The sequence below is a fragment of the Melanotaenia boesemani genome, chromosome 23 (assembly GCF_017639745.1).
Source record: "Melanotaenia boesemani isolate fMelBoe1 chromosome 23, fMelBoe1.pri, whole genome shotgun sequence".
NCBI lineage: Eukaryota > Metazoa > Chordata > Actinopteri > Atheriniformes > Melanotaeniidae > Melanotaenia > Melanotaenia boesemani.
The window spans coordinates 2,343,203-2,487,381 of NC_055704.1; the positions used below are offsets into that span (position 1 = coordinate 2,343,203).

At 42.6% G+C, this 144,179-nt stretch overlaps 4 protein-coding genes and 1 long non-coding RNA gene across 17 annotated transcripts in view; 1 reads left to right on the plus strand and 4 right to left on the minus strand.

Annotated features, from left to right (window-relative positions):
* Positions 1-1,998: 1,998 nt before the first annotated feature.
* LOC121634708 lies at positions 1,999-3,069 on the minus strand. 2 transcript variants are annotated; one of them, XR_006009275.1, is made up of 3 exons: positions 2,893-3,069; positions 2,552-2,820; positions 1,999-2,276 (listed from the first exon to the last, which is right to left on the minus strand). It is a non-coding gene; the product is annotated as an uncharacterized LOC121634708 (long non-coding RNA). The 2 variants fall into 2 exon arrangements; XR_006009274.1 differs by having other exon boundaries at positions 1,999-2,820.
* An 11,986-nt stretch (positions 3,070-15,055) lies between these two features.
* Positions 15,056-64,261, plus strand: ptpro (protein tyrosine phosphatase receptor type O). Of its 4 annotated transcripts, XM_041977532.1 has the most exons (27): positions 15,057-15,508; positions 30,963-31,224; positions 32,067-32,222; positions 32,602-32,754; positions 33,214-33,717; positions 35,424-35,585; positions 37,769-37,965; positions 38,478-38,598; positions 38,677-38,870; positions 38,943-39,054; positions 43,053-43,216; positions 44,032-44,152; positions 46,878-47,011; positions 47,655-47,793; positions 48,450-48,570; positions 50,646-50,714; positions 52,782-52,865; positions 56,881-56,916; positions 57,343-57,424; positions 57,921-58,011; positions 58,163-58,239; positions 58,402-58,536; positions 60,098-60,220; positions 60,306-60,460; positions 61,076-61,211; positions 62,133-62,250; positions 62,965-64,261. In XM_041977532.1, exons 1-26 carry the CDS (start codon positions 15,398-15,400, stop codon positions 62,232-62,234), a joined length of 3,741 nt encoding a protein of 1,246 aa, XP_041833466.1. In that variant the 5' UTR covers positions 15,057-15,397; the 3' UTR covers positions 62,235-62,250; positions 62,965-64,261. The 4 variants fall into 4 exon arrangements, with proteins under 4 accessions (XP_041833467.1, XP_041833466.1, XP_041833468.1 ...); XM_041977533.1 differs by lacking the exon at positions 52,782-52,865 and having other exon boundaries at positions 15,056-15,508; XM_041977535.1 differs by lacking the exons at positions 15,057-15,508; positions 30,963-31,224 and adding an exon at positions 31,271-31,400.
* cradd (CASP2 and RIPK1 domain containing adaptor with death domain) lies at positions 61,148-76,873 on the minus strand. Of its 5 annotated transcripts, XR_006009272.1 has the most exons (4): positions 76,396-76,873; positions 67,828-68,165; positions 62,093-62,370; positions 61,148-61,235 (listed from the first exon to the last, which is right to left on the minus strand). XR_006009272.1 is itself a non-coding variant. In XM_041977578.1 (3 exons), the coding sequence occupies exons 1-2, from the start codon at positions 76,697-76,699 to the stop codon at positions 67,861-67,863; spliced, it is 609 nt and encodes a 202-aa protein (XP_041833512.1). In that variant the 5' UTR covers positions 76,700-76,873; the 3' UTR covers positions 62,049-62,370; positions 67,828-67,860. The 5 variants fall into 5 exon arrangements, 3 of the variants coding, with proteins under 3 accessions (XP_041833512.1, XP_041833511.1, XP_041833510.1); XM_041977578.1 differs by lacking the exon at positions 61,148-61,235 and having other exon boundaries at positions 62,049-62,370; XM_041977577.1 differs by lacking the exons at positions 61,148-61,235; positions 62,093-62,370 and adding an exon at positions 64,758-65,122.
* Positions 76,874-86,651: 9,778 nt separating this feature from the next.
* On the minus strand, positions 86,652-111,569 carry socs2 (suppressor of cytokine signaling 2). Of its 2 annotated transcripts, none has more exons than XM_041977575.1 (3): positions 111,207-111,569; positions 93,638-93,825; positions 86,652-87,611 (listed from the first exon to the last, which is right to left on the minus strand). In XM_041977575.1, exons 2-3 carry the CDS (start codon positions 93,762-93,764, stop codon positions 87,130-87,132), a joined length of 609 nt encoding a protein of 202 aa, XP_041833509.1. In that variant the 5' UTR covers positions 93,765-93,825; positions 111,207-111,569; the 3' UTR covers positions 86,652-87,129. The 2 variants fall into 2 exon arrangements, with proteins under 2 accessions (XP_041833509.1, XP_041833508.1); XM_041977574.1 differs by having other exon boundaries at positions 93,638-93,828; positions 111,207-111,568.
* An 8,772-nt stretch (positions 111,570-120,341) lies between these two features.
* The window catches only part of LOC121634673 (filamin-C-like), a 101,589-nt gene continuing 77,751 nt past the window's right edge, over positions 120,342-144,179 (minus strand). For 3 of the 4 annotated variants that reach the window (XM_041977528.1, XM_041977527.1, XM_041977525.1), the window contains 10 exons: positions 141,876-141,998; positions 141,496-141,753; positions 138,072-138,341; positions 137,570-137,707; positions 132,678-132,793; positions 130,121-130,253; positions 129,357-129,533; positions 129,068-129,286; positions 123,683-123,889; positions 120,342-123,601 (listed from right to left, as the gene is read on the minus strand). In XM_041977528.1, coding sequence (XP_041833462.1) covers positions 123,414-123,601; positions 123,683-123,889; positions 129,068-129,286; positions 129,357-129,533; positions 130,121-130,253; positions 132,678-132,793; positions 137,570-137,707; positions 138,072-138,341; positions 141,496-141,753; positions 141,876-141,998 — 1,829 coding nt within the window. In that variant the 3' untranslated portion in view covers positions 120,342-123,413. The remainder of the gene's footprint in view (positions 123,602-123,682; positions 123,890-129,067; positions 129,287-129,356; positions 129,534-130,120; positions 130,254-132,677; positions 132,794-137,569; positions 137,708-138,071; positions 138,342-141,495; positions 141,754-141,875; positions 141,999-144,179) is intronic. The other variant, XM_041977526.1, reaches the window with a different exon arrangement.

Below are 144,179 nucleotides of genomic sequence, written 5' to 3' on the forward strand. Positions count from 1 at the left end.
TTATCCCCAGCACAGAACCAGAACCAGTTATCCCCAGCGCAGATCCAGAGTTATCCCCAGCACAGAACCAGAGTTACCCTAATTACAGAACAAGAACCAGAGTTATCCCCAGCACAGAACCAGAACCAGAGTTATCCCCAGCACAGAACCAGCCTTCTGGATCAGTTTGTTCAGGCTCTGGCTCTGATGCTTCTGCTCCAGGAGATGTTGCAAAACTGACTGCACTTTCTACAACATATGAATGTGTACATTCAGGTTCATACACATGGTCCGGGAAGAGATTGGCTCTGAGGATGATTTTGTTATTCAGGGGAAATATTGAGGAGACACAGTTAAGCATTGATAACCATAATTCAAACTTATTGGCACTATTTGTGTCAGAGTTTCTTAAAATAAGGCTTCACCACAGCCAAACTCACCTCTCTTTACATGCAGAGTGGCAGTACAAGAAGCACTGCAAAACTGTCCTCTTTCAGAGGTTTTAGCTTACAACCTTCTCATGAAAGAATATGTAAGATTTAGGTTTATAAGATAAGATAAAAGTTGTAGATTAAAATATATGCATAAAAATTTTGTTACATTTTTACAATATACTTGTATGTTAGATTTTACTGATATTTTAGTGTGTGACGAAATGTGTTTATACTGGACATATGTGTTATTATATTTATATTAATTATATTGTTACAAATGTATTTAAATATTTCAAATATCTGTATATATATGCCATATATTGATTATATTTATGAAATGAGTTATTTACTTTTTTTATTAAGTAAAACTGGCTATTACTGTCTCTCTAAGAGTGTGTGTGTTTTATGATACACTCAATAGATCATGTACCTGGACACAGACACATATTATATTATAATATAATATAAATATCATGTTAAACCTACTTGTCTAAAATTAGCGTTTTCACTTCACCTAAGAATCCTGTATCAGAGCAACATGTCTGACTTTTGCAACAAAGGAAAACCGCTGGAAAATCTGTTGAGAACCCGAATAGTTCTGGTCATTTTTATTCCTTTTAAACAAGTGAGTCAGCGGAGATGACGACCTGTCCAAGATGGCGGCAGCAGTCAATGCGACGTCTACCTGTCAACTCTTGTTTATGGTTACAAGTTCCACAGCTATGGGGGTATTTTTCTATCTTTAATCAAGAGCACAATTGTTTGCTTTGAGAGCAAGATTTCTGGTTTTCACACTCAAATATCATCCTGCTCGCTCTCAAAACTCTGCTGTCACACTCAGAAAGTCCCTCTTGCTTTCAAATATATCGTTCTTCCTTTCAAAACTCTGCGCTCAGACTTGGTCTCTTTCCCTCACACTCAGACACTTTCTCTGCGCACTCAAAACTTCTGCTCTTGGATATTTTTTCCTCTCTTGGGTTGCAGAAAGAGCTGAATATTTGGATCTAAATGACTCTTCTTCAGAAGGGGCCTCACCACCGCTGTTTTAAAGGCAGCAGGGAAGACGCCCGTCTGAAGAGAGCAATTTACTCTGTTTAAAAGCTCAGGCTCAAAGAAACCATAAAATGTTTTTAAAAGTGATGTGGGAATTGGGTCTAAAAGGCAGGTTGTTGGGTTTAGTTGGGAGAAAACTCGACCAAGCATCTTTGCATCAACCAGGACAAAACTCTCCAGTGTTTCCTCTGATAAAAGCAAAGCTTCAGGTCTGTTAAAATCAATTTGTCGTTGAGATAAAAGACTGGATCTAACAGTATTGATCTTACTTGTAAAGTGTTCTGCAAAGTCCTCGCATGCAGCATCTGATGGAGGCATGGAGGACTTGTTAAAATATGTGTTTATTAAAGATCAATGGTTTTAAAAAGGAATTTTGGGTTATTTTTGTTATCTGTGTGGCAAGCTTGGGAGAGTACTTAAATAATATTTTAAAATTGCGACAACGCCACCCTGGGACTTTCACCCGGGGAATAATAACAGAACTCCAACAAGGCAACCAGGTCCGTTATACTAACGAGGCGGGAGACAAGCGTCCAATCAATTAAACAATCTTTATTTAAAATCAACAAAACAAAACCCACGATTCAAAAATAAAAGATGGCTGAGGCTTACCAGGAGATAGGTGGGCTAAATGAGGTGAGGGGATCCAAACAAAGGCCACCCCAGGCACACGTGCAAGACAAACACACTTCACACCGCACTTCAGTCCCACAGCACAGGCAAACGTGATCAGCATGCAGATGAGGGGAGGATTAGACTAAACCGGGGACCCGCACCACAGAGGCACCACCACTCCACGCTCTCAGACCACTAAAATAAAAAGAAATACAAGTGTTAGAAGCAGTGGAGTTAAACACAATAAAAAGGGACAACAGATAAACAAAATAAAACTGCCGTAACATAAAACATATGCACTAGAGGCCAGCCATCAACCAAGTCCTCGATACAGACGGCGCCCCGCGCCTCTAGTGGAGCGGCGGGGCATAAAAGTGTCCCAAAACAATTAAAAGAGTCAATGTTAAAACAATTAAAACAAATAAAACAAAGCAAAGCAAAGCAGCAGCAATTAGGACGCCAATCTGTACGTGTGGGAACGACTGTAGATCCTCCAGCACCACACGCCGCCACAGCCACTATCAGCCGCCTGGAAGGCGGCTAAGTTGTTAAAAGGCCGTCCAATAATTCCCCCTAAAAGCAAAAAAACAAAACAAAAACAACCATAAACGTCCGACATAGACAGGAACATGCCCACAAGCCGTGGATTCACCTACCCGGATGACGGGGGTTTGCCACACACGGAAGCCACACACGAAAGTCGGCTCGGCGCGAGAGGCAGCACAACAAGGGAGTTTCCCTACAGGAGCACAGCCTGTTAACGTCAGTTTAACCAGAGAACCCGATACCGGAGAAAGCAAAGTTAACCTACCACAGCAGTCTTGGTGTGAGAGCCAGTTCTACGCGCAGCGGTGATAATCTCCGCGACAACCGGAAGTCAGGTGACCTGTCGACCAGACGAACCTTCCCAAAGCTGGCTCTACGCCTGCTTAAATATGTCGCCCCCCTCTGCTGATTGGTTGATACTGCAACCACTCACCTCATACTGCCACATCTGTAATGAGGTTTGAATACTGAATTATCGGCGATTTTGAGTTGTTCTTTTAAAATTTCATGATGGACTGTTAATTTTGTTTTTCTCCATTTCCTCTCTGCTCTCCTGCAGCTTCTTTTTAACTCATTAATTTCCTGGCTTCGCCACTGTGTTTTTGATTTAACTCCTAATGTTTTTGTTTTAAGTGGAGCTGCTGAGTCAATGGCTGACTTTAGTTTGTTGTTAAAATGGTCAACAATAAAATCACACGATGCAGGTAAAATCTGAGCAGGAGTTTGGTTTAAAATTTCAGTAAAATTTGCAGCCACTTCCGAAATATATTGTTTCCTCACAGTTCTCACCATGGGCTCCCTTTGGCTAAAACTGGTGATGTTAAAAAACACACAGTAGTGGTCTGACACAGCCAGATCAACAACAGAGGACACACCAGAAGACAGGCCATAGGTAATGACCAGGTCCAGGGCGTGTCCTCTGTTGTGAGTAGGCTGTGTTACATGCTGATGAAAACCCATGCTGTTTAAAATGTTTAAAAGCTTGTTGGCATAGGGATCACCACTGTTATCAATGTGAAGGTTAAAATCACCAGTTATTAAAATCTTGTTGTATTTAATATGTATGGTTGATTAAAAACTCTGAAAACTCTTTAATAAAACAGGAAGGAGGGTTTGGTGGTCTGTAAATTGTACTGGATTAAACAGGCAGGTTGTTAAAAAGAAATGAATGATGCTCAAATGAATTGTAATTTTTCAATGAGATTATTTGTGCTGATATTGACTGTTGAGCAATCGAAGCTGTTCCACCGCCTTTATTACCTCCCCTGATAGAAAATAAAAAATTAAAATTTGGGGGAGATGCTTATGTGAGAATTACTGATGCACCAGTACCAAGCCAGGTTTCCGTTAAAAAGAGACAGTCAATGTTATTATCTAAAATCAGATCATTAATAATTAAAGATTTGTTTGATAGTGATTGGATGTTTAAAAGAGCCATGTTGAGTGTTGCATGAAAGTTCCGTTGTAAAGTTGTGGATATGGGTTCTGTACTGGGAGCTATATGTATGGGACGTATACACCTGATGGTAGAAGTATGTGGATGTGAACAGACATGTCTGTACTGTCTACTGGTGATGTGTACTGGTGTGTGATGTGTCTGAGAGGATGTTTTAACAGGGGGAGATGTGTACTGGCAGGACCGTCAATCTGAGAAAGCTTTACAGGATTGGAGGGTGAAATCAATGTTCATGATGAGAAGATGAGAGCCTATGTGATTTGGATGTATGCCGTCTGATTTGAAAAGGTATGGTCTATTGTAGAATGTGGTAAAGTTGTCGATGTATGGAATACTAATGGAGTGACAGTAACCTTTTAACCAAATATGAAGTTGGCGGATGCAGCTGAACTTGACGTCACCGTAGCGGGGTGAAGGAAATGGACCAGAGATGATGCAGTGTTTATTTACCTGTTTGATGCTGTTGATGATGTTAATAAAATCCATTTTAGTGTCTCTGACTGTTGGAACTTGAGATCATTTGTACCTGCATGTATTACAACAGTAGAAGCTGAGGGGTGTTGATGGAATAGATGGTGGGCAGAGTTAGTGTCATTTCTAACAGTTGCACTTGAATGAGAAGATGTGATGCAACTGTTTATGCGGACATGCGGACATATATATATATATGTTGTTGCATATTAAATGACAGTCCAGGTTGAATCCTGAGGTGGGAATAAATTCAAATAATCTTTATTTATAAAGCACATTTACAACAACCTCAGTTGACCAAAGTGCTGCACAAAGCAGAGCAGTCAGAAGGCCAAAGCCATAATGAAAATAAGATAAAACAATTTAACTTATAGAACAAATTACAGAATAAAATACATTAATATAGCATAAAAACACATAATACAACAAAAACTCAATTCAAATGCTCATGGTGGAGGAAAAGCCAATGTGTTTTAAAATGCCCAGCTGTGCAGATCTAATGTTAAAAGGCAGACTTTCAGAGTCAGGGAGCAGCGATAGGCAAAGCTTCTGGCACCTCTGCCTTTTAACCTGGATCTAGGAACTGTGAAGAGCAGCTGATTTGATGATCTCAGTGCTCTGACAGGACTATGAGAAGTTAAAAGCTCAGACAAGTAAGGTGGTGCTGTGTAATTAAGACTTTTAAAAACAAGTGATAAAATCTTGAATTGGATCCTGTACCGAACAGGAAGCAAGTGAAGTGAAGCAGCACCAGAGTGATGTGCTCACGTTGTTTTCTCCCTGTCAGAAGACAAGCAGCCGATTCTGAACAACTTGCAAACGACAGAGCAGCGACTGATCAATCCCAACATAGAGAGTTACAAGAATCCAAACGGCAGGTGATAAAAGCATGAATAACTCTCACTAGATCTTTAAAAGGAGATATGATTTCACCCAGCTCAAGAGCTGAATATGAAAAATACTAGGTTTGACCACGGAGCTAATTTGTTTATCAAATTTAAAATCAGAATCAAAAATCACACCAAGGTTTCTCACAAAGTGCTGACAGTGCTGAGATAATGGGCCAACTACACTGACATGACCATCCAGCAAGCGAGACCAAAACTAATTATTTCTGTCTTGTCTTTGTTTAAAGAAAGGCAGTTTTTACCAAGCCATGAATGAACTTCCACATGGCACTTCGACACAGTGTCTACAGATCCACCAGACCTCATCTGTATTGGTAGATTGTAGGTTTCATGACAATGAAAGGCAAAATCATGCTTCCTAAAAATGGAACCCAATGGAAGCAGATAAGTTGGTTGGGTTTGGGTGCTGCACCCTGCCCTATAGCAGGGGTTCCCAAACCTTCTGAGCCACGACCCCCAAGATAAGAGAGGATGACTGAGCGGTTAATAGTGTGATATATCAGATGGTCATGCTGCAAGCCATACTCTAAATGTAAGGCTGGAAACTGTCAGAAAGGCAGAAACTGTAATGAGGTGTTGTTTTAATAACATGAGTAATAACTTGTTGTTTTAGGTAATAACGTGTTGTTTTAATAACATGAGTAATAACTTGTTGTTTTAAGTAATAACGTGTTGTTTTAATAACATGAGTAATAACTTGTTGCTTTAAGTAATAACGTGTTGTTTTAATAACATGAGTAATAACTTGTTGTTTTAGGTAATAATGTGTTGTTTTAGTAACATGAGTAATAACTTGTTGTTTTAGGAAATAACGTGTTGTTTTAATAACATGAGTAATAACTTGTTGCTTTAAGTAAAAACGTGTTGTTTTAATAACATGAGTAATAACTTGTTGTTTTAGGTAATAATGTGTTGTTTTAGTAACATGAGTAATAACTTGTTGTTTTAGGTAATAACGTGTTGTTTTAATAACATGAGTAATAACTTGTTGTTTTAAGTAATAACGTGTTGTTTTAATAATATGAGTAATAACTTGTTGTTTTAAGTAATAACGTGTTGTTTTAATAACATGAGTAATAACTTGTTGTTTTAAGTAATAACGTGTTGTTTTAATAACATGAGTAATAACTTGTTGCTTTAAGTAATAACATGTTGTTTTAATAACATGAGTAATAACTTGTTGTTTTAGGTAATAACGTGTTGTTTTAATAACATGAATAATAACTTGTTGTTTTAAGTAATAACGTGTTGTTTTAATAACATGAGTAATAACTTGTTGTTTTAAGTAATAACGTGTTGTTTTAATAACATGAGTAATAACTTGTTGCTTTAAGTAATAACGTGTTGTTTTAATAACATGAGTAATAACTTGTTGTTTTAGGTAATAACGTGTTGATTTAATAACATGAGTAATAACTTGTTATTTTAGATAATAAGGTGTTGTTGTAATAACATGAGTAATAACTTGTTGTTTTAAGTAATAACGTGTTGTTTTAATAACATGAGTAATAACTTGTTGTTTTAGGTAATAACGTGTTGATTTAATAACATGAGTAATAACTTGTTATTTTAGATAATAAGGTGTTGTTGTAATAACATGAGTAATAACTTGTTGTTTTAAGTAATAACGTGTTGTTTTAATAACATGAGTAATAACTTGTTGTTTTAAGTATTAACGTGTTGTTTTAAAAACATTAGTAATAACTTGTTATTTTAGATAATAAGGTGTTGTTGTAATAACATGAATAATAACTTGTTGTTTTAAGTAATAACGTGTTGTTTTAATAACATGAGTAATAACATGTTGTTTTAAGTATTAACGCGTTGTTTTAATAACATGAGTAATAACTTGTTGTTTTAGGTAATAACATCTTGTTTTAATAACATGAGTAATAACTTGTTGTTTTAAGTAATAACGTGTTGTTTTAATAACATGAGTAATAACTTGTTGTTTTAAGTATTAACGCGTTGTTTTAATAACATGAGTAATAACTTGTTGTTTTAAGTAATAACGTGTTGTTTTAATAACATGAGTAATAACTTGTTGTTTTAAGTAATAACGTGTTGTTTTAATAACATGAGTAATAACTTGTTGTTTTAAGTATTAACGCGTTGTTTTAATAACATGAGTAATAACTTGTTGTTTTAAGTAATAACGTGTTGTTTTAATAACATGAGTAATAACTTGTTGTTTTAGGTAATAACGTGTTGATTTAATAACATGAGTAATAACTTGTTATTTTAGATAATAAGGTGTTGTTGTAATAACATGAGTAATAACTTGTTGTTTTAAGTAATAACGTGTTGTTTTAATAACATGAGTAATAACTTGTTGTTTTAGGTAATAACGTGTTGTTTTAATAACATGAGTAATAACCTGTTGTTTTAAGTATTAACGCGTTGTTTTAAAAACATGAGTAATAACTTGTTATTTTAGATAATAAGGTGTTGTTGTAATAACATGAGTAATAACTTGTTGTTTTAAGTAATAACGTGTTGTTTTAATAACCTGAGTAATAACTTGTTGTTTTAAGTATTAACGCGTTGTTTTAATAACATGAGTAATAACTTGTTGTTTTAGGTAATAACATGTTGTTTTAATAACATGAGTAATAACTTGTTGTTTTAAGTAATAACGTGTTGTTTTAATAACATGAGTAATAACTTGTTGTTTTAGGTAATAACGGGTTGTTTTAATAACATGAGTAATAACTTGTTGTTTTAAGTAATAACGTGTTGTTTTAATAACATGAGTAATAACTTGTTGTTTTAACTAATAACGTGTTGTTTTAATAACATGAGTAATAACTTGTTGTTTTAAGTAATAACGTGTTGTTTTAATAACATGAGTAATAACTTGTTGTTTTAGGTAATAACGGGTTGTTTTAATAACATGAGTAATAACTTGTTGTTTTAAGTATTAACGCGTTGTTTAATAACATGAGTAATAACTTGTTGTTTTAAGTAATAATGTTTTGTTTTAATAACATGAGTAATAACTTGTTGTTTTAAGTAATAACGTGTTGTTTTAATAACATGAGTAATAACTTGTTGTTTTAGGCAATAACGTGTTGATTTAATAACATGAGTAATAACTTGTTATTTTAGATAATAAGGTGTTGTTGTAATAACATGAGTAATAACTTGTTGTTTTAAGTAATAACGTGTTGTTTTAATAACATGAGTAATAACTTGTTGTTTTAGGTAATAACGTGTTGATTTAATAACTTGAGTAATAACTTGTTATTTTAGATAATAAGGTGTTGTTGTAATAACATGAGTAATAACTTGTTGTTTTAAGTAATAACGTGTTGTTTTAATAACATGAGTAATAACTTGTTGTTTTAGGTAATAACGTGTTGTTTTAATAACATGAGTAATAACTTGTTGTTTTAAGTAATAACGTGTTGTTTTAATAACATGAGTAATAACTTGTTGCTTTAAGTAATAACGTGTTGTTTTAATAACATGAGTAATAACTTGTTGTTTTAGGTAATAATGTCTTGTTTTAGTAACATGAGTAATAACTTGTTGTTTTAGGAAATAACGTGTTGTTTTAATAACATGAGTAATAACTTGTTGCTTTAAGTAAAAACGTGTTGTTTTAATAACATGAGTAATAACTTGTTGTTTTAGGTAATAATGTGTTGTTTTAGTAACATGAGTAATAACTTGTTGTTTTAGGTAATAACGTGTTGTTTTAATAACGTGAGTAATAACTTGTTGTTTTAAGTAATAACGTGTTGTTTTAATAATATGAGTAATAACTTGTTGTTTTAAGTAATAACGTGTTGTTTTAATAACATGAGTAATAACTTGTTGTTTTAAGTAATAACGTGTTGTTTTAATAACATGAGTAATAACTTGTTGTTTTAGGTAATAACGGGTTGTTTTAATAACATGAGTAATAACTTGTTGTTTTAAGTAATAACGTGTTGTTTTAATAACATGAGTAATAACTTGTTGTTTTAAGTAATAACGTGTTGTTTTAATAACATGAGTAATAACTTGTTGCTTTAAGTAATAACATGTTGTTTTAATAACATGAGTAATAACTTGTTGTTTTAGGTAATAACGTGTTGTTTTAATAACATGAGTAATAACTTGTTGTTTTAAGTAATAACGTGTTGTTTTAATAACATGAGTAATAACTTGTTGTTTTAAGTAATAACGTGTTGTTTTAATAACATGAGTAATAACTTGTTGCTTTAAGTAATAACGTGTTGTTTTAATAACATGAGTAATAACTTGTTGTTTTAGGTAATAACGTGTTGATTTAATAACATGAGTAATAACTTGTTATTTTAGATAATAAGGTGTTGTTGTAATAACATGAGTAATAACTTGTTGTTTTAAGTAATAACGTGTTGTTTTAATAACATGAGTAATAACTTGTTGTTTTAGGTAATAACGTGTTGATTTAATAACATGAGTAATAACTTGTTATTTTAGATAATAAGGTGTTGTTGTAATAACATGAGTAATAACTTGTTGTTTTAAGTAATAACGTGTTGTTTTAATAACATGAGTAATAACTTGTTGTTTTAAGTATTAACGCGTTGTTTTAAAAACATGAGTAATAACTTGTTATTTTAGATAATAAGGTGTTGTTGTAATAACATGAGTAATAACTTGTTGTTTTAAGTAATAACGTGTTGTTTTATTAACATGAGTAATAACATGTTGTTTTAAGTATTAACGCATTGTTTTAATAACATGAGTAATAACTTGTTGTTTTAGGTAATAACATCTTGTTTTAATAACATGAGTAATAACTTGTTGTTTTAAGTAATAACGCGTTGTTTTAATAACATGAGTAATAACTTGTTGTTTTAAGTATTAACGCGTTGTTTTAATAACATGAGTAATAACTTGTTGTTTTAAGTAATAACGTGTTGTTTTAATAACATGAGTAATAACTTGTTTTTTTAAGTAATAACGTGTTGTTTTAATAACATGAGTAATAACTTGTTGTTTTAAGTATTAACGCGTTGTTTTAATAACATGAGTAATAACTTGTTGTTTTAAGTAATAACGTGTTGTTTTAATAACATGAGTAATAACTTGTTGTTTTAGGTAATAACGTGTTGATTTAATAACATGAGTAATAACTTGTTATTTTAGATAATAAGGTGTTGTTGTAATAACATGAGTAATAACTTGTTGTTTTAAGTAATAACGTGTTGTTTTAATAACATGAGTAATAACTTGTTGTTTTAGGTAATAACGTGTTGTTTTAATAACATGAGTAATAACTTGTTGTTTTAAGTATTAACGCGTTGTTTTCAAAAACATGAGTAATAACTTGTTATTTTAGATAATAAGGTGTTGTTGTAATAACATGAGTAATAACTTGTTGTTTTAAGTAATAACGTGTTGTTTTAATAACCTGAGTAATAACTTGTTGTTTTAAGTATTAACGCGTTGTTTTAATAACATGAGTAATAACTTGTTGTTTTAGGTAATAACATGTTGTTTTAATAACATGAGTAATAACTTGTTGTTTTAAGTAATAACGTGTTGTTTTAATAACATGAGTAATAACTTGTTGTTTTAAGTAATAACGTGTTGTTTTAATAACATGAGTAATAACTTGTTGTTTTAAGTAATAACGTGTTGTTTTAATAACATGAGTAATAACTTTTTGTTTTAAGTATTAACGCGTTGTTTTAATAACATGAGTAATAACTTGTTGTTTTAAGTAATAACGTGTTGTTTTAATAACATGAGTAATAACTTGTTGTTTTAGGTAATAACGGGTTGTTTTAATAACATGAGTAATAACTTGTTGTTTTAAGTAATAACGTGTTGTTTTAATAACATGAGTAATAACTTGTTGTTTTAAGTAATAACGTGTTGTTTTAATAACATGAGTAATAACTTGTTGTTTTAGGTAATAACGGGTTGTTTTAATAACATGAGTAATAACTTGTTGTTTTAAGTAATAACGTGTTGTTTTAATAACATGAGTAATAACTTGTTGTTTTAAGTAATAACGTGTTGTTTTAATAACATGAGTAATAACTTGTTGTTTTAAGTAATAACGTGTTGTTTTAATAACATGAGTAATAACTTGTTGTTTTAGGTAATAACGGGTTGTTTTAATAACATGAGTAATAACTTGTTGTTTTAAGTATTAACGCGTTGTTTAATAACATGAGTAATAACTTGTTGTTTTAAGTAATAATGTTTTGTTTTAATAACATGAGTAATAACTTGTTGTTTTAAGTAATAACGTGTTGTTTTAATAACATGAGTAATAACTTGTTGTTTTAGGCAATAACGTGTTGATTTAATAACATGAGTAATAACTTGTTATTTTAGATAATAAGGTGTTGTTGTAATAACATGAGTAATAACTTGTTGTTTTAAGTAATAACGTGTTGTTTTAATAACATGAGTAATAACTTGTTGTTTTAGGTAATAACGTGTTGATTTAATAACTTGAGTAATAACTTGTTATTTTAGATAATAAGGTGTTGTTGTAATAACATGAGTAATAACTTGTTGTTTTAAGTAATAACATGTTGTTTTAATAACATGAGTAATAACTTGTTGTTTTAAGTATTAACGCGTTGTTTTAAAAACATGAGTAATAACTTGTTATTTTAGATAATAAGGTGTTGTTGTAATAACATGAGTAATAACTTGTTGTTTTAAGTAATAACGTGTTGTTTTAATAACCTGAGTAATAACTTGTTGTTTTAAGTATTAACGCGTTGTTTTAATAACATGAGTAATAACTTGTTGTTTTAGGTAATAACGTGTTGTTTTAATAACCTGAGTAATAACTTGTTGTTTTAAGTATTAACGCGTTGTTTTAATAACATGAGTAATAACTTGTTGTTTTAGGTAATAACGTGTTGTTTTAATAACATGAGTAATAACTTGTTGTTTTAGGTAATAACGTGTTGTTTTAATAACATGAGTAATAACTTGTTGTTTTAAGTAATAACGTGTTGTTTTAATAACATGAGTAATAACTTGTTGTTTTAAGTATTAACGTGTTGTTTTAATAACATGAGTAATAACTTGTTGTTTTAGGTAATAACGTGTTGATTTAATAACTTGAGTAATAACTTGTTATTTTAGATAATAAGGTGTTGTTGTAATAACATGAGTAATAACTTGTTGTTTTAAGTAATAACATGTTGTTTTAATAACATGAGTAATAACTTGTTGTTTTAAGTATTAACGCGTTGTTTTAAAAACATGAGTAATAACTTGTTATTTTAGATAATAAGGTGTTGTTGTAATAACATGAGTAATAACTTGTTGTTTTAAGTAATAACGTGTTGTTTTAATAACCTGAGTAATAACTTGTTGTTTTAAGTATTAACGCGTTGTTTTAATAACATGAGTAATAACTTGTTGTTTTAGGTAATAACGTGTTGTTTTAATAACCTGAGTAATAACTTGTTGTTTTAAGTATTAACGCGTTGTTTTAATAACATGAGTAATAACTTGTTGTTTTAGGTAATAACGTGTTGTTTTAATAACATGAGTAATAACTTGTTGTTTTAGGTAATAACGTGTTGTTTTAATAACATGAGTAATAACTTGTTGTTTTAAGTAATAACGTGTTGTTTTAATAACATGAGTAATAACTTGTTGTTTTAAGTATTAACGTGTTGTTTTAATAACATGAGTAATAACTTGTTGTTTTAAGTAATAACGTGTTGTTTTAATAACATGAGTAATAACTTGTTGTTTTAAGTAATAACGTGTTGTTTTAATAACATGAGTAATAACTTGTTGTTTTAGGTAATAACGGGTTGTTTTAATAACATGAGTAATAACTTGTTGTTTTAAGTAATAACGTGTTGTTTTAATAACATGAGTAATAACTTGTTGTTTTAGGTAATAACGGGTTGTTTTAATAACATGAGTAATAACTTGTTGTTTTAAGTATTAACGCGTTGTTTAATAACATGAGTAATAACTTGTTGTTTTAAGTAATAATGTTTTGTTTTAATAACATGAGTAATAACTTGTTGTTTTAAGTAATAACGTGTTGTTTTAATAACATGAGTAATAACTTGTTTTAAGTTATAACTTGTTTTTTATTTGATTGAAAATTAACACTTTAATTTCACAGATGGATTTCTTTGCATTAACAGTTTAATTTTTACAAGGAAAGGCTGCCCTGTAGTAAAGCGTGGATTGGTTGTGCTGTGGGCTCCTGGAGGCTCGGCTCAGTGCCTCGGTCCGATGAAATTCTGCATTTAATGAAGAATCTGTTTCCAGGACTGAAGGATTTGTAATGAGTAAATGATGTTACTCATCTAATTCTTTCATTCTCTCTCTCAGTAGTTTATTCCACTAAGGGACTCTGTATAATAACAACCTTTTATTGTAATATGTATAAAGAAATTGCATTTGCCCCTTGGAGTAATGAAGCCTTTTTTATTTCTTCTGTTAAAGTTGATGTTATAATTTACAGTATAATGTTAAAATGATTAAATGTTTGTGGTTTATTGTCAAGAACTTTTCACAGTTTCTAACAGAATGAGTCCATTATTTTCAGATCTTTTAAATGACCAAGTATTCAATATTTAATTTAGAGAAAAATAATAGAATATAATTCAACTCAGCAGCACTGACCATTAATTTTTTTTTATTTTTTTTTTTTTAGTCTTTATTGACCTTTAACCCTTTAACCCCCATTAGTCCTCTGGAAAAACAGGCAGATATAATCAGCTACTATAAAAATAATTATATTTTTACTATTTAAGTTTAGATCCTATTGTTCAGAAAACCAGACTGAAAATGTATTTTAGGTCAACCATGAAGGATTCGGGGTGATTTAGTAGCTGAAGGTGATATTGACATCTGTTAGCATTGTGTTAGCATGGGGTCTTTAAACGTAAAACATTTTGGCAGAGGGATAACTTGTTCTATTGCTTCTATCTTTCTGACTTAATAGATGTGACTGAAGTTTGTATTATGAGGCGAGTCAGTTCATGTGCTCTGGATTACACACATGTGGAAATATACACAAACTTTCTGGATCATAATGTGGAAAACTGGATTTTTCACTTCCAGGTTCCTGGAATTAAATGGTTGCTCTTTTATAGATCCATGCTGGTCTGGAAGCTGGAATAAACATTCTAAAAGGCTGGGTTGGTTATTATGCTGTTATTTTCCCGGTGTGACCCACTGGTGAAACTGGCCCCTGAACTAAAATGAGTTTGACCTCCTGATGATGATAAAAGATGTTTGATGAAGACGACTAAGCAAACATGAAGTAATGAAGGTGCTATTTTGTTCCATTCCGCCTTTAAACACATCTGCAGGCATCCTGGGTCGGCATTGTTACAGGTCAGGACTCCAGTCTAGACCCAGACCAGACACCTTACCCTCCTCTTCCTCATCCATGCTACTGTAATGCCGCACAGTGTAGATCTTCATCACCTTGAAGCAGATGTATCTGTAAAATCTGCCATCTGATTGGTCGGACCAGCAGGAAACAAAAATTTTCCTGATTAATTTTTTTTCTTGATAAACACACGTCACTGATTTATTTACTATTTTCCAATATTTTTATTTATTTATTTTTTTTATCAAACCACGTCTGGGAAATTTTTTATCTGAGCGTTTTTATTGTTTGTTCTCCTGTCAGCGCATGCTGTGAAGATGATGATGAAGGGGGGAGGAGGACCTGCGTGTCCATGCAGCCTCCGGAGCGCAGGGCGGGGCAACGCCGCGCAGCAGCAGCTTCATCACTGCTGACCGACACAGACCTCCTGCTCGTCTCCAGGCCGCGGCATGGATCCGGTAGCCCGGCCCATCCCCTGCCAATCACAGCCGGTCCGGTTCGGATGAGGAGAATGATGAAGCTCATGAAGACAGCGGCGGAGCGGAAATAAGTCGCAGACTGAAGCGGTGCGCACGTAACGTCGCGCTCCAATGCAGCATAGATCGCCATTGTTTGGATGCGCAGCAGACTGAGAGGGAAGAGGCCGCAGAGAACACCCCCACACCCCGACACGCGCACCATGCTGCCCCTGCTGCTACTCACGGTGCAATTGCTCTGCTTCATTCGGGTAAGGACGCCGCTTTCTGGCCCGAACAGGACCGCATCCAGCCGCCACTCCGCAAACACGCGGCGGCATTGTCTGCTACGAACCCGCCGCGGGACAGTGCTGTGGGGCTGAGAGGCAGTGAGGGTGGTGTGTAGGGGTGTGTGCGTGTGTGTTGATGCGCACGAGTGTCGGGTATGAACGCACTATGGCACCGGCGGTCCGGTCGGCAGGCAGCCAACAGCTCGGTGTGTTACGCGGAAACTGGGTCAGTCGGCTGCAGCCTCCCAGGATCCGGAGAGTCTGTCAGCATCATTGAGAATCACACACAAACGCGCGCACCAGTAGCGGAGCTGGTTTTTTATACATGGGGGGACTTTATAAGGGGGGTGATCAAGTAATAAAGGAAATGACTGTGTTCCTCTCTCTAACACTGTTGTGATAACTGTGGTCACATCAGAGAGACCTGAAAAATAAAACATCTTTACATTAATGATCCAGATCAGCAAGTGGAAAAGACCCATAGATAAGTTGGTTGTTTTGGGTGCAGTATGTAGATATTGGTGTGGTAGTCGGGGGACCAGTTCTGGTCTGCTGTCTGGTAGTGGTGATAGACTGGATCCTAGCGGGTGTAGCTCCATGTGGGAGCAGGGCTGCTGATACTGTGTCTGGTGTCTGTCTCCATCTGATCTGTGTCCATCCTCTTTACAAAAATTCAGAAATATCTCCCGTTCTCTTCATTCTTATATTTTCCATTAAAAAATCAGACTGGTTACATGAAATATTTCTCCACGTTTTCATCCTGTAGCTACTTTAAAGGTCCCATATTATACACTTTATTCCCAATCTGAGACCATTCATTAATATCTAAATGAAATATTTCCGCCATGGTATGGACAAATCGACCCTCAGTTTGAGTGCAGCGGCTTCTCTTCACCTCCCTCTTTTTAGCAGCTTCAGAAATGTGCCGTTTATGGTGGGCGGAACCCTGGTGGAGCAGCTCAGCTGTTGGCTCCGCCCATCGCATCGCCCGTCATGAGGTGATTGACAGGTTAGGCCTTAGCGGTTACTAGACGCTGATTACAGCGTAGTGAAGGATAAACAAACGCCGGAACACCGGAACCCATTCCTGAAGAAGTTCGAGCAAGAAGACTAACAGTACTGCTCTTACCTCTCCAGCTGTGTCACGGACAGTTGGTATTGAACCTGGCTTCAGCTTCAAACGGTTGGCGAAGCCTGCTTTCCATGCACCCATGTTGTGGAAACAGTCCTCTTTGAAATGCTGGCCACAGACATGCAAAACCTTTGGAAGTTTTCCGGGTACATTTCCTCCAAAAATAAAATTAATCCACTCAGTCCTCGTGGGTTCAGTGGATGGAAGTAAAAAAACGTTTTCGTGTTCATTTATGCAGCCACAAACAGAACAGTGCTTCTGTCGCTTAGCCATGCCCGCTAACGAGGGTTGCCGAAGAGGGAAAAACACTGGGCGCTAGGTGATTTTTAGAGGGCGGGCTTTGAGAGCCGGTAGACGGGTCCATCGCTCTGTGGGGAGTGGTTATTGTCCCTTATGACGTCATAACGTACACACTTTCAAACAAGCTCATTTCAGCGCTTACTTCCCTAGAGGTGGAGCAGGGGGGAGAGAGAGCGCCTGAAAGAGTTTCACACTTACGGGTCTCCTACACATGCGGGGGGACCAGTATGACTGTTCCAAAACCATTAAAAAGTGAATTTTGCATAATATGGGACCTTTAAAGCCAACTAGCCTGTTTATCCATTACAACTCCAGTGCTTTTGCTTATATTCATTTTTAACATTCTTTTTTAAAAAATGTAAACTAAAATCAGCAAAATGTCTGTAAGCTGCTGATTTGAGTTGTAGAATCAAGAACAATTTTATTATATGCCAAACATCATTAATTCCAAAAAAGTTAGCTTTCTTTGTAAACGAAAAATAAACCCAGAATCTCATCAAGCAACATTTTACTCCCAGTAGAAGATAAAAAAAAGTAACTGGTACAAACCAGAAACACCTGGAGGAGAATTGGACAACTAATCAGGTTACCTGGCAACAGGTCAGTAACATGACTGGGTATAAAAGGAGCATTTCAGAGAGGCAGAGTCTCTCAGATGGAAAGATGGACAGAGGTTCACCAATCTGAGACAAACTGAATCTCAAACTGTGGAACAATTTCAGAAAAATGTTCCTCAGACTTTGAAGATTCCCCATCTACAGTGTAGAATATCATCAATAGAGTTAGAGAATCAGCAGGAATCTGTGTGCCAAGGGACAAGGCTGAAGATTTACATTACAACCAGACATGATTCTCTACTGGAAACCACTGCATGGACTCAGGAAGACTTCCAGAAACCACTGTCTGTGAACACAGTTCATCCTGAAATCCACAAATGCAGGTTAAAGCTCCATCATGCAGAGAAGAAGCAAGATGTGAACAAGATCCAGAATCAGGACCGTCTTCTCTGGACCAAAGCTCATTTAAAATGGTCTGAGGCAAAGTGGAAACCTGGATGAAGATGTGAACTAGTTTGTGGAAAGCATGGACGGCGTGTCCTGCAGACTAAAGAGGAGAGGGAGCATCCAGCTTGTTATCAGTGGACAGGTGAAAAGCTGCATCTCTGATGGGATGGGGCTGCATTAGTGCCTATGGCGTGGGCAGCTTCCACATCTGTGAAGCTCCATCAATGCTGAAAAGTACATGGAGGTTTTAGAGCAACATCTGCTCCCATCCAGACAGTGGCCCTCATCTATCAAACGAACGTGGAAATAAGAACACATCTGATTGGAGGATGTGTCGGTGTGCACTCCAAGCGTTATTAGTAAGCTATTTTATTTGTTTTGTGAATCCATTTTAAAATGCTTTTTTGCAAATGGGTTCATTCTGAGAACTTAATATGTGGCTGCTTATGCTTAGATGACTGTTTAAGGTTTGTTTAATGATTATTTTCTGGGTCTGCTGTGCTGCAACGCTGATCCACCCTGGCTCAAACTTGCATACACGATCTCAGACCTGTCGTGAGATTTGATCATGTCCCACAATCCTGTCCACACTGATAAATGTCGAGCCTTGCGTGGAAATGGTCGTGCGCACAGATTTTCATCATATGTTCATTTGATAAATAAGGGCCATTGTCTCTTTCAGGGAAGGTCTTGCAGATTTCAGCAAGACAATGCTGAACTACATCTTGCATCAGAATGAAACAAATGTGACAGGAATTAAAACAGCTGTGCAGAGAAAAATTAGTTGATTAAAAAAAAACAATTTTCTTCAGACTGAACCGTCTTATTTGGGAAGTAACACATGGTGAACATACTTTTCAGGTAAAGCTAGACTAACAACAAAGCTCAACTTTTTATCGTAGCTTTGTTAAAAAATGAATAAACCAACATGGCTAGTCCAGTTTTATTAACATCAAAGCTAGGCTAATGGAAGCCTGTTAGCTTAGTTTTGTTATTTAGTGTGGTTGTTTTTGTCTGACAGATGTGATGAAAGAGGAGAAAACACCAGATCTGAAACTGAGCCGCTCTCAGTCCTGCTGGTTCTGCTAACCCTGCGCAACCAGTGTCGGCATGTCCGTCCACATTTTACCGGCTTTGTCACAGATGAGTGGACAACTGGACCTGGAGGAGCAACTGAAACCGAATCCTTTGATCAGATCCAGATCTCTGTCTCCCTTTCCATCCCTGACTCCAGCTGATCTCAGTGTTTAACGTCATGACGATGCAGCTTGGACTGTGGCTACCGTGACAAAGATTTATCTTTCATCTGCTGGGCTGAGTTTGTAATTTCCACTGGTGTCTGCTGTGGTGATGATTTGGGTTTCCATTCAATGGAGGATCGTAATCGTCCTGCACGAAAACCTGAGCCTCTGGGATCTGCAGGAAATCTGGTCCATCAAATTGGCTGCAGTTTGAGTCGTAATGATCTGACCCTGCTGAGAAGCTGGAGGGAAACAAGATGATTGTGGTTCTGACTGCAGGGGGCAGCTTAAAGTTTGGGAAAAATTCTCCAGAGTTTGATGAAAATGAGCAGCAGAGGCAGACAGGGAGGCAGACGAGGAACCGAGGAGCAGAAAGTTCTGCTGAACACGCTGATGAAGGTTTGTTCATCTCACGTGGATTATAGAAACTGTTTTTCTCACTCCTAACTCTGAAGAGAGAATTCTGTTTTATTGAGAGGAGGAACTCAGCATGAAAGTAGTTTATAAATATTCCCCGACATCTCTGCTGTGTATGTAAATCTGTGTATTGTTTTCTTTTTGGTGAGACGTCTTCAAATAAATGTGATGTGGTGGCTGTGGAGTGATTTTTAAATCCTGCTGTAAAGCTCTTTAACACCATGTTGGGATAAATCCTGCAGCTGAACATTAAAGCTGTGAGCCTGGTTTCCGTCCAGCAGCAGGTTGGATTAGTGGTGTGAACGAGTCCTGATGATCTGAATGGGATAGAGGGGAGAAGGCTGTAATCAGCAGCGAATCGAACCCATGTTCAGTCCCAGACCAACGGAATAACGACTAACACAACAAACGGGGTCTGGACTGGGTCCAGGTTAGACTGGGTCAGAAATGGGACAAACTGCTGGAAAACCAACCACAGAAACACAGTTTAGCTTGGAGGAGGTTTTATTTCTGGTCTCTACAGCCGATTGTCTTCCTTTCATGTTTGTCTCCTGGCTGATGTTCTGCGTTACCTTCACATCCTCGGTGCAGGCAGGCTGCAGTTGGTTGTCATGGTTACAAGTAGACAAAAAGAGTCGGCATTCATGTTGTTGTTGTAATTTCCCAGTCCAGTCCCAGTTTATATAAAGTACATCGGGATCATTATGGATCATTATCATTAGGACATTATGCACATGGTCCAAACAAACAAACAAAAGGAGCTCCCCACCAAGGCCATAAACCTTTTTATTTTATTAATTTAATTAATTATGTCTTAATTTACTAATTTCTTTATTTATTTCCTACAATATTTGTATTAAATTTAGACACGGCAACCGTATACCACCACAACCTGCAGGATCACATGATTGAAACAAACAAAACAACACACTGAAAGAAAAAGTCCTCAATCAAAATTGGTCATTTATTATCATTTTTAATTGCGATCTCATGTGGACAGATGATGGACATATTTTCTGAGCTGCAGCTAAAGAACAGGACAGAAAATGAAAGGGAGATTAAATCAAACAATCCTGTGTTATTAGGAAATAGTTTCAAATTTATTATATATTTTATTTATTTCAGATTCAAATTTTCCCCCTTTTTTTGCTGTAATTTTTGTATAATTGTAAGTAAATTGGGGCATTAAGGTTTGCTGACGTTGAATCAGATCCATAAATCCAGAACTTTCTGGGTTCTTCTGCTCACGCTCCAACTAGAGACAAGAGCTCTGGTTCTTTTTAAGGATCTCGCTCTTTATTTAGAGTTTCTCCAGTTCAGGTTTTTCTTAACTGGGTCCCTCTGGTTGTTTGTATCCTACTGGGACCCCCCCAATCTGATACGTTGTTTATGTTTTATTGGGAATAAAATATGACTCTGAGATTCTGTTTTTATTTACATTTTACACAGAAACTTGACTTTTTGGGAGCCTTTGGGTGTTGTTGGATGGGGAGGGGCCTATGGCAGCACCCGCTGCTCATTGAGAGGAAACGATAGATGATTTTATGTCTGTTACCAAAAGTCTCCAAAATCACCAGAAACTGTTGTTAGATTACTTACTAGAGGTGTCTGAAAACACGCTAAATGTAGCAATATGTCGCTACATTGACAACACTGTAAACAATGGACCCACCCGTTCGCTGGTGTGGGGGAGGGGCTGTCCACTGCAGTGCCTGTTGAAAATGGGTCAAGACGACTGGTCCTTTCTGTGAACCAGCAATCAGCCTAACAGCTGAGTGACGTTTGTTACAACAGAAAAACATCCAACTGGCTGTTTGCTCTTTTACTGAAAAATAAATTAGTTTGAAGCTTCTGGGAGCATGAAGTTTGTCACATGATGACAATGGAGCCACCAAGTATCATCATCATCCTGCTAAACTGGAGGTTCAGCTCAGCGGCGAGCGCGAATATTCAGCGTTTGATGACGTTGAGGCCTCCGTGGACTGTGGACCCACATCAGCGTTGGGTTCTGAGGAAAGCCGTCTGGGTTCTAGTGGTTTGGTTTTTGGTTGGGATTAGGTTCCAGTTCAGCTTGAAGACCTCAGAGAGAGAAGAGCAGATTTAACTGCAGAGCTCTGCTGTGACTCTGCTCTAAAAGGCTGTTGGCGTGGACCTCATGGCGTCCTTTCATAGTCTAATGGATTGCGGACGTCTGCTGGAAGCCGTCAGAGTCCGTCCTCTCTCCGCCCCCCCCCAGCAATACAAAACTCTGAAAGTTTGCATGATAATGTTGGCAGCTGCCTGAGGGCACCGCCTCCTGACCCCCCGTCCTGCACCCTTTTCACCGGGTCAGATGCTCCATTGATTCAGCTGAGAAAGAAAAACCCGGCTGTATGCTGGATGAGTGCAGGATTGTTTCAATGTCAGGGAAACCGTGGGTCTGATTCCAGGCTCAGAGCAGAGGACGGAACGTTTCGGTTTACTTTGCTGGAGGAGGGAAAAAGAATTTTATATACATTTGTTTTAACCTCTTTTTCATCTGGGCTGAATATGATCCATGAACAATGTTAGCAGACACTAGGAAGCAGCAATGCTAACATGTAGCATAGTAACATGACGGGGAGAAACTTGGCTAAAAGACTCTACCAAGCCGTGGCATCCAAACCAAACACAGTTCAAACCCTAAGCAAATATGGGAATATAAGAAAACCATGGGGACAGCTCTGTCCACTTTAGAGCTTCTGCTAATTTTTCTACTCCAAGCATACAACAAAAACAGGGAGTCATATGAAAGCAGAGATTTTGCTGGTTACAAAGATGTCTGTCTCATCATTGTGCGACAGAAACTCTGGAGCTAGCAGCCAGAATCAGAAAACATGTCTTATACCATAGTCTTTTGCTGTTTTGTGGTGAAAAGTTTGATTCCAGCTCTAACAACTCTGCTGTGTTCGCCTATGATTCTGCCTTGGTTTGAAATGTATCATGGAGGTTCTGCTGGTTTCCATGGAGATGAAGGAGGTTTTATAGTGAATGATTCACTCTTCCTATCAGAGACTATCTTGGGTTTCACTTCTTTCTGGATCCTTAGCTGTTTCTAAGGGGAATGTGGGGACTATCCTTGGATCCTCCTCACTCTGACCATTGATAGACGTGTCCATCATCATCATCGGCCTGAGATATTTACCTGCCTAACACCTATATTAAACACCTGGAAAACTGCTCAGGTTCCATTTTTACCTTCTACTGTAGCACAGTTCCTCATCAGATATTACTTTACTCATTCCTAGGATTACTTTACTCATTCCTAGATGAACTGGGCTGCTATCCTCTGGTTTTCTTTTAGAAGGAGATAACTATTTACTGTTTTCCAAGTGAATTTACCCTGAAACAGTAATACATATCTTGATTCTGACATGTCTAGCAATCTCACGTCTCTCAGCTTTCTGTAGAAACCAGGATTATACACACAGCTTTTGCAGTTGTGAAGATATACTTGTAAAAATCTTGAGCTCTTGTGATGTAGAGGTTTGTCAGGAACATGTTTGTCAAGAATATTCTTGAATCCATCCTGGATCGGGACAAAAGACAATTAAATCAAGTGTTTTTGTTAAATAAAGATTAGTTAGGGTTTTTTTTTTTTAAAACAAACTGTTTCTGATCATTTCATCTCTTGGAAGGAAACAGATTTTGTGCACCAAGCCATCTCCTGACAGTCTGGTTTAGGTGCTCCTGGCCTCATGCAGTTTTCCGTGGGCTTCACGATGCATGTGCATATGGGGGAACATTAGCATTCATCCCCAGCCACCCCCCGAGCCTCCCACTCCGCACAGTGTCCATGGTAATCCTGGAATCAGACCCATATAATGAGCATCTCCTCCTACCACAAACGTCGCTCCCCTTTCATCCCTGTTGCCATGGCGATGGCAGAGCAGCAGTGAATCAGATGAATTTCTCCTCCTCTCACTCAGGATGCCATCTGATGGTTAACGTGTCGGTCTCAGTACCTTTGACCTCTGAGGAAATGAAATTTCAGATTTGCAGGGTGGTTAGTTTCCAGCTTCCTGCTGCAACTCGCCTCAAGACGGATTCTGAACGAATCTGGCTTCCTCCGCTTTATCAGAGCCGGTTTTGTTCCTGGTTGTTTTCGAGGTTTATTTTATATTTGTGTTCAGAAAGGCCGACGTGACGTTGAGGTTCAGAAGAAAACTGACCTGCCGCTGACTTTCCATCTGGTGCCATCCTCACGATCAGGAAAAAGGTCTTTATTATATTCCAAGACTCCACTTCATTTGACAAAACCTCTTCAGAGGCAGAAAACCTGAACATGGTGTCCGTTTGGCAGGCCATTGATAGAAATAGAGCTTTTCTGGGCCCCAGGATCCCCGATCACAGTTTTATCATTAAGACCTGCTGTGTTTATGAAATGAACATTATGTTTCATCTACTTGTCATTACTAATCTTTCTGCTGCTTCCCGACACCAGCTGCTGATACTTAAACTCCACATATTAATGATAACATAATTAATCAGGCTTTATGAAAAATGTATATATACCTCCTTTTTATGTGTTGCGACCCAAAAGTGAAACAGAATTTAGAATTTAATCAGATTATAAATTAAAGTCACCTGGCTGTCTGTCGCTGTGATTTTTATGGTTGTACTGAGGATGATGATGATGATCAGCAGACCTTGAAGACGGGTCTGCATTAGCGATGTGAATCCACACCACTGAAGCCGATTCGATACACATCTCGATATACTGCCTGCGATGCGATACATTAACGATAAAGTGAAGCCCCCTGCCAATATGATGCAATACAATTCACCCCTGTTCACAATGCAAATGTGATTCACCCATTCACGATGTGATGCGATTCACCCGATCACGATGTGATGCGATTCACCCGTTCACGATGTGATGCGATTCATCCCATCACGATGTGATGCGATTCACCCGATCACGATGTGATGCGATTCACCCGACCACTATGTGATGCGATTCACCCGATCACGATGTGATGCGATTCACCCGTTCACGATGTGATGCGATTCACCCGATCACGATGTGATGCGATTCACCCGTTCACGATGTGGTGTGATTCAACCCAATCACGATGTGATGCGATTCATCCGATCATGATGTGATGCGATTCACCCGTTCACAATGTGATGCGATTCACCCTTTCACGATGTGATGCGATTCATCCGATCACGATGTGATGCGATTCACCCGATCACGATGTGATGCGATTCATCCGATCACGATGTGATTCGATTCACCCGTTCACGATGTGATGCGATTCACCCGACCACGATGTGATGCGATTCACCCGTTCAAGATGTGGTGCGATTCAACCCAATCACGATGTGATGCGATTCATCCGATCACGATGTGATGCGATTCACCCGTTCACGATGTGATACGATTCACCCGATCACGATGTGATGCAATTCACCCGACCACGATGTGATGCGATTCGCCCGACCACGATGTGATGCGATTCACCCGTTCACGATGTGGTGCGATTCAACCCAATCACGATGTGATGCGATTCATCCGATCATGATGTGATGCGATTCACCCGACCACGATGTGATGCGATTCACCCGATCACAATGTGATGTGATTCACCCGTTCACGATGTGATATGATTCACCTGTTCACGATGTGATGCGATTCACCCGTTCACGATGTGATGCGATTCATCCGATCACGATGTGATGCGATTCACCCGTTCACGATGTGATGCGATTCACCCGACCACGATGTGATGCGATTCACCCGTTCATGATGTGATGCGATTCATCCGATCATGATGTGATGCGATTCACCCGTTCATGATGTGATGCGATTCACCCGATCACGATGTGATGCGATTCACCCGTTCATGATGTGATGCGATTCATCCGATCATGATGTGATGCGATTCATCCGTTCATGATGTGATGCGATTCACCCGTTCATGATGTGATTTAAGTTTATACAATGCGATTTAGTTCGACACGATTCATGATGCAATTCAAAATAATTCAACGATATAAATATATAACATGTTCATATATAAATAAATAACATCACAATTATTTGTCCTCTCTTTCCCTGTGAGGGATGTATTTGATGCTTGATTGTTTTCTTTAAAGCAGACCAATAAATATTGAATAAGATGCAATTCACTATGGTATAGACAGAGGATTGTTTTATTTCTAATAAACAAGAAATCATAATTTTCTTTTCATTGCACTTGATTTTAGTCTAATTCTTATAGTGCAAGAGATTAACTATGTAATCATCGTAATATATATGTATGTATATGTAATAATCGATGTAACGATGGGTTTTACTGAATCGGATGGACTAACAAAGATGCATTGCGTATTTAGCCGGCAGCTGTATCTGATGCACACTGAAGCTACCAGTGCAGTCGCATCGTAAACGTCTGTCTCGGACCACGGACTAAAATTGATGAATCTCTTCATCCCCAGTATGTAAGCGTTGTTGAAGAAGGCGGAGCTTCATAGCTGAGGTCAGTGTTTTACGGCAATGGCTCAATACTTTGAGGAGAAAGCAGAAGTTTAAACTTCACTCTGCTAGAAAACTGGAATATTCCAGAATAAGTTTCCTGTTTTTTTATTTATTTTTTTATTTATTTTTTATTACGATTTAGCATAGTATATTTCAGCATAAATCGCATTTCTAGACATTCTTTTACACAAATACTAACATAAAAAAACCCAACTAGGCGAAAACACTTAAAACAAAAACCAATATCAAAAACATAAGACAGAACAACAGCTACAAAAACAAACAGACAAGAAAACAATATGCACATAGGGAGTGTCGTTTCCTTTATTTTTCAAAGTAAATCTAATCATTTGTGAAAATAAAATCTGGCCTAAGTTAATCCATTTTATCCAATAAGAAGAGAATAGCTCCAACGTAAACTCGACGAGGGCTGATGTCTTTTCCATATTGTTGACGTGTATTGTGATGTCCATCCATTCATTCAGGGCGGGGCCATTTCCTGGTAATAGATTTATTTTAGCTGCAATAGAATGTTCATTAGATATTTTGCTTTTTTTTTGGCCATTTCAGGGGTAAAATGACAAAATACATGATCTTAATGTCAAAAACTAGGTCCTTAAAAATGTCTTTCAGTGCTTTAATATACATAGATGAGTGTGTTATAAGATTTAAAAATCCCTGGTATATACCTAAACTTATTCTACCTATTGTCTTGGAATTGTGTGCTTTTCTAAATAGTTCTAACAGATGCACCCGGGTCCCGTTTACCTCTTTTACTTTTTTATGAATATAATGCTGAACTTGCAGGTATCTGTAAAAATCTTGTTTTTCAAGAAGACATTTCTCTTTGAGTGAATGAGAACTTAGCATGGCTGCTCCATTCATTACATAAAATATAGACATTAATCCTTTAAATCTTACATCTAGTTTATTTGGTGTAAAATCTGAATCATATACGAGCCATTTCAGAGGTATGATATCATCTTCTAATCTGAATTCTTTTCAAATGTGAAAATTTGTTTTAAGAATCCATTTTACCCAATGATTAAGAAGTTTCCTGTTTTCTACCAATGTGGAAAAAAACCAAACATGTTTCACAACAACAACCAAAGTACCAGAAACACACACAGAACACCAAAATAACAGGCATAATAGAGGCAGACTAGGGTGGCCCAGAGACCTGGGCCATCAGCAGCAATTCCGGGGCACGAATCACAGCCACCCCACCACGAAGACCACTCCGGACCCACCAAGAGGTTGGCAGAGGAAGTCTACAGCCAGAATCCCTCGTAGTCACTGGGCACAGGCCCTGGCGGGCCAAGATTGGCAGCTGCCATCCAGAGCCCAAAAGCATGCCCCCCATTCGTGTTTATGTGATCTGAGCAGACTTGTAATACTTTACCACAGTTACTGTCGTCATGGCGAGGTGAAGCAGAACCTTAGCTGGAAAGGTTCTGGTTCTGGACGGGTTTTAGAACGGTGCTCCTCATCTGGGCTGCACGTGACAAGTTGTTGTGTTGTAAACTGCAGCCACCACATGAGATGGATGGAGGTTCAGGTCCTGAAGGGATCACATGTCTGAGCTAAGAACAGAAGAAGATTTTAGGTCCAGGCCAGATTAAAAAGTGTCTGCGGTCCTGCTGGCCCTGAAGGCAACACCACAGAAACACTGAGCTTCTTTATGAACGGCTGTTCTGAATGGAAAAGTTAATATGAACTGAGACTGATTTGTTTCATGTTTGAGGTGAAAATGATCCAGTTTTCTCCACAGGTTCAGATGCTGCCTTATTCTGTTCATTAAAAATAAATTAACAACAACTGATTGGTGATCAATCACTTATTTGGAGGTAAATCAAACCTGTGGTTTGTTTCTAGGGGATTTTTATATGCAGGTCAGCTCCTCAAGTCAACCTCAATCGGTTCAAGTCCGGACGCAGACCGGACAGGAGACCGGAAGCAGGCCGGACAGGAGACCGGAAGCAGGCCGGACAGGAGACCAGACAGGATACCGGAAGCAGACCGAACAGGAGACTGGAAGCAGGCTGGACAGGAGACCGGAAGCAGACCGGACAGGAGACCGGAAGCAGGCCGGACAGGATACCGGAAGCAGACCGGACAGGAGACCGAAAGCAGTCCGGACAGGAGACCGGAAGCAGACCGGACAGGAGACCGGAAGCAGAGCGGACAGGAGACCGGAAGCAGGCCGGACAGGAGACCAGACAGGAGACTGGAAGCAGGCCATACAGGAGACCAGACAGGAGACCGGAAGCAGACCGGACAGGAGACCGGAAGCAGAGCGGACAGGAGACCGGAAGCAGGCCGGACAGGAGACCAGACAGGAGACTGGAAGCAGGCCATACAGGAGACCAGACAGGAGACCGGAAGCAGACCGGACAGGAGACCCGAAGCAGACCGGACAGGAGACCGGAAGCAGGCCGGACAGGAGACTGGAAGCAGGCCGGACAGGAAACCAGACAGGAGACCGGAAGCCGACCGGACAGGAGACCGGAAGCCGACCGGACAGGAGACCGGAAGCAGACCGGACAGGAGACCGAAAGCAGACCGGACAGGAGACCGGAAGCAGGCCGGACAGGAGACTGGAAGCAGGCCATACAGGAGACCGGAAGCAGACCGGACAGGAGACCGAAAGCAGACCGGACAGGAGACCGGAAGCAGGCCGGACAGGAGACTGGAAGCAGGCCATACAGGAAACCAGACAGGAGACCGGAAGCCGACCGGACAGGAGACCAGAAGCAGACCGGACAGGAGACTGGGAGCAGGCCGGACAGGAGACTGGAAGCAGGCCGGACAGGAGACCGGAAGCAGACCAGACAGGAGACCAGACAGGAGACTGGAAGCAGGCCGGACAGGAGACCAGACAGGAGACTGGAAGCAGGCCGGACAGGAGACCAGACAGGATACCGGAAGCAGACCGGACAGGAGACCGGAAGCAGGCCGGACAGGATACCGGAAGCAGACCGGACAGGAGACTGAAAGCAGTCAGGACAGGAGACCGGAAGCAGACCGGACAGGAGACCGGAAGCAGACCGGACAGTAGACCGGAAGCAGGCCGGACAGGAGACCAGACAGGAGACTGGAAGCAGGCCATACAGGAGACCAGACAGGAGACCGGAAGCAGACCGGACAGGAGACCGGACAGGAGACCGGAAGCAGACCGGACAGGAGACCGGAAGCAGGCCGGACAGGAGACCAGACAGGAGACTGGAAGCAGGCCATACAGGAGACCAGACAGGAGACCGGAAGCAGACCAGACAGGAGACTGGAAGCAGGCTGGACAGGAGACCGGAAGCAGGCCGGACAGGAGACCGGAAGCAGACCGGACAGGAGACCGGAAGCAGGCCGGACAGGAGACCGGAAGCAGGCCGGACAGGAGACCAGACAGGAGACTGGAAGCAGGCCGGACAGGAGACCGGAAGCAGACCAGAAGCAGACCGGACAGGAGACTGGGAGCAGGCCGGACAGGAGACTGGAAGCAGGCCGGACAGGAGACCGGAAGCAGACCAGACAGGAGACCAGACAGGAGACTGGAAGCAGGCCGGACAGGAGACCAGACAGGAGACTGGAAGCAGGCCGGACAGGAGACCAGACAGGATACCGGAAGCAGACCGGACAGGAGACCGGAAGCAGGCCGGACAGGATACCGGAAGCAGACCGGACAGGAGACTGAAAGCAGTCAGGACAGGAGACCGGAAGCAGACCGGACAGGAGACCGGAAGCAGACCGGACAGTAGACCGGAAGCAGGCCGGACAGGAGACCAGACAGGAGACTGGAAGCAGGCCATACAGGAGACCAGACAGGAGACCGGAAGCAGACCGGACAGGAGACCGGACAGGAGACCGGAAGCAGACCGGACAGGAGACCGGAAGCAGGCCGGACAGGAGACCAGACAGGAGACTGGAAGCAGGCCATACAGGAGACCAGACAGGAGACCGGAAGCAGACCAGACAGGAGACTGGAAGCAGGCTGGACAGGAGACCGGAAGCAGGCCGGACAGGAGACCGGAAGCAGACCGGACAGGAGACCGGAAGCAGGCCGGACAGGAGACCGGAAGCAGGCCGGACAGGAGACCAGACAGGAGACTGGAAGCAGGCCGGACAGGAGACCGGAAGCAGACCAGACAGGAGACCAGACAGGAGACTGGAAGCAGACCGAACAGGAGACCGGAAGCAGGCTGGACAGGAGACCAGACAGGAGACCGGAAGCAGACCGAACAGGAGACTGGAAGCAGGCTGGACAGGAGACCGGAAGCAGACCGGACAGGAGACCGGACAGGAGACCGGAAGCAGGCCGGACAGGATACCGGAAGCAGACCGGACAGGAGACTGAAAGCAGTCCGGACAGGAGACCGGAAGCAGACCGGACAGGAGACCGGAAGCAGGCCGGACAGGAGACCAGACAGGAGACTGGAAGCAGGCCGGACAGGAGACCAGACAGGAGACCGGAAGCAGACCGGACAAGAGACCAGACAGGAGACTGGAAGCAAACCGGAGACTGAATGGAAAGATTTTGGGAGAGGCCTTGCGGTTTGGGTTCTGGACTGAAACAGCAGACAGAAAGCAGGATGAAGTCCCAGCAGGTTTATTAGAAGATGAGTCTATTCTAAAAATGGTTTGTTAAACTTGTTTGTAGTTTTCACATTAAAATAAAAACTTCTGACATTTTGTTTGGAATATTTATAAAAATATTTCATTTAAACCGTTTTTCAGCTGAAAAGAGTTTGAATAGATACTTTCCTTACTGTTTACAGACACTAGCAGTGTTTCTCTGTTTCCATGGTAACCAGATGATTAAAGACTCCCCTCTCTGCATGTGTTTCAGAGTCTGTCGGCGTTCCAGGTGTCTGTAAACGAGGATGGTTTGATCGTGGCGACCCTGGAGCGTTCGGACCTGCAGGAGAACATCACAGCGTATGCGGTGCAGATCTCCGGAGAACCCCGCCCAGTCCTGGTCCAGTTTGCCAACACCAGCGACCAGCTGCTGTTCAACGCTTCGTTCCATGGCCTCTGCTACACTGTGGGCCTGCTGGTCAGACTGGGCCAGAGCTGGTCCAGACCTGTGAAGAGCGTTCCTGTTCTCACGAGTAAGATTCGCAATCAGGTTTCCTGATCAAAATGGGGACAGAATTGTTCCAGTTCTGACCTGGTTCTGAGGTTTGGTTGGAGCGAATGGAAGATAAAACAGTAGATTTTTCGCCTCAAACCTTAGTCCAGAGGAAGTGAGCTGACTGGATGTGAATAAAAGCAACATGAAGGAAAGGTAGAAAACCTGGTTCAGATTTCTCCATGAACCAGATGTGCACGTTTCTGGTGTTTGTGGCGCCCCCTGACAGTTGGAATTGTCACCTCTTCCCACTTCAGCTGTCACCTTCAGCCTTGTCCCCTGCACACAGTGATTTCCTCCTGTTTCTCTTAATCTTTTAACAGTGTTTAAGGATGTTTTATTCTTCAGCAAACCTGATTCAAACTAAATGGATCCCCTGAAAGAGTTTCTGTGGAGTCTATTGTAAATCTGGTGTGCTGAAGCAGGGAAACGTCAACATAAAGATAAAAATATATTTCATGAGCAACTTATCTGTTTACATGATAATGGAATGGATGTTTTAATGAATTTTATGTTTGCAAGGGTCATAATTTGGGAGGAATTATTGTAATGAAAGTCCAAGCTTTAAAATAACCTGATACTCTACACATCATGGCTTTAATTAGTGTTAATTGATTTTATTACATAATCCCTTTTCTTAAATGTTTTTTTTCATTCCTGTTTTATTTGATATTTTTATTTTATTTTATTTACTTTTTAAATACAGTTTAATTTAATTTTTTTATGCCGTTTGTGGTTAAAAACAGATTATCATTATTTTCCTCTTAAAGTTTGACTGGGGTTGGGTTTTTATTTACTTATTTATTTATTTTGTCTCTTCAGAGCCACTTCCTGTCCGCAGCGCTCACATATCGGATTATAAGGAGGCTCCGGAGACCGGTGTGGTGTTTGACATTGACCCTCCATTCAGAACAGTCTTCAGCAGAGTCAACATCAGTTATGCTGAAGGACCAGAGCGCCGCTGGATGCTCTATAAAGGTCAAACTTCCCCCTAATCAGGATTTTATCATTAAATCAACTTCTGGGTAAGACAGATAGTAAACAGAGGATCCAGTATTGATCCCTGAGGAACTCCAGACCTCATTTTATCTGATGCGAAATCTAAACCGGTGGATCTTTTTCTTTGTTTTAACAATAAATCTACTGTAATAAATCTGTTTAATCCACTTTTAAATGGAGCCACATCTGGAAGGAAGATGAGTTCATAATTCTTCTTTAAGCAGCTTTAAAACGGATCCTTTTTACATTGTGTTGACTTCAGATTATGAATCCAAAACTTCTCTTTGTTTCGATGAAGTAACATCTTTGTTTACGGGGTCACCTTGTGTTGTTTACCTGTGCTGTTTGTTATTTACAGATTTCTACAAAGGGAAGACGGTGTTTAAACACTGGTTACCAGGGATGTGTTACCGGAGCATCACTTTCCAGCTCATCTCCGAGGCAACCGTGTACCAGACTGCTCTGGTGTCGCACAGTGACATCACACACACACCTCTGCACCATCGCACAGGTGAGACACTCCTTAGGAACAGCTGCAGTGGGGGCAGAGCTTCTGACCTCAGATTTCATTTTATTATCAATCATTTGTTTTCTTTAAGAATAAATCCATTAGTAGACTAAACACAGCAGAACCTGCAGCTGGGGCCACATGATGCTCTGGTTCAGCTTCCTGCTGCATCGTGGATATGACATCCAGACTGTTTCCAGGCATTTTCCAGGCTGTTTCAGTCCGTTTAAAAGATGTCACCCTGAGCTGATGCTGAAGGATCTGTTGAGTATTTCAGACAACCAGCCTGCTTCTAGGCTGTTTCTAGACTGTTTCCAGCCTTATACCATGCCATGTTCCAGATTGTTGACATGTTATTTTCTAATCTGTTTTACCAGGCTGTTTTAGTGTTGTTTCCAGGTATTTTCCAGGCTGTTTCCAGGCCATTTAAAAGCTGTTCAACTCCTTTTCTCTCCTCCACAGTTCCCTACCCCCCCCTCAACATCTCCCATAAGATCATCCACCTGAGCCAGAGGGCAGCTTCAGGAGAAATCCAGGATGTGAAGGGGGTCCAGGGGTCCTTCCGCCAGGTCCGGGAGGTCCCACTGATGGAGGAGGTGCAGCCTGAGGAGGAGACCGCCTCGGTGGAGGCGTCAGCAGCCACTCACATCCCCTTCAACACAACACACAACCTGACAGGAAGCACCTCTGTCTACCTGAATGGCAGCCAATCAGAAGAGGCGGAGCCTCAGAGCTATTGGTTGGATGCGACGGAGCCATCTCCGATGGAAAGCAACGACGAAGAGTTTGTTAATGGAGTGGTGCCAGAATACGAGGACTCCAACGAGCCGGGGTCATCAATGGGTCTCCCCGCTGACCCCCCTGTCCTGCCCACCAGACTGCCCCCTGTGCTGCTAGAGCTGCGATGGCTGCCGCCCAGACCGCCAACCAGCTACGATGGCTTCAACGTCTACATCTACAGAGATGGTAAACCGCTATTGTCATGATGACGTCACATTTCATCTGTCTCATGCTAGCTCTACCTACCAGTTCTGGTTCAGCCAATAGACTTCAGTCTGTGACAGAGCCGGCTCTAGACTTCAGTGGGCCCAAAGCAGAATAAGTTTTGGGGGCCCTACCCCTTCATGCCATGAACAACGTTTTTGAGTAGATGTGACACCCTAAGTCATAGTGTATTGTTTGTTAACTTATTCAAAACACTCTAGGACACTGTTATGGTACATTATTGCATATAAAGTGCTGTTAATTTGGTTCCATAAAGTTGTAATAACATGCATCTCTATTTAACACACAGGAGGAAAATATATAACAAAATCCCATATGCACACAACTTAGTTATTGCTCAATTACCTTAACTTAGTTAAAGTCATACTGTATAATCACACGGCAGTAGCACCAGGAAATAAAGGAGATCTGTTTGTGTGGACAATGAATTTTTAAAATATAAATTAAATACATTGTTATATTATATTATATTATATTATATTATATTATATTATATTATATTATATTATATATTATATAATATAATATATTATTATTGTTATATTTTAAAAATAAACATTTTCTCTAAACAACTGTTTATCCATTAGTCTGACTTTTTTTTATTTAAATGGACATATAATATTTATAATGGCTGATACTACTGTATAATAAACAAATCATTTATTCGACTTTAAAAACTCATCGTCCTGAATTCCGGACATGGATCAATCATGGCATGATGTCTCATACCCGATCAGTCTCAGGAGATGATGGGGGATGAAGAACTGGGACCCTGACGGTCTAGTCTTCTGTGTTCTTATGTCTGATGACAGACAGCCCTCCGTGAACCACTGAAAACACGCGCCGAAACATTTTACAATCTGTCCTGTAAACATCTCCACTGACGCTGTCCGGCTAAGGATGAAAGTGTTTTCGCTTTCAAGGACATAGTAGAGTATCGGGAGCAGAGGACATTTTAAAACGGCGCAGGTGTTTTGAGCAGCGCTGGTATGTGGTGTCTGTCTCAAGGCAACTGTGAACGCAACACGCAACAAACAAACTGCGTTCAATACGGACCGTCCCTATTGAACCAATAAAATGTCAGGAGGAGACATTTAATTGTCAAATAAGGAACAATTCCGTATTTTACTGAACGGTTGGCAACTCTACCACTAGCTTGAGCTACAACTGCTTTGCTGGCTAACAGTACCCAACCAGCTGCTAAACCTGTTAGCACCTGCTGCTAAATCAAATCGTGTCTTCAAAAAGTGCTGCCACATGTCTAATCTTCATCATCACCAGACTAATACCTTACTTTACAGTATAACTGCAAAAGAAACAACCTTATCTTTGCACAGCTGCTTTAGCCACAAATGGATAATTCCTCTTCATAACGAAGCTCATAAACCACTCACTGAAACAACCTTGTTCTGTAAGGGGCCCCCTAGGGGTTTGTGGCCCTAAGCGGTCGCTTAGTCTGCTTAGTGGCAAAACCGGCTCTGGTCTGTGATGACATCACAAACTAGAATAAAGAGATAAAAGATTTTCATTATATTTATTCAATTATTTCTAAACATCTGGGGAACTTAATCTAGAGCAGATGTTAGCATATTAGCTAACATCTGCAACCAACACACCGCAGAGTCGGACCTTGATCATCTTCCTCCTCTTCATCCTCTGTTCTTTAGGAAATTCCACAGAGACGGCGACGGTGGATGAGAACACTCACGAGTTTTTCACTGAGTTAACGGAGCAGGGAACGTATCAAGTTCACGTCACTACACTGAGCTCATCCGGAGACTGCGAGGCCCGAGAGAGTAGTGCCAACACCGGCTTCGTCTTCTACCTGAGTAAGTCCAGAAAAAACCTGCAACCCTGAATGCAACTTCATTTAGTTCTTCATATGCCATCTTTTAACTCCTCAGAATCACAGACTAATCATTTTAATGAAATATCAGGATGAAAACTTATTTCAACCCCAGCTCTAAAAGAGTCAGGATGCTGCAAAAAATGTCAGAATTTCATCAGCTTGTATTTTATTCCCAGTAGAACATAAACAACATATCAGATGTTGAAAATGAGACATTTTACCATTTCATGGAAAATCTGAGCTCATTGTGAATCTGATGGCAGCAACACATCTGTAACAAGCTGGAACAGGGGCAACAAGAGGCTGCAAAAGTAACTGGAACAAATCAGAAACAATTTCAGGAAAATGTTCCCCAGGCTTTGAAGATCCACCATTTACAGTGTATAATATAATTAATAGATTGAGAGAATCAGGAGGAATCTCTGTGTCCATGGGACAAGGCTGGATGCTGGTGATCTTCTGCATTAAAAGCAGACATGATTCGCTACTGGAAACCACTGCATATGTTCAGGAAGACTTCCAGAAACCACTGTCTGTGAACACAGTTTACCCTGAAATCCACAAATGCAGGTTAAAGCTCCATCATGCAAAGAAGAAGCCAGATGTGAACAGGATCCAGAACCAGCGCCGTCTTCTCTGGACCAAAGCTCATTTAAAATGGTCTGAGGCAAAGTGGAAACCTGGATGAAGATGTGAACTAGTTTGTGGAAAGCATGGACGGCGTGTCCTGCAGACTAAAGAGGAGAGGGAGCATCCAGCTTGTTATCAGTGGACAGGTGAAAAGCTGCATCTCTGATGGGATGGGGCTGCATTAGTGCCTATGGCGTGGGCAGCTTCCACATCTGTGAAGCTCCATCAATGCTGAAAAGTACATGGAGGTTTTAGAGCAACATCTGCTCCCATCCAGACAACGTCTCTTTCAGGGAAGGACTTGCAGATTTCAGCAAGACGATGCTGAACCACATCCTGCATCCATCACAGCAGCATGGCTTCACAGGGGAAGAGTCCGGCTGCTGAACTGGCCTGCCTGCAGTCCAGACCTTTCACCAGTACACAACATCTGGAGCATCATGGAAGCAGAAATCCAGCAACCAAGGTCCAGGACTGTAGAGCAGCTAGAATCCTGCATCAGACCAGAATGGGACAACATTCCTCTCCTAAAACTCCAGCAACTGGTCTCCTCACTTCCCAGACGTTTCCAGACATGTTAGAAGAAGAGATGCTACACCATGCTGAACACCACCCTGGAACTACTTTTTACCCCTTGCTGAACACCACCCTGGAACTATTTTTTACACCATGCTGAACATCACTCCGGAACTACTTTTTACACCATGCTGAACATCACCCTGGAACTACTTTTTACCCCTTGCTGAACACCACCCTGGAACTATTTTTTACACCATGCTGAACATCACTCCGGAACTACTTTTTACACCATGCTGAACATCACCCTGGAACTACTTTTTACACCGTGCTGAACACCACCCTGGAACTACTTTTTACACCGTGCTGAACATCACTCTGGAACTACTTTTTACACCATGCTGAACACCACCCTGGAACTACTTTTTTGCACCGTGCTGAACATCACCCTGGAACTACTTTTTACACCATGCTGAACACCACCCTGGAACTACTTTTTACACCATGCTGAACATCACCCTGGAACTACTTTTTACACCGTGCTGAACACCACCCTGGAACTACTTTTTACACCGTGCGAACATCACCCTGGAACTACTTTTTACACCATGCTGAACACCACCCTGGAACTACTTTTTACACCGTGCGAACATCACCCTGGAACTACTTTTTACACCGTGCTGAACATCACCCTGGAACTACTTTTTACACCGTGCTGAACACCACCCTGGAACTACTTTTTACACCGTGCTGAACATCACCCTGGAACTACTTTTTACACCGTGCTGAACACCACCCTGGAACTACTTTTTACACCGTGCTGAACATCACCCTGGAACTACTTTTTACACCGTGCTGAACATCACCCTGGAACTACTTTTTACAGATGTGTTGCTGCCATCAGATTCATAATCAGCTCATATTTTCCATTAAAAGATAAAATGTCTTGATTCCATCATGATGTCTGAACTGGTGGTGTTTAGTTTCATGCCCATGGGTCCATGTGAACCCGTTCAGGTCCTGATGGCGAGCTGTTGGAGGAGCTCCAGGAGCGTCCTCAGACTGTCAGCGTCAGACTGCTGGACTCCAGCACCGCTGCCGTCTCCTGGGCTCCATCCTCTAAAACCCACAACGGCAGCCTGGTGTCGGTGGTGTCCACCACCTGCATGAAGCCCAGCCTGAGTCAGAGGATGGAGAACACCTACTGCAGTGAGGTAACGCCGCATCACACAGTTCACCTCTTGGACACGTATGGTCTGCATAGTAGTTTGTTAATTCTATAGTTTGTTATTTCATATATGTAGCCATTTACCAATGAACCCATTAGGTTACATAGTTGTTATAGGATGTCTGGACCTTTTTGCCTTTTTTGTCCAATGTGTGAAGAATTTATCTTTTTCTTCAGGACAAACATTAAAATCTGGCAAATATTTGTCATAATTTTATTATAAATTCTTCAAACACTGTAATAATTAAATTTCTCTTTTTTTGAAAAATAAAGTTTAAGCTGTTTTACTTCCTCTCATACTGTTTCGTTTGCCTTCATCCTTCAGTGTCCTGGTAACAGCTTTTCATGTTTATCCATGACGAGCTGTAGTGATCAATATCTAACGGGTTTACCTGGATGTGAGGGAGGATCTAACGGGAGTCCAGCTGGTGGTCTCAGATGTGAACGTTCTGCTTGATCTGAGGCTGAAATAATTCAACGTTTTTCTCTGTGAAACAGGAAAACTCCACAAGTGACATCATCAGCCACCTGATGCCTGGCGCCCAGTACCGGGTGGTGGTCTACCACACCAATGGACCTCTGATCAGTCCACCCTCTGAGCCCGTCATCATCGATATCGGTGAGGAAATGTGAAGGGTGGGAGTCGAGCTCTGCAGGCTCCGCCTCCAAGGCTAACACCTACCTGTTTGTGTGTCAGAGCCAACAGGTGTACGCGAGCTGGCCGTGTACCCTCTGAGCCCGACGGCGGTCATTCTGAGCTGGCAGCGTCCGTATCACGTGGCCTTCAGGAAGTACGTATTGCAGACCTTCTTCTTCAACCCTGTCACGCTGGCGTCTGAGTGGACCACCTACTACGAGATCGCCGCCACCGCCTCCGTCATCGCCTCCGTGGTAACGCAGCGTTTGTTGCCTGATTACCAGCCAAATGCTTTCAGCTCTTGCTCAGTGTGTGTTTCCTCTCAGAGAGTCACCGACCTGCTGCCCGCCTGGTACTACAACTTCCGTGTGGCCATGGTGACGTGGGGAGAGCCGCCCCTCAGCTGCTGCGACAGCTCCACAGTCAGCTTCGTGACAGGTGGGCTCACCTGTTATCACGTCTAGATTTTATTATTTATTTTAGTGGAGAAAATCCATCCATCCATCCATTCTCTTCCGCTTATCCGGAGTCGGGTCGCGGGGGCAGCTGCCTAAGCAGGGAAACCCAGACTTCCCTCTCCCCGGCCACATTCACCAGCTCATCCGAAGGGATCCCGAGGCGTTCCCAGGCCAGCCGAGAGATGTAGTCTGTCCAGCGTGTCCTGGGTCTGCCCCGGGGCCTCCTTCCGGTGGGACGTGCCCAGAACACCTCACCAGGGAGGCGTCCAGGAGACATCCTAACCAGATGCCCGAGCCACCTCATCTGGCTCCTCTCGATGTGGAGGAGAAGCGGCTCTACTCTGAGCCCCTCCCGGATCACCGAGCTTCTCACCCTATCTCTAAGGGAGAGCCCGGCCACCCTGCGGAGGAAACTCATTTCGGCCGCTTGTATTCGAGATCTCGTTCTTTCGGTCATTACCCACAGCTCATGACCATAGGTGAGGGTAGGAACGTAGATCGACCGGTAAATCGAGAGCTTTGCCTTTCGGCTCAGCTCTCTCTTCACCACGACAGATCGATGCAGAGCCCGCATCACTGCGGACGCCGCACCGATCCGCCTGTCGATCTCTCGCTCCATCCTTCCCTCACTCGTGAACAAGACCCCGAGATATGTAAACTCCTCCACTTGGGGCAGGACCCCATCGCAGACCCGGAGAGAGCACTCCACCCTTTTCCGGCTGAGGACCATGGTCTCGGATTTGGAGGTGCTGATTCTCATCCCAGCCGCTTCACACTCGGCTGCGAATCGCTCCAGTGCGAGCTGAAGATCACGTCCCGATGAAGCCAACAGAACCACGTCATCCGCAAAGAGCAGAGACCCAATCCTGAGGCCACCGAACCGGATCCCCTCGACACCTCGGCTGCGCCTAGAAATTCTGTCCATAAAAGTTATGAACAGAATCGGTGACAAAGGACAGCCTTGGCGGAGTCCAACCCGCACTGGAAACGATTCTGATTTACTGCCGGCAATACGGACCAAGCTCTGACACCGGTCGTACAGGGACCGGACAGCTCTTACAAGCGAGTCCGGCACTCCATACTCCCGGAGTACCCCCCACAGGAGTCCCCGGGGAACACGGTCAAATGCCTTCTCCAAATCCACAAAACACATGTAGATTGGTTGGGCAAACTCCCATGCCCCCTCGAGGACCCCAAAGAGGGTGTAGAGCTGGTCCACTGTTCCACGACCGGGACGAAAACCACACTGCTCCTCCTCAATTCGAGGTTCGACTATCTGACGGACCCTCCTCTGCAGCACCCCTGAATAGACCTTACCGGGGAGGCTGAGGAGTGTGATCCCCCTGTAGTTGGAGCACACCCTCCGGTCCCCCTTTTTGAAGAGGGGGACCACCACCCCAGTCTGCCAGTCCAGGGGGACTGTCCCCGATGTCCACGCGATGCCGCAGAGGCATGTCAACCAAGACAGCCCTACGGCATCCAGAGCCTTAAGGAACTCTGGGCGGACCTCATCCACCCCCGGGGCCTTGCCACCAAGGAGATTTTTAACCACCTCAGCGACCTCAGCCCCAGAGATAGGCGAGCCAGCACCAGCTACCCCAGACTCTGCTTCCTCATCAGAAGACGTGTTAGTGGGATTGAGGAGGTCTTCGAAGTATTCCCTCCACCGCCTCACAACGTCTCGAGTCGAGGTCAGCAGCCCCCCATCCCCACTGTACGCAGTGTTGACGGAGCACTGCTTTCCCCTCCTGAGCCGCCGGATGGTGGACCAGAATCTCCTCGAAGCCGTCCGGAAGTCATTCTCCATGGCCTCTCCAAACTCCTCCCACGCCCGAGCTTTTGCCTTAGCGACCGCCGAAGCCGCGCTCCGCTTAGCCCGCCGATACCCATCAGCTGCCTCTGGAGTCCCACAGGCCAAAAAGGCCCGATAGGACTCCTTCTTCAGCTTGACGGCATCCCTTACTGTCGGTGTCCACCAACAAGTTCGGGGGTTACCGCCACGACAGGCACCGACGACCTTATGGCCACAGCTGCGGCTGGCCGCCTCGACAATAGAGGCACGGAACACAGCCCATTCAGACTCAATGTCCCCCGCCTCACCCGGGACTTGGTTGAAGCTCTGCCAGAGATGGGAGTTGAAACTCCTTCTGACAGGGGACTCTGCCAGACGTTCCCAGCAGACCCTCACAACACGCTTGGGCCTGCCAGGCCTGACCGGCATCCTCCCCCACCATCTGAGCCAACTCACCACCAGGTGGTGATCAGTTGACAGCTGCGCCCCTCTCTTCACCCGAGTGTCCAGGACATGCGGCCGCAAGTCCGACGACACGACTACAAAGTCGATCATCGAACTGCGGCCTAGAGTGTCCTGGTGCCAAGTGCACATGTGGACACTCTTATGTCTGAACAAGGTGTTCGTTATGGACAATCCATGACGAGCACAGAAGTCCAACAACAAAACACCACTCGGATTCAGATCAGGGGGGCCGTTCCTCCCAATCACGCCCCTCCAGGTCTCGCTGTCATTGCCCACGTGAGCATTGAAGTCCCCCAGCAGAACGAGGGAGTCCCCAGAAGGAGTGCTCTCCAACACCCCCCCCAAGGACTCCAAAAAGGGTGGGTACTCTGAACTGCTATTTGGTGCATAGGCACAAACAACAGTCAGGACCCGTCCCCCCACCCGAAGGCGGAGGGAGGCTACCCTTTCGTCCACCGGGGTAAACCCCAACGTACAGGCGCCAAGTTGGGGGGCAATGAGCAGGCCTACACCTGCTCGGCGCCTCTCACCGGGAGCAACTCCAGAATGGAAGAGGGTCCAGCCCCTCTCGAGGGCAGTTGTTCCAGAGCCCAAGCTATGCGTTATGCTATATCTAGCCGGAACCGCTCAACCTCGCGCACCAGCTCAGGCTCCTTACCCGCCAGAGAGGTGACATTCCACGTCCCTAGAGCTAGCTTTTGCAGCCGAGGATCAGACCGCCAGGGTCCCCGCCTCTGGCAGCCGCCCAGCTCACAATGCACCCGACCCCTATGGCCCCTCCCGTAGGTGGTGAGCCCACGAGAGGGTGGAGAAAATGTTATTTTAAATTTTTTTATGTTATTAGAAGACAATTTTTATTTTAGTTTAGTTCACTTTATTTATTTATTGTTATTTTTATTTTTTTGAATTTTTGTCATTTATGTCATTATTTATTAATTTTTCTTCATTTGATTTATTTTTATTTTATTAACCAAAGTTTCATGTTTATATTCAGGTTTTTCTTTTTAAAGTTTATTCTTTATTTCAGTTCAGTTTAGCTTTATTTATACATCCCTCATTCACAACACAAATAAGATAAAGACTGAGGTGGAAATAGTTCATATTTTAGCTGTTACATACACATAATTATATCCAGTAAATTTTATCCTTGTTATAAAATGCATTATAGCAGTCAATAAAATAAGAAATAAGAATAATAGAGATCAGATTTTAGTGCAGTTACAGGTTACACAGCTTTATTTAATGGACTGGTCTGGAAGAGGTGGAGATAAACCAGGTTATATTTTATAAATCATGCAGCAGAATTTATAGTTAATATTATTTCTTTAATTTTGATCTATTTGTTGGATCCTTTCCACAAATTTTTCCAGTATTGTATTCTATTCTGAGTTTTTTTTTATTTGCATTTTTATTTACTTTTAATGTCTATATTTAAATTTTTATGTTACTTTTATTTCCTTTGATTTTAACATGTTTTCACCACAACTTTTACTGTTTCTTACTTATTTTATTTATTTTTAATTTAATATTTCTGCATATTTCTGTTTGTGAAAACTGTTCCTGATGTTTGGATGTGGAGAGATGAAGTTTATTCTGGTTAAACTGGTATCTTTGATGGAAGCCAGACCAGAACCAGGAGCAGAACTGGTCTTTTTGTTGTTGGTTCCTGACACCTCCAGTTCTGCTCAGGTGTTTCTGTGATGTCACCTGTCCTCCTTCAGCTCCTGAGGCTCCTCACATCTCCTCGGTGGATTACTCTCAAGGTGTCCTGTCCGTCCGCTGGACGTACGGCGAGCTCTTCATTGACCTGTCTCACTCCAGGATGCTGCACTGGCAGGTGCTCGCAGTTGGGAAGAAGGGGCCCGAGAAGAGCTACTCTGTCGACGTAAGTTTACCTGCAGCTAGCAAGGAGGATGAAGATGATGATGAGTCCATCCCATCGGTCAGAACTACAGCTGTAATTCTTACATGATTTTATAATATTCAACAGAATCAAGATGTAAATATTACAAATAAAATCAGCAGATCCAGAAAACTGGATTTCTAACCGATCCAGCATCTCTGGTCCTGAGGATAGTGATTGCTATGGCGTCTCTGTGGTTGCTAGGCAGGCCTCCCATTGTGGTTGGTTGTTCCTCCGTCGGCAGCTGATGGAAGTAAACAATCCTAATTACTGATGAAGAGGAGGCAACTCTTCAGCTTTGTCAGCTGATGTTTAAGATAATCTTGGATTGTCTGCAGAGACATTTATTAGACGACATCATTACTTCCAGTTGGAGGAAACAAAGATGAGGCTATTATTTTAACCCCTTAATGCCTGAATTTATTGTTGATTTATATATATATATATATATATATATATATATATATATATATATATATATATATCTATATGTATAAGAAAATCCTAATAATAATAATCCTGGAATAATAAACTCAAAAAATGGAGGTGGTTTGTTGCACATTTGCATTAACCAAATATTAAATATAAAAAACAATAAATAATAGAGAAATAAATACATAAATAATATTAAATTATTTTAATCAACTCTTTATTTTACGTCTCTTATAACAGATCAGTATCCTGCCATCTGATTGGTTATTAAATCTTCCTTTGAGATGTTCAGATGTCTTTGGTGAAACTGAAGTCGGAAGGACATTTGTTGATGTGTTTTTACATGATGTGTTTGTGTGTGTCAGGTGACCCGTAACGTGATGCAAGCAAGCCTCCCTCTGCCTCCGGGAGACATCTACAACCTGACGGTGACGGCGTGCACCGAACGCAGCAGGAACACGTCCACACCCAACATCATCAAACTGGGTGAGCACCAGTTCATCTGCATTTCCCACCATGACCTGATGGTGTTGCTGCTTCTGGGATGTCAGAGGTTTTGATGAAGATGATGATGATGGCAGAGAGGATCATTTAAAAGCAGAACACAAAGATGATAAAACCCAAAGTATCTGTCTAGTATCCAGAGAGAAGCTGAAACTGTAACAAATTCTTAATCAGGATGGACAAATTCTTTTTTTCATCCAGTAACAATGAAAAATATTAAATAATCTATGCAAATAAAAAGTTAAATAAAATAATTATGGGCCGAACATGGATCCCTGAGGAGCTCCACAATTCATTTCAGCTCAGAAACACAGTTGATAATTAAAACATTTGTTTTATTCATTCATTCATAACTTATACATTTATTTATTTACTTACGAATGTATTTATTTAAGGACATATTTATTTATTTAATGCTTTTCATGACGAGATGCATAAATGATGATGAATGGTCATATTTACCCACAAATATACATTAAAACTCTAAAATACCGTTTCCAGAAAAAGGAAAATCTGTCTGTCTGTTGGCAACAGTACTTAAAAAGTTATGGACAGATTTTAAATAGAATTTTCAGGAAATGTCAGAAATGGAATAAGAAACAACAGTGATGTGTGGTCAATGGAAGGCAGTGCCTCATCTGTCATGATAAAGAAAAAAAACATACAATAAATATTAATATTTTCCACTGATCTGTGTTAAAAATATATTTTCAGACAATTTATTAAGTAAAAATGGCCAAATTTGAGTATTTCCCGATCAAATCCAGTGCAGAAACCCGGTGGAGGAACGTGTGTGTCTCAGCTCTGACTGGACCATCCAACACAAACTGGGTGCATGACACGTTTTCTGTTCCTCAGCATGTCGCCAACATGAACTTTACAGAAATATTTTTATACACCAGGACTCTCTACAGTCTGTGTAATGTATTTAATGTATTTGTGAGAGAAATTTTCCCGTTTATCGTACAATAAAGTGCAGAGAAAAGTCGGCAGGTGAGGCAAACAGTACTCTGCCTCACCTCAAGGGGCACACTCACACACCAACATGGTGTGTGTGTGTGTTGCCAATTCGGCGACCTTTTTTTTTGTTTGTTTGTTTTTTAAAGCGACTAGCAACAAGTGCAGCGACTTTTTCAGTATTGGAGACTTTTGTAGACGGACGTGTATGAAAGTAGTTTATTCTTCTCAGTGAGGAGGGGGGGCTGCTGTGCAGGCCCCTCCTGTCCAAAAGCAACCAGAAGAGGCTTCTGGCAGCAGCAGCAGCTGCATTCAGAGCAGGAGATGATCACCTGTTTCATGACCAGGCTGAACATGAAACGTTCAAAGCTGCTGCAGGAGGATCTCGGCTGGCTCACCGTCAGACATTAATGTCTATTAATGAAGAGTGTGGAGGAAAACAAGTGTTTAATGTCGCAGCCTCCTAATTAGAAAACAACCTACACTTAATAAAATTAAACTAGAATAAAAGAAAATATTAACCAAAGAATTTGTTTTATTTTTATTAGTTTTGTCTTTTTAAACATTTTTAGTTTGTCTTTTCGTCCATTTTTGACTTTCCCATGACATTCCTCTCCACAGCAGCCCAGTACCAGCTTATTATGCACATTAGATGATGTCATTTAGCGATTTCTAGCGACTTTTAGGAAGCCGGCAGCTACTTTTTTCACTGAAGAGTTAGTAACAGTAAGTGTGTGAGTGTAATTGAAAGAGGAATGCTGATAGGATATGAAGCATTACCAGTTGCATGCTGTTGAATGAATATTGAAATAAGGCGCTCTTTTCAGTTCTTACTGTTGTAAATCAGTGTTTCACCAACCATAAATTTCACCACACGTCTCTGAGGAACAAGGGATTACATCTTGGGGGTGATCCGGATCACCGTCTGGATCCAGGAATGTTTTTAATTTTTCGTTACTGTGGGGAGATAGGGATGACTTCGTTATTACAGCTTCTAACTAATGCCAAGAATCAGTGGCAAAAACAGCTTCTGATAGCTTCTGATAATTGTTTGCACTTTGGTTGTTTTTCAAATGTGCTTTACAAATAAATTTGATTTTATTTTAATTTAATCACCATATAAACTTACAAAAAATATATAATTCTTCATAAAGTGAAAATAATTACTGAAAAGAATAAAAAAATAAATAAAATAAACTACAGTTATATTTTAAAAAAATTAACAACAATAAATTAAGAATATAAAATAAATAATGAAAAATAATAAATTAATTAATTCAATAAAATAAAAAGAAATAAGATTTTAAAAAGTGCAATAATGAGCATTGAAGATTATTAGATATTGAATTAAGTACAATTAATAGATTAATATAAAATAAATACTAAAATAGATCAATAGAAATTAATAAATGAAGTCAATAAAATAAAAAGAAAAAAATTGATTACAATGATAAAAATAAATACATAAAGAATGATAGAAAAATAGAAATGAATAAACAATAAAATAAAATAAATAAATAAAAGGTGGGTATAACAGTCATGGAGGGCTGAATCAGTTTTCCAGGATTCTGTCTGAGTCTTTCTTCGTTGTTCTGACCAAACTGAGTCGCAGCTGTTTTCACCCTGAAAGTGAAAAAGAAACCGCCGTCTCTTCACTTCCTCTTCTCAGTCCTCAGAGGAACTCTGTTTCTAGCTCGGCTCCGACCTGCAGCCTTTCCTCTCCTTCAAACTGACCCGGTTTTCCTTGCAGATCCGGCTCCCCCCCGGTCCCTGTTCGCCGTCAATGCCACACACTCGTCCGTGACCCTGCTGTGGACCGAGGAGGGAGTGGTGGACCACTACCAGATCCTCTGCAGACCCTACAGGGCCAGCAAAGAGCTGAAGGTAAAACTGCTCCACTCGCGCCTGTAGAACCGAATCCGGCTCTAGCTGCTTCTTTCAGCCGCTTTCAATTGTAAATCCTCTTCTCAGGATCAACCTGCATAAAATTACAGCTGATTCTTCCTCATTCTGGTCCTGACCCTGATCCTGATCCTGATTTTGATCCTAGTCCTAATCAGATTCCAATCCTGATCCTGTCTCTGTGGGATCTGGTAGTGATTCAGACGTCACCTGACGGAGCTTTGAGTTCTTCAGAACTGAATCCGGAGGCTGTTACCATGCCAACGCGTTGCACAAACTGCTCCATATTTTCCAACAAAACGATGGTTCTGATCCCGTTCAGCCAACGTTCCCTCGAATTTCTACAGCTCTTCATTTTCCTGGGAGTCTCTCCCATCACGCTCATTGATTTTAGAACATCAGCAGCCTTCTCAGCTTTTGATTGACAGCTCTCTGAGCCAGTACGAGCTTCATATGGTCAGAAGTCTCCGCCTTGGTTCTGCCGTGTTGATCTGATTTTTTTAAAATAAGCTTGTTGATACCTCAGATCATGCCGTGAGGATGCAGTTGTCATGACAACATAGTGTTATAGTAGAAGTGTCAGCCTGGTTCGGTGTCTGCAGATCTCACGCTTTTCCTCCCTCAGGCCCGCGAGCCGCTCACCTCCACCTCACACATGCTGACGGTTTCTGGTTTGACGCCGTCATCCAGCTACAACTGTACCGTCACCAGCTTCAGCTACAGCACGCCGAGCCGGCCCGCCCACATCACCATCAGCACCGTCGGTAGGTGGACTTTCAGACTGATCAATTATCCAGACATGAAAAGATTCACCTGTTCTTCACCAGGTTTATGTTCTGCCTGCTGTCTGAGTTGAACTGAATAAATGCTACCAGGGCTGTGTGTATAATCCTGGTCTCTACACAAAGCTGAGACACGTGATATTACTACAGACGTGTCAGAATCAACATATGTGTTACTGTGTCAGAGTAAATTCACCTGGAACAAACTAGAAAATGTAAATGATTATCTCGTCCTAAAATAAGCAGCCCAGTTCATCCAGGAATGACTAAAGCGATGAGGTTTAACGTTTTCAGACTGATCAATGATCCAACGCTGAAACTTTCTAAAGTATTGCTTTTTTGTTGTTGTTGTTTTTAAAACCTAAATAAAAATAATTAGCTCGACTGAATAATTAAACGTTTTAAGGATTGATATCCTGATAATGTCGTTATCATGAGAGTTTTTTCCATTGTGACAATTTACATGAAAATGTTTGTGTTTCCTAGAATAATAAACGGGTGGTGTAAACAGTTATCTCTGTGTACTGAACGTTTCTGATTGGTTTAGGTTTATTTATTAGATGACCAGCAGATATTTTCATCGGTTTTTCGATAAATCTGATGGAACGCTGTCCACCCTGCTGTCTTTCTGTCTGCAGCTAAAGAGATGAACCCAAGCGTCGCCGCCATCTCGGCCCTGGCCGTCCTCAGCATCCTGCTCATCAGCCTGCTGGTTCTCTTCCTGCTGGTCCTGAGGAAGAAACACCTGCAGATGACCAGGTAGCAGCACACCTTCTGCTGTTTTAATAACCCTGTTATTTTATATTGTTGCTGGAGCCCAGGAAGAGTAGCTGCAGCCATTCTGAAGCTAATGGGGATCCTAAAAAAAAAAAGAAACTAAAACCTGCGCACGTAGCGTGTGTCATGTGACCTTCTGCTGTGAGAGTGAAGGATGATTTCTCACCTCAGCTCAGCTGTTAGCTTCAGCGGGTCACATGACAATTTTAATTCTCAGAAACGGCGACACAGAGTCTAATGAACTTCCTCCTCACATGTTCAGTCTGCAGAGATCCACATGCACGGCCTGGCCTCACGTGCACGGCCTGGCCTCACGTGCAGATACTGTCTAATGCTTCTATGAGAAAGCTGATGAGATGATGACGATGATGATGATGACGATGATGGCGATCAGTCATGTGGAAGTAACAGTTCTGCAGCTCTGATGAGGCAAAAGTTCTATAAATGTAATTAAATTAGTAAAGAAAGGACTTAATGTGAATTTTCTGATTTTATGTTTGCAGTTTTAGTTTTCACTTTTTTTATTTTTTACTTGAACATTTTTTTCAGTCTAATATTGTCAGTCATGACAACCTCACTACGTTTCTACAGGTGTTTTGTTCATTTAATGTACCGTTTCAGTCAGAATTTCATTAAAAGTCAAAATTCTGACATTTCAAATGTTTTTATATCAGTTTTATGTTTTAAATACATTTAGTTTTTTTCTTATTAATATTAGTTATAATTACCAGTTACCCAAATGTTTTTACAAGAATTTATTTTATTTGTCTTTTTTTCTGCCAACTTATTTCTTAAAATGAGAGAATCATAATTTTTGTATGTTTTTATTCATGTTGGACTTTTACTGTTTTTGCTAGAATTTAAGTAATTTTTTTATTTATGTTTTTAAACAATGTTTTTGTAAAACTTCCATTTTTATTTATTTATTTTCTGTTTACATTTTGCCTTCTTTTTTAGATCCATTGTATCCATTGCTCCAGTGTTGGTGAATCTGGTTTAAGCCAGTTCACAGTAATTAGTTTATGGGCTGTCAGTAACAAAGCTCTCAGCATATACATTTAGTTTTTCCTCATCAGGTCCGTTGGTATATTTCTGTGGGAGCCCTGATGTTTAGTATTGTTTTCACTGCTCTGCTGACTTTGCTCCAATCTCTTTGTAATTTTGGGCCGTCCCAGAAAACATGTGCAGTCACCAATCTGCTTACAGTTCCTCCTACAGAGTTTAATTCTGGTCACAACTTGACATTTTAAAGGAGTCTTGAAAAATCTCATCCGTTGTTTACAAGCAAATTCCCTCGAATCAGCGAATTATTCAACAACTCCCACCATTTCTGCCATTCTGCATCCTCCACTCTAGTATTTATCTTCAGCTCCCATATACTCTTAGTATCAGGTGTGCTATTAGTTATATGGAAATTAATCCTCCTATAAATATTTGACCGTTCTCTGAGGAATAGTCCTTTCTAGAACTGTCTCATTCCAGAATTGTTCAAGGATACTTGGCAGTGTTTTAACACTGTTCCTCTTCTTCTGTGAAGTCAGAAACTGTCTTATCTGAAGGCATTTATTGAATTTATTCAATCCCAACTCAAAATAAGTTTGGAGTTGTTGGAAGGATCTGAGATCCGTGCCTTCAAATAACTGATCAATGACAATCAGACCACTATCCAGCCTGGCTGGGAAAACCTCCAGGGTGGATGGTCTGATTTCTTCCTGATACCTTCCCATGTTTCCAGTGTGTAATTAACCCACTCATTGTGGATTCTTAATGTTTTCCACACTTTTGAGTTTTGAAAGTTTTGTTTTAAATGTCCATTTTTGGGTTTTTATTGTTTGAATTCTTCTTAATCTTCTTTTTCTTGTGACCGTGTGTGTGTCGGTTGTGTACTGGGTGTGAACATGGGAGGGATTTTCTTGAGGATGGGTCGCTTCTCTGCAGCGGTTTTATTCTCTCGCTCTACGCTCACATTCACTTCCTCCTTCTCTTCCTGAGGAGTCGGTATATTCAGACTTCCCCAAACTGCCACGCTCACCACATATGCTGTGTTTGTGTTTCAGAGAGTGCGGTGCTGAGACGTTCGTTAACTTCGCCTCGTTTGAAAGAGACGGGAAGCTCCCCTACAACTGGTACGCTGCTCTTCTTCTCCTCCTCCTCCTTCTTTTTCTACACATTTCCGTCTTTCCTTCATCTTCTTCTCCTTTTTCTTTTTCTCCTACTTCTACACCTTTTACACTTTCTTCTACAACTTCTTCGTGTTCTTGCTCTTCCTCTCCTTTTTTCCATTTATCATTTTCTTCTTCTTCTTTTTTCTCCTCCTTCTTTCTCTCCATCTCTGCTTATCTTCACTCTTTGTTACTGATGGCAGCGTCTGGTCCTCCTCAGTAACTCACATCCTCAGTTCAGAGCAGCAAACACCCAGTCACAGCCAGATTTTTCCTCGCCAGCAGAGCATTCAGCAGCGTGAGGTGATCATGATGAGGATGGTGATGGTGGTGAACCTAGCTGACAGGTGTTTTTTTTCTGATGATGAAATTTTGTTGTTGGTGTCAGTTGTGTTAAAATGAGTAAAAGCTTAGAAGTGAATTAAAATCTGACCTTCCAGCAGCCTCGGCTGCGGAGCCTCAGACGGTGACGTGGCTACAGGATCCCGTTCGCTCGTGCATGTTTCCACCTGCAGATTTGTGATTAATATAACAGCTGAAAGACGGTCAGTTAAGGCAAACCTTGGCTTTCTTCAGCTGTCGTTGGACCCTCCATCACTAAACATCTCCATCAGTGGTGTTTCTGCTTTGACTGTGCTTGTGGCGACCGAGCAGAGTGGATGTGACGCAGACCAGGAAGCAGGATGACCTCACTGGTGCAGGACAAAGCTCGGCTCCGTCTGATCTGCTGATCATGTGTCTGGAGAAAAGTAAAGAAGACCTGTCAATCAAACTTTCCCTGCCTCAGGACGAGGATATTCTTTCTTTTTGACCTCGTGTTCTCGTAGCCAGTCAGCTCCATCGTGAACTTTATTGCTCTCATCGTTGATTGTGTACTATGATTGTTATTGGAGGATTCCACCAGGAGCATTAAAGAACTCAGACCAGATAGAGATGCTGAATTTGTAGGATGGAAACAAGACGATAAACATGGAGACGATAGAGGTCAGTGATTGGTTAACACTTACAACTCCACAAGCCATTTTCTGCTATTTCTGCTTCACCAGTTTTATTTTATTATAAAAAGACTGACAGGAAGTGGCATCATCATCATGTCCAGGTCTAAATAGAGGTCTCTTAGCAACATAGTAGTGATGGTGATGTTTTTATGATGAAATGTGATAAATAATGCTGTTATCGTGGATCATTGTGGATTTACCAGATAGAGTCTCTGAATAAAACTACATTTAGTGGCTGGATTGTAAACCTCCTGGACGGGATAGAAATGCCTGGAAAACTTCTGTAGATCAGCTAAAGGGTAGCTATCCATCACAGTTTTCCCCACAGAGCTACACACCACCACTCCTGGGACACAGATGATCATAGAAGAGATGACGCTCAGGGAGATCTGGTGGAGTTTTAATATGTTAAATAGGGCATTAAGGAAATTAAGGAAAGGATGGGGAAACTTTTTTCTATTTAAAATCCACCCAATCAGAAACCCTCGATCTCTGAGCTGTAGGCGGCACTCAAGAGCGAACTTGAAGCTTTTGACCAGGTTTGTATGGAAACAGAAGCTCTTCATTAGACGTTTGTTTGTAATGAAAACACGGCGGTGTGGTGAATCTGGTCAGAGTTTCCATCCTCGCTGGTGAACAGGAAGTGGAAGTTCCTGCCTGCATCAGTGAGGTCAGCTGATCTTAATGAGGTCATCAGGTAGGTGAAGGTCTGATGTCGGCACACTGTGAGGGGTTGGGCTTAGTGATGCATTGTGGGCCAGGAGGATGCAGTGATGCCACAAACTGGAGGTTACACGGGGAGATGGAGCGGCTGCTGACAGACTCCTGTTGTCCTGCAGAGACAACAGGCCACTCTGAGCGGCTGCATGATGCATTAACTCTGTGTTCAGCACTAATGTCAAGCTCTGGACTCTCTGTGCCTCTTTACTAATGGAGCACCATGTTCTGTCCCCAACCTGTCACCCCCTGGTGTCTGTTTTCTTTATTTTCTCTTGTTTGTGTTTTTATTTTTGTGTTTATTTGACCCCTTCAGGCGAAGAAGCCTCTTTGCCTTCCTTACCCTACTGCCATCCTGCCTTTGGACTGACTATCTTTTGGCTTTTTATATTAATCCGTGGTAAGTAAGCACCTGCTGCACTTCAAGGGCATGTCAAAGCAGAGCCACAGCCCACAGGATTGATCAGACACACATTTTTACCTCCATGTGAGTCAAAGTGCAGAGTCACAGACCTCCATAGTCAACAGATGAGTCTGGTGTTTGTTGATTTTGCCACGAATCTCTTAAAAAGACTGAAAACAAACAGCGGTGTCCCTCAGGGCTCAATCCTGGGACCACTGCTTTTCTCTATCCACATGCTGCCATTACTGTCAGAGCAGAAGGCATAAAAGTCTAAACAACAGTTCTGATCCATTCCTGGTCCTGTCCTGATCGAGCCTCATTTCTTTAAATATGTCCAGCATATTGGCCACCGTGCTGAGACGCGCCCAGTTACCAACTAACAGCTCTTTGGGAATCACCTTGTTGCTGCTAAAATCCTGTTTTCGGTTTGTCAGACTGTTTTATTTTCGCTGGTTTTCACAGATGAAACTAAAAGAAATGGGAACAAATGATGCGTCTTTGTGACAAAGAGTCTAAAGATCCAGTTTAAACCAGTTCTTTGCTCAGATGTTTGTGTCAACACAACTTTGGTTCATGTCTTGAGTTAGAAGCTTTTTTTCTGCCTTAAGGATTCAGAGGTTAGTTAACTTCCTCTGGAACTGATCTGGTACCAAGACTGGGCTGGAACTGGTCCAGTACCAGGACTGGACAGTAAAGAAGGGAAAGATCAGAAAAGCTTTGAAAGACTTTTAGAAAGTTGAAAACTTCAGGCCATGCATCCAGACTACTTCAGAAATAAACTTTGGACCAGGACTGTATGCATTGTGTTTGTTTTGTACAGATGATCCAGAAATCTTTGTCTGCTGACAAAGAATCACTTCTCATGAGAGAAGTATTTACCGAGCGAAGCCTCATTCTGGTCAATCAGAACTTCTGTTTAGTCGCAGAATTAAAACAACTTTTTAAATTTTTATGTCAGAAAACATTTTCCAGCCATCAATAAAACTGAGACCAAAGAACTGTTTGCTGATTAAAGCTCCCTATAAAATTCATGAGCAGAATGAAATGATACAACTCCAACATGTCTCCGTCAGTCTCAGACTGGTTAAGTTTACATGCAGCAGAAAATCTTTCACATTTTGGGTGAAAGAAACACTTTTTAGGGGAAACACAGATGACATCTTCACTCTGGCTCCTTATCAGTGATTTTTAGTTCCACCATGTTCTAACCATTATTTTAAGATACAAAACATTTTAAAATAAATTATGTTAATGAAAGAAAAAAAAAAACTTGATTTTCATCTAACTTATTTTTTTCTTTGTAAATGTATTCTTAAAAGATATTATTATTGTTAATAATTATTATGATGATAATTAATAATTATAATAAAAATATAAATGTGAAACTAGATTCAGTAATGTGAACATATTCCAAACAAAAAATCACTTTATTCCATTTTATAAAACGACTATTCCAGAATCTGATTATGGGTCTCCTGATAAGAATCAGAACGTTTATTTCTAACTAGGGATTTATTTCAGTTTTTTAAAGCAACCAGTTAAATATGTTTTCAGTTAAAACATAAAAATATAGAGACATGAAACCCTGTTTTTAGTGAATGTAGGGTTCCACAGGGATCCACCGTGGGGCCATATTATTTCCTTCATATTTCACTAAGTGTTTGTGGCACCAGCATCGAAGTGGGCGACCAACACCAGACTCGTCTTTAACACCTAAAAGATCTTGAAAAAAAATTTCCGGGGTAAAGAGGAAGTCAGCAGCTGATGTTGTGATGTGTCCTGCGTGCTGTGTCTGTGCTGGAACGTGCTAACATGTTGGATGCCTTGTAGCATGATGCTAACCCTGCTGTGCTGCATGTAGACGTGCACATCGATGACTGTGTTTTATCGCCTCCACATTTCCTTCCACTGGATGTTCTCCATCCGGACCAGAACATCACAGCTGATTCTGGAGGAAATCTGGGTTTTGCATGAAGGAAGCAGAGGATGCCATTCTGAGCATGTTGGGTTGGACCGATGTTTGGGTTTCTCTGGTCTTTAATGGAAGTCTGTGGCTGCTGATCAGAGAAGAAAATTCATTTTCCAGCCTTGCATCTGAAAACAGATTAAGTTCATGTTCAAATCCATCTTTAACATAGTAATAACGATAAACATCTCTTCTTCAGTTTCAGTTTAGCTGATTTGAAAACAACCAAAGAAGAATCTAAATGTTCAGGCTGCAGATCAGACTTAAATTAGTCCCTTTTTTGTTTAATTAATCTGAAATGTAGTTAATAATTGGATGTAAATATCCAGTTAAATTCTTTTATCCTCAAAAATACACATAAATGGAAAAAGAAGTTTTTTTTTGCATGGTGTAAGACAGCTATCCGTCAGGATTTGTGTGTACAATACACATCCGTAAATAGTTATCTAATATTCTAAAGTTGTGCACAAATAAAAATGCATAAAATCAGAGTTTATTGTATTTAGTCTGTGAAAATATGATTTAAAAACTCACAACTTCAGCAATTGCAAATACAAATTATAATTTGATGTCTTTGTTATGAATTTACAAACCACAGCTGTGAAGCAACTGTCAAAAATAAGTCACGAGGTCACAGAAATTATTCATGGAAAAGAAGATAAATCGATTCCACAAACTGTGCATGCGTCTGAAGTCTGTTCAACTCAGACACTTTTCCAGGGAAAATATGTTGCTGGAAAACGGGATGTGGTGCAGATCAGTCGGGTTATCTGATGCTGATGCAGCTGGATAATTATTGTGCCATTATCATATTCTATTGTAACAGACTGAAACACTGACGAGTTCAGTCAGTTCAAATTCCCAAAGAAGGAGCTGGAGACGAGGCTGAAGCACTTCTAACATAACAAGGACTCTGTTCATGTGGTCATGTGACTATCAGCACACTGAAGCAAGATCTCCAAACAGTGCTTGTAACAACAGCACCGTTTTCTATACTTCAAACATTTTTTATCTCAGATTTGTGGAATTTCTTTGTTGATTCTGCAATAAAGAGATTATAAAAGTGCAACATTCGCAACAATTCTGCTTCGTAAGGTTGATGCAGCGACGAGCAGACGGGAATGAGCAGAGCATCACTGCAAAATACCCTGATCTTCCTGAAAAGGTGGTCTCCTTAACTGGCGTAAATAAACGTAAACATTACACAGTGCATTCGTTTAGTAGTGGTTAAAGTAAGCTAAATTCTCAAAACTAAATATCAAACCGTTTTTATCTGTGATTTTGCAAAGACGAGAATTACCATTTTGCATTTATGCACAACTTTAGATAAATAAATAAATACAGATGTGTACTAAATCCTAACAGTTGTCTGACAACAAAATTTTGAGCCACAAACTTCCAGTGTATGAAGTAGAATAAAATACTGAGACCTAAGAGTGATTTTTTTAAAATCTGGATATTTAGATGTATGCTTTCATATTTAAACATTTTGAACAATGTTATTAGAATAAATTTCCAATATTGTCCTTTAAACTCGTCTCTGCAGCAGCTGTTTCCTCCTGATGTCACATCAAAAATACAATATTCACTTTTTCACTTTATTTAATATTTTGACCAGAAAAACTTTAAAATTTGTTGTAATTTGTTCTGTTATATTTGATAGACTTTCTGAAGATGTCACATATGGAGCTGTTGCATTCACGGAAAAAAATAAAACCCTGGTGAATTGATGAGATAGATATGTATATATGTACATAGTTTCTATACTTGCCTTAGGGAGCTTGAGCTGGGAACTATAAGGAGCAGATTTTCTGCCATCCATCCCACCCAGGTCAGAGATGGGTGGGTGGGTGAGGGGAGGGATTTTTGTATAGATATGTAAGATCTTCAGTGCAATCCTGCAGAATGATCCTTTATCAGAGTTAAAGAGACAGCAGGAGGCGCTGCTGCTGCACAGACAGTTAAAACCCTCCATCACTTACAGCTGATGGTGATGATGATGAAGGCAGAGTCATCATGAGGACTTTACATGTTTTTATTTTATAGGAGCAAGACGGCTTTAAAGAAACGAAAGCTAACAAGGTAACACGACTCAACCGCAGCATGCAGCTTCGTGTGTGTGTGTGTGTGTGTGTATGTGTGTGTGTGTGTCGGTCCTACTAATCCCAGCCTTCAGCCAGACAGCTGATAATCCAGCAACATTAACCTGACACTGACCCAACAGCAGGACTCAGAGAGAAAGACCAACCTGTCAATTGGCAAAGTCTGTGTGTAGTTGAGCTGGTGATCGATGATCAGGGATCAACACGTCAGCGACATGTAGACTGTGAGTGACTTGTTTAACCTGTTACAGGATAAAATAACGTCTCAGCTGCTGGTGTGTGTGTGTGTGTGTCTATGTCAGGTTTCCACATTTGATCTCTTGTGAGGTAAAACCTGGGGCTGATTGTGAGGAAGAGGACGCTGGTGATGAAGATGCTGATTGACAGGTCATATTTGTGCTTTCAGCCCCGTACAGCTGGACGACTTTGACACCTACTTCAAGGAGATGAGCAAAGACTCGGCGTACAAGTTCTCACTGCAGTTCGAGGTACGACGATGATCCACTTTCTCTAATTGGTCTCCACATTTAAATTCTCCAATAGGCAGAGAGGACTGCAGTCATGTGACCTGAACTCGCCTGAAGGAAACATCTCCAAGAAGTCTGAGTTAAAGGGCTAAACATAAAATATTTTTTTCTGAAGAACCTAAAAGCAGATTTACACATTTTCAGTTCCAGTGACCTGAACTGTTTGGTATAAATGAAGTTGAACTATGATTGGATACAGTTTCCATAGTAACAACCAGGGCTCTAAATTAACACCAGCCTTCTAAATGTGGGTTGAAATCCAGTTTGGTGCATCAAAATAGACCAGAAGAAAACATTGGAACTGGGTGATTTATAATCAGCTACAGTTCCTGCTGTGATTATACAAAAGACGGAGAACTTCTCCCAAAGTCAAAACAAATGTTTCTACAAACGTTTCGTGTGTAATCAAAGTGAAGATGTTTCTGCAGCTTCAGTGAATGTGTTGGATGTTTTGCAGGAGCTCAAGACTGTGGGTCTGGATCTATCCCACGATGCTGCAGACCTGCCCGTCAACAGGCCCAAGAACAGATACACCAACATCCTCCCCTGTGAGTCCTACCACAGTTTCAGATTTCATTTGTCACACATCCAGAGGTCCAGTCATGCCATGCTTTTCTCTGGACATTAAGTTTCTGTCACCTGTTAGCTTGATGATCAACGGTAGTTTTCCTTCTGGATGATCTGAAACTCTTTGTTCAGATGACTTCAGTCGGGTGAAGCTGGTCTCTATGCACAACGATGAAGGTGCAGATTACATCAACGCTAACTACATCCCTGTGAGTATCTGACACACCTGTTAACACATCAGCAGGTCTGGAACAGATTTACTGCACATCCCACTGAAGAATCAGATCTGTCTGAAATGCTTCTGTAGCTGACCACCAGGTGGTGCTGCTGTGCTGCAGCAAGCCAGTAAATCTGTCCTGTCTGATCTTCAGGGCTACAAACACTCCAAGGAGTACATTGCCACACAGGGCCCGCTGCCCGAGACCCGCAACGATTTCTGGAAGATGGTTCTGCAGCAGAAGTCGCCCATCGTCGTCATGCTGACTCAGTGCAATGAGCGACGGAGGGTGAGGAAGCACAAACTGAGACAATCTGACAGCTGTAGGGGGGCAATTCTTCATCAGTCATCAGCAATTTATTTAAACCTAATTTTTTGCTGAAATCAGACGGGGATGGAGCTAGAGAGGAAGCACACACAACCTCTGAAATCTGGACACCCCAGATGCCTCCTCTGATGATTTGCAGGTCAACAGAGGAGGAAGACAGAAATATCTTTCCAGATCTGCATGGATCACCAGTATCACTACATCAGTATCCCTAAAAAAGTTTGGAGTAAAGTTTGAAGTAGTTTCCTAATTATTCATCCTTTAAAAATATTAACATCTAGCTGCAGATTTTTAGAAGAGATTTTGTCCCTGTCCAAGTACAACTGCTAATGTTACAAAAAGCTATTAACCTGATGTTAGCTTGGAGCTACGTAGCAGTGCTCATCTAGTTCTATGCTGCTAGCACTTGATTAGTTTTAAGATAATGTGTCATATTTAGTTTTCAGCATTTAGGGACTACACATCAACTCAGTTCATCAAGGTTTTCACATTGGAGCTGAAAATAAACTATAAAGATGCTAAAGTTTAGCGTAGAGCTGACTAAGCTGGCACTACATGATCCACTTTCATTTCGGGCGGTGCGGGTCAGTGGGTAGAGTGGCCGTCTTGTAACCTGAGGGTTGCCAGTTCAATCCTCAGCCTGTTGAGCTCATGTTGAGGTGCCCCTGAGCAAGACACCAAACCCCAAACTGCTCCTGATGGGTCGTGGTTAGTGCCTTGCATGGTAGCTTTGAGTAAAAGCACTATATAAATACAGACCATTTACCATTTAAACAGGAGGCTAGCAAGGCTGCTGATGTGGAGTGAAGCAGTGTTTTGTCCCTCCCTCTGTAGTCAGTATTGCCAGAAAACATTTGCCTGTAAGTTTTCTAGTCAATTTGTATCTGAGCACAGAGAATATTGTTAAGGTAAACATTTGTTAATAGACAAATGTTGTAAAAAAAATAATAAGTGTAAATACCTTTATTTCGTTTGCACATGCTAACCGCTAGCTTGCCAGTGGTCTTTTCCATAGACATTAGCCTTGAGCTATCATCATGTTTTTTTTACACATTTTCATTTGTAATCTTACGTCATTTCTCTGGGACAATGACTGTATTTCCAGTGAGATACCAATTTATTTTCTGTATTTTTGCTTAGTTTTACAGTTTTCCTAAGTAAAGGTTTCAAAACAGATTCAGGCTTGGGTCTGTTGAGCTGTTCTAGCAGCTAAATCATGCCACACACACAAGCGGCACCAGAATATATATTACAATAATATAATAAATTATGTTTTGTTGCTGCTTCAATGCAGAATCATTCATGCCTGCATCACGATGCATCGTAGAAATGATTAATTGCAACACTCCTAGTTATCACAGCAGTAATACAGGAACACAATCATTTACTTTATTCTAGTTAAAGTCTGGATACCCAAAAGTCTAGCTCTGCGTCTGGCCCAGACAATACACAAACACTTCATTTTACTGCCCCCTGCTGGTCATTGTGGTTACTGCAGCTCTGCTGTTCCATGTGTTTTCAGGTGAAGTGTGACCACTACTGGCCATTTACAGACGAACCTGTGATGTACGGCGAGATCAGCGTGGAGATGCTGTCTGAGACCGAGTCTCCAGAGTGGATCATCCGGAAGTTTCGGCTCGGATATGTGAGTTTCCTGACGACAGCTGGACCTGAAGTTGAAACCGCTCACTGGTTTGCTGGTTTAACATGAAGTGATGTCATTGTCGCAGGCTGATGAGACTCAGGACGTCCTGCATCTGAACTACACCTCGTGGCCTGATCACGGTGTCCCCACCGTCAACGCCATCGAGAGCATCCTGCAGTTTGTTCACATCGTCCGCCAACAGGCCAACAGGACCAAAGACCCCATCATCGTCCACTGCAGGTCCGTAAAACACCATGTTTGCTTCTGGAAGATCCAGAATCATTTTCATTTCCATCAAATGTACAGTTTATTTCTAAAGTTGCTGCAGGGGAGAACAGGACAGACAACATCAGTGTCTCAATTACCAGCTTTAATGATAAGGAAATATTTTATTATTTATTAATCTCCTCACTAGACGGTGAAAAACTTAAAAGGTGCAGAAGGCATACTACGGTCCATAAGCTGTTCGAAGACTCCAGAAAGCAGCTATGCTAACATGTAGCATAGCAACATGTCGAGAAACTCAGCTATGAGACGCTACCAAGCATTAGCATCCAAACCAAAGACAATTTTATAGGAATGTAAGAAAACCAGGAGAACATCTCTGTCCACTTTAGAGCTTCTGCCAATTTCTCCACTTCAAGCAAACCACACAAACAAGGAGTCACATGACAGCAGAGACTCTGCTGGTTACAAAGATGTCTGTCTCACTGTGGGACAGAAACTCTGGAGCTAGCAGCCAGAATCAGAAATCGTGTCTTACTTTTGAAAACCTCTGCTAATGTGTCCTCCTATGTCATACATGATGTGGTGTTTATGGGTGGTCGGGTAAACAGAAATTTCTGTGTATTGCAGTGCCGGGGTCGGCAGGACCGGGACCTTCATCGCCCTGGATCGCCTCATGCAGCACATCAGAGAGCACGAGTTCGTCGACATCCTGGGGATGGTGTCCGAGATGAGGTCGCACCGCCTGTCGATGGTCCAGACGGAGGTCTGAGAAACACCTGAAAATCACCTGATGAGACAGTTTATTTATTGAAGACGACTGTTTTAAACGGCAGATCATCAATTTTTACCAACTTTTTTTTGTAAAAAATAAAATCAAATTTCTGTAAAATCATTTATTTTAAATTTATTCACATTTTCTACTTAACTTTTAGTTTTTAAATGACTTTGCGATTTCAGAAAACTGAATGAATAAATCTGTTGTATATGTTAAAGTCAGTATTTGAGATTTAATTGAAATCTTTATTTTTATTTAAAAATTTTTTTTTTATTTTTAAAAACATTTTAAATCATGAATATAAAATGTTTCAAATAAAAATATCCAGATTAGAGTTAAAACAAACCAAATTACAGATTTATATTGTCTTCTAATTAAATAAGAATTTAGGTTGTTTTATCTGCACACAATAGTTTTTCTAATATTTTAATTTATCATTTTTTCATCTTAAAAATAAATAAATGAAAACGAATAACTGGATAAAAATAATTTAATAATATCAAAGTAACATCATTTCCATCTAATCCATAGTAGAGAAATAAATTAATCTGTAAAAGTCTTAATTTTGATTTATTTTCTTTAAATTTTCAAACAGTTATAAGGATTGATTAATTGGTATCCAAAGATGTTTGACAAAAGAAAATAAAGAAAAGCAGAGAAATAAAACCATAAAAACCAAATTCTGATTTTATACAAGTTTATATGTTTAATCATTTAATCAATTCGACAGATCAAAAAAGCAAAAAATATTTTCTATCAATTATAGATGTAATTATAATGTTAATTATTAAAATTAATTAAATAATTAAATAATAATAAAGTTCAGAATAAAATTGTTTCTAAACAAATGATGACAGGATGAAACTCACAGCTCTGTGTGTGTGTGTGTGTGTGTGTGTGTGCGTGCAGGAGCAGTTTGTCTTCATCCATCAGTGCGTCCTGCTGATGTGGCAGAAGAAGAAACAATCCATCACCTCTGACGTCGTCTACGAGAACGCCAGCAAGACATAAAGACACGTCTCCACGCGTGAGTCCAGATCCTCACGCTGGTCCTGGTTCCAGTTCTGGTCCTTGTCCTGTTTCTGGTTTCCGGTCTTGGTCCTGGTTCAACATTAAAAATCTCCAGGAACCAAAATTTGAACCAGAACTGGAGAAAAAGACCAGAAAAGAAGAAAAAAATTTACTGAGTTTAAATTAAAACATCAGTAAAATAAATAAAAATAAAATAATTGTTTATGTGACGAAGGTCAGTGTTTACCTTTGATCTGGTCCTGCTGAGACCAGGTAAGACAGTCAACACCTTCCAGGACCTGTTCCAGTTCTTCATCTAACAACTACAACAGAATAAGTCCAGTCTTTCATTATATTAAACTGGATTATTCTACGGGATTATGAGGGATTACGGTGAAGTGGATTAAATCCTAACCAGATTAGTGGAGAAATAAATCTGATCTGAATTTAAAGCTGCAGCTGGAAGAAATTAGTTTTAAAACATGTAAACTGATCTGGACTCTTCAATGTTGAGCAAAGTCACGGGTGAATAAAGTTATATCGGATCAAAAGTAAAGTCTGTAGAAGTGAAAAACTACGTGTGTGAGAAACATGGCTGAGTTTTAAAGATTCATGCAAACAAGGAGCTTTATTTTCAGTGGGATTCAAACCGGAGCAGGTTTGTGATTGGCTCAGCATGTCTGTGTCAGCCTGCTGATTGGCTGATGTAGACCTTGTGGTTGTGTTGCAGGCGGAGAACATGCCGACCTCCATCCTCTGCAGAAGACCCGCTTCATCATCAGAATCCACCACAGCAGCAGGACAGATCCGTCCATCCGTCTTTCATCTGCTCAACGTGGGACAGACTTTTGCCTTAAGGAGCGTCATTTCCGTCCCAACCTGTTCTCCAGGACCCAGAACCGGACAGATCCTGCCAGCGTGGGCTGGAGGAGCTGATCGGACCCAGTCAGCTGTTTCTCATTGTTTTTATTTTCTAATCTCAGGAGAAAAACCAGCAAGCACACCGGCCTTCGCCTCCTCCTCCTCGCATCTTCATCACTGCCACACGGACCGGAAACAGCCCAGCCAGCATTCAGCAGACCCAAACCCAGAGCCGGATCCGGCTTTTCGGACATCATTGGGCCTTCATCATTTGCTTCTCTGCTTCAGTTTCAGATTTCAGGATCTAGCTGGTTCCGCAGGTCTTGTCCGTGGGATCCGGTCTCAGGGTGGGAATGTTTGCTGGGTTGGTGGAGGCGGGGGGAGGCCTCACGCTGCCTCCAGGGTGGTCGGTCTCGACCTGGAGACAGAAAGCTGGACTTTGAATTTGCACTGAGGACCCGGAGCTGCTGGACATGAAGGGAAGACTTCCTGCTGCTTGTGTCGGGAATCGTAACTGGGGCCTCCGCCCCTGCTTTGCAGGATCTCCAGAAACCAGATCCCCAGTCGGGATACAACTGGAACACATCCAGCTGTTCTGGACCCCACAGAAATATTAAATACCACCCAGTCACCACACAGAAAATGTTTATTCACGTTAAAACCAAACCATGTCGACGCTGCACTGATTTTATCATCAACACCCAAATTATATGACGTAAACAATAATACTCACTCTGGTTCTGAAGTTAAGGTGTGTTCCAGTCCCAGATGTCTGACTGATGGACACACACTTCAGAACGAGGTTCTGGATCCAGAGGTGATCCATAACTCTCCCCTACAGATCCAGGATCATGGGAGGTATGGAAGACCTACTGGGAGTCCAGACCTCTACGCACCTGAACCGGGATCAGCTCGGAGAAGGAGGAGGAGGAAGCAGCTGTTCACGCCTCCGATCCACCGACAGACTCCGAACCAGAGTGAATATCGCAGGTTCATAGCTGTGTTGCTCCATCTGTCCCAGGTCTGCTTGTAAAGGACTCGTCGGGCCTCCAATCCAGCTGTTATTATCATGTAAAAAAAAGCCTATAATGCTGTCATTTTAGCAATTTTAAATCTAATAAAATAATAGCATTTAACAAAATAATGTAATTTTTTATCAGACTCCTGTAAATGTCAGATTTAGCCAAAGTTTCCGTCTGTTATTCCAGGAATCAGGAAAACAAAGATCCATCCGAAAACTAATAATCAGCTAAAACTGATCAAAAAGTCATGAAGCTGAGACACACAGTAGAGACAAGGCCACAAAACGAGACAACAAATAAAGACTACAGCTACCAAAACATGCAGGCAGAAATGACACACGCATGCACCAAAGCACACGTTACACGTTACCAGGTGACGTTATTAAGCTGTAGGTCGACTGCAGCGAGGACGGGCGGGTCAAATAAACGGAGCCGTTAAACTCCAGTTTAACCCATCAACGCCTGGATTTATTTAGAATGATATAAAAACTGAATAAATATGGAAAAAAATCTAGAAAAATAAAGAAAAAGACCACCAATAACAATAAAGATAAATGCATAAATAACAGCAAATAAAATAGAAGGAATTAAACTTTAATTTGATCTGAAATTAGTTTTTTTTTTTTATATATTTAAAGTCATAATTAAACTTTTCATAATAGTTTTTATATATTTTTAATTTGACCATTTCTGATTTTTATCCTCCAGATTTTCTATTTCAACCAGTTTTTTTCCAGCACACAAAGTCACAAAGAGGCTTTTAGACGTTGAAATAAAATCAGTGCAGATGTAAAGACGAGCGTTTGGGGCTCTTCATCTGCAGCCGTATCAGCTTCTCCTCAGAGGTTTTACTTTCATCGTCTGAATCGAACAGGAACAAAACCCACGTTTCTTGTTGCTTGTTGTAGGCAGGAGATGAGCAGGCGACCTCGCCGACATCCAAACCGCAGCCGAAACGCCGACTTCGCAGGAATTAACCTCCGGATTCATTTTCACCAACTTTGTCTTCAAGAAAGTAGAAAAAACAAACTTAACCTGTAAAAGTGATTTTAAGAAAAGGAGTTTAAATTAAGTTTTTTAACATTTGGTCCAAGTTAAAGTTTGATTTAAAATATTTTATATTAACGATTAAATAATCAGTTATTAAAAGCAATATCTTTTGCTCAGCATTACTAGAATATGGATCAATTCTCTAGGTCGCAGGCTGACAAATAAAACCTGAATAAATCTGTTTTATATTAAATCAGATTGTCACAATATTTTTATGAAGTTCAAACTTCAGCAGGAGTCGGTATAGAAATAAATGATGAAAAACATTATTTTAACCTGGTTTTGTTGGAGGGAAGAAAACAAGCTGCTCTCTGGAGTTTAGTATTAAAGGCTGAATCATGGGTGGCCTCCTGGTTCCAGAGGTCCCGGATCTCCTGAGGTTTGGATCGTGGGTTTGGTCGCCTGAAGTAGGAACATTTCACATGAAGATATCTGCTGTATTATACGTACGTACGTACTACTACTGCTTAAATACTGCATTTCTACTCCTCATTACCAGGTAATTCTAGTGGAAATCTTGCTTTCATTGTTCTCTTTTAAACTTGTTGTAAATGTGAATCACTATTCTGAGCCAGGAGTTTAAACCAAGGACCCGTCCCACGAAGGACACGTCCCGCAGCGGACACGTCCCGCGGAGGACGGTCCTGTCCACGGTGAGACCACGGTGGTCTGTCAGAAAGGAACTGGTGTGAAACAGACTTCTGTGAAGGCTCAGCAATGAGGACTTTTCTGGTTTTTTCTCTTCTTGGTGTGTGTCCGGTGGAAGTCGTTCGTGCCATCTTGTGCATCGTGTCACTTACAATTTGAAGCGTGATCCGACTGGGATCACGGCCACAGACGTGTAATGTGTGTGTTGGACGTAAATAAAATGTTGCAGTTGAGTCTGTTCTCCAGCTCTTTCAGACACATCCCTCACCATGAAGCACCTCCTCCCTCATTCATGACTTTTCTTCCTACAGAAGCAGGTGTGGGAACGATTGCTGGTCAGCTTAGCTTAAACTGGCCGTCTGTCTGTCTATGCTGGTCAGTTTTACTTAAACCAGTTCTTAGAATCTCTAAAGTTGGAATATCTACTTTGTAAATCCCATATGTAGCCGATGTGTGTGTGTGTGTGTGTATATATACACACACACACACACACACACTGGTGTTAGACTCATAACTACATAAGTAAAGTTGGATTTCAATTATTTTTTTAATTTAAATTATTTTTTAATTATTTTTTTCCCATAAAATTTGATCTTTTTTCATTTCTACAAATAAATAATTCTTTTTCATTTTTCGCTCTTAAATGTCATTTTTTTCCTGTTTAATTGCATTTTTACCTTAAATGTTTAAAGTTTTGGAACTAACTTACATTTTTTCAATTTATTTTTACCATTACTTTTAATTTACAAGTTTACTTTTAATTTATAACTTTATTAGAATCCTGGAATTCATCATTTGATAAATTTAAAGTGTTTCTGGCTCATCGGTGAACTGTTGGGATGATGATTCCATGTCTAGAGAGAATGACTAAATTCTGACCTAAATACAGTTAAAATCTTAGATACAAGTTGTTTCAGGTTTTAAAGGCGTTTTTGTTAAAGTTTGTCAAATGTTTCTATTTTCTTTTTGCTGTGTGAACGTGGTGAGGCGTTCAGGTTAGAGGTAAATCACAGCTTCTCTGTTTGTGTTGTGGAACTCATCAGTCCACCTTAAAACCAGGCGGAACACAGAAAACTGATCCAGTCGTTCAGCTCTGAGGCTGTTCAGGAATTCATTAAGTGCTGAGGTTTGATTCCCACGTGCAACAACGTGTTCCTGTGTGTGTGCGTGCATGTGTGCGCCGGAACAAAGAGGGTTTTCTGACACAAACTAATCTGTTCTGGAGAAACAAATCTGGGTCGCCTTCCAGGAAAATGCATGAAGCTGCTCAGATAATGAATAAACACGTGAGGAAGAAGAGGAGGAGGAGGGACACTTAAAGGCTTAAGAACTGAACAGACGCATCTAAAGCCGAACTGAATTGAGGTTACCTCAACCCGCGTTTCTTGAAGATTCCTGAAGTTTCTGAGAATCAGAATTCCCTCCATCACCCAGACGATCAGAGGAAGCCAATCAATGTCATTAATGAACATGTTTATTTTTATTGTTTTATTGATGAAAATGCTGAACATCAGCATTCTGAAAGTTCCCACTTCCAGCCGACACAAATAACTTATCCACACGTTTCTAACCAGTCTAGTTTTCTAGGAACTGGGATTACATTATTTGGATGAACTGGGCTGCTGTCCTCTGGTTTCCACTGACAGTAATGTGGTTTTCTTTTAGGAGGAGATACGTTGACATTTTCTAGTGTGTTTCAGGTGAATTTACTGTGACACAGTAACACACATGTTGGTTCTGACACGTCTGTAGTAATCTGACATGTCTCGGCTTTCTGTATAGATGATGTTCATACATACAACCCGAGCTTGCAGCTGTGAAGATTTATTCTGGGTTTGACCTTTGACCTCTGTGGCAGATAAAAGGTCCCAAACTGCCGGTTCTGGTCCGGGATCTTCAGAACTTGGACCTCCAATTAAAATTGGTTGCGAGTCCAACAATCTGCTCTCAGGTCTGAAACCTTCATCAACCAGAACTGGACTTCAGAGCTCGGCTCGATCTGTCTGCTTCACCTGCTTTGACCTGTAGGACGATCCGCTGACGTCTCATGAAGGTCGGGCCAGAGCGTCCTCCATGACATTCGGATCGGCGCCGGCGGCCCGCAGACTCTGCATCAGCCGCTCCACCGTCGCCCTCCTGCCTTCGGACCGCCTCCACTGCACCAGGCCGGCCAGCGCCGCCGCCTGCGTGCTGAGACTGTGATCAGACCGGCACCGAAATACAGCCTCCGCTGACAGACCTAGATCCATCAAAACCGCCTCCCAGTCAGAACCAAGGCAGGAAGCCAGCCTGGACAGCTCCCGATCCGAAGGAACCTTCTGGAGAAGCAAGTCTGGAAGCTGACAGACGTCTGCAGAGAGACAGTAAGAACAACAAGTCAAAACCAGAGCCTGAACAGGATCCAGAGCTGGAACAAGATCCAGAACCACAACCGGAATCCGAGCTGGAACTAGATCCAGAACCACAACCGGAACCTGAGCTGGAAGTAGATCCAGAACCACAACCGGAACCCGAGCTGGAACAAGATCCAGAACCACAACCGGAACCTGAGCTGGAACTAGATCCTGAATCACAACCGGAACCAGAGTTGGAACAAGATCCAGAACCACAACCGGAACCTGAGCTGGAAGTAGATCCAGAACCACAACCGGAACCCGAGCTGGAACTAGATCCAGAACCACAACCGGAACCCGAGCTGGAACTAGATCCAGAATCACAACCGGAACCCGAGCTAGAACTAGATCCAGAATCACAACCGGAACCAGAGTTGGAACTAGATCCAGAACTACAACCGGAACCCGAGCTGGAACTAGATCCAGAATCACAACCGGAACCAGAGTTGGAACTAGATCCAGAACTACAACTGGAACCCGAGCTGGAACTAGATCCAGAATCACAACTGGAACCCGAGCTAAAACTAGATCCAGAACCACATACGGAACCCAAGCAGGAAGTAGATCCAGAACCACAACCGGAACCAGAGTTGGAACTAGATCCAGAACCACAACTGGAACCCGAGCTGGAAGTAGATCCAGACCCACAACCGGAACCAGAGTTGGAACTAGATCCAGAACCACAACCGGAACCAGAGTTGGAACTAGATCCAGAACCACAACTGGAACCCGAGTTGGAACTAGATCCAGAACCACAACCAGAACCCGAACTGGAACTAGATCCAGAATCACAACCGGAACCCGAGCTAGAACAAGATCCAGAACCACAACCAGAACCCGACCTGGAACTAGATCCAGAATCACAACCGGAACCAGAGTTGGAACTAGATCCAGAACTACAACTGGAACCCGAGCTGGAACTAGATCCAGAATCACAACTGGAACCCGAGCTAAAACTAGATCCAGAACCACATACGGAACCCAAGCAGGAAGTAGATCCAGAACCACAACCGGAACCAGAGTTGGAACTAGATCCAGAACCACAACCGGAACCCGAACTGGAAGTAGATCCAGAACCACAACCGAAACAAGAGTTGGAACTAGATCCAGAACCACAACCTGAACCAGAGTTGGAACTAGATCCAGAACCACAACCGGAACCCGAACTGGAACTAGATCCAGAATCACAACCGGAACCCGAGCTAGAACAAGATCCAGAACCACAACCGGAACCCGAGCTGGAACTAGATCCAGAATCACAACCGGAACCCGAGCTGGAAGTAGATCCAGAACCACAACCGGAACCCGAGCTGAAACAACATCCAGAACCACAACCGGAACCCGAGCTGGAACTAGATCCAGAATCACAACCAGAACCCGAGCTGGAAGTAGATCCAGAACCACAACCGGAACCAGAGTTGGAACTAGATCCAGAACCACAACTGGAACCCGAGTTGGAACTAGATCCAGAACCACAACCGGAACCCGAACTGGAACTAGATCCAGAATCACAACCGGAACCCGAGCTGGAACTAGATCCAGAACCACAACCGGAACCAGAGTTGGAACTAGATCCAGAACTACAACCGGAACCTGAGCTGGAACTAGATCCAGAATCACAACTGGAACCCGAGCTAAAACTAGATCCAGAACCACATACGGAACCCAAGCAGGAAGTAGATCCAGAACCACAACCGGAACCAGAGTTGGAACTAGATCCAGAACCACAACCGGAACCCGAGCTGGAAGTAGATCCAGAACCACAACCGGAACCAGAGTTGGAACTAGATCCAGAACCACATACGGAACCCGAGCTGGAAGTAGATCCAGAACCACAAACGGAACCAGAGTTGGAACTAGATCCAGAACCATAACCGGAACCCGAGTTGGAACTAGATCCAGAACCACAACCGGAACCCGAGCTGGAACTAGATCCAGAATCACAACCGGAACCTGAGCTAGAACAAGATCCAGAACTACAACCGGAACCCGAGCTGGAACTAGATCCAGAATCCCAACCGGAACCCGAGCTGGAAGTAGATCCAGAACCACAACCGGAACCCGAGCTGAAACAAGATCCAGAACCACAACCGGAACCCGAGCTGGAACTAGATCCAGAATCACAACTGGAACCCAAGCTAGAACTAGATCCAGAATCACAACCGGAACCAGAGTTGGAACTAGATCCAGAACCACATACGGAACCCGAGCAGGAAGTAGATCCAGAACCACAACCGGAACCAGAGTTGGAACTAGATCCAGAACCACAACCGGAACCCGAGCTGGAAGTAGATCCAGAACCACAACCGGAACCAGAGTTGGAACTAGATCCAGAACCATAACCGGAACCCGAGTTGGAACTAGATCCAGAACCACAACCGGAACCCGAGCTGGAACCATCATCTTCATTAAGAAAAATTCTGAGAAATTAAAGAAAAAAATTTCCCACATCTGAAATTTGGATGAATTTATTATCCTAGATTTTATTTTATTATTTAATTTCGGTTTACTCTCATTGTTACTTGCACATGTTTGAAATAAAAAGCCGAAAGAAAGAAAATCATTTTTATTTCAATTTAAAGGTTTTTTCCATAAATGTCTTTCATTCTGATGTTAAACTTCAGAAATAAACTGATTCTGAACTAAATTCGACTTTAAACTACCTTTTAATCGAGATCTGACGGTTATTCTGCCGACGCCGTATGCTGAGACTGCCGAGCTCTGATTGGTCAGTCATCAGCTGTGGGACGTTTGGTCCGGTGGACATCTGATCGCTCGGATCTGAACCCGGTGATGAACCACAGCTCCTGTGATGGAGTTCTGCAGCTTGCTGGTTCTGATCGCTGATGGACCAATCAGTGGGCAATCAAACCATTTCATCCATTAACTCCAATTAGCTGTTTATGATTTATTTAGATTAAAATCAGGATTTTTTCCCCCTCTAATGTGCACCACCAACGCTGCGTTTGGGGTTTAGTTAGCAGCTTGCTCAGCTGCAGCCTACAGATTCCTGTAAGAAGACGACCTTCATCAGGGGAATTTATTTTTCCTGGATGATGAGCCAGTTTGTCTCAGATTGGTGAACCTCTGTCCATCTTTCCATCTGAGAGACTCTGCCTCTCCAAAGTGCTCCTTTTATACCCAGTCATGTTACTGACCTGTTGCCAGGTAACCTTATAAGTTATCAAATGCTCCTCCAGGTGTTTCTGGTTTGTACCAGGTACTTTTCCAACTTTTTGTTGCTCCTGATCCAACTTTTTCCAGATGTGTTGCTGCATCAGATTTACAATCAGCTCATATTTTCCATTAAAGTGTAAAATGTCTGTGTTTCATCCTCTGATATGAAAATATGTCTTGATGAGATTCTGGCTTTACATACGTTTTACACAGAGACCTGATGTTTGTGGAATTGATGCTGCGTTACTAAACTATCAGTTTCAGAATTTCACTGTCAGAGTTTTCCTGTTTTTCCTGCAACTCGTGTTTCTTCTGTTCGCTGGCTGGTACAAAGCAGGTCTCTGTGCAGACTCTGGTCTGAGTCAGATGGTGCATTTAAACCCAAACACACCCACACAATCAGCGCCTGCTGCCAGAAAGCCGACCACTCAGAACAACTGCTCTGCACGTAAACATGTAAAACATCCCAGAGCTTTCCAAGAACTCGGCAGCAGATCAGGACACGTTACATAAGAGCATCTAAACTTTTACAGATGCAACAGCCTCGTTAAAAACTCACCAACCAGACGTCAGAACTGCTAACAGATCCACAACCTGCTGGCATTTGGTTACCCTTTACATAGCACAGGACATTTACTTTATTATTTTCTTATGTTGCCGTGAAACTTTACGAGACCTAAAAGGATTTTTAATGGAATTACACATTTATAATGTTGGGAAATGAATTAATGCAGAATAAAGGCCCATTTAGGCTAAAGATGGATACGGAACATTTCACCTGTCGTCTGGATCATTTACATCATCAGATGTCCCCACATGTCCCTTAGATGTCAGTAGATGTCAGTAGATTTCAGAGGTCCCAGACACCAAGAACATGAAGATAAATCTGATTACTGTGGAGACGTTCTTTATTTACTTTGAGGGAAGGAAGGAATTTTTATTTATAAAGCACCACAAATTCTTTACAAAAAGAATAAAAAAAATCAAGTTAATAAAAAAGACAAAAGACATAAGAAAGCACATAAAACGCTGGTTTTATGACTGTGTGTACGAGGGACATCGTTTTATCTAAAAATGAGTCCTTTGTATTAAAAGGAGTTCATCAGATTCAAGGCAAATGTGAATTTGGAAGATTTCTGTTTTTTGTTTAATTTGAAGAAAAAGAAAATAAAAAGTTCCTTCTGATTAACCTGACATTAAAAACTCATTTTAAAGTGTCAAAGTTTGGAGTTTCGTGTTAATCCAGATTTCTGGGATCAGAGAAAAAAGATGAAAACAGTTGATGAGATAAACGGTCAGAAGTCAGATTTCTGCATTGGGCTGCAGCAGCTGTGTTTTCTGCAGGCATGTGATTTCCAGAAACTTTCCTGGAAATGCGTGTCAGCATCTTCAAACGGGACAGTACAACCAGGAGGGCGATTCCTGGAAGCTGCTTTTGGAAATATGTTTGGAACAAAAGGAGGGAGATCCGAGATTTGTCAGAAATCCGTCAAGTTCCTAGAAGCAGCTCCTTCATCCGAGTTCGTGTCCTAACATGACCTGGAATCAGGAGTGGGGGTCTGCTTGTTTTACAGCCTGGAAGAGCAGGGGTCCGCTTGTTTTACAGCCTGGAGGAGCAAGGGTCCGCTTGTTTTACAGCCTGGAAGAGCAGGGGTCCGCTTGTTTTACAGCCTGGAGGAGCAAGGGTCCGCTTGTTTTACAGCCTGGAAGAGCAGGGGTCCGCTGGTTTTACGGCCTGGAGGAGCAGGGGTCCGCTGGTTTTACGGCCTGGAGGAGCAGGGGTCCGCTTGTTTTACGGCCTGGAGGAGCAAGGGGTCTGCTTGTTTTACAGCCTGGAGGAGCAAGGGTCCGCTTGTTTTACAGCCTGGAGGAGCAAGGGTCCGCTTGTTTTACAGCCTGGAGGAGCAAGGGTCCGCTTGTTTTACAGCCTGGAGGAGCAAGGGTCCGCTTGTTTTACAGCCTGGAAGAGCAAGGGTCCGCTTGTTTTACAGCCTGGAGGAGCAAGGGTCCGCTTGTTTTACAGCCTAGAGGAGCAAGGGTCCGCTTGTTTTACAGCCTGGAGGAGCAAGGGTCCGCTTGTTTTACAGCCTGGAGGAGCAAGGGTCCGCTTGTTTCACAGCCTGGAGGTGCAGGGGTCCGCTTGTTTTCCAGCCTGGAGGAGCAGGGGTCCGCTTGTTTTACAGCCTGAAGGAGCAGGGGTCCGCTTGTTTTACAGCCTGAAGGAGCAGAGGTCCGCTTGTTTTACAGCCTGAAGGAGCAGGGGTCCGCTTGTTTTACAGCCAGGAGGAGCAGTGGTCCGCTTGTTTTACAGCCTGGAGGAGCAGGGGCCCGCTTGTTTTACAGCCTGAAGAAGCAAGGGTCTGCTTGTTTTACAGCCAGGAGGAGCAGGGGTCTGCTTGTTTTACAGCCAGGAGGAGCAAGGGTCCGCTTGTTTTACAGCCTGAAGAAGCAAGGGTCTGTTTGTTTTACAGCCAGGAGGAGCAGGGGTCCGCTTGTTTTACAGCCTGAAGGAGCAAGGGTCTGCTTGTTTTACAGCCAGGAGGAGCAGGGGTCCGCTTGTTATCCAGCCTGGAGGAGCAGGGGTCCACTTGTTTTACAGTCAGGTGGAGCAGGGGTCTACTTGTTTTACAGCCAGGAGGAGCAGGGGTCCGCTTGTTTTACAGCCAGGAGGAGCAGGGGTCCGCTTGTTTTACAGCCTGAAGGAGCAGGGGTCAGCTTGTTTTACAGCCAGGAGGAGCAGGGGTCCGCTTGTTTTACAGCCTGGAGGAGCAGAGGTCCGCTTGTTATCCAGCCTGGAGGAGCAGGGGTCCACTTGTTTTACAGCCAGGTGGAGCAGGGGTCCACTTGTTTTACAGCCTGGAGGAGCAGGGTTCCGCTTGTTTTACGGCCTGGAGGAGCAGGGGTCCGCTTGTTATCCAGCCTGGAGGAGCAGGGGTCCGCTTGTTATCCAGCCTGGAGGAGCAGGGGTCTACTTGTTATCCAGCCTGGAGTGGGGAAGCGCTTGTTTTGTAGCCAGGAGAATCAGTAGTACGCTTGTTTTCCAGCCAGGAGGAGCACATGTTTTCCAGCTAGCTGCCTGCTCCTCCTCCTGCATGTTTTACAGGCTGCCTCCTATTTTTCAGGAATTAGCAGCAGCCTCTCAGCCAGATGTTTGGATCATCTCATGGTCCCGGTCCCAGATAATCCCGGACCCTGCTCCACACAGGGATCCAGAGTCATATGGTTCAGATGTGGATCTGCAGAGTTTCATGTGTTTGCTCCGATCCAAACATGGAACATGTCCGACTGACAATACTTCACAGATTAATAGAATCTGGCATTCACTATGACTTCGGTTAGTGAAAACTTATGATCACCGTGCTCTCGTATTGGTTGTTTAGCCCGATGGCTCAGAGTCCTGTGTTGTATTTAAGGTAAACAGTTTTTTCATTTACCGGGAAATTGAGACCAGCTACCACTTTTGAGATGACACTGATGGGTAGGCATAGCTGTTACTGTAGCATAGCAATTTTTATTTTATTGTGTTCTTTATTTTATAGGTAAACTTCATCAAATCTTTTTGCACGTTAGCTATATAATGTATGGGTTGGCATTGATTTAAATGTTTTGCTGTCAACTGTTTTTGTCATCAGGTAGGTGATAAACCCCTGCAAAATGTGTCCTCCTTGTTGCTGGACTATACTGGAAGATGGCGGAACGGCATCAGGTCTCAGCTTTAGTCCACCTTTCCATGTACAACTAAACTGGTTTTCATCAAAGTCTTCCTGTAGTGGCTTTTTAATTTGATATGGAGCCCTTGGAAGTGTTAATAAGTAATTGTTCTGTCACCTCTGCAGACATAACGTACCTCACACAGTTTCTTATTGTTGCTTTTTCGTGCAGCTATATTTAAAATCCTTCCTGTCGACCGTTACAAGCCGCCTCTTCCTCCTGTCTGGGTCTCTTGGAAATCCTTGCATTGGGAAGCCCCTCTCAGACCGGTTGCTGCACAGTTGACCACGATTGACTGTTTTCTTGTCTGTAAAATGTTCTATATAACCATTACATATAGTATAAAATCACAGAGGGGGTGATTACCCAGAATCTACTGACTTTCTCCGTTATTAAAACTCCCTTGTCCCTTTGCTTTCCATGTATTTTGTCCATGTTCCATGCTCCAGTTATCACCTAAATTTGATTCCTAATTAACTTTTATCTCACCAATCTGCAGCTTTGTAGTCACCCACTGCCACTCTTTTATCTTCCCTCTTTGTTCTTGCATTAATTCTTGTACTTGTTTACTTATTTGGTAACACTCGTTGATATGAGCTCATGCTCTACCCTTACAGCTGGTTTACATTTATGTTCTGTAACTAATTTTGCGATGACTGTCTTTTTTTTTTTTCCTTTATTCAGTAGCAGCAGGTAGGAACACTGACATCCATCAGTTTGTCAATTTTTGCATTCATTTTAATTTATTTTATCCTTTTGGTCTTAGCATGAACACAGTACTATCTGAAAGGTATCTTCGGTATTGAATGTGAAAGTACTGTCTGTTCTGCTGGGACATTACATGCTACCACCTGGCTGACCACACCGGTTTCCTGGACTCAGCCAGAATACATTATTCATGGTGAGAATGTCCCTTTTGAAAGCAAAAAACCAGGCAAGGTTTCACTCGGGGTGGGACAGGGTGTCCATGGCTTTGTAGTATTTGTATAAAATAGGTCCTCTAGAAAAATAAGTTGGAAACCAGTCATACAGCATCTTTAATCAAAAAATAAAGTTTTAATTCAGCTTCACCTGGTCCGATGTGGGCTGATGTGGTCTAGAAAAGCAAGCTGTAGTTAAAAAAATCTTGTTTATTTGCTTGTTTTCCAAACAAAAAACAGGTTTTCCGGAAAAATCAAGGTATAAGTAAATAATCAAGGTATTAAAAAAAATATAAAAATCCCACTTTGAACCTTATTCTGACAGGTCTGAGTTTGGTGGTTCTACACCTGGACCTGGTCTGATGTGGTCAGGTCTCACCTTTGGATCCGCATCTGTGTTCGGAAATGGCCTGGAGCTCGTGCAGCAGCCTGTCTCGTACCCAGCCGAAGTCTTCCAGAGATTGCAGGAAGGCGTCGAAAGCCCGGGGCCCGCGGTTCGGCAGGATATCCAGCAGCTTGAAGTTCTTCTGTTTGTTTGTCCGCTCAGACGCGATGTCCTCCACGTGCGCTTCCGTTAAAATGCCCTCCTGGTACAGAAACGGAACGATGGTGTCGCTGACCAGTAGCTGGTCGGACAGTTCAACTCGGAGCTTTCGGAGTACAGCTCTGTGCGCAGGCTCCATCTAAACTAGACACCACCTAACCAGATCAACTAGTCCTCGGTGGCAAATGGTCGAATCCCAAATGGAACACTTGAGCACTCCTGCACTCACGGGCGCGCTCCCGCGAGGGGCTCGAGGGTTCAGTGGTATTCCAATTGGAATTGTGTGAGTGATCAAGGGATGATGGCGGACATTTTTGAGCCCTTTCTGCCCCCTTTCCATAAGTCAGCATCGATGCCAACTTTCGCTAAGGAATTACCCATAAATCACTGCGATGTCACGTGAAACACGGAGTTTACCGAGAGAAGCCGACGTGTGAAACATGTTCTTCAGTATTGTGGCGCTGGGTCGTTACCCAGCAACCCATGTGCATAAACATTAAACAGGTTAACCCTATATTTCTTCTTTAAGTTTTCCCATTTCTTTGCAGCCTGGCTGGGGGTCACAACCTTCTGCAGACCCATTTCTGCAATGATAACACTATACACATACGCACACAGACACAAATGCTGCTCATCAACACTGGTTTTCTTTTGTTTTCAGCCCATTTACTTTTATATGGATTACAAGAACTCAACACTTACTCAAATCCTTGTAAGGACGCGTTGCGGAAGCCCGTAAATAGCGCTTCATGTTTTATCCTGAGACAAATTAATTTTTTGGTTTGGTCTTCAGACCCTGTTGATGGAGATATTACGTTGTTATTAGCCACATTCTTTCAGACATTCATGACAATAAATCATGGCTGCAGTGTTTTATACTTACAGACAAATCGTCGCTGCAGCAACTTCTCTTCTGTCATTTTTTTTTTTTTTTAAAGAATTGTAATCCTCTCGTTTTGGCGTCTCTCTCCTTGCAGTGCAGGTCTCAAAGTGCTGTCCCAATCCTATTTAAAGCATTTCGAGCCCTTGTGGCCTGTCACCCTCGACTCCTCATGCAGGTGATGTCATTTAGTCATCAGGGGCTCAGGGCGAGTGCTCAAGTTTTCGGTTTGGGATTGGGGGAATGTTTACATCTACGCCGTGCTCCATGTTATTGTGTTCGACTGGAAACATGCAATCGGAACCAATCTTATACCAACGAAAAGGCTGAAAAATGTGTAAATCTTATTTTTTTTTATTTCTAAAAAACAAACAAACAAACAAAAACAATCAGATTTATTGGTATAGCAGAGTGTACTCTACAATTCAGCATATAGTTAACACACCAGGAAAAATTCAGTACACGTTGCTGTCGGGCACAAACCCGCCTATGTCCAAAATTCGTGTTTTTTTCTTTCTTTCGTAAGTCGGTACTATTCGTCACCCTTTATGTCTGTCTGTAGTTTTACAAATATTTAACCAAAGATATGTGATGTAAAACACAATACCAAGTTTGATGACATTATGTTCAATTATTATTATTAATTTCTTGAAAAATTACAGTTTTGGACATAGGAGGTTTGCACCCGAAGGAAGCATATATATATATATATATGTTAATTGTTCAGTGTGAGTGGTTGATGTGGGAGGGGGGGGGGGGGGCGCAAGAAGACAACAACCCAGCAGCAGGACCCCTATCTGCTCCTTTGTGCAAGAGAAGCAGTGCCAAAACCCTACAAAATTACCTCCAGCAGCCACTGATGTGCATGTTTCTGCTCACGCTATCAGAAACAGACTCCATGATGGTGGTTTGAGGGTCCCACATGTACAGGGGCCTGTGCTCACAGCTTAACACCGTGCAGCCTGACTGGCATTTGCCAGACATCACCAGGATTGGCAGATTGCTATTGTTTCCCTGTGCTCGTCACGGATTAGAGCAGGTTCACATGGCGCACGTGACAGACATGAAAGTCTGCATGAAGGTGCCGTGGAGATTCTTGGAGGGGCACACAGACCTCCATGTGCTAGCCAGAGGTTCCCTGACTGCATTAGGTACCAGGATGAGATCCTCAGATATGTCTGACCATATGCTGCTGCAGTAAGACCTGGTTCCCTTTGATGCAGGACAGTGTTCGGCCTCATGTGGCTGTAGTGAGTCAGCAGTTCCTTCATGACGAAGGCATCGATGCTATGGACTGGCTCGCCCGCTCACCAGACCTGAATCAAATCTAGCACCACTGGGACATCATGTCTCGTTCCATCCACCACTGACTGCCCAGGGGTTGACTGATGCCCTGATCCAGATCTGGGAAGAAGTCACATCAGGAGCATGCCCAGATGTTGTGGGGAGTGCATACAGGCAGGTGGAGGCCACATCCACTACTGAACCTCATTCTGAATTGTCAGGAGGGATTTCCAGACTCTGTTGCCTGTGATCTGATCTTTCCAGTTTTATTTAGAGTCTGAATCCAGACCCTTTATGGGATCATGATTTAGATTCCCATTGATCATTCTGATGTTAATTAGTCCTCAACACATTCCACTATGTAATGAATAAATATTTTTAACTTTTTAACTGTAATATTTCATTCATCAAGATCTAAGATGTTTAATTTTTTAGTTTTCCCTTTTTTGTTTATATATATATATATATATATATATATATACATAGATACATACATACATGTATAGATTTTCTTTTAATTTAAATATACAGTACATACGTGTGTGTGTATATCTAGTTATCCCCACTGACTTTAGCCATGGAACTAAATGTTAGTTCTATTTGGGTTTTTAAATATTTAAAAAAAAAAAAAAAACTATAAAGATAAGATGTAGATCATAACTGTTCTAAATGGATGTGAGGATATGAGACTTGGGGATGCTGCTGTACCTTGCATGAACAGTATCTCCATGGGTCTGTCTTCTTGTCATGGATCGGTCCAATTTAACCCTCTAGGGTACGCATTATGATGCCAGTAAGGGAAAAAAATGTTTGGAGTGTTTTCATGTCTCAAAATAGATTAAATAAACATAATGTGAAGATATTTTATTTTTATTTATGGAGGTTTTGGGGGTTTGTTGCCTGTACATTGTACCATAATGGTGCATAAGTAAAAAACGAAGTCTGTGGAGAAACTGCACCCTGCAAACCGGTTAGGGCGTAAAGTGCAGACACAATAGATTTTCTTCTTCTCAAGAATGGTCTGGAGATCCACACTGTTCAACCAGTTATCAATAGGAGCTTGTTGGTCGGCTGGGATGATGCTCGCAAGTCACAAAACAAGGTTGACACTTGCCTCTATGTCTGGCATGCCATTTATTGGTGAGATCGAGCCGGTGTGGGCCTCAAAGTTGTACGCAATCCCACTGCTGTCAGTCAAGACATACATCTTGTAAGCCCAGTGGTTCTTTTGTTTGTTTTTTTTGTACTGCTTCAGCCTATTTTACCCTTTAAATGACACAATTTGCTTGTCCACACACAGCTTCTCGTCTGTTGGAATGGCTTTGAAGCGTTCCAGGAAGTGATGATAGGAGGGGACGCACCTTGTAAAGTCGGTCATGGCCAGGCTTCCTGAGAGGAATTTGCTCTGTATTGTCAGAAGTGGATGCAACTTTTTATCTGCTCCCAGTGATGCATTGACATGACATTGGCCACACAGTCAACCCTAGTGCATGAATTCCAGTACATCCGGGATCCTGGCAGCCCATAGACATAAAAAACAGATGCCAGTGAACTGCTCCATTTCATGCAGATAACATTCAGTGGCTTGTGTGGATCACACTGGACAGCATATAGATTGATTTGCTTGACCTTGTTTTCAGTAAACTGGTGTAGATCGTCCTTGAAGTATTCTATGGGAGTCTTCACTTCTGTGGCTTTTGGGAGGCTACCGACTGCACTTTTCCACTCCAGATAATATAAGCTTTTATAGTAATGTAATATACTGCTCAAAAAAATAAAGGAAACACTAAAATAACACATCCTAGATCTGAATGAATGAAATATTCTTATTAAACACTTTGTTCTTTACATAGTTGAATGTGCCGAAAACAAAATCACACAAAAATTATCAATGGAAATCAAATTTATTAACCCATGGAGGTCTGGATTTGGAGTCACACTCAAAATTAAAGTGGAAAAACACACTACAGGCTGATCCAGCTTTAATGTAATGTCCTTAAAACAAGTCAAAATGAGGCTCAGTAGTGTGTGTGGCCTCCACGTGCCTGTAGGACCTCCCTACAACGCCTGGGCATGCTCCTGATGAGGTGGTGGATGATCTCCTGATGGATCTCCTCCCAGACCTGGACTAAAGCATTCGCCAACTCTTGGACAGTCTGTGGTGCAGCGTGGTGTTGGTGGATGGAGCGAGACATGATGTCCCAGATGTGCTCAGTTGGATTCAGGTTTGGGGAAGGGGCGGGCCAGTCCATAGCATCAATGCCTTCGTCTTGCAGGAACTGCTGACACACTCCAGCCACATGAGGTCTAGCGTTGTCTTGCATTAGGAGGAACCCAGGACCAACCGCACCAGCATGAGGTCTCACAAGGGGTCTGAGGATCTCATCTCGGTACCTAATGGCAGTCAGACTACCTCTGGCGAGCACATGGAGGGCTGGGCGGCCCCCCAAAGAAATGCCACCCCACACCATAACTGACCCACTGCCAAACCGGTCATGCTGGAGGATGTTCAGGCAGCAGAACGTTCTCCACGGCGGCTCCAGACTCTGTCACGTGTGTCACATGTGCTCAGTGTGAACCTGCTTTCATCTGTGAAGAACACAGGGCGCCAGTGGCCAAGTTGCCAATCTTGGTGTTTTCTCTGTGGTCTGTGATCACCACCTGCAGAACCACTCCTTTTTTGGGGGGTGTCTTTGTCTATAATTTCCACCTGTTGTCTTTTCCATTTACACAACAGCATGTGAAACATATAATCTGTGTTTCTTCCTAAGTGGACAGTTTGATTTCACAGTGTGATTGACTTAGAGTTACACTGCGTTGTAAGTATTCCTTTTATTTTTTGAGCAGTGTATAACATAAAGTAATATAAAGATCAAAATGAAATGATCAGAAATAGGATGCTTTTGAACATGTTATATCCTAAAACACAGTCTACCAAAATGCTGCTATAGTGATTCCATGATGGTACGTTGTTGCTTCAGGGCAACAGCTGCATTTTAACAAGTTTCCAGAATTAAATTAGTAAATAAGTTGCATGAAACTATCAAAACTTAATGTTTACTCACCTATTAGTGTTAAGATGTTTTTTTCCAAGCGGAAAATGGCCGGGAAATAACGTTTTGACAGTCTTTTTTGCAGCAATCGTAAAGCTGTCTCCCTAGAACAAGGATGCCAAAAAGGGTTTCAAAGTGGCTTCAAGTAGGTCATGTCAGAAATTACAGCATTGCTATTTGTTCCCTATGGTTTTCCCTGTTTTTTGAAGTATTGGATGATTTAAATGGATACACTGTGGAGTTATGACAGGGCAAAAATGTTTGATGCCTGAGGGCAACATGGTACCATAGAGGGTTAAATAAGAAAATGAGAAATAATGAGGCTGAGTTTGTGATAAAATGGAGTCAGACATTATGAAGCACCATACAAAACTTTTATTGATCTCACAGTTGGGGCTGATCAGTGTTACAGTTTACAGCCAGAACAATGCATGCTTTCAGAGACTTCTTTATAAAAACACACCAGAAAACACAGTGTGACACCATCAATAAATATGTAGAAAAACCCAACGAACCAAGAGCTGCAGGCGGCGGTCCACACACTGCCCGTGACACTGAGCAGCCTCTCACTGATCCACCACTGAACACAGCATCAGGACACGCCCCTTTTACCTGAGCACCTGGCACGTTAAAGACAGGTTCGACAGGAGCACCTGGAGCTCTGATCGGACATTTACATGTTACACAATCATTCACAGGAAATAGGAACAGAAGATTCATTTATTCATTCTGAGGAATCAAAATCCACCACATTTAAATGAACCCAGCTACGCTTCGTCAACATATGTTCTCCTCATCCAGAGGAAAGCCTGAAAACATACGGGACGGTATGTGGAATATCCAAGCACTTACAGGACTGACTTACCAGCCATCTAATTAATTGACAGTGCCATTCATTGAACAGATGACCCCAAATTCCCACATCATGACAATCAAGCCCTGAAGATGTCATGTTTTATGAGGTTTTATTTAATCATCGCCTCCCGTGTGTCAAGCCCATTAGAGTTCAGACGAGTGAGGGCCCCTCCAACAACCAAGCGCTGTTTGCAGACTAAAAGTCATATAAATTAAATTCTTGAACCATGAGTGGCAGAAGGGTTGGAGGAACGCATGGATGTAACTTTTTTATTCTAATGTGAATAGAATTTAAATGGTGGCAAGCTTAAACACTTGAGTTGTGTTTTCGTCTGAGAATCCAAATTTCTGTTTAATTGGGCTTAATGGGAGTAAAAGTAAACTTTCTGATGCTTGAAGCAAAATCTGTAAGTCCCAGCTCTTTTCCCACCAAGGTTCATTTGAAGCCAACTTAAATTCCTCCATTTTGACATATCATTTGTGTATGTACAGGTAAATCTCTGAGTGTGAAACAAACTTGTTTAAGAAATTTTCATAATAATCTTTTGGGCAAGATTTAAAGTTGGGCATTTCTGGGTTTTCCCTAAAACATAACCTGTCAAAACCGTAAAAGCCTGGGTCTGAAATAACCCAAAACAAATGAAGTACTGTATATCTCCACAACTACAAGGGCTGTATGTATAATCTTGGTCTATACAGAAAGCTGAGGCCTGTGATTACTACAGAAGTGTCATATAAAAACATATGTGTATTGTGTCACCTAGAAAAATTCACTTGGCAGAGTAGTAGAGAATGGAAATATTATCACCTCCAAAAAGAAAACCACATAACTTGAAGTGGAAACAAGAGGATAGCAGCCTGGTTCATCTGGGAGTGAGTAATCTAGGAATGGAGCAATGAGTGGCAGGTGCTTCAGTTTGAACTGTGTTTGGTTTGGATGCCGATGCTCGGTAGGGTCTTTTAGCACAGTTCCTCTCCATCATGTTGCTAAGCTACATGTTGGCACTGCTGCTTCCTGGTGTCTGCAGACATCTTCTGCAGTGCACTGTAGCATCTCATGCTGGACGCCGCCAAGGGAGGTCTGGTCATTAAGAGGTTAAATGTTTTTCAAGCTAAGATGCTCTCATATTTTCTGTCAGTGCAGAACTTGTAATAAATGTGCTGTTAATTATTTTATGGATCATTTTCACATTTTAAAAAAGAAAACAGAAAAGCTCAAACTGCACAATGAAAGTCGGCTTTGCTGTGACGTGGTGAGTTCAGCACAGATCACATCCACGGGATGAGCTAATAACCTGATTCTAAACGTGAATTTCACAGCTGAATTTTTTTTTTTATCAAACTTCATCTGGATCATCTCTGACATGCTGGTGTTTGTCTTCACAGACTGGTCAGGAAGATGGTGGTCCGTCCTGAACCCGGAGTTTTCCTCCCCAGGTTCTGCTCGGAGGAATCACTTCGTCAAGATTTATATAAACGTTTCAGGTCAGGATGTGGCTCCGAGTTCATTCTGGGGTTCGTGTTGTCAACATGGCAGCAGGACAGCTCAACAACAGCTGGAGTGTTTGATGTTTTCCTGCGATTTGATTGGCTCAGAGCTCCAGAGTACTACGAGCTGCAGGGACAAAGTCTACCAAAGTCAAGAGAGGTCAGGCAGACCTCTTCATTCAAGCGGCATCTTTGACGTTTGTTTGCATGAAACCATCAACAACTCTGAGCAGCCGATGAGGCAACGGTCACGGCCTTCCATCGGCCAATCACGTGTTTACCAGGGGTCCGACAGGAGGGAAAATTCTGGAAATATTGATTTTGGTAGAAGGTTGATGGTGTTTTGACGTCCAGGGAACGATGAGGTCGTGTGGTATTTACGACCAACGGCATCGATCGATCAGATCAACATCCTCCAAACATTCATCTGAAAAACTTTATGTTCTGGTTGTTTTTCCTCTAAAACGTCACTTCACTGCTGATTTTAGGCAACAACTCCTGACATCTTACAGACCAAACCTGCATCCATTTTTATAAACTTATGGAAACAATCAGAATAATAATCATGATGATTAATAAACAGAACTGAATCCATTTTAACTCAAGTCTACGTGAGGATTTACCATTTTTCTATATCTCCTGATGTTAAACTTCAAATTCAACCGTTGGCTATGTTTTTTCGTATGACAGCTGTCAATTACCAGGGATCGATCATTTAAACGATCCATATCTTTAGATGAAAAATGATCCAGGATGAAGTGATCGGTTGTTTAATCTACGTAAAGTTTCCAGATGTGGTCAGTCATCAGCAGTCCTCCATGTCACGGTTAATACGACCACAATGGCCTCTGTAAGAGCGAAGCTGATGATGGTCCATCTCATCTTCGATCCGTCCAGGTTTACCCACCAGGTCCACCACCATCTGATGTGCCCACACCTGGACCAAAAGATGGAGCTGGAGACAGCTGATTGGACAGAGTGGATTTATATTTCCTGAATTATGAAACCATTTTCCAAAAGATCTGGAGCTCAATGATCAAAAGTAAATTCCACCAATAAAACCATTGTGGCTTTTAGAGTAAATGTTATAATTTAGAATGTAATTAAAGTTTGTGGAACAGGAGATGGTGTGAAGCAGCTCTCTGGTGGTCATCCGTGGACCAGGACGTAAGCTAACAGACAGGAAACCGTCATCAATCAGTTTATTAATCCAAACATCTGGATACGATCTTTAAATCCCTCGGATGAATTTAGGATTATTCTGTTTGTTGGAAACATGGCTCCAGATCTTCAACTGTGATTGGTTATCTAATACAAGCTCCGCCTCTTTTACAGGAACAGTCAGAAAACCTGGATGATTGACAGGTTTGATAACTTGGACGTCCTGAAACCGTTTACTGATTAAATCTGTGGATCATTTTTTTCATTCAGAAAAAAGCTGCAGATTTCTCAGAGATGACATTAAACGTTCATCTAGTTTGGTTGTATGCAGCCTTGTGGGGTAAATTGAGATGGATAGTTACCCTTTAGGTTTTCTACACATTTCTATCCCGTCCAGGAGGTTTACAATCCAGCCACTAACTGTAGTTTTATTCAGAGACTCTGTCTGGTAAATCCACAATGATCCATGATAACAGCATTATTTATCACATTTCATCATAAAAATATCCCCATCACTACTATGTTACTAAGAGACCTCTATTTAGACCTGGACATGATGATGAAGCCACTTCCTGTCAGACTTTCCACCAATCAGAGAGCTTAGATTGACGGTAACGTCCAATCAGGAGCAGCCAAAGATCAACCAGTGAGCAGAAAGTTCTATGTGTGTGTGAAAAGAAGAAAAATAATGCTCCTCTATGGCTGGAATAAAGCCAAGAAGACGTTTCTGATGCACGGTGGCACCACAAAGCAGCTGAGCTGGAGTTGGTTTAGTGAGGATAGCAGGTAAATAGTAGCAGGAATAACTGGAAATGAGGAAAAAGTGGAAACATGGAAATAGTTTCTGTTGTGTGTTTGTTTCAACAACAATATTTTTTCTCCTGAAAGACTTGAGAGAACGATGAGATGAGAAAAGGTTTGGTCACTGTTGATCTGTGTGTTATTTCTACAAAGTTCTGTTAGTAATAAATTCTGCTTTCTTCTTCTGGTCGACCTTTATGCTGCTAAATCTATTCATACATTCATTTTACATCATTTTAGTCTCATAATCTGACAACTGAGAAACATGTCTGATGCTGACTGGTTTATACTGAGATTAAAAGCTTCTACGGGTATAATAAATACAGTAAAAAGAAACTGAACACATTCCAGCAGAATATAAATTATATAAATTATCATTATTGTGTTTTGGAATTTCAAACTGAATCAGGTCCCACCTGGAGCCTGTCAGCCAATTAGGGAGCAGGATCTGTACATATGGGCGTGTCCACCATAATTCAAACATTTGACCTGATGAAGTTGGGCTATAAATAGTTTTTATGGATTAAAGTGAATTAAAATAAATCAGATAAAAGACAGAATAACTCATCTATTTGGCCTCTTTATTTTAATAACTTAAAGCTGCTATAAATTATTGATTTATCAATTATTTACAGCAGAAATCAATTTTTATCTTTTGGGACTTTTTCTGGAGCTTTTCTTCAGGGCAGATACAAACTTTTTCACAGATCTATGGGTTCATCTGTTAAATTCAGGAAATTCCCATAGTGATCAATAATTATTGATCTGTCAGAATGAGCTGAACCCCTCTGGGTGTCTGATCAGAACTTATTGATACGGGACATACCAGTTCTTTTACTGGAGCAGAGTTTGTAAAAGAGGAAACGTGGCAGGGCGTTTTCCAGCCGTTTGCCTCCACCGGGTCGGTTCCAGAACCACGGAGCATGCTCAATCAAAGGTCGCGTAAACCTCCATCAGAAGAGATGTCCTGCCATCTCACTGCTCATTGCAGCTGCCTTTAGAGCAGGGCATGATGGGATTGGTCAGTGGTCAGACGGGTGTCATCATCTACACGTTGTAAGTGTAGTCCATCAGGTAGTCCTTCAGTCTGTTGGGTATGGGCAGATCCTGGACCTGCCGCGTCGTCCTGTTGATGGTGATGCGACAGAGATGCTGCAGTGACGGCGTGGCGGTGTACACAGGTTTGGTGAGCAGCAGCTGCACCGTGCCGTTGAGCCCCGATGATGATGGCTGAGAGTTAGTTGCTGCCGCCGCCTTATCACTGGTCCTGGACAGCTGGACGTAGTGCTCCACCAGGTGGACCACGCTGTCAAACTGCTTCAGCTTGGGCTTCACCAGCACCACAGAGTCCAGCTTGAATTTGCCATGTTTGTACTCAATCCGTAGGTTGGTGGGACCTGCCGACGTCATGGCGGAGATGGTGAACAGGTAATCCCTCTGAGAGCTGTCCCGGAGCAGGAAGGTCCCCTCCGAGGCATCCTGAAGGATCTCTTTGGCTTCGTTAGCGGTTAAACTGCCCCAGTACCAACCTGACGGCACAGAGAGCACAAGTTGAAGTTAAGGAATTAGAACGACCAACAAGTTGTGGCCACCAATCCTTTTCAACATTCATTTAGCCATTAATTTTTATCACTTTCAGGGTAATTTTGTCAAAAAAGCAACAACTGAGCTGCAAACAGGAAGTCAGTAACATAACTAAAACCATGTGATATATACCAACCAGCTACCATTACCTTTTACTCAAACACAGCGGGTATCACTACGGTGTCTAGTTGCTAACATTAGCCAATTTATGATAATAAGCCAACACTATTTGGAGTTACATTTAACAGCCAGAGATGGGGACTCGAGTCTGGGACTCGCACTCCAGTCACACTGAAATCACATTTCCAGTGACTTGAGACTTGATTTGGACTCGCAAGTTGAGACTCAGAACAATCATATTATTTTCATTATTTTCTCTGGCCAGTCTCCTGTCTGCTGTCATTTCCCCAGAGGTAACACTGACTAACTTCTCACAGACGCGCATTCAACCAAAACATTGACAGCAGCAGAGAACACAGCTGTTGTCACTTTTAGGTATTAAAACAAAATAAAGTATAAGAGCAGTAAACTGGAACTTTTGTGATATAATAATCCAGGAAGCTGGATCCACCACATCCACCTTAAAATACACCAGGAGAGGTCTGTCACTGTAATATGAAGCTAATTTTAGCATCTATGTTAGCAACAAGAGTAACAGCAGCATAAACGTCATCTTGTTGCTACCTTTGTATGAAAATAATGTTAACTCCATCAGATTGGCTCCACTGAGTGTTTTCAGAAGAATGAGGCATTTACTGAACAGTTTCCATAAACGGTAACTTTGCCATGACGACGTTACACTGGGATCAGACCCACGGTAAACAACACGGTTTTACTGGGTCTGTTTGTTAGAAATGTCTAACATTAGGATTGTAAAAAATATTTTTTGGTTCTGCAAGCACTGAATCTAAATTATCCATTCATCCATCCATTTTCTGCCGCTTATTCAGAGTCGGGTCGCGGGGGCAGATGCCTTAGCAGGGAAACCCAGACTTCCCTCTCCCCGGCCACATTCACCAGCTAATCCGGAGGGATCCCGAAGCGTGCCCAGGCCAGCCGAGAGATGTAGTCCGTCCAGCGTGTCCTGGGTCTTCCCCGGGGCCTCCTTCCGGTGGGACGTGCCTGGAACACCTCACCAGGGAGGCGTCCAGGAGGCATTCTGATCAGATGCCCGAGCCACCTCATCTGGCTCCTCTCAATGTGGAGGAGAAGCGGCTCTACTCTGAGCCCTTTCCGGATCACCGAGCTTCTCACCCTATCTCTAAGGGAGAGCCCGGCCACCCTGCAGAGAAAACTCATTTCAGCCGCTTGTACTCGCGATCTTGTTCTTTTGGTCACTACCCACAGCTCGTGACCATAGGTGAGGGTGGGAATGTAGATCGACTGGTAAATCGAGAGCTTTGCCTTTTGGCTCAGCTCCTTCTTCACCACGACAGACCGATGCAGAGTCCGATTCACTGCGGACGCCGCACCGATCCGCCTGTCGATCTCCGCTCCATCCTTCCCTCGCTCGTGAACAACACCCCGAGATACGTAAACTCCTCCACTTGGGGCAGGACCCTATTGCAGACCCGGAGGAAACACTCCACCCTTTTCCGGCTGAGGACCATGGTCTCGGACTTGGGGGTGCTGATTCTCATCCCAGCCGCTTCACACTCGGCTGTGAATCGCTCCAGTGAGAGCTGAAGATCACGGCCTGATGAAGCCAACAGAACCACATCATCAGCAAAGAGCAGAGACCCAATCCTATGGCCACCGAACCGGATCCCCTTGACACCTCGGCTGCGCCTAGAAATTCTGTCCATAAAGGTTATGAACAGAATCGGTGACAAAGGGCAGCCTTGGCGGAGTCCAACCCGCACTGGAAACGATTCTGATCGTGGTGGAGGAGTTTGTGTGTCCTGACAATCCTAGCGGCTATGTTGTCAGGGGCTCGTGCCCCTGGTAGGGTCACCCATGGCAAACAGGTGTCTAGGGGAGGGACCAGACGAAGTGCGGCTCAACTCACCCCTATGATGATAATAAAGCAAGGACCAAGGTCTCCCTTGCCCGGACGTGGGTCACCGGGGCCCCCCTCTGGAGACAGGCCTGGAGGTGGGGCATGGAGGCGAGCGACTGGTGGCCGGGCCTTTGCCCATGGGGCCGGGTCGGGCTCAGCCCGAAAGGGTGACATGGGCCTCTCCTCCTGTGGATCACCACCTGCAGGAGGGGCCATAGGGGTCGGGTGCAGTGTGAGCTGGGCAGCTGCCAGAGGTGGGGACACTGGGGGTCTGATCCTTGGGTGCAAAAGCTAGCACTAGGGAATCATTTCAAATACTAAGTTTATTTTACTCAATTTAAAATGTTTAAAAGGAATATTTTCTGTACTCATTCAATTATTTCAAGCCCTTTAAAAAAATATGAAGATTTTTCTGCATCACGAGTGCAGGGATCACTCAACCTGTTCAGTCGCTGTCCTGCAGATTTTACATGTTTACCTACTGCAACACACTTGAGTCAAATTATCATGGGTCATTAGAGGCTTGTGCAGAACATGACAACAAGCTGTCATGTGGATCCTGTGTGTTGCAGCAGGAAAACGTCTAAAACCTGCAGGCGGTTGGTTATCCTGCACTCAAGTGCATCATATTGACCCTCCTTTCTACATTCAGGAATAAATGCTATGAACTGCAGTATTAGTATTTTAAATTTATCAGTGGTTCAGATGGATTTTGGTTCACATTTAAAACTCTTGGATAGGTTAAGAACATTTTACTAATATGAATAAATGTCCATGTTTATATACAGGTTGCTGCTGTTACTAAATGCTGGTAGATAAAGGCTGAGTAGATTTTAAATTCCTTGGATATTTTAATGCATCCTCTTAGCAGAGCAGTCAGCAGGCGTCGAATTGCAGATTACTCATTACAACAAAAAATGACTTGAAAAGTGACTTGGACTTGCATAAAAGGACTCGTGAACATCTTTGGTGACAGCTTAGATGTTTAAATGTTTATAAAGCAATAGGCTTTGTCACTTACATAAAGTAGCTAACATTATCTCTTTAGTATAACGTAGCGGCTAAAATTATTTAGATCAGCAGCAGCTAATATGTTGAATCTTATGTAATTGCTAACATGGTGTAATTTATAAAACACAGCTAAATTTATCTTTTTTTATAAAATATAGCAGCTATTCTGTAGAAGTGATTTGCAGGAGTTTTATTCTGTTATTCTCTAATTTTATGTTGTTGCTAACATTATCTGATATACAATATCTTTTATTCAAATGTAGCAGCTAGCATCCTTTTTTAAAAAAAAACCATAACAGCTAATTTGTTTTATCTTATTTAGTTGCTAACATAATCTGATGCTAAGAGGATTTCTTTTTCTTAAACATAGCCAACATCTTTTTTGGTTGTGTAATAGCAAGTAGCATCTTGCTTAGAATATTGTGGGATAATTACATTTTTCTTAGATTCTTAGGCCAACAATATATTTGTCCTTAATTAAGTGTGAGTATCATGGCATCCAAACACTATCCTCCTTGGTATGTTTAGAGTCTTGTTTATCGTCTTAGTTCTCCAATGCGCCCCCCTAGTGGAATCATCTGGTAAAAAGGATATCACACAAGCAAGTATGCGCCAGGTTAAACAGCCTAATACAGCTAACGTCATTTTCATAATAACAACTATTATGATCTTTTGAAATAAAAATCAAAACTAGCTTTCCTGCATAGTCAGAAACATGAGTGACAGTTAATTAGCTTAATTTAGAGTAAAATTATCTTTTTATAAATCAGCAAACATCTTGTGATAACGGCGGCAAACTTTGTTGTTTTTTTGCTAAATTAATCTATTTCATCAAATTCAAACTAATTCGATCTTGTTCTTTGTGGCATGACTACTAGTGGTTTTCCTTTGAACATTAAAAGTGCTAATGCTAAATTTAATTTTAATGTAGTTGTAAAAATTTTGCAACAAAACAAAAATTCTTTTCAATATAGATGCAATTTTTTAAAAAATTCTAACAGTATCAGATAACAGCTTTAGAAAAAAATATGCAATCAAAAAGTGGCTAATGCTAAAAAGCTAACATTTTTTCTTGACTTAATGGCTAAGATCTTTTTATTTGTAAAAAAACAAACAAAAAAAAAACAAACAATGGTCAATTTAAAAAAATATCTATATAAAGCAGCTTATGTCTATTTCGATTTGTTAGAATAGCAGAAAACAAAACCAAATTAAAAACATAAATAAAATTAATCTAAATTAGTGGCTAATCTCGTTTTTAATTCTAATGTAGCTGCTAATGTCTTTAATGGGGACACATCAGCTAAAACCATTTTATTAACAGAAACTATTTTTCTTATCCAATGAAGCAGCAAAACTTATCTGGTTTCTAACAGCAGACCGTAGCAGCTAACACCTCTTAGCAATTAGGTTTTCTGTTATAAAAGGTGTTAGGAGGCACTAGCTCCCTCCTGCAATTTGTTACCTCTTGTGTGCAAAGGTGAATCATGGGCACCTAACATTCACTGTTTTTCTCATTTGTGTAGTGTCAATCATTCCCTGTGTTTTTCTTCTAAGAAAGAATTTGTCTTAGTTCAATGAGAAGGCGTGTCTACCATGGAGTTTCTTTGTAGATTGTGTGTGTGTGGGCACGTTCTCAGTCTTAATTGAATAATTGAATGGATGTAATGAGAAGTTGAAAGGAAAGGATTGTACTAAATATGTTTGATTTTCTATAATTCTGTTTGAATTGTTCATGTGTATACTGCAGAACTGAGCCCATGAGCACATGAGAATATGTTTCAGTATCATGATGTTTTGCGAATTAGCTTGTTAACTAATTTTTCTGCTGTGATATGCCTGTTGAAATTGAGAGGGTGGGGCCTCAGACTATATATAGGACGTGCTGCTAAGCAGACGGGTTGGACTGCCCAGAAGGATGTCGGATGTTCAGTGTGCAGAATGGCTAAATAAATTGTGATTGTTTACCACCCCAAGCTGAAAAATGGACTTATTCTTCCCTTGCTCACACATCGTCTTGCCACAAAAGGGCTAAAGCTATCTTTTTAAAATATTATTGCATTTCATTGTGAGATGATATCCTTAGTAAAAACAGTAGTAGCTGACATCATTTTAGCTAAAATTTTATGTTCTCATGTTCTCTGCTGGTCACATAATGGATTAATACATTTCATCTTCCATTTTAGTTAAAAGTAGTAATAAATGTAATCTATTTCTTGCTTACATAGCAGCTATTGATATCCATTATGCTATTAAAGCAGCTAGTCTTTTATGTTTTCCTACATCTGACCTCAGGTAAATGGGATTTTTTAAACACAGGTGTGAAAGGAGAACTGAATTAAGCTGACTATTCCCCAGACGATCTCAGGAGTTCATGTGTGAGATTGGCTGATTAATAATTATGACTGCAAACGGAAGGAAAGTTTTTTTGGTTGAGAAATAAAAGAGAAAATGTTTATATGTAAAAGCTCTCAGCTGCTTGTCATGGACTGGACCGTCCTGGTTGCAGATCCTGGTTTTTGGAGGTTTATGAAAACATTATCAGATTGGATCAGAACATCTCTGAGCTGCAAGAGATTATGTGGGTAATCCAAAATATTTTTGGCAATAAAATTCACTGCTCGTTTTCTACAATCTATTTGGGCAGTACTGCACTGCATTTACTGATGAGACACATATTAGTTGAAGCCTCCATGAAAAAAGCCTTTTCTGTATGTTGTATGTTGTTTATGTCTCTTCTATAAAAATAAAGTAAAAAGAACATCTATGAGCTGGAGTTGTGGAAACAGAGTAGGACTGAAAGAGGTTTGTTATGAATAAAAGTCGAATTTGACACCTTTTTTAAAGTTTTTCCCTGGCAAAAGCTCGAGCAGCTCCGTGGGTCTGGACGTGCTTTGCAGATGTTTCTCCCACCTGGCTAGACCATCCATGTTTACAGCAACTGAAACGCAGTCCATGTACCTGTGTTTCTGAGCTCCTTCATGGCCGACGTGATGCAGTTCTTGTCCGATTCCACAGCACCGGCGGCGTCTTCGGCTCGTCTTTCTTCCTGAATGGTTTCCGAGGACTCAGAGGACTGGCAGGTCATTGGACAGATGCCACCTTTAGCCTAGTTTCAGGGCCTGGACAGAGCCCTAAAGCACGTCAACCTGCTGAAAATCAGACAAAATATGAGAGTTTTCTAAATTCTCTCAGGCAAGTGAAGATGGAAGCATTTTGCTCCAGTAATTCAGGGTCTGCACACTTCGAAGTGCGGACAGAGGATGGACATGGACGAAGTCTGCACCTAAAAAATTCACACAGTCCTGGAAAGTTAATAAGATAAGCCAAAAATATTTATTATTATCACAAGTTTTTATTTCTCTGAGCCTGAAAAGAAAAAATCATTTTAACTGGAAATATTTTTTCATATATGGCTCATTTGCCAATTATTGTGGAATTTGGAGAAAATCTAACTAATATTTTTATAAATATTTTGATATATTTAACTTCTCCATTATGTGTAGAAAAATTTTCTGATAGTGGTTGTCCTTTAATGCTGCATGTATCCTATATGATATGTACAGTTTCTGAGACCTTTTGCATCACTTTATGATAAAAACTCATTTATCCATTTGTTTTCTTCATTTATTTAAAGGGACAAATAAAGACTTCAGATAAAAAAAAAATCTTTTATTTTCTTGTTTCAGGCTTTAAAGGGTTAAATTATTTAAATATATATATATATATATACACACACACACACACACACACATATATATATATATATATATGTATGTGTGTGTGTGTGTGTGTGTATGTATTATATATATATATTAGTTATTTTGGAGGAAAACTTCATTTGATAACAAGAAAAAAAGACCATTCACATTTATTAAACAAGCCATAGAAACACTTAATCAACTTTTACAATCAGATCTACCTAAATGTAGAATTATATTTACTCTAAGCATTTTAAAGATAATAAAAGAAATTACAAAATAGTTTCCAACCTAGTGACAATAAAAACAGATTTAAGAAATGATTACTGGTACTGACTTTACGCCTGGACGGGTCTCCGGTCCGTCGCAGGGTCAACAAACAGAGAAAAACAACCACTCACGATCACTCGTAGGGGGGTTTAGAGCGACCTGTTAACCTGACATAATGTCTTGATGGTGGGAAGAAGCCACAAACCCAGAGAGAACTCACACAAACACGGGCAGAACACGTACACAGAACGGCCACCGTTCAAACCGGCTTGAACCAGCGACCTTCATGCTGGGAAGCCCCTTACAATCCACGGATGAAATTAAATTATGCATAAACACTTTTAAATAGAAATAATCTACTGAACAGATGCAGGACGGAGACGTGATGTCCAGCTGTCTTTTCTTCTGTTCTCGCTGTTTGTTACTGTACAGGTGCAGCTATTTATTTACTTCTATATTTACAAACTTGATGGAAAAATCTTGTGGATTGATCATTGATGATATTGTGATACATCTGTGAGAGACACTGTTAGTCATTAATGATTGTGACCAGGACTGTTTTTACAGGACACTGTTATTTTTAGTGCCACTGGGAGTGAATACAGTCGTAGAAACATCAAAGGACTTTATTACCTTCCCGCTGTGGTTGGTCAACGTCAAGCCTGACTATAGAGTCCAGCATCAGTGGGCGTGACAACTGTTCCTGAGAGGGATGGGCTATATAAGGATATGTCCTGAGACTGGACTCTAGTTCTAACATTGTCGGCTGGTCGTGTCTTTTCACCGATCTGAGTGCCCGTCGTTCGTTGAGAGAACTTTCTTAAACAAAACTCTTGTGCAATACACTGAATATTCATTTACAAGGTCACCCTTTTAAAAGAGACACAAAAACAGTAACAGTGGATCGGCCTGGAAAACGTCTTACTTCTGCCTCATTTTCGTTTCAGACCACAAATTTAGTGGCAGGGCCTGAAACTCACTGTGGGAAAGTTTGCATCAGAGCCGTAAAACTAAAAGGAAGGAGAGGACCTCTGCTACTGATTCAGGGCTCTCTCTTCTCTAAGCTCTGAGCTGAGCTGCTGTCACCGAACGTTGTCGGCAGATTTCCCGTAAGTCGATCCATTCACAGACGGCTGGTTTATGCCAGTCTAACCTCACATCATCTGAAGGGAAAAACATCAGAAGATCAGCGGTAGTAGCGGCGCCGGTGCCGGTAACGTTACCAAGCAGCCCAAATAAACGTTTCGGGCCAACTAGCTCAGAATTTATTCGTGGCTTGAACATAACTGTGGTGACATGAACCGCACAATTTAATGTCCAGTGTTTTGCCATTTTGATGCCGTTTCTAACACAGCAGCTGTAAAGAAAACACAGACACACATGCAGTTTGAAGAGGAAATTAACAGGTTTCTTAAAACTTTATAGCTTCATAGTACAAAACTACTGAGCCCGTCTGATGAGACTGACAGAAAAAAAAATATTATCCCATGGTCACACAGGACCCTGGGTTCCTAGCAGAGAATCTCTGCACCTCATGCCACCTAAGAAGACCAAAGTATGAACCAAAGTAATGCAGAGGAGCTGCTGTCGCCACACAGGTACGAAATCTAATGAGTCAACACAGGGATCCGTTTCACACAACTGCTGCAGCTTCAAGGCTGCAGTGGAATTATTTCAGAACAATGTTAATACCCGGATTGACAACTTAACCATGGAGACACAGGAGCTGACAAGCAGCCTGCAGTTCTCCCAGAGGGACGCTGATGATCTAACAAAGGAAAACGAGAAAACTGAGACCGGGAGAAGAACTGCTTGTGCTGAAATCAGAACAATGCAGGAGAATCTGACAAAGGACTGAGAAGGGGAACTACTTGGAGGGTCAGACCAGAAGGAATAACCTTGTTGTGGATGGCATTCTTGAGACCCAGAACAAAAGCTGGAAGGAGAAAGAGGACAAAGTCAGGTCCTCAATGAGAAACTTCACCTGGACAGCAGTCAGATGGTGATTGAATGTGGACATAGGCAATCCATCCGGATATTCTGGTGAAAGACCTAGGCCTAATGTGATTTGTCAAATACAAAGATGAAATGACTGTTCTGGGAAAGGCTAAGGATCTTAAAGGCACCAACATCTACGTGAATGAGGACTACACTGAAGCTGTCAGGCAAAAATGCAAGGAACTCACTCCAGCCATGAAAGCTGCCAGAAAACAAGGCGACATAGCATATATCTGACATGACAAGCTAATTATCCATCCCTCTTTTCTAAAGTCAGGAGCTGCAGCTAGAGACTAGTTCTCTGTTCTCCTTAATTTGAGCTCATTTAGGCTGAACCTTTAAATGGATGGTGGGCCCACTGAGGATAAGCACCTAATTCCTGTTTCTAAAGGTCTTGTTATGACCCATTTGAATATGTGCAGCATCAGAAATAAGGTACATGAACTTAACTATCGGATTACTGATAACACCATTCATGTATTGGCTGTATCGGAGACCCATGTGCATGCTGCGGTTCTGGACATGGAGATTTGCATTGATAGCTAGAAAATTTTACAAGGGACAGAAATAAAAATGGCAGTGGCATAGCATTATATATAAAAAAATAACTTTTTGGCAACACTGCGCTCAGAGTTCATGTCAGATAGTTTAGAATCTCTATGGATCAAAGTGTATCGTCCTCACCTAAAGCTAGAAATACCTCGCAGATGTTGGTGACTTTGATTGGACTAATGTGTATGCTGCTGAGGAGCCTGAAGCCTTCCTAAATATCTTAACAGAAAGCTTTGTGAAGATTGTTGATAAGCAAACCCCTATGAGAAAGTGTGTTGTAAAGCGAGACCAGCTCCATGGCTGAATGAGACTCTAAAGAGCCTCATGAAGGAAAGAGATAAAGTCAAATCTACATTAGTGAAGTCTGGATAAGTGGAGGACAGATTCAAGTATTGTCAACTGAGAAACCAGGTTACAAAACTGAACAGATCAATGAAAAAAGAATATTACATGCAGAAAATAAATGCTGTAAAGCAGGATGGTAAAGAGCTCTGGAAAACCCTTCATGAAATAATGGGGAGTTGAACTGGTGGGGCTTCTTTTGTGGAATCACGTTTCTGACCAAACCATCTGATATAGGAAGTTATTTGAATGATTTTTTAATAAATGGGTCAATGCACTGAGGCAGGATATGAGCTATACTGATGCTGATTATCTGGAACTCTTAAAAAATAATGTGATGTTAGATAAGAGTTGCACTTTTTACTTTAACAGTGTGGATGAACGTTGTTGAAGTCTGCCTGAACACAGCTCAGTGGGTACTCATATGCTGGGCAGTAACGTCCTTGGTCTGGCAGCTGACTACATTCACGGTCCGATATGTCACATCTTACATGCACGCTTCATGAAGGGTGTTTATCCCCAGATCTGGAAAGAGGGTAAAGTTATTCCCGTACCTAAAGCTGGCAGACTAGCACTCACTGGGAAGAACAGCAGACCTATCACTACTCTCCCAGGTCTCAGTAAACTGATGGAGGACAGTACATGCACAAGTCCAGGTGTATGGCTTGAACACATGCTTACAGACATAATCCTTCAACTTGTTCTGCCCTTTAACCGACTCGAGGAATGGATAACTCAAAGATGCCTGGTGCAGTATTGCTTGATTTTAGAGCAGCATTCGATGTCATAGCTCACGATCTGCTCGTCTGTAAACCAGAATGCTGAGGATATAGTCTGCCGTTCTAGCTGTGAAGAGTTATCTCACAAATAGGATACAACAGGCTTATTACAGTCCACTCATTTACGCCATCTTCACAAATGATTTAGTTTTGTGTAACTGTACAAATGTATGCTGAAGATTCAACATCATCTCATGCTGCTAAAACTGTTAGTGAATTAGAAGATATTTTATCAGCTGAGTTAGATTTGGTTTTTGACTGGATAAAATGAAATAAGCTGGTACTGAAAATTACTAAACCCAAACCAATTTTCTTCGGATCAAGTCATAAAATGCCATCTGCACTAAGGACGAGTTTAAACTTGTCTGGGGAACCTGTGGAACAGGTAGATAAAGTGAAACTATGGGGCACAATCATTGATAGTCAGCCGTCATGGGCAGAACACACTGATACCACAGTGAAGAAGATGGCTTGTGGCATCTTCATGATGAGGAAATGTCTCTTATGTCCCTTCACATATTGTGGGACAGGTGGCTGAATCTTTAATTTTATGTTACCTGGATTGCTGTGCACCTGTATGGTCCTCTGCATCTAAAGGGCAATTAAAGAAATGACAAACTACACAGAAAAGAGCTGCTGGGTTAGTTTTAAATTGTCCCATAAGAACAAACACTGTTAGTATGCAGCGTCAACTCATGGTTAACCGTAGAGGACCGGCTGGTTTTCAATACGACTAAATTTTTCAGGAACAGTATTTTCTTCTCAACCTGTTTTCTTATATACCCAAATTGTCAGGTGTAGTCAGGTTCACTCTTATTTTACTAGGTCAGCAGATCACGTCGCCACGTCCAAAAAGAAATTCCTTAAAGAGAACAGTTACTTATTGTGCCATCAATAACTGGAATAACTGCCTTCTGAACATAAAGAAATTGTATAGCAAAGTATTTTTCAAGTACCGTCTGAGAATGCACTATTTAAATTTGAGCATTCGACCGTGTCCCCCAGGGACTCCTGTGGGGGGTACTCCGGGAGTATGGAGTGCCGGACTGACTTGTACGAGCTGGCCGGTCCCTGTAAGACTGGTGTCAGAGCTTGGTCCCCATTGCCGGCAGTAAATCAGAATTGTTTCCAGTGCGGGTTGGACTCCGCCACGGCTGTCCTCTGTCACCAATTCTGTTCGTAACTTTTATGGACAGAATTTCTAGGTGCAGCCGAGGTGTTAAGGGGATCCGGTTTGGTGGCCTCAGGATTGGGTCTCTGCTCTTTGCGGATGATGTGGTTCTGTTGGCTTCATCGGGACGTGATCTTCAGCTCTCACTGGAGCGATTGGCAGCCGAGTGTGAAGGGGCTGGGATGAGAATCAGCACCTCCAAGTCCGAGACCATGGTCCTCAGCCGGAAAAGGGTGGAGTGCTCTCTCCAGGTCTGCAATAGGGTCCTGCCCCAAGAGGAGGAGTTCATGTATCTCAGGGTTTTGTTCACAAGTGAGGGAAGGATGGAGCGGGAGATCGACAGGCGGATCGGTGCGGCGTCTGCAGTGATCTGCATCGGTCTGTCGTGGTGAAGAGAGAGCTGAGCCAAAAGGCAAAGCTCTCGATTTACCAGTCGATCTACGTTCCTACCCTCACCTATGGTCATGAGCTGTGGGTAGTGACCGAAAGTACAAGATCGCGAATACAAGTGGCTGAAATGAGTTTTCTCCGCAGGGTGGCCGGGCTCTCCCTTAGGGATAGGATGAGAAGCTCGGTGATCCGGGAGGGGCTCAGAGTAGAGCCGCTGCTCCTCCACATCGAGAGGAGCCAGATGAGGTGGCTCGGGCATCTGGTTAGGATGCCTCCTGGACGCCTCCCTGGTGAGGTGTTACAGGCACGTCCCACCGGAAAGAGGCCCCGGGGAAGACCCAGGACACGCTGGACGGACTACATCTCTCGGCTGGCCTGGGAACGCCTCGAGATCCCTTCGGATGAGCTGGTGAATGTGGCTGGGGAGAGGGAAGTCTGGGTTTCCCTGCTTAGGCAGCTGCCTCGCGACCCGACTCTGGATAAGCGGAAGAAAATGGATTGATGGACATTTATATGCAATTATCATTTCATTTGGTTGGTTGATGTTGTAATTATAGAATAGCAACTGAGCTACTGGGTTGTTGATGCTTAGTAATCCTGCCCACGATTTAAGGATACGTGGCCCTGAGTTATTTTGTTTTTTTGTTTTTTTTGTTTGTTTTTTTCCATGTCACCAAACGGTTTCAGTACTAAATGAATTGGCTACTGCAAATTTTTCTCATCTGGTTAAATTCATGAAAGAGATGGAGTATCCTTCCAGAAACACCAAGCTACATGGCAGCTACATGAATAAAAAGCTCTACCAGAAATGCACCGAGCTACACTTGAGAGAGGTATTGACAAAGCTGTGCTAAAAGTCCTGTGTTCCTCACTCATGGATGAATCCACCATAAGTAACACCAAGCAAGTCGTTAAGATACACAGATTATAATCAGATTTAAACAAAACTGTTAAGAAACTCCTTAAATCAGATGAACATGGATTCAGCACAAAAGAGGATTAAAAACAATTAAGAAAGTCAGTGAATAACACAAACCTTGCCAGGTATGATGCTAATTCCTTGCTTGACCCTCCCCAAGACCAGTTTGATTTTCCTGCCACTCTTATCAAATGGAAAGAGGAGACAGAGGATAGAATAGAGCATGGAGGGAAATGACTTACTACACTGATGCTGCTCTGAGTCAACAAATTACAGCTACGACTATCTTTTTAATACCTAGTCGGTAAAGGCTGATATATAAACTCTGGCTCAGAGACAAAAATAAAGCATAAACAATATTTTATAAAAATAAAAACAGTCATTGATCCTTTATTTATCTTTTTGAAAATTCTTCTTTATATGCAAGTGTGGCAAAAATAAAAAATTATAAATGTTTCTCTTATTTCTGCAATGGACACAAATTCTGTGATAGTTGGAGATTTAAAGAAAAGAGCTCAGCATTTCTGCACTTTTCTAATATTTCCTGCAAAAACTGAGCAGATGGATAAAGTATGCATCTCATGGTCATAAGAACATTTAGTAAAGCTCTTTATTTCCCAAACAGACTCAATACCAAGGATTAAAGCTGCTGAATACTGTCAGCTGGGATTTCCTCTGCTATGTTTATGGAGCTTTAATATCCGGATTAAACAGGAACTCAGAACATCTGAATGACACAGAATAACCTAAAAACTAATCGATTTAATTTTATTTACTTGGAAGACAAACTCTGAACCATTGAACTGATTCTGTTCAAAACGATGATGTTTTAAAGCCTGGTGCTTATTAAGATTTTTTTTTTTTTTTTTATATATATATATATATACCGAAAAAAATCAATTAAAAGTAAAAACAACAAATGTTTTATTGTTTCTGTCAGAACATTTGTTATTTATCTGTTCTTAATAAACATCATCACCATCATGTTGGTCATAAAAATACAATCTTAAAGCCTCTTTCATCTGAGAGTAGAAAATGCATTCAGCAGATTAAGATTTTATTAGGATTTAACCTCTGAACTCACGACTGCGACCTTTGACCTGGACCTATTTTTTCTGAACATGAAACAAGACATAATAGAACACTTGATCTGCTCTTTGCAAATGTAAAAGGTGCCTACAGCTGCACTGCCTTCCCCCCACAGGGTAGGTCAGACCACAGCCTGGTCCTGCTCACACCAGCATATAAAGCCTCGTTTCCACCAACAGGTGCAGGGTCGGGTCGGGACGCATTTTCCCGTGCAGCCTGCCATAAAATCAAAGCAGGAATGGCTCCTTGTTTAGAGCAACAGATTTTCTTTTCGTTGATTCAATCTCAATCAATCTTAAAATGGTGTCACGTCTCTGGGCGTCTTTGTTTCAAATGACATATTATTATGCATAAAACGTTATTTCAGCTTAAACCGCATCCACGTCTCCTTCCTGCCACAGCGTAACAGACAGGCCGAACAGTATTTTAGCTAAAACCGCATCCACGTCTCCTTCCTGCCACAGCGTAACAGACAGGCCGAACAGTATTTTAGCTAAAACCGCATCCACGTCTCCTTCCTGCCACAGCGTAACAGACAGGTCGAACAGTATTTTAGCTAAAACCGCATCTACGTCTCCTTCCTGCCACAGCGTAACAGACAGGTCGAACAGTATTTTAGCTAAAACCGCATCCACGTCTCCTTCCTGCCACAGCGTAACAGACAGGCCGAACAGTATTTTAGCTAAAACCGCATCCACGTCTCCTTCCTGCCACAGCGTAACAGACAGGCCGAACAGTATTTTAGCTAAAACCGCATCCACGTCTCCTTCCTGCCACAGCGTAACAGACAGGCCGAACAGTATTTTAGCTAAAACCGCATCCACGTCTCCTTCCTGCCACAGCGTAACAGACAGGCCGAACAGTATTTTAGCTAAATCCGCATCCACGTCTCCTTCCTGCCACAGCGTAACAGACAGGCCGAACAGTATTTTAGCTAAAACCGCATCCACGTCTCCTTCCTGCCACAGCGTAACAGACAGGCCGAACAGTATTTTAGCTAAAACCGCATCCACGTCTCCTTCCTGCCACAGCGTAACAGACAGGTCGAACAGTATTTTAGCTAAAACCGCATCCACGTCTCCTTCCTGCCACAGCGTAACAGACAGGCCGAACAGTATTTTAGCTAAAACCGCATCCACGTCTCCTTCCTGCCACAGCGTAACAGACAGGCCGAACAGTATTTTAGCTAAAACCGCATCCACGTCTCCTTCCTGCCACAGCGTAACAGACAGGCCGAACAGTATTTTAGCTAAAACCGCATCCACGTCTCCTTCCTGCCACAGCGTAACAGACAGATCGAACAGTATTTTAGCTAAAACCGCATCCACGTCTCCTTCCTGCCACAGCGTAACAGACAGGCCGAACAGTATTTTAGCTAAAACCGCATCCACGTCTCCTTCCTGCCACAGCGTAACAGACAGGCCGAACAGTATTTTAGCTAAAACCGCATCCACGTCTCCTTCCTGCCACAGCGTAACAGACAGGTCGAACAGTATTTTAGCTAAAACCGCATCCACGTCTCCTTCCTGCCACAGCGTAACAGACAGGCCGAACAGTATTTTAGCTAAAACCGCATCCACGTCTCCTTCCTGCCACAGCGTAACAGACAGGCCGAACAGTATTTTAGCTAAAACCGCATCCACGTCTCCTTCCTGCCACAGCGTAACAGACAGGCCGAACAGTATTTTAGCTAAAACCGCATCCACGTCTCCTTCCTGCCACAGCGTAACAGACAGGTCGAACAGTATTTTAGCTAAAACCGCATCCACGTCTCCTTCCTGCCACAGCGTAACAGACAGGCCGAACAGTATTTTAGCTAAAACCGCATCCACGTCTCCTTCCTGCCACAGCGTAACAGACAGGCCGAACAGTATTTTAGCTAAAACCGCATCCACGTCTCCTTCCTGCCACAGCGTAACAGACAGGCCGAACAGTATTTTAGCTAAAACCGCATCCACGTCTCCTTCCTGCCACAGCGTAACAGACAGGCCGAACAGTATTTTAGCTAAAACCGCATCCACGTCTCCTTCCTGCCACAGCGTAACAGACAGGCCGAACAGTATTTTAGCTAAAACCGCATCCACGTCTCCTTCCTGCCACAGCGTAACAGACAGGCCGAACAGTATTTTAGCTAAAACCGCATCCACGTCTCCTTCCTGCCACAGCGTAACAGACAGGTCGAACAGTATTTTAGCTAAAACCGCATCCACGTCTCCTTCCTGCCACAGCGTAACAGACAGGCCGAACAGTATTTTAGCTAAAACCGCATCCACGTCTCCTTCCTGCCACAGCGTAACAGACAGGCCGAACAGTATTTTAGCTAAAACCGCATCCACGTCTCCTTCCTGCCACAGCGTAACAGACAGGTCGAACAGTATTTTAGCTAAAACCGCATCCACGTCTCCTTCCTGCCACAGCGTAACAGACAGGTCGAACAGTATTTTAGCTAAAACCGCATCCACGTCTCCTTCCTGCCACAGCGTAACAGACAGGTCGAACAGTATTTTAGCTAAAACCGCATCCACGTCTCCTTCCTGCCACAGCGTAACAGACAGGCCGAACAGTATTTTAGCTAAAACCGCATCCACGTCTCCTTCCTGCCACAGCGTAACAGACAGGCCGAACAGTATTTTAGCTAAAACCGCATCCACGTCTCCTTCCTGCCACAGCGTAACAGACAGGTCGAACAGTATTTTAGCTAAAACCGCATCCACGTCTCCTTCCTGCCACAGCGTAACAGACAGGCCGAACAGTATTTTAGCTAAAACCGCATCCACGTCTCCTTCCTGCCACAGCGTAACAGACAGGCCGAACAGTATTTTAGCTAAAACCGCATCCACGTCTCCTTCCTGCCACAGCGTAACAGACAGGCCGAACAGTATTTTAGCTAAAACCGCATCCACGTCTCCTTCCTGCCACAGCGTAACAGACAGATCGAACAGTATTTTAGCTAAAACCGCATCCACGTCTCCTTCCTGCCACAGCGTAACAGACAGGTCGAACAGTATTTTAGCTAAAACCGCATCCACGTCTCCTTCCTGCCACAGCGTAACAGACAGGTCGAACAGTATTTTAGCTAAAACCGCATCCACGTCTCCTTCCTGCCACAGCGTAACAGACAGGCCGAACAGTATTTTAGCTAAAACCGCATCCACGTCTCCTTCCTGCCACAGCGTAACAGACAGGCCGAACAGTATTTTAGCTAAAACCGCATCCACGTCTCCTTCCTGCCACAGCGTAACAGACAGGCCGAACAGTATTTTAGCTAAAACCGCATCCACGTCTCCTTCCTGCCACAGCGTAACAGACAGGCCGAACAGTATTTTAGCTAAAACCGCATCCACGTCTCCTTCCTGCCACAGCGTAACAGACAGGCCGAACAGTATTTTAGCTAAAACCGCATCCACGTCTCCTTCCTGCCACAGCGTAACAGACAGGTCGAACAGTATTTTAGCTAAAACCGCATCCACGTCTCCTTCCTGCCACAGCGTAACAGACAGGTCGAACAGTATTTTAGCTAAAACCGCATCCACGTCTCCTTCCTGCCACAGCGTAACAGACAGGTCGAACAGTATTTTAGCTAAAACCGCATCCACGTCTCCTTCCTGCCACAGCGTAACAGACAGGCCGAACAGTATTTTAGCTAAAACCGCATCTACGTCTCCTTCCTGCCACAGCGTAACAGACAGGCCGAACAGTATTTTAGCTAAAACCGCATCCACGTCTCCTTCCTGCCACAGCGTAACAGACAGGCCGAACAGTATTTTAGCTAAAACCGCATCCACGTCTCCTTCCTGCCACAGCGTAACAGACAGGCCGAACAGTATTTTAGCTAAAACCGCATCCACGTCTCCTTCCTGCCACAGCGTAACAGACAGGTCGAACAGTATTTTAGCTAAAACCGCATCCACGTCTCCTTCCTGCCACAGCGTAACAGACAGGTCGAACAGTATTTTAGCTAAACCGCATCCACGTCTCCTTCCTGCCACAGCGTAACAGACAGGCCGAACAGTATTTTAGCTAAAACCGCATCCACGTCTCCTTCCTGCCACAGCGTAACAGACAGGCCGAACAGTATTTTAGCTAAAACCGCATCCACGTCTCCTTCCTGCCACAGCGTAACAGACAGGCCGAACAGTATTTTAGCTAAAACCGCATCCACGTCTCCTTCCTGCCACAGCGTAACAGACAGGTCGAACAGTATTTTAGCTAAAACCGCATCCACGTCTCCTTCCTGCCACAGCGTAACAGACAGGTCGAACAGTATTTTAGCTAAAACCGCATCCACGTCTCCTTCCTGCCACAGCGTAACAGACAGGCCGAACAGTATTTTAACTAAAACCGCATCCACGTCTCCTTCCTGCCACAGCGTAACAGACAGGCCGAACAGTATTTTAGCTAAAACCGCATCCACGTCTCCTTCCTGCCACAGCGTAACAGACAGGCCGAACAGTATTTTAGCTAAAACCGCATCCACGTCTCCTTCCTGCCACAGCGTAACAGACAGGTCGAACAGTATTTTAGCTAAAACCGCATCCACGTCTCCTTCCTGCCACAGCGTAACAGACAGGTCGAACAGTATTTTAGCTAAAACCGCATCCACGTCTCCTTCCTGCCACAGCGTAACAGACAGGTCGAACAGTATTTTAGCTAAAACCGCATCCACGTCTCCTTCCTGCCACAGCGTAACAGACAGGCCGAACAGTATTTTAGCTAAAACCGCATCTACGTCTCCTTCCTGCCACAGCGTAACAGACAGGCCGAACAGTATTTTAGCTAAAACCGCATCCACGTCTCCTTCCTGCCACAGCGTAACAGACAGGCCGAACAGTATTTTAGCTAAAACCGCATCCACGTCTCCTTCCTGCCACAGCGTAACAGACAGGCCGAACAGTATTTTAGCTAAAACCGCATCCACGTCTCCTTCCTGCCACAGCGTAACAGACAGGCCGAACAGTATTTTAGCTAAAACCGCATCCACGTCTCCTTCCTGCCACAGCGTAACAGACAGGCCGAACAGTATTTTAGCTAAAACCGCATCCACGTCTCCTTCCTGCCACAGCGTAACAGACAGGTCGAACAGTATTTTAGCTAAAACCGCATCCACGTCTCCTTCCTGCCACAGCGTAACAGACAGGCCGAACAGTATTTTAGCTAAAACCGCATCCACGTCTCCTTCCTGCCACAGCGTAACAGACAGGTCGAACAGTATTTTAGCTAAAACCGCATCCACGTCTCCTTCCTGCCACCGCGTAACAGACAGGTCGAACAGTATTTTAGCTAAAACCGCATCCACGTCTCCTTCCTGCCACAGCGTAACAGACAGGCCGAACAGTATTTTAGCTAAAACCGCATCTACGTCTCCTTCCTGCCACAGCGTAACAGACAGGCCGAACAGTATTTTAGCTAAAACCGCATCCACGTCTCCTTCCTGCCACAGCGTAACAGACAGGCCGAACAGTATTTTAGCTAAAACCGCATCCACGTCTCCTTCCTGCCACAGCGTAACAGACAGGCCGAACAGTATTTTAACTAAAACCGCATCCACGTCTCCTTCCTGCCACAGCGTAACAGACAGGTCGAACAGTATTTTAGCTAAAACCGCATCCACGTCTCCTTCCTGCCACAGCGTAACAGACAGGTCGAACAGTATTTTAGCTAAAACCGCATCCACGTCTCCTTCCTGCCACAGCGTAACAGACAGGCCGAACAGTATTTTAGCTAAAACCGCATCCACGTCTCCTTCCTGCCACAGCGTAACAGACAGGTCGAACAGTATTTTAGCTAAAACCGCATCCACGTCTCCTTCCTGCCACAGCGTAACAGACAGGCCGAACAGTATTTTAACTAAAACCGCATCCACCTCTCCTTCCTGCCACAGCGTAACAGACAGGCCGAACAGTATTTTAGCTAAAACCGCATCCACGTCTCCTTCCTGCCACAGCGTAACAGACAGGCCGAACAGTATTTTAGCTAAAACCGCATCCACGTCTCCTTCCTGCCACAGCGTAACAGACAGGCCGAACAGTATTTTAGCTAAAACCGCATCCACGTCTCCTTCCTGCCACAGCGTAACAGACAGGCCGAACAGTATTTTAGCTAAAACCGCATCCACGTCTCCTTCCTGCCACAGCGTAACAGACAGGTCGAACAGTATTTTAGCTAAAACCGCATCCACGTCTCCTTCCTGCCACAGCGTAACAGACAGGCCGAACAGTATTTTAGCTAAAACCGCATCCACGTCTCCTTCCTGCCACAGCGTAACAGACAGGACGAACAGTATTTTAGCTAAAACCGCATCCACGTCTCCTTCCTGCCACAGCGTAACAGACAGGTCGAACAGTATTTTAGCTAAAACCGCATCCACGTCTCCTTCCTGCCACAGCGTAACAGACAGGTCGAACAGTATTTTAGCTAAAACCGCATCCACGTCTCCTTCCTGCCACAGCGTAACAGACAGGCCGAACAGTATTTTAGCTAAAACCGCATCCACGTCTCCTTCCTGCCACAGCGTAACAGACAGGCCGAACAGTATTTTAGCTAAATCCGCATCAGGTCTGATTAGCCCTGTCACTAATGTCAAATGAAGTTACTGGGTGTCAGATTACAGTAGCTGCTTCTATAGCGCCACAATTCACAATGATCAGGGTTATTCTGCATTAATTTGTCTATCACTGTTAATGTGTAAAACCACATCAACACTCCTTATAGGTCTTTGAGTTTGATTTAGTCCTATATTATGATGCAAACATAATAAAAACCCCACTACTCTGTAAAGAATAAATAAATCCCACATTTTAACTCAGAGAGAACAGATGGAAAAAGATACAGAACCTCTACCTGGACTTGGGAGGCTTCTTTTTGGAAACTACATTATAAAAAAGCTTTTGAATCTTTCTTTAGAAAGCAGGAAAACAAGCTAGCATTAACTTCCAGCTCTCCTTTAGCAGAACAGCTGGTGTTTGACACAGAAAAAATACTTGAAAAGTGGTAAAGAAACTCGACCACATATCTGGAATTAAATACGTTTTCTTCTACAGACCATCAAACACTGGCCAGTAAAAGATGTGGACCGCATGCCCAGTCGGTTTAACCCAGTTACTGAACATTTCCATTTACTTTGTGCTACAATGCTACTGGTTATCTTGCAGGAGGTGAAATGTATTGGATGGATTTCCTGTTTTATATCCTGCTTTACAGACTGTTGGGGTCGTCCTCCACAATCACACCTGCCTCAGTTTTTCTAGAAGAAATCCCACCAGGGTGATTTAATGCGTTAGTTTGGAGGGAAGAACTCTTCCTCTGCTTACCTTTCCATGAAAACATGGAAGCAGTAACACAAACGTTTAACAGATGTTTCACACGCGATCCCACATGGAAAGTCGGGATGAGGAGGATTTTCAGGGTTAATTCGTGACATTCCAACTGTTAAATTCTGCTTTTATCAGAGGCTGTGACCTGAACAGTTTATAGGAATAAAACCTGCAATGATCTTATCTGAATTCTGACTCAACACACGTATGATAACGCATTCAAATACACAAGAGTGTGTTCCTGCTGCAGATTTACCTGCACATCATTTCTGCCTGCATGGATTTAACCTTTCCTGCTTGTTCACCAGGAAACGGAGCGAGTAGGCGGAGCTTTCTTCAAAAAAACCGCCTTCCTGTGTGTCTTTTCAGCTGTTTGCACAGAAAGCTTCTGCTTTTTACGCTTAAACGTGCGTCCATGTTTACAGCTGCAACACCATGTGTTTGTTATTCTCACATTAATGTAAACCAGTAAACGGTTTTCCTTCAGCTCCTGGTGGAAAAATAAACCAAAACGCAGGTGAAACTTGTGGATCTGACTCAGGTGATGAGCTGAAAATGTGGAACTTACAGAATTAAAAGTTAGCTAATCCAAAAAGAAAAAAAACATTTTTAATTTAAACTTAAATGAACACCGGATTTATGAGGAAGATGTGCATTTGAGATGATTTTGACCCTTTTAAATGTTTGAACATAAATAAATGTTATAATATAAATAAACACTAGTAGCTAGAACAGTCCGTTTTTAGCTTAAAGCCAGGCTACCGCCTTTCAAAACGTGACATCCTTACGAGTCGATGAGGTAATCACGTTACGTGCGTGCACAGTGGCGATATGAACGCACGATGGTGCCAAGAAGTGGCGCGAGCGTTCGGAGAAGCAGCAGCGGTGATTATCAGTGAGGTGGAAGGTAGTTTTGTTATTGGCTGTCAGTAGTTTTTACCACAGTCAGTAGTTTTAGCTCATTTTGCTTGTTTTTAACCACAATTCTTCAGGACTAGCATAGTTTGCTTTTAGAAAATCTGTCGTTTCTGGCTCAGTTTATATCAGTGAAGGTTAGATAAATCTTAGCATAGTTCTCTTTTTTACTCCACATCTGGGGTCGATGGTGCAGAGAAAATGCTCGGGGGAGCAGGAGCCGGAGATGTTGGAAACTTACAGTTCATACAGTTCTCACACAATGAACCTGCAATCTGTACATGAAAAATAGCTTTGAAACTAAAAACATGGATACACTTCCAATAATTAACGAGTCAATATTTTACTGCATTTATAAGTGTTTTCGAACTTTTAAAAGGAACCCTAGCCTCAGTTTCATAAAAAAGAAAAACGTCTGAGTTTTAATTAGTATTTTTTTTTTTTCAGATTTTCATTACCTTTTTGTTTGCTTTGTACATATAATAGGGACATAAAAACACATAATACTCTGTTTTCTACTGTTATACTGCACAAATCGAAACATCTTAGTACCCTCCTAAAGAGGAGCGTATCTCAACAACTTTAAAAAAAAAAGAAGAAAAAAAAAACAGGGCTTTGCAATGACTTAGATTTGCAATAATTTAGAAATGTTTTGCATCACTATGTTTTGTGTGTTTATTAAGTTAAATTTGATGAAAATGTTCTGATTTTTGTGTACTTTTTATATTTATGGCATCAACACATACAGGTTATTATGAAGCACTTAACTGCGTTTGCACCAGCGGGCCATTTCTACTGCCGGTTTTAAAGGGTTAATAAAAATTATATTATTTCTCAGGTTTTAAGTAGTTTTTCTGCAAACTGGTTAGAAAATAAAAATGGCTAATTATTTTATTAGGCGTGAGCGTGCACATGGACAGGTCACGAAGATGTTAAACATTTTAATTTAAATGATGTTTTTTCCGTGAGATTATGGTCCGATCTTTATGACCAACTCTGATCTGGTTTTTATTGACATGTTTGATCACTGTTTGATCGCAGCAGCTAATATAACCGAACGGTGACGGGATGATTGATGGCTGTGGACGCACCTGAGAGGCTCGTGTCCGAGCTAACTGCTCACGAGCTACCGCGGCTGCAGCGCCGGTTCTCGGTCCGCCAAACCTCCGACATGTCCACGGGGACGACTCCAGTCCAAGCCCGGTGGAGGAGGTTTTACTCCGACTCTGTCCTCTCGTCGCTTCCTGAACCTGGAGTCACAAATGGCGGTTCGAGCGTAGGCACGCGCAGGTCCCAGCCTCGGATGTTTTCCGTCAGTCAGCGACGGAAGTCCCGCGAGCCGCCGAGCAACCAGAACACTGACCCGTTTCCCGTAGAGGTGCCAGGAGCGTCCGAATCCGGCGTACGAGCAAATGTCACCGAACAGGAGACAGCCGCGTCCAGACCGCAGCCTAATCACCGATATCACCATAAACACATAAGAAGCGTTTCCAGGAACTTTCCAGGAATACGGTCACGTGGTGCACAGTGCGAGAGATTTAAGGTGGAACGCACTCACGAGTCTTTCTGCCACTGTGAGGACCCGGACTTCTGATTCCAGCCTGCTATAAAACTGATCCTGTTGCAAAAACTGGTCCCGGTTTGGACGTCTTCAGCTCAAGACACAGTGTCCTCCGTTTGTCAACATAACCTTACAATACACATGTCCCCGCTCTGGTGGCTTGGTCTTTACAAGTGTAAAAAGACATAAAATCACACACACACAGACACACACTTCTGCTTTATATTTTTTGTGGAGACGCTGCATTTCCAGTTGCGAACCAAATCTTAACCCTCAAACACACTTCGAACGCACGAAGACAGAATTTCCATCCCCATGGAGAACCAACCAGATCCCTCAGGTCATCAGGTCCAAATCTACTTTCTTTTCCCAGATCCAGAACTAAACGTGGAGAGGCAGCGCTCAGCTTTTATGCTCATAACATGTGGAACAAACTCCCAGAAAACTGCAGGTCTGCTGAAACTCAGCAGTTTTAAATCGGGGTTAAAAACCTTTCTATTTGCTGCCTTTTATCGGAACAACTTTTCATTGCTCACATTGGAACTTTATTTCTTGCATTTTATCTATTTTATTTTATTCTTTCTGTTTTTATTTAACTTCTTATATTTTTCTTTTTAAAGTTTGTCTTAATGTTCTTTTTATTGCTTCTTGCACCTCGCTGTAATGCTTTTATTGTTTTATATAAAGCACTTGGAATTGTCTTGTACAGGAAATGTGCTATATAAATAAACTTGCCTTGCCTCGCTAAAAACTCGTGTGCAGTCAGATTATTGCTACTATAATAAAAAAAAAAAAAAAAAAAAAAAAGTACATTCACAGTGTAGAAATGTCTCAAAGGATAAAAGAAAAAGTCCCAACAGACAAACAAATCCCATCCAAACGTCCTCATAACACCAACCCAAGCTTCAACTAAATCTCAAATGATTTCTTCTGAATTCAAGATCTTCTTTCGTTAATTATAAAAATGTCTCTTTCTCTTGGTCCTTTTGTTTTATTGACATTTACATTTGTCTGGTCTGTCATGTATTATTCTAAAATATTTTTATATTGTATAATTTATCTTTTAATGGATTTCTATTGTGATTTGGGACATTATCTGGAGAAAAACATGCTATTTAAATAAACAATACTTTCTTATTTGTTTTTTCTTTAAAAGTTTTGTCAGTAAATAGACTAAGGTTTTGGTTTGTATGTGTCAGTTTTATCCTCCTGCTTTTCTTTCTTCTAGACTTTGTAGAAGTGAGTTTCTAGAGCTAAAATCTGTTTAGTGTGATCCGATCACAAGTGGACCGACGAGTCCACGTTCAGATCCATCACTTGGGTCATGTTCAGGACATTTCTGAGAATAATCAGACCTCTGTGTGTCTTAAGGACACGTTCTGGGACTTCATGTTGACCTGATATGACTCCACACCAGCAGCTGACTTCACTTCTGGATATTTTCTCAAATTCCTGAGAAAAAAAAAAAGAAAAAAAACATTGTGGGAAAAGCAGCAGGAACCTCACAGGATGGAATATTCAGAGAAAACAAGCTTGTGTATGCCTCTGTCATTAAACAAGGAAGAAACTGTATTTTGTTGTGCATTTGGTTCTCGTTTCCAACATTAAGTGAGTATTGGCTCAGAGAGCTGTCAAAGTTAAAAAAAAAAAAAAGCTGCTGATATTCTGAAATCTCAAAAACAGGAATGTTTCTATGAACTGGACTGATTAGAAAATTAGAGATGAAAAACAGCTGCTGGTTGATTATTCTGTTTACTCTGCCTTAGAATCCTTTAAGTCACTTTTAGAATGGCTGATTTGCCTCCGCGTGTGTTCTGGGATTGTTTTTAAGCTTCTTTTAGTTTATAAATGTCTTAATGGTCTTGGGCCTTTTCATGTATCTGACCTGCTTTCAAATTATGAGCCCTCACAAACCCTGAAGTTTTCTGGTACCGGCCTTTTAGTTGTTACTAAAGTCAGGAGTAAAACTTATGGCGAGGCATTGTTCCACTTCCCCGACTCATTCCACCTCCCTGGTCCCCGTTCCGCTTCCCTGTTCCCCGTTCCACCGCCCTGTTCCCCGTTCCACCGCCTTGTTCCTCGTTCCACCGCCCTGTTCCCTGTTCCACCGCCTTGTTCCCCGTTCCACCGCCTTGTTCCTCGTTCCACCGCCCTGTTCCCCATTCCACCGCCTTGTTCCTCATTCCACCTCCCTGTTCCCCGTTCCACCGCCCTGTTCCCCGTTCCACAGCCTTGTTCCTCGTTCCACCACCCTGTTCCTCTTTCCACTGCCCTGTTCCCTGTTCCACCGCCTTGTTCCCCGTTCCACCGCCTTGTTCCTCGTTCCACCGCCCTGTTCCCCATTCCACCGCCTTGTTCCTCATTCCACCTCCCTGTTCCCCGTTCCACCGCCCTGTTCCCCGTTCCACCGCCTTGTTCCTCGTTCCACCACCCTGTTCCTCTTTCCACTGCCCTGTTCCCCTTTCCACCGCCTTGTTCCTCGTTCCACCTCCCTGTTCCTCTTTCCACCACATTGTTCCTCGTTCCACCTCCCTGTTCCTCTTTCCACCTCCCTGTTCCCCGTTCCAACCCCCTTGTTCCTTTTTCCACCGCCCTGTTCCTCGTTCCACCTCCCTGTTCCTATTTCCACCGCCCTGTTCCCTGTTCCACCGCCTTGTTCCTCGTTCCACCGCCCTGTTCCTTGTTCCACCTCCCTGTCCCTCTTTCCACCGCCCTGTTCCTTGTTCCACCTCCCTGTTCCCCGTTTCACCGCCCTGTTCCCCGTTCAACCATCTTGTTCCTTGTTCCACCTCCCTGTTCCCCGTTCCACCGCCTTGTTCCCCGTTCCACCGCCTTGTTCCTCGTTCCACCGCCCTGTTCCCCGTTCCACCACCTTGTTCCTCTTTCCACTGCCCTGTTCCCCGTTCCACCGCCTTGTTACTCTTTTCACCGCCCTGTTCCCTGTTCCACCGCCTTGTTCCTCTTTCCACTGCCCTGCTCTCCATTCCACCGCCTTGTTCCTCATTCCACCGCCCTGTTCCCCGTTCCACCGCCTTGTTCCTCATTCCACCGCCCTGTTCCCCGTTCCACCGCCTTGTTCCTCATTCCACCGCCCTGTTCCCCGTTCCACCGCCTTGTTCCTCTTTCCACTGCCCTGTTCCCCGTTCCACCGCCTTGTTCCTCATTCCACCGCCCTGTTCCCCGTTCCACCGCCTTGTTCCTCATTCCACCGCCCTGTTCTCCGTTCCACCGCCTTGTTCCTCTTTCCACTGCCCTGTTGCCCTGTTCCCCGTTCCACTGCCTTGTTCCTCTTTCCACCACCCTGTTCTCCCTTCCACCACCTTGTTCCCTGTTCCAACGCCTTGTCCCTCGTTCCAGATTTGTCTCTTGCTGATTTTACATATTTATACTGGACCTGAAAAATAGAGTCAAGAGACCAGAGAAAATTATATGAAAGACATTATGAGAAACCACAATCTGTCTTTTCATTTTTATGCTGACAATTTGCAGATATACTTTCCCATGAGGCCACATGAACACACTGCACTTACTAAGCTAATGGACTGTATAAATTATGTAATGATGATGTGGTTGGTGCAGAACTTTTTACACTTGAATGACAGCGAAACTGAATGTATCTTGTTTGACACGTCACCTATGTCGAATGTACTCTGGCCCCCTTTTTAAATCACATGTTAGAGATCTCAGTGTAATGTTTGACAGTGGGCTCAAATTTGATTTGATTTGTTCTGTTGTTAGAACAAGCTTTTTTCAGCTGAGCCCTTTCTCAGTCAGCAGAATCTTGGGAAGGCAGTCCATGCAATCATAAGTTCAAAACTGGACCCCTGAAATGCCCTTCATGTTAGCCTCAGTCAGTCTTCAATTTCATGTCTCCAACTTGTCCAGAAAGCTACTACCTGATTTTTAACAAGAACATCCAGGCTTGAACACATAACTCCCACTCAGTTGTCGCTCCACTGGCTTCCAGTTAGTTTTAGAATAGATTTTAAACTTCTATTGTTTGTTTTTAATGCCGTTAATGACCTAGCTCCCTCCTACTTGTCGGAGATTATAATTGTCTGTAATCCTGATAGGCCCTGCGTTCTTAAGGCGAGCTTCTGCTAGAAGTCCCAAGGTGGAGATACAAACAGCAGGGTGATGGTTGTTCTGCTCCTAGACAGTGGAACAAACAGTCTCAGAATCACTACTGAGCTTGACCTTTTTAAATCAAAGCTGAAGAGACACCTTTTTTAGAATGGCTTTTAATTCCAACCAGGGCAGTGTTGTTTTTAGGTTTTTTTCTTATCTCCTCCATTTTCTGTGCTTCTGGAAGGCTCTTATTAGCGTTTCTATGTGTTGTCTTAATTATTTTATGTTTTTATGCATTATTTTCACATACATTTTATGACTGTTGTGAAACACTTTGAGTGCCCTTTGGTTATTGTAAATGGCTATATATATTAAATTTGATTGATTGATTAATTGAAGAGAGAGAGAGAGAGAGAGAGAGAGAGAGAGAGAGAGAGAGAGAGAGAAAAGACAACCAGCTGCTACACCTGTATTGAAAAACACCTGCAACGTCTTTAAGACACCTTTAAGAAAACAAACTGATCATCAGAAGCACCTATAAGAAGACAGACCAGCTGTAGAAAGAAATCTGTCACAACAACAAAAACATCAGCAACACAAAGAAAAACATGAACATAACTGTAGTTTTGGTGATTTAACCCACAACACGACACAGTGACTGTCTCACAAGCAGGTTAGTAAATACCAGGAATGAATAGTGATCAGTGATGGTTTAAATGTGACTGGGCCACCACAAAGATCAGAGACATCCCAGGAAGAACTGGGACCCAGGAGACCAGCCCTCCATGAGCATGGAATCCAGCCAGCCCGCCACCAGGATGACCCAGAGGGTGTCAGAGGTGGGCCCCAGCCATCACATCTCTGGGGAAGATCCCCAGAGATGGACACAACACAGGACCAGATCCCTCCAGACAGCCACCCAGTGCAGGCCAGCACTCACCCCAATGCCCAAGTCAGGCACCTGGGGACAAGGGCATTACCCCCTCCCTTCAGAGTTTCCAGATCACATAGGCAGACAACAGGGTTGCCTCAGGGCTCGGTGCTTGGCCCTCTTCTCTTTTCACTATACACCTCCTCATTCGGTGCAGTCATTAGCTCCCATGGCTTCTCCTACCTCTGCTATGCAGATGACACTCAGGCTTTATTTTTCTTCCCACCTGACGACACAACTGTCTCAATGAAAATATCAGCATGTCTTGCTGATATCTCTGCATGGATGAAGGATCGCCACCTTCAGCTAAGTCTGTCCAAGACTGAGCGTATTGTCTTTCCAGCCAATCCTTCCTTACCGCCACAGATAAGCGTGCAGCTTGACTCCATCACGCTTGTGCCTATGTCTTCTACCAGGAATCTTGGTGTCACCAGGAATCTTGGTGTCATGGTAGACAACCAGCTGACCTTTAAGGACCATGTTGCCTCGGTTGCTCGATCTTGCTGATTTGCTCTCTACAGCATCAGGAGGATCAGACCCTACCTGACTGAACACACGGCCCAGCTCCTGGTCCAGCCTTTGGTCATTTCACGCATTGACTACTGCAACTCCTTACTGGCTGGCCTGCCTGCATGCTCAGTTAAACCTCTGCAGATGATCCAGAATCCAGAGGCACGTCTGGTCTTCAACCAGCCCAAAAGAGCTCATGTCACTCCGCTGCTAATAGCTCTTCCCTGGCTTCCAGTTGCAGCGCATCAAATTCAAAGCTCTGTTTTTGGTTTACAAAACAATAACCCAAACGGCTCCGGTCTACCTCCACTCCTTAATCCAGAGCTACACTCCCTCTCCACAGTTACCCTCTGCCAGCGAAAAACACGAGTGCTCCCACCACAACGTGGTGCAAAATCAGTAGCTGGACTCTTCTCCTCTGTTGTTCCCCGGTGGTGGAACCATCTACCAAACTCCGTCAGATCCACAGAGTCCTTATGCACTTTTAAAAGCAAGCTAAAGACTCAGTTGTTTAAGGAGCATTTATATATTGTATTGTAGTTGGGTTTTTTTGGGTTTGTTTTTATTTTGTTTTTGAGGTCCTTTTTGAGTGTCCCTTTGAATTCTTTTTATGCTGTGTTATTTATTGTTATTATTTAATGATACATACTCTTTGTATATATATTGCTTTAGTTTTCAACAATGAAATCTTCATCTTTCTCTCTTTTCATGTGTCTCTGCTCCATGTCTCTATATGCACACAAAACCTAAACCTAAAACTTGTGTATTGTATTCTGTTTTGCTTCCTCTTCATCAGCTCACCTGGTTTGATTTTCTTGTTCACTTCAACTGTTCCTTCTTAGTTCCTCAGTGTACTTATACCTCTTCCATAGTTTTCCTTGCTCAGATCCTTGTCGTGTTTCCCATGCGTTTGGTCTCGTCATTAAAACTTGTTTCTGCCTCCTGCCTCTTCAGTCTGCTATTGGGTCCTCACCTCTGCCACACCATGACTAAATGGGAACATTTATGTTGATAACATGATCCTGGAGAATCCTCTTCTCTGTCTTCCATTTCATCATCTTCCCCAGAGATAGCTTGTCCGGGTGGGGTCCTTGGCATGAAATTAGTATCAGTGCTGTCAGAAGGATCAGCAGGTCTTTTGGTGGTTATGTTATGACTAACATCTTATTTTCCTTTTTCACCAGTAATAGCTATTAAGTTGGCTGCTTCCAAAAGGCTGCCTTGTTTGGCTGAGATTTAAATTTGTGTTATTAGTAAATATGATATCTGAAAAAAAAAATACAAAAATAATAAAATATTATTTAAAACAAAGTAAAAGCAGAAATAAAAAAAAAAATAACTACAGAACTGTAATTTCACTCTGGGATAAATAGAATATTTTCCAGTTAATCAGATCTATAAATTTGATCAAATAAAATACAAGCATTTGTATTACTAATTGTATTACATTTAAATCTACTTTGCTGTTGAAACCTGACAAGTTAGTTTCAGAAAAATAGTCCGTGGAGCAAAGAAAATATGCAAAAATAAAACACTTGTTTTTATTGTGAATAAAGTCTGTTTTAGTAATTAAAGTTATTATAGTTTGAAGATATAAAATAAATGCTGAGTGTACCTTTACTAAAAATGTCCCGACATACAATGCAACAGATATGGTAAAAACTTTTTTTTTTTATCAAATTCTGATGTTAAATCGTACAGAAACAAAACATCAGATTTAAGTTTTCTGAAACAACTCAGATATTTTACATCTGTAATTAATTTGAATTTTTAAAGATTAAATTTTAAATTCACCTCCATATGCTCCTGTCTGAGGTCCGTTGGCAAGTCTCTGCTGCCTCCTGGTGGTCTGCTGCAGGACCAAACACCCTGCTACCTGCATCAGTTTAATTCAGTAAGGCCTGATTTTTTTATTTATTTATTTATTTATTTCGGCAAGGTAATTTCTTTGTACATGTAGAGGTGATTTTGTGAACACAGAATAAACTCACATCTGATCATTTCAGTGGAAAAGTTTAAATAATTTCCACTTTTTTAATGAAAGAAACTGTGTCTTAAAGACCTGAATTACTTTTTACACCTGCACACAACAAACACACCTGGTTCTGCCCGGTGGAAATGGAGATGGTTATGTGACACAGAAAAGCCATCCTCATTTAAATCTAAAGTTGTATCTATCTGATTTTTAAAAGAAGAACAATCATCTGTTTCTCATCAGATGTCACAGTTCAAAACCTCCAACCAACAGATCCAACTGGGCCATTATTCACCCAACAGAAACTGTTATTTCTAAACTATTTGTACATCATTACACACAGAGAGAATGATTATTCACGAGAGGAAAACGTTCCAAACAGCTGGAATCATCGTCCATGAGTGGAAGTCCCAGCAGGTTCAGCTGAAGGTCAGACTGAACTCTGCTCCATCTCATACTCAATCAAATCCTTAGTGTTAACGAAGCCTCAGTTGGGTAAACGTCAAACATGATCCTGCAGCTTTTAGATGTATTCCTCTCCAACACACTGGAGTCAAATGGCTAAAACCTTTCATCCACAGGCTGTAAACAGCCATTCGTTAGATTCAGCTGTGGTGGAGAAGGAATGCATCTAAAAGCTGCAGGATAGTAGATCTGGAGGACTGGACTCAGACACCCCTGGTCTACATCATCTCTACCATTTCTCACCATCTACATCCTGGACCCCACTCAGGTCCCTAGAACCCACTGCCCTGCATGTTTTACAGGCAACCCTGCTTTAACAGACCTGAATGAAATGAATGGCTCCTTAACAGGCTGCAAAGAACTTGAGGAGGAGGAGAAGAGGAGGAAAGAAAGAAGAGTGGAGAAGTAGAGGAGGAGGAGAAGAGGAGGAAAGGACTGGAAGAAGAGTAGAGAGGAGGAGGAGGCATGGAGAGCAATGAGGAGTGGCGAAGGGGGGAGGAAAGGAGGAAGAGGAGGCTAGTAATCTTAAAATGAGCTAATAATTTCCACAAAAACGAAAAACGCCTCAGTTTCAACATCTGACATGTTGTTTCTGTTCTATTAATAAAATGTATGTGTTCACTTACATTTTCTTCCTTTAGCTGTAGTTTCCTGATGCACAGACGTCCATCGTAATTGAATGATGAATGAAACCTTTAAAACAGACGAACGGCAGCCAGTTTGCAAATAAAGTTTTATTATGCCTGCACAATGTTGCCATACTGAAGGTTACATATCAAACACACTTTGTCACTCATCCATTTGGATACATACAAAACACTATAAAATGTCACTCTGTAATATCGTGTCTTTGTAAAATCAGCTTTTCTCAACATTCACAAAATAAACGGTTGCTTCACTGAACTTCCTCCCGGTTGTACAAAAAAAGAGAAAATCTAAACTGGATCAAACTCATGTGGGGCTCCTCCCAACAGTAAGACCATTTTCTGTCAAAGAAAATAAAAACAAGAGAAAAAAATAAATAAAAAGTCACAGTTTGTCCTGATCCTGTGAGCAGAAACACCGTCACACAGCAAACGTCTTCTACATCCACCCGTCAGAACCTGGAGAAGCTTCCAGAAGAGGCTTGGTTCTGATTGTCTGTCAGCTGAGGCCAACACCTGTTCTCTGCAGCCTCAGGTCATGCTGTCCGCAGACAAACCGACTCATTCTGTACTTAAACAGTTTAAAGAAAAACTTTCAGGTTGGATCTGTCTCCAGAATCTGAATAATTATCAGAAATATTTATTATGTTAACAGAAGCCCATGGCTGCTTACCTGTTCTGCTACCCCCAGGTAATCCCACCACAAATCCTGTAGTGCTACTTTGTTAGCGTGAACGGTTAAAGGAATCACGGTAATTTGACTTATGCGTGTCACCATCTGTCCCCAGCGACGTAGTCGGATTTAAAGGGTTCATCTGAAGAGGTTTCAGATGGTCTCACAATCTGTTGGTTCTAAATCAGGTTCTGAGTCAGCAACCCATTCAGCTCAGTCATCCAGCCATAGCTTCACATCAGAACCACTAAAAACCACCTGATAACACCAGATGGACTGGTCCTGACTGAAGTTTCAGAAACAAATGGACAGTTTGGAGCCTGAAGGATCAAGAAGATCTTGTCTCTTCTGTGAAAATCTTCACTGGTATCATGGCTGCTTCTTTAAAGATCAGAGTCCATCTGAAGGCCCATTTATGCTCCCAAACCCTGGTCCTCAAGGCCCACTTTCCTGCAGGTATTAGATGTTTACCTGCTGCAACACACCTGATTCAAATTAAATGGATCTCTGACAAGCTCCGCACAAGTCTGCTAATGAGCCATTAATTTGAGTCAGGTGTGTTGCAGTAGGGAAACAAAAAGTCTGCAGGATAGTGGGCCTTGAGCATCGGAGCTGGGGATCCCTGCTCTAAGATAAAGATGGAAGATTTTGTGTCCTTTATGGGTGGAATTTAGTCTGTTTTCGGGGTTCTTGTGGATGCGCAGCCTGATGCAGCAAACAGAGCGGTACCACCGGAAACCATCAGGGGGCAGTTTTGAGCAGCAGAGCTGATGACCACAAAAGGAACAAAAAAGAAGAAGCTGTGACGTATTTCATGTCTTCTCAGACCACCTTCGTCTACTGAACAACATGATCCTCCATCGTCTCCATGTTTGTTATTGTCTGAAACTGATGTTAGATCTTGGAGGTGAACTCTGAACTCTGCACTGCCCTCTGGTGGATGTGTTGGGTAACAACCATGACAACATAGAGGACGAATGAAGTATGAGAGCCGTGATGGTTGAAACGGACCAGGTACGTAAACACATAAATGGGACTTCAGTCTGCGTTCACACTGCAGGTAGAAATCCAAATGTTTTTGTCTAAATGTGAGCCAATTCTGATGTTTTTATGACAGTCTGAACAGAAAAGTCTGATCAGACAGCACCTGACTCTGATCCGGATCCAAATCCAGACCGCAAACACAGACCTTTGCCGTGTCCAGGATTCAGTGGGTAGGAACATGTATAGTCAGAAGATTCAGAGCAGATCTGGGCTGGATCTAAGTCTGATCTGAGCCGGATCTGGCCTGTATCTGGGCTTGATCTAGGGATAAATCACCCCTTAACTGTTTAAAGTTTACTAAGAAAAAGGTAAGAGAATAAATTTTATTTGATTTTTTCTTTTCCTTTGGATAATAATAATAGGAATCAATAATAAATGCTATTAGGTATTATATTCTTAAACCAAGTGGTGGAGACGGCTTGGGCAGTTTAATTTCCACAAACTTAAGATTCAATAGTCTGAAAAATCTGCTCCATGTAACGATGGATCAGGCAGTTAAGGGGTTAAGAATTCACATCTGGCCTGGATCCAGTCCTGTTCTGAGCCGGATTTGGAAGAACGGATCCGTACCGCTAATGGCCCATTAAGCCAAAAGGCACCAGCCTGGATCTGTTATATGGATCTGGGCCAGAACTCTGGACTGGGTCAGGTTCAAATGATTTTGACTATCCGGGAACTTTCTTCTGGGCTCCTGAATCAGACCCATTTCTGATGTTTTTCAAAGTGACTCCACTTTGAACCGTCGTGTTACATTTCATCCAACTCTTACATCTTGAGCCAGAGAAGTGCCTTCTTCTGTTGTAAACCACTGGAGTCTGATGGAGGCGGCGTTGGAATTACAATGAGAACCACGGAAAAAAAAACCCAGACCTGCAGAGTAACTGTAGCCTTTGAGGTGGATCTAAAACCTCAAATAAAGTTCATACCCAGACAAACAGAACTAGTTTCTGCAGAATTCATCACCAACCTGGAAATTGCTCTTTAACTCCGAATCAACTTGTGAGAACATCATGGTCTGCAGGTGCAGGTCGGAGATGCACCAGAAAGTCAAACATCTCGAGCTGCTGAACTCAGATCAGGTCCATCTCTGCCTACAAGCCCTCAGGATCTGCAGCAGATAGAGAGGATGACGTTCTGCAGCCTCCTTTATCAGCTGTTCCAGGTTTCTCTGAGCATCCTATCAGGCCGTGATGCTCTGTTGATGTCACGCATGTTGTGACCAATAAGACAGCTTAACGTGAGCAAATGAGATGATTAAAATTTACTGACTGAGACCTGGTGAGGAGAGATAGAACAGCTGTTAGATGTTCTGAAGGATGAACAGCAGAAGATCAGCACAGAGGAAAACAAACATTAAAACTCGGGAGGTAAAAATCACAGAGGAAGAGAAGGAGGAGCGGCTGCATGAGGAAGAAGAAGAGTTCAGTTTAAGGGACGGTGACGTGGAAGGGACTGCCGGGGACGTTCTCGTCCCCCCACTTGACGATGAGGATGTAGCTGCCCTGCTCTTTGACGGTGTAGGTGACGTTGTACATCCTGTTGCCCATGTGTTTGACGTAGACCTCCTCGCAGGGCGTCTTCGGCCCGTGGACGCCAACCATCAACATGTTGGTGCCTGTGGAGCAAAAACGAGGACATCAGGGGGAAAAAGTCCATCTTTACTTTTGTGAGACGTCAAAGGACAAATTGTTCTTACCCGCTTTGCTGCAGTCCACTGTGAACGTGTTCTTCTGGCCGATGAAGGCCTTGGACAGGCCGGCGCCGCGGGAGGTGACCTCACTGGCATCTGACGAGAACATGGGCAGAGAGGCAAAGGCTCCGCCCATCGCTGACGTCTTGGTGACGGTTTCCACAAGGACGGACGATGTCTCGTGCAGATTGTGGCCGCCGGACAGACGAGGACCTGCAGGAGGATTTAAAAAGACACCTGCTAAGATGAAATGATCTCCACAGCAAAGTGTCTGATTCCCACCCACATGCTCAGCTTTTCCCTGAACCGGATCACTGTAGAACTGGTTCTTATTGGGCCAGAACCTGGACTGTGTGGGTGTAGAAACACTTTCTGGCTGCAGGTTTTAGCTCATGGCAGATTTGTCGACACCAGCTCTGAAGTCAGATGTTGTTAGTTTGATCTTAATTATGATGTGCGATACCACTCATTTCTGTTCAATCTGATACCAAGTAAAATACAAGCCAGTATCAGCGATACCGATCTAATAACAATACTTTGGACAGAAACTTAATGTTTGAAAAATCACATTCAAAGCAGCTACGCTGAGGGGCAAGGAAGTGGTATTTACATTTTTATAGAAAACTTAGTGACTCAAACTGAAATTACCAGTAAAATGCAAAAATAAATATATAAATGCCACAATAGCTGCACATTTGTCAACATCTACATATTAAATAATTTAGTTGCCATCAGTCTAAACAAATCAGAGGGATTCATGTTATTATCTTTCTATCCTATTAAATATTTTTCATCCATATTTTTACTTTTAAAAACCCTACAATGGCTGTTTTACTGTATGTTTAATGACACCAGCCTCTGCAGCATCCTTACTGACTGAATCTGGGCTTGTTAAATTGATGTGAGCTGATCTCAGGGACACATTTCACTCCAAGCCGACCTCATCCAGATATTTATAGTATAGTCTTAATAGTCTTTAGAACGAGGGGAACTCCTGTTGTTTCTCCATTAACACAAAAACCTGAACCTAGCAGACAGATGAAAATCAATCACTTTCCCAACATGTAGCATCAGTGGTCCACAGCACCATGTTTCCTCCTTCTGAATAGTGGTTAGTACCTGCCTGCAGCATCAAAGGACTCCAGGAGTGACGTGTTTCATCTTGAAGCAGCTGTCCCGCTAATTTCCTCCTATTCCTAATCACAATTTAATTATATACCTGTTGGGGTGTAGATGTTATGGAACCCTCAAAACAGGACAAAAATCAGCAGTCTCGAAGGGTAAAGCATATCACATGCATGGAAAGAATCTCCACAGTCACTTTTTAGAGCTCTGACTTTTCTTTTACTAGAAGTTAGTGATTCTCTTTACAGTGCAGAAAATAGCTCACCAATAGCAGGGTGGTTTACAGCATGCATCATCACAGTTTCATCCAGCAGTCTCAGAGTTTCAACCAACAAACCAAAAAAACCTGCCTCACATCTCTGCTCCCCCCTTAAATAATTATCGGCTAAACCATTCTGCAAAAAGATAGTGTCCCTCATATTTCTAAATACAAATAAACTACTATTTACAACATAACTTCCCTGAACTTATTTACAAACTACATACATTGTGACTAACTAAACTTAATACATAACAAAAAAGCTAAAGTAACATTCACAAAAAAACAAACTAATCAAAACCCCCATTCACTCCCATCCCTCTCTATTCTGGCTCCTTGGTTCAGCCCACTCAGGTGATTATTGGAAAATTTCCAGCAGCTTGGGTCCTTAGGCTGCCCTCATGTGTGCACTCCATGAAGTCACGCCCAGCAAGACCTCAGAGAGAGAGATGTTAGTGACTTTTCCCAAAATAAATCACAACTACAACTTAAGCAAAAAAACCAATGTCACAATATATGGAACACATTCACCTTAGTGAGGGGGCTGTCACACCACACCCTCACAATACCGTGTTATTGTTTACTCTTAGAGATTTAAGAAGGATTGTGGTGTTGCTACAACACCTCTATGTCTTCACACACATCATACATCATGTTGTTGCTCCACACGTGATGCTACAGCCTGAGAGATGCACTGCTGCGCCCCTACGCTGGGCCATTTCACCTATATCTTTGGCAGGCGTAAAAAAAAATAGTTGCTGCCAATTAGGTATATATTTAGAGAGGATCCTGATGTTATAGTTACTTTCCACTGGATTCCAGTCTGTGATAAACTGCAATTTTACCCCAAATCAGTAAAATGTTGATTTTATGTTGATATTTTGGTATCACATCACTACTGCAGGCTCTTAAAGTGCAGTAGATACATTTTAAAGATGGGTGATGGTGCGACTACTCAGTCCGAGTCTGGAGCAGCAGGGGCTTCAGACTCTGCAAACCACCACTGCAGCCTCCACCCGGCCGTTAATGGTGGTGGATCGGCTCGCTCTCGCTGCAGTTACTATTTCAACGGTGTTTGGATTTTTCAGTAGCTGCTACTGCAGTGGCAGGCCCACCATGGTTCTCCAGCTCCTCCACAAACAAGCACCACTGGTAGGTGGCTGTTGGGCCCCCAGGTAGGCAGGTGGTGGGATGCAGCAGAGCCCAGGAGATGATTTCGTTCTTCAGCAGCCACCTCTCTCTCACCCCTGCTGTATAAACTTCAACCTCCGAGAGGCTGCTGTGAGGGGCAGTGTCATCTGACTCCCTGGCCCATGCCTCAGAACTAGAGGTCCTGTTTCTTGTCAGTTCACCACCCTTTCTGTTCACAGCAATCAGCCACTAATCAACCACAACAGTTTCACCTGGCCCTCTCTCTTTATAAGCAGGAGAGTCAACACCAGGTCCTTGCCAGATTGTTTGCAGCTAGAGATGCTCCAACCTTCACGATGCACCTGGATGTTGGTCTGACCTGTTCTGGACCTGACCCCTATCTTGCCTCTGGCCCCCCTGATATTCTGAGTTCTGATATTTGACCCTGGGATGTTCCTGACTGCGGATTTTAGGAGTTGTGTTTTCTGACTGCTGGTCTACATCATCGACCTGTGTGAAACCTGGCTCTGACCCTGGACTTGCTCTCAGCCAGTGAGTACTCTATTAATTGGATCTGGATCATCTGTTTGTCTGCTCTGGCTTCTGGACCTGGCTAAGTTTAACGGATTAGGGATCTGGATGTGGTCCTCTGTTCTGACTTCTAGGATACTGTTGACTCTAATTTAACTGACAAATACTCCTCTTTACTTGTTAAAAGTAAAGAGGAAAACTATAAAATGATAAGTCAACTTTGGTGGCAATAATAAAAAATAACAAAAGTTATCTAGACTAAAGTCACTGTGTCAAGTAAAACAAGCGCACCCTGAAGAAGGTGAGGACTATTTGCTTGGTAAGCATTTATCTAGTATCTAGTATCATTGGCTGAAGGACATTTGACAGACAGCTCATTCAGCAACACGAGAGAGGAAAAAATATTCAAGAGCAGAAGTTCTGACGGCAGAGAATAAATCTGAGTGTGAGGGAAAGAGACCGAGCTGGAGTGCAGGAGATTTGAACCTTCAACCCTAAAATTGAGAAGAGAAGCAGTTATGAAAGGCAGAACAATATATCTGAGAGCACGAAGGGACTTTCTGAGTGTGAGAGAAGAGTTTTGAGAGAGAGCAATATGACATTGAGCGTGAAAACAAATCTTGCTCAAAAACAATTATGCTTTTGATTAAACAGGGAAATATTCCAAACATGTGCTGCTCCAGACTCAGACTGAGTAATGTCTGTTCATCACTTTGACACTGTTACAACCCAACTTTCAGGGGTATGAGGAAGGGTGTAACAAAGAAAATAAAAATGTTGAGGACAGGTGGTAAAGTTATAATGAGCACATTTTATTGGCCCACATGTGGTGCAGAGGGTGAAGCCTGTAACAAAAAGGAAACACAAAATAAATGAGTGTTGGGGTTTGCGGACCTGCTGAAAGAAATATACCAGAACCTATACCAAAAACCACCAAGTGAAAACTAAAAGACTGCACAGAGACTCAGTGAAGCTAAAACCAAACAAAAGAGCAGCACATCCATAAACTAAAGTGACGGAAGTCACAACCAAAACCAAACACTAATCTAGCCCAACACTGTAAATAAACACATAGCACCCACTGTGGCAGAACAACTAAAGGTGTAGCCAAAGCCTGAACCGAAGTGAGTGAGAAAACAAAGGTGAATCCAAACTAAACACAGAACCATTCGAAGTCCCCACATGGGACGCACCACAGCCAGGAATTCTCCTGCTGTGCCCAAACAATTGTCTGCCCCTCACATGATTCACCCACACGAAGCACAGCAAGCACTCAGTAAGCTTTGCTACCTAAAAATCCGCCACAACTCGGAATGAGGCCACCTGTGCTAACCAGCCACATTCCTACAACACGCGCGCACACACAGTGATTAAGTGAGGGGACGCAGCCTGTGCCAATCCAGCTTCCCCTCCTGAATGGCTTCGGCTGCAGCCTTTTCAGCCTCAGCCTCTAACAGGCTGCAGCCTGATTGGTCCATAGTGAAGCCAATCAGAGGGGCGGGGATGGAGGTGTGCCGGCTCCAGCCATTCCAGACAGTGCTCTGAAATCACAAATCAGTGATAAAACTGGCCACAGCTGCCTGCAATTAGCAGTGGCCGTAACAGACACAAAAGTAGTTGCACCATCTTCTGTCTTTAAAACCTATCTACTCCCTTTTAACAGCCTGCATTGGTGCAGCACAGGAAGCCGTCTGCTCTCTGACTGGACTGTTTGATTTCTCATCATCCAATCACATTGATATGTAAAGATGGGGCCAAAAATCCACATCTGCAACTTCAGAGTCTTGCAGGCATGAACAGATGTTTACAGAACTTCTATTTTTCTTTCCAGATACAAATCTGTTTTACAACCATGCAGATCCTTTTCTACACATTCCATACCTGGAATTTCCCTTGCACATTTTTTTACAAGATGACAAAACTTGATTTACAAATGATTTGCATACATGATTTGCAAACATTCATTTACAGTTGCAAAGTCTTTATAGCGTTGAATAGAGCCCAGAGTTCTGGCCCAGAAAACTGGAGCTTGTCCTTACGCTGGTGCACTAAAAAACATTTTGTCCTCGGCTAAAACTCGATTAGGTTCCAAACCGCCTCGGGAAGCTCTGCTAACTTTAGTCATGAAAGTGAATGGAGCAGACAAGTGATGCATCACGCCTCATTATCGGGAGAACAGAAGCAGCCTGCAGGCAAATCTGGACCATACCAAGAAAAACAGACATTTCTTCCTGGTCTGAGCAGAGAAGGGAAACTCCAGGAAGCGCTGTACCAGAGAGTACCAGAACACTCAGAGCTCAGGGAGAAGACAGAAGAGGCGGCTGGTTCCATTTCCATGGACCCACCTGAGACTTTGGCTTTGAAGGGGCTGCCTACGATGTGCTGGGGTCCTCCATACTTGATGGTGATCAGGTAATTTCCAGGAGCCATGGGTGTATAGGACACCTTGTAGCCCTCAGGACACTCCTGACAGTCCATCTTGACTTTGGAGGGTCCGTCGATGGTCACAGACAGAGCTCCGGCACCGGCGTTACATGTGTTGACTATAAACTCTGACGGCACGCCTGAACGACAAGATAAACTTCTTTAAGATGCATTTTAAGCTGTCCGTAAAGGATCGGAAATCAAATGTACCTGTGATTCCCCCCTCCAGCCCCGGCCCAAACGCAGACACAAGTCCCGGATCTCCAACTTGTCCTGGTTCTCCTACTCGGATCTTGAACGGGCTGCCGGGAACATGGCTGCCATTAAATCGGACGTCTATAGAATGAACACCATTTTCCTTTGGGATGAACCTGATGGTGTGCTGATCTGTAGAAGAACAGAACCCAGAAACAAAGAGTGGCATCATTACCCACAAACACAAAGTTAGCTTTGAAAATCACGGATGTGAAGACTAATGAAGTCACATGCGAGCTAAGCCCGTTTCAGTTTAGGGCTCCTCAAAAAATCTAAACTCAGATGACTTGATGAGGGCCAGGACATTGTTAGATGTCCTGATAAATAAAACCTTAGATAAAGGAGAGTGTACCGACAATCTTTCCCTCTAGTGTGGTCATTATCTATACCTGGAAAACACTGATGATGATAAAAATCGAGAGGGGGATAAATTGGGTCCAATTTTCACTAAATGATATTTACATTTTTTTTGTGTGTGTCAGGTTTGAATTGTGCGTGGTTCTGGTGGAATTTTAAGTACTGAAAACAGACTGACATGTAGCTACAGAGAAGTGTCGCTAGCATAACAATGAGTTTTTTTTGTTGTTGTTTTTTTTAATAGAGATGCATCTGGAAGATGAAGAAGTTAAATGCAGGGGGCCCAGACTGGAACCTTGTGGTACTCCAAATGTAATTTAACTTCTACAGGGGTCATGGAATAGTCAGGGACTGGGTCTTACCACTGTCCAGCTCCGTGATGTAACACTCCTCGGTGGCCCCTGACGGTGTGTGGATCTTCGCATCGACCAGACCTCTGGCCCCATTCAGCTGCACAGCAAAGGAGGCCTCCTGGCCCACCTTCAGACCCATTTCCTGGAGAAACATAGGATCACTCAGATCTACTGCATCATTCGTTAAACCAGGAGGGTGTAAAGTGTTCAATTTCACATCATGCTGGAAAAACATGATCTGATGTTAAAACATAAAACGATTTTTAAATCGATAAATAATAATTGTATTTTAAATCTAGGTTTATTTGTCTGATTAATACAACTTTAATACCTGTTGTCAAGATTTATACTGATGTGTTTTAGAAGATGATAAAAACATCACTGGTCCTGTGTTCATGTATTTGACACAGTTGAAGGGCCAAAAATAAGACGACTGAGCTCCCGGTGGCGGCTATATACTTGTAGCAGGTTATTTCCATCTTGACGTCAATAACTGATCTGATCAATGATGAGCCTGTATCCGCAACTCAGCAGCCAGCAATGGCAAATGAGAAGAAGACTACACACCCCCTATGCCCAACCTGTGCCGTAATTCCTATGTCTAATGCAGCTACTCATTAGGTTATTTACTGTCACAAATGTGCGTTAGCATTGGACAGGGTGACAACTAGCGCCGCCCACTCACTCACTCACTTCCACTCTTCTGATCCACACTCTTCTTTTCAAACTCTGCTACTCTCTCGTGTCCTGTTGTTAATTTTGAATGTTTTCTTTTGTTCTTTTAACTAACTAATTGTATTTGACTTAATTTTATGGACCTTTGACTGTAAGGTGACCTTGAGTTTCATGAAAGGCGCCCAGAAATAAACATATTATTATTAATATTATTATTAACATTTAAAATAGTACTACAAGCTTTACTTTAATAACACTTACTACTATTGGGATGGTGTTCACTGGTGTAATTCTTAAAAACCTTTAAATAGATGGCTGGCTGTTAGTTTTCACAGTATGATGTTTTAAATACAACTACTTTCTCATTTTTATTTAACTATATCATGATAGAATAGATATACTTATGGATAAATTAATGTACAACATATTAGGTTTTACTACTCTATTTAGAAGCGCTTTTAAAGCCAGAGGATTATAATATAATATGTGTTAAACAGAAAAAAAATCTGCCACATCCACTCCTGACAAACACCTGGTTTTACCTCTCCCTTTGACACTGATTTTTCCACTCATGTATTTAACTTACTTTAATCCCAATAAACACTCTATTGATCGTCTGTCACAGCCTGGAGACCTGCAGGATAGTTTGCCTTGAGGACCAGGGTTGGGAATCACTGCCCCATTGGATTAGATTCTCCCTCTGTTATCTATTAGCAAGGCAAGGCTAGGCATTAGCATTAGCATTGAAAGGCTGAAAGCCATCATACTGAAGCGGACAGCCAACTAAACTGTCTACTGCTTTGACTATTAGCAAGCCAAAGCTTATTGAATTAACTGTGTTAATGTGTCTTCTTTTCCATTTACTGACAGATGGTGTGGTACGCTGCTGCCACCTACGGTTGACATGGTTGTTACTGCAGTCCTAGGCTCACACCAATAGCAAGACGTCCACTGTTACAAAGTCTGTCTTGCAAAATACATATTTGACCTCACTGTGACTTCCTGGTAAAAAATAAATAGAATAAAACTGATTCTGTCTCTTCAACCTGTTCCATGTTTACTGTGTTCATGTTTACAAGCAGAAAAGCAGGCGTAAACAAGCCTCCCATTTCTATTCTTAGTTTCTGCCAGGGTAGTCTGTGAGTGTCCTTGATGTTGAACCATAGTCATTTTTAGGCTTCACTTCATTTCATCCAAGACATCAAACAAACAAAGTTGGGTTAATAGATAAAATAGATGAACTGGTTATTGTGTTAAAGCAGTTTCTATGGACTTTAACTTCAGTACATCTCATTAATCAAAACTCGTCTTTTATAAAAACCTCAGACCCAAAAGTTACTGAGCATAAGTAAGGTCACACTGTGATGGACAATCATTTATAAAAGCTACAAAATTTAAAACTGTCCTGTCCAGTAAGCATCTCGCTCACTGGAGTCACTAAATGTGAGCTCTGTAATGGATGTAATTTGATTCGCTAGTTAGGTTTTGTACTATAATAGTAGTATAGTACTAGTACTGTGTGGTTAAAAAAAAAAAAGAAAAAAAAAAAGCTTTTGCAGCAGTTTTCATATTAGTCATAAACAATCCCTGGCTGTTTCTTTGTTAGTTTAAAGTTTAAAGCTCTTTTAGCTTGATGATGCATGTGGTGGTAGAGGATGTGTTTAAAACAGTGCTTCAAGACGGCAGCACAGATACATTTACACATATATAAACCCAGAAATAGATCCTCAGTACGGAGCAGCCACTCAGACTCTAATAATATCATAGAAGTCATAGTATCACTTTAAATAAAGCTGGAGACAGGGGGTTTATTATGGAAGATAAATGTGTGAGCTCAGCTGTAGAAAAGGTTTCACCCCATTCAACGTACATTCAGATGCTGTTTTCTCACCTGCAAACTGGTGATAGTGAGGCGGCGGGCGTCGTCTGACAAAGTGGCAATGGGGACGATGAATGGGGAGTCTGGGATGTGTTCATCGTTAAATTTTATGGAGACTTCATAATCACCTAGACAGAGGAGAGATTATAACTGAAGCAGTTCCAACACATAATGGTGGCGTTCCTCAGGAATCCGTTCTAGTCCCACCTTCGTTTCAGCACATGTGTTACAGATAAACTGCAGCAGCACCACAAATCACCTTTTATTCATTCCTTTGGTGTTAATCTGATTACTTCCAAAAACATTGGTAACTCAAGAAGCTTTTTCCTGTTATAATGCGTTGTTATGGAAATGATATCCACAGTAAAATTACCTCCATTTCTGTGGAAGATATCTTTTCGCTATAAATAATAAAGTAACTGTTGAAATGAAAATACATGTAATTACATGTCTGAGGAGGTAAATTTCAGTTATGTAAGTAAGTGATGATTTTGTTATTTTTAATATCACTGAATGAACCATTCATATACAGTCACACAACAGGTCCTTTTACATTGAATGCACCACATTAGACCATAAAAGAATTCTGTTTAGAAACTGGAAAAGAAGAAAGAGAAACAATAAACGTGGTTCTGTGTGTTAATGGTCAGTTCATGCTTGAGCTTCTGGTGTGAAATTGTTTTAATATGCATTTTTAGTGAATTTTATTACTAAATATCACATTTTTGTTTGGTTTATCTATTTCAGTATTTTCAGCTTTGTGACTTTAAAGGTCTGGTGTGTGAGAATTACTGACATGTTTGAGAAAAAGTGGTGGCAGAAATATTTCAGCTGTCATTTATTTGGACCCAGTGGCTCATTCTAAGAGAATAAAAACATAATTAGTTTAGTGAAATTATTAGATACCAAGAGAGGCACAGTTTTTAATTATCGATTACATTTTTCTGTCATTGATCTTTGATTTTGTTTCACGCTGCAGCTTTAAAGTTTTATGAGCTCAGTGTGGAAGCATGTTAAACAAATATTTAGGTCTGTTTGAGCCAACCTGATGATGGATGTTCTGAATTTTTATCCTGGATTTGTTTACATTTTGCTGAACTGATGTCCTGGTGAAGCAGTTTCTGAGCAGCCCCTGGTTCTGAAGCATTGATGGATGAAACACTGAAAACAGATTCTTTTTTTTTTTTTTTTTTTTTTTTTTTTTACTTGTCCTGTCCAGCATCATAGCAAGCAAAATGATAATCTGGTTGCTATATCGTGCTGAACAAATTTGCTCTGCCAAGGGGAGGCCTATGGGTAAGGCTCCTCTTGATAATGTGATTAATTTATTTATTTATTTACTTTGAATCACGGAATCTATGTAATCTTGCTGGACCTGACCGGAGGGGACAGAAAAAGATGGAAAATAGCAAAAAAGAGCAAAAGGGAAAGAAGAAAGGAGACAAAAAGATCACAGACAGAAGGAAAACGACCCTTCAATCCACACCATCACCAGACAACAAACTGTTACACCTGTACATGAACACACCAGAAAATTTCCTACAACTTTTACAAAAGCAGAAACACACACACAGAAAAAAACAAACAACAAAACAAACAAAAAAAAAACAACAAAAAAAACAGCTGCCAGTCATTAAGAGTTTTTAAATAATAACCAAATCAAATCAAAAAGACATAACAGCGACCAGATACTAACTCACAGGAAAAATGCAAAAATTTTTTTTTTTTTTTTTATAATTATCGCTTAATATTAAAAACCCATTAGACAACTCAGTGACTGTGTCAGCATGCAGAGCATGAGAAACAAGGAGTGATCAGTGATGAAGAGTGGTGAGTGAGATCATGCAAATACGACCTCGCCTCCACGGAGGCCAGAGGCAGACCAGGGCCTGGGCCGGGCCCTCAGCAACAGACCCGGAGCACCAACCCATGCCACCCCACCACAAAGACGACTCCAGCCCCACCCGAAGGGCGGCAGAGGAGAGCCCCAGCAAGAGCCCCCCATGGTCCCGGGGCACAGGCCCCAGTGGGCCAAGATCAGCAGCCGCCGGCCATGCCAGGGACCGGCCCACCCAGGGCAGCCCAAGCGAAGGGCCCAGGGCCCCAGGAGCCCAGAGGCGGCCGCCCCACCCCCAAAAGGCAAAGGGCCCGCAACATGCCTAGGAGGACCAGGCCCACCCAGACAGCCACCCGGCGTAGGCCAGCACACACCCGGATGTTCCAGCCGCACACCCCGGGAACCAGGGTGCTATCGGCCCCCTCCCCCCACTCCCCATCTACTTCAACCTGCACCCCATATAACCCCACACTCACACCCTCCCCCGTGCCGCACCCACAATCACTCACCACCACACAATCACGCCACACACAACCCTCCCACCATGCCCCGTGGGGGACACCCCAGGCGGACCAGCGGACAGCGAGCCCCAACCCCCATAGAGCCAGCAGCCCACCAATTCAATTCAATTCAAGTATTTATTGTCATTGTCACAAAAAACAACGAAATTACGTTTGGAGCATCCACATGTAGTTGATAAAGTGCAAAAAAAATTGGTAAGTGCTAGCCCAGTGTAATAAATAACCCCAATATAACCCGGGTGTAAACATTAGCACAGTTAGCACAGTATGACATCAGTACAGCATATTGGCAGCAGCAACAGGGCGATGATAAAGTGTATTGGAGAGCGGGGACATTCAGGCAGATACAGTACATGAAGATAGTGACATTATGCAGCAATGCAAAACCAGTTCAGTGCTATTGATCGGTGGGTGTGGTTATTGTCCATGGGAGGGTGGCAGAAAGGGGAGGGGGACAGTGTTCAGAAGTCTTACAGCTTGAGGGTACAGGCTGTTGGCCAGTCTGGATGTTCTGGCCTTTATGGCCCTGTACCTTCTCCCTGAGGGCAGCAGGTGGAAGAGGTGATGAGCTGGGTGGTACTGGTCCCGCAGGATGTTGCGCACTCTTCTCAGACAGCGAGTGGGGTAGATGGTGCTAATCTCTGGGAGAGCCATCCCGATGACCTTCCCCGCTGTTTTCACCACCTGCTGAAGTGCCTGCTGGTCAGCCTTAGTGCAGCTGGAGAACCACACTAAAAACCCATATGTCAGCACACTACTGATGGCACAGTTGTAAAAGTTCACCATCAGGCATCTGGGGATACGAGCGCTCCTCAGCTTCCTCAGGTAATAAAGGCGTTGTTGGGCTTTTCCCACAGCTGAGGCGATGTGAGTACCCCAGGACAGGTCCTCAGTCACTGTCACCCCCAGAAACTTAAAACTGCTCACCCTCTCCACCACGTCAGTGCCAATGAAGAGAGGTTGGTGGTTGTTTCGTCCTTTCTTTCGGAAATCCACGACTATCTCTTTGGTCTTCTTGATATTTAGGGCCAAGTTGTTGTTATGGCACCAAGACACCAGATGTTGCACCTCAGTCCTGTAGTATGTCTCATTGTCCTTGGTGATAAGTCCGAGCACTGTGGTGTCATCGGCAAACTTAACAATGAGGTTGGACGAGGAGGTGGCAGAACAGTCGTGGGTGAACAGAGTGTAGAGCAGGGGGCTCAAAACACACCCTTGGGGGGCCCCGGTGTTGATGACAAGGGTGGAGGAGGTGTTATTACCCACTCTAACACTCTGCGTGCGATTAGTTAAGAAGTCCACAATCCAATTGCACAGGGTGGTATTGAGTCCCAGCTGATGGAGTTTGGACCGCAGTTTAAACGGCCGGATGGTATTAAAAGCCATCACAGCCACCCCGGGACCCGGCCCCGGGGCAACCACCCCCCCCCCCCCTGCCTGCCCCCAGCCACACACAGGAGGAGCAGGGGTGTAAGAGGGCCCCAATACCCTCTCCCTCCCCGCTCCTGACTGTTTATGTAGTGTGTGTTGTGTGCAATTAAAATTGAGGGGCTGTGACTGCAATGAGCCGCGAGCCGGGCCACCTAAGTGGCCCCGCCCGCCATGCACCGCATGCCATGCCCCCCAGGTGTTTGTTTGTGTGTTGTGTTTCTTGTGTTTTGGTGTCTCGGTGCAATTAAAACTGAGAGGCGAGCAGCCACGGGGTGCATCCAAGGAGACCACTGAATGGTCTCCTCCGTTCCACCCCGCATGGCTCCACGCCTCCCAACTCCCTACGTGTGTGTGTGTGTGAGACAGAGAGAGCGGGAAGTAAGAGGGGTCCGGGGATGTCTGTACGAAGCAAACTTCCCTCTGGATGATGAGCCTTTAGTGGCATTAGGCACCCCTGCTCCCCAGGAGGCCCCCCAGGGCAAGACAGGCCAGGAGAGGCCGCCCCCCACGACCGGGCCATTCAGGGACCGCAGCCAGTGAGCCGCCACCCACCCCAGAAAGTTCCCACCCTCCCACACCCCTAAAGGGGAATGAGAGGATGGGGACAGCGGCAGACCCACGGCCCACCACCCCCAGGCCCGCCCAGGCCCCCCCCCACCAGTGCACTTAACCCCACCCCAACCACACACAGAAACACATGCACACACCTATTTCCTTGCACACTCCCACTCATCATAACTCACATATGCCCTCTCAGCCCCACCCAAAAAATGTAAACACTCGCACAGCATCCAACCCTCCCACTCTCACTCCCCAGACACACCCCCACTCATCCTAACACATGCATACGCACGCACACAAACACACACCCCCATTCACACAAACATCCAAAGTATAGACACACAAACACAACACACAAGCATCCCTGTCTCACACCCTGAAAACAGATTCTTAGGTGTTACAGATGTGTACTCATCTTCATTTTTGCTCTATTGCGGTTTGTCCTGCTGAAATTGCAGTTTGTTGTAAAACTAATCTGTGTTTCCAGTGAATTACCCGAGACATTCTCCACCGACCTCTTTGGTCCAGATCTGGACTCTGGTCTGGAATCTTACCAGGTTCCTGCACCACATACGCGACTCCACAGGAACCATCCTTCCTGTCTTCAAAGCTGATCTCTGCCTTGCTCGGTCCCTCCACAGCAATGGACAGACCTCCTGCTCCGGCCTCCCTGGTCCAGATACTGAATTCAGCTGCAGAACAGTAACAAAGGTTCAACAGCCTGATCTGCACTTCCTCCAACCACCACTAGGGGTCCCCAGCAAGAAAACATTTCTGATCTGAGTAGATGAAAATAAAGACTATTATTTCAAGAACTCAAAGGAGCCAGCAGATGCAGATCTGGTTTTTAATTTTGTTTTCCAATATGAGGGTTTCAAACCAAATTAGGTTTTAGTTTTTCTAAATAGAATAAACAAATATAAGACAAATGTAATTAAAGCATTAAATTTATTCTGATGTTGGGAAATAGGATGGAGGAGAAAAAAAAAAAGATAAATGATTGAACTCGACAATAGTGCCATGTGCTTTGTGGACTTGGAAAAGGGTACGGCCCACCTGGGATCCCTGCCACTCCTCGGTCAAGTCCTGTTCCTCCTGCTCGGACCTTGTGGGCCCCTCCCTCACCCAGGGGCCCGACAGTGAACTGGAAGGGGCTCCCAGGAACATGCTGGCCTCGGTACTTAACGTTGACTGTGTGAGGTCCCATTTCCTGAGGGATGAAGCGGACACTGTAGGTGCTGTCCTCTCCTTTAATGATCTCTGCATCCTCCGTCTTCCCTCCAGGACTCGTCACCTGAGCTGTCATTTCCTGGTTACCTCCCTCACCTAGGAGGAGGAGGATAGAGAGCAGCACATGGATGAGATTTGAGAAATCAGAAATCACCAATACTTCATCAATCTGTCAGCTATAAGCTCAAATTAAGCTTGGAGTTCCCCAGGGATCAATACTGGGTTCTCTTTTTATTCATTTTCACCATTTGCATAAATTCTTCACCATGAAATAAAATAAAAATCCCATATTTGTAAGACTGATTTTACATTTTTGCTAAAATTAAGCTTGAAATTTTTCCAGTACCAATGCTGGGTCCTCATGTTTTGTCTTTAACAATTAATTATTATCCACAGCAGGCTTCTTTTATACAGCACAGATGTAAGACTAAAGTTCTGGACAGAAACTTGTAGTCTCACCTGGTTGTTGTGACCAAAACACCAGAAGACCAGTGGGACAGGGCATAAAAACAAACATTTATGTGTTTATAGGAAATTAATTTTGGATGTTTATCTGCTCTAATTATGGAAGAAGTTCCTCAGGGACCAGTGATTGAGCAGCATTTTTTTTATTTAATTGATTTTATGTCTTTTACATCCCATGCTGCTGGTGTCACATGTAGATGTAAAAGTATAATTAAACATGTTAAACCCAGTTAGTACAGTTACTTAAAATGTCAGTTAGTAGGTGAACAATTCATCAAACATATAAATTTTTTTTGGAAAAGTTAACCCTCTGAGGTCCAGGGTCTGATTGGCCATTTTTGACTCCTGAGCCACCACCTAATCGCAGTGGAGGGGTTTGCGCATCCTAGGAGATCCTAGTAGCTATGTTGTCGGGGGCTTTATGCTCCTGGTAGTGTGGAGCAACCAGACCAAGCGCGGCTCAAAGACCCCTATGATGAAAACAACCATTAGAGCCAAGTTTCCCTTGCCTTGGTCACCAAGGCCCCTCTCTGGAGCCAGATCTAGGGGTGGGGCACGGAGGAGAGCACCTGGTGGCTGGCCTTTGCTCTAGGGTAGTGGAATGTCACATCTCCGATGTGGAAGTAGTCTTAACTGTTGCACAAGGTTGAGCAGTTCCAGCTATATATAGTTGGACTCGTCTTGATGCACGGCTTTGTGTCTGAAACCAGTGTCCTCGAGAAGGGCTGGACCATTTTCTATTCTGGAGTTGATCCCAGTGAGAGGCGGCGAGTGGGTGTGGACATACTTGTTGGCCCCTGACTCGGTGGCTTTACATTGGGTTTTCTCCCAGTGGACGAGGGTAGCCTCCCTCTGCCTTCGGGTGGGGGAACGGGTTCTGACTGTTGTTTGTGCTTATGTACCAAACAGCAGTTCAAAGTACCCACCCTATTTGGTGTCCTTGGATATGGTATTGGTGACCTCTCATTTTGGGGACTCCCTCGTTCTGTTGAGGGACATCAATGCTCACGCTGACAATGGCAGTAAGACCAGGAGGGGACTGTGATTGGGGGAAATGCCCCCCCTGAACTGAATCCTAGTGGTGTTTCATTATTGGACTTCTGTGCAGCTGACAGGTATGGGCAGGCTAAGCGGAGCACAGCTTTGGTGGTTGCTGAGGCAAAAATTCAAGCATGACAGGCATGGGAGGAATTCAGAGAGGCCATGGAGAATGACTTCCAGATGGCTTCAAGAAGATTCTGGTCCACCATCCAGTGGATACAGTGCACCATTAACACTGTGTATAGTGGGCATAGTGGGGGACTGCTGACCTTGACTTGGAATGTTGCGGGTCAGTGGAAGGAATTCTTTGAAGACTTCCTCAATTCCACCAACACATTCTCCGATAAGGAAGTGGAGTCGGGGGACACAGGGCAGGGTCTCATAACTCTGGGGCTGAGGTCGCTGAGGTGGTTTAAAAGCTCTTTGGTGGCAGGGACCCAGGTGTGGATGAGATCTGCCCAAATTTCATTAAGGTTCTGGATACTGTGGCGCTGTCTTGGTTGACACCAGTGTCTCTGGACTGGCAGACTGAGGTGGTGGTCCTCCTCTTTAAGAAGGGGTACTGGAGGGTGTGCTCCAACTACAGGGGGATCACACTCTTCAGTCTCCCTTGTAAAGTCTATTAAGAGGTTCAGGAAAGGAGGGTCTGTCGGACAGTCGAACCTCAGATTGAGGAGAAGCAGTGTGGTTTTCGTCCCGGTTGTGGAACAGTGGACTGGCTCTACACCCTCTTCAGGGTCTTGGAGGGGGCATGGGAATTTGCTCAACCCATCTACAAGTGCTTTGTGGACTTAAAGAAGGGTTCTACCATGTCCTCTGGGTACTCTTGTGGGGGGGCGCTCCAGGTGTATGGAGTACCAGACCCTCTTGTACAAGCTGTTTGGTCCCTGTACGACTGGTGCCAAAGTTTGGTCTACATTTTGGTCAGGATGTCTCCTGGATGCCTCACTGTAGAGGTATTCCAGGCACACTCCACCGAGAGGAGACCGTGGGAAAGACCCAGGACACGCTAGAGGGACTGCATCTCTCGGCTGGCCTGGGTGCACACCAGGGTCCCCCCCAGAACGAGCTGATGTGGCTGGGGAGACGAGATGTCTGGGCTTTCTTGCCACTGCCCTAGAGAACGCTTTTATTGGTTGGTGTTATGCATTTTTCCACCAATAGGAAGTGTTACGGATTTTTTTGAGGCTTTTGAGGACTTTGCTTAGAATCTGCCATTTTTAGTGTCTTCCTGCACCAAACATATATATATGTAAAAAGTATGTTGTACATTTCTGATCAACTCTAGTTTTACTGATTTATCAACAGAATTTATAAACTGGTTTGAAGTCTGCATTGGACAGAAGTTGGAACGGAGACTGCGTGGCTGCATCTTGCTGCTTCATTGTCTTTTATCGGTTATGTGATTTGGACAAGGCTGTGTGTCCATCGACCCTAGATGGTTAAGAAAGTAACCTGACAGATTTTCATTTTTGTAAATGTTATGTTCTCGTTCTTTTAAAACCTCATATGTATCTTCATCTGCAGAGATGTAATCAACATGTATGCGTAGTTACGCAAAGAGAGAACACAGCTACCATCAAATCAAACTGTGAATTACAACACAGCTGTTTTTGATGCTTTCACACTGGAGTTATTGGAGACCTGTTAAATATTATAATACAATTAATGACAGCAGAAGATGGTTAAAGACAAACAGTTTGAAGCAGAAGCAGTTAGAAAGTCCACACAAATCCAAACACACCGTCCTGCAGAGGAGGTCGGCTGCCTGCCGGCATCCCACTGAACCCACTCAGACTTTCTCTTCCCAGAAAATCTCCAAACACGTCTCTGAAGGGTTCCCCCCCGACCTGGGTGCTCTCCTCTACCCGGACTTCCCTCTTGGTCTCTCCTGCTCGAGTTTTGCTGATCTCAGTCCGCTCAGTCCGAGTGTAGGTGTGGCTGCTGCGGGTAAATGTCCGGGTCAGACGTTCCTGAGCTGAAACCATCTGAAACCAGTTTCCTACAGTCCAAAGGAGAAGCAGGCGGGGAGGAAAGGGGAGATGAGGGAAAAGAAAGAGGTGAAGAGGAGGAAGCAAGGAGGATAGGCGCAGACAGGAAGGAGACACCAATGACACAGCTCACCTGGTATCTTTAAGTTGAGATCACAGGTGCTGCCAACTGTTGCGATGGAGGGAGCCTGACGCTTTCTGGTGATGCTCTCCTTCATCCGGCCCTCACCAAATATCTTCACTGTGAATGGACTTCCTGTTTACACATAAACATCACAGAAAATAAACTTCACAAAAGTCTTGGTTTGAAATTTGCCCCTAAACGCTCTGAACCCTAAACATGTAGATGTCAGAGTTTTTTTACTTCCTGTCCCTGCCTGTAAAAGACTTCCTGTTCCTGGAGTCTTCCATCATCACTGAGAAGCATATACAGACATATAAAGAGTAGAAGCCGCATTGACTGCGGCCGCCTGTAGGGGCTGATAAGTCGTGTGACCTGTCGTCAGCTCTGCTTACTCACCTGTTTAAAAGGAATAAAAATGACCAGAACTCATTGCGTTCTCAATCAATTTTCCAGGAATTTTTCTTTGCAAAAATCAGACATGTTGATCTTATACAGGATTCGTAGTTACAATGAAAATGCTTATTTTCATAGTTAGCTGGAAAATAGGTTTAACTTTTTTTTTGTTTTTTAACGTGTCCTGTCCAGCATCATAGCAAACAAAATGATAATCTGGTTGCTGTATCGTGCTGATCAAATTTGCTTTGCCAAGGGGAGGCCTATGGGTAAGGCTCCTCTTGATAATCCGATTCATTTATTTATTTATTTACTTTGAATCACGGAATCTATGTAATCTTGTTGGGCCTGACAGGAGGTCCAGGTGGAAAATAGCAAAAAGGAAGTTAAAGGTAACGAAGAAAGGAGACAAAAAACATCACAGACAGAAGGCAACGACCCTTCAATCCACACTATCACCAGACAACAAACTGTTACAACTTTTACAAAAAAAACAGAGCAGCTAGTCATTAAGAGTTTTTAAACAGCGAACTTCCCTCTGGATGTTCAAGCTCTAGTGGCATTAGGCACCCCCGCTCCCTGGGAGGTCCCCCAGGGCAAGACAGGCCAGGAGAGGCCGCCCCCCACGACCGGGCCATACAGGGACCGCAGCCAATGAGCCGCCACCATCCCCAGAAGGTACCCACCCCCCCACGGCACACCACCCCCAGGCCCCCCCCAGCCCCCCTCCCCAAACACACCTATATCCTTGCACACTCCGGCTCATCCTAACACACACACACCTCCTCACCCACACCCACACAGTATAAATGCACACACAGCATACAAACCTCCCAATCTCACTCTCCAGCCACCCCTCCCTCCCACCATGCCCTGTGGGAGAAGTCCTCGGCAGACCTGAGAATGGCGAGCCCCAGATCCAGCCCCCACCGCCATCCCCAGCCACCCCCCATCACCTCCCACCCAGATGCGGCCGACCGGGCATCCCCCAAGGTCAGCAGCCCCCCATCAGTGCAGCCGCCCCAGTTTCCTGGCCCCCAGTGCAACCACCTCATCCCGCCTGCCCCCGGCGGTGCCCCGGGGAAGAGGGATGTGAGGTTTTCTCATTAGTAGTCCCGCCCTCCATGCTCTACATGACACACCCCCCAAAAGTTGTTTGTGTGTTGTGTTTTGATCTCTAAATGTAATTAAAACTGAGAGGTGAGTTGCCACAGGGTGCAGCTAAGGAAGCCACTTGGTTGGTCCCCCGGCAACACCCCGCATGATGTGCACGCCTCCAAAATCCCTATGTGTGTGTGTGTGTGTGTATGTCTATGTATGTATGTAAGAGAGATAGAGAGCGGGGAAGAAGAGGGGTCCGGGGATGTAAGTCAGAAGGGAAGAGAACCTCCCTCCGGATGGTGAGTTGCTGACAGCACTAGGCACCCCCTGCTCCCCAGGAGGGCCCCCAGGGCAACACAGGCTAGAGGTAGCTGCCCCCCACGACCAGGCCACGCAGCGACTACAGCCAATGAGCCACCACCGACCCCAGAAAACACCCAACCACCAGACACCCAGGGGGTAAGTAGAGGGGAGGAAGGAGAATAGCGGGAGAGCCCAGATCCGTGGTGCACCACCCCCAGGCCCACCCAGCCCCCCAACAGGGTCATGTCATCCCTCCACACCCCATCTACTCACCTATGATCTTGCACACTCCCACTCTTCCTAGCACATGCATACCCCCACACACATATCATCCACAGCGTAGACACACAAAAAACATACAAACAACTCTGTCTCACACCCTAGCACCTCTCCCTATAATCCCCCGAATACCACTCAGCTCCCCTTCAAACCCCTACACCACTCCTGCCCCCGGGCCATACCCCTGGTCCCAGGGCGGCAACCAGACACCAGGGCATGCACTAATACACACCATGG

Coding starts and splice junctions, on each gene's coding strand:
- ptpro (XM_041977532.1), top strand. CDS start 15,398: ATGCGCAGCAGACTGAGAGGGAAGAGGCCGCAGAGAACACCCCCACAC. Junction 37,966..38,477: donor AGAACACCTACTGCAGTGAG/GTAACGCCGCAT, acceptor TCTGTGAAACAG/GAAAACTCCACAAGTGACAT. Junction 48,571..50,645: donor AAACACCTGCAGATGACCAG/GTAGCAGCACAC, acceptor TTTGTGTTTCAG/AGAGTGCGGTGCTGAGACGT.
- socs2 (XM_041977575.1), bottom strand. CDS start 93,764: ATGACCTGCCAGTCCTCTGAGTCCTCGGAAACCATTCAGGAAGAAAGA. Junction 87,612..93,637: donor GAAGGAGCTCAGAAACACAG/GTACATGGACTG, acceptor CTGTGCCGTCAG/GTTGGTACTGGGGCAGTTTA.
- cradd (XM_041977578.1), bottom strand. CDS start 76,699: ATGGAGCCTGCGCACAGAGCTGTACTCCGAAAGCTCCGAGTTGAACTG. Junction 68,166..76,395: donor ACACAGATGCGGATCCAAAG/GTGAGACCTGAC, acceptor GTCTCTCTGCAG/ACGTCTGTCAGCTTCCAGAC.